The sequence below is a fragment of the Rhincodon typus genome, chromosome 21, assembly GCF_021869965.1.
Source record: "Rhincodon typus isolate 14 chromosome 21, sRhiTyp1.1, whole genome shotgun sequence".
Classification (NCBI taxonomy): domain Eukaryota; kingdom Metazoa; phylum Chordata; class Chondrichthyes; order Orectolobiformes; family Rhincodontidae; genus Rhincodon; species Rhincodon typus.
In genome coordinates, this window is record NC_063352.1 from 33,088,445 (window position 1) to 33,196,055 (window position 107,611).

Below are 107,611 nucleotides of genomic sequence, written 5' to 3' on the forward strand. Positions count from 1 at the left end.
GCCTCTCTGCTCCTATGATGCTGCTTGGCCTGCTGTGTTCATCCAGCTCTGCACCTTGTTGTCTCAGCTATCCAATCATTCCCACTCCTTGTCTTTTCCCCAACCCTGTACATTTAAACATCGTGCATGGTTTCCTTAGACGGTTATTATTGACCCTGCAGTGCTCATTCCAAACTGAAACTTGCTTTGAAAAATAATTTTTCCTCCTCTCCATGTTTCTTTTACCAATGATCTTCAATAGTAGACTTTTCTGTGGAAGCAGTTTCTCCTTATTTAAGTCATCAAAACTTGAACACCTAATAAGGACCCATACCAGTCATAAATTAGCTTAATCGTAGCATCTTCCAGCTTCTGAGGTCCCTTAAGTCTGATATTGTTCTGCCAGCTCTGTATATCCTCTCCAAAGTTTGATTCATTATCTTATACAAATCTCTCACACACAACCAACTTTTGAGCCTCAAAGTGGACTCTCATATCACTGAGCTATGATCATATTTAATGGCAGAGCAGACTCATGTAATGTTACTCCTATTTCTTAAAACCTCCTGAGAAACATTCAGGATAAGAGCATGAGTAAACCATTTGACCCATCAAGCTCACTTCACAATTCAACATGATCAGTGCTGAGATAGAGGATCAGCCATGTACTCCTACTCTCTTCCCATCTCCTTGACACATTAACTTCTGAAACATGTATTTTTTTAAAAAATATATTCATTGAGTAGGTCTTCATGGTCTGCTGTGGTTGAAATTCACCACTCTTGAGTGAAGTAATTTCTCCTTATCTCAGTCAAAAACTGTCTACTTCATAGCCTGAGACCTCTTGTACTGGATACCCTGACCAGGGAAAACATCATCTCTGTATCCAATCTGTCCAGCCCCCTTTTCTCAAAATTCTACATTTCAATGAGATTCCCTTATTTTAAATTGCAGTGGAGATAGGCCTCCCAGGAATCAGTCTGCTGAACCTTTGCTGTACTTCCTGTATGACAAGTATATCTCTGTGTGTAAGGAGACCAAAATTGTGCATAATACTGTTTTTGTCAAGACCCTATATGACTGAAGTCAGATTTCCTTGCTCTTTGATCATACCCCATTGCACTGAAGACCAAACATGCCATTTGCCATACTAACTGAAATGCCTAAAACACAAGACACTAGCAATTTAGTAACTCTGTCCCAATTTTTTGTACTTTTCATCACCAGTGATCATGCAATGAGGATACCTGAGAAGAAAAATACATTTAAATTTTCTTGGATGATTTTACCCATTTTAGTTCTTCTGTTGCAACACAGTTGATTACTTCTGATGAGCCATCTTAATGGGAAATAGAACCTTAATCTTGTGGAAATCTGGTATCAATTTACTCCATACCAAAGGATTCTATCTGGTAGTAAATATTATTATGAAAACTAAATAGCACTTATTTTCAAATGTCAAGGAATTTGTTGTGTATTTTCAGCCCTGTAGTATATAACCAGAAGAGAAGAAAAATTCATCTTTTAAGATTTGATGTATAGGAAGGATATGATTAAATTGGAGAGGATTCGGAAAATATTTACCATGATGTTGCTAGGAATGGAGAGTTTGAGTTATAAGGATAGGCTGGGACTTCTTTTATTAGAGGGCTGACCTTATCGACGTTTATAAAATCGTAAGTGGCAGACATAAGGTGAACAGTAAGAGTTTTTCTATAGAGTGGAGGAGTTCAAAACTGGGGCCATGTTTTTAAGGTGAGAGAAGAAAGTTTTAAAAATAACATGAGGGGCAACTTTTTTTACACAGCGTGGTTTGTGTGTGGAATGAACTGCCAGAGAAAATGGTGGATGCAAGTACATTTACAAAATTTAAAAGACATTTGGATAGGTACATGAATAGGAAAAGTGTGGAGGGATATGGGCTAACCGCAGGCAAGTGGGACTGGTTCAGTTTGGGAATATGGTTGGTATGAACTAGTTGGACCAAAGATTCTGTGTCCATGCTGTATGACCATGAAGGTAATAATCGTGGATTTGGTTGAAACCTTAAACTAAAGCTGGCAGTAAAACAAAAAATCCTGAGCTTATTTTTTCCCTTTCTTTTGATATTGCAAGTTAATTGAAAGTTGCTGTTAAAACCCAATAGATTAGATCTTAATGATAAATCTATAATTAGAATAATTTTGATAGCGACGAGAATGAAAAGTAATTGTATGTCCTCATACTTGTTCTTTTTTTAAAAAAACCTCGCAAACTATCTGAATATATTTTTAAAAACTCGAGATTATTTGGTGCTGTTATGAATTTAACTGTACATACTTTTTGGCAGCTTGTGCTGATTAACAATGTAAGATTTTAAAAAGCAAAGAATAATTTCTCGTGTATATTAATTCACTTCCCCTAGTCCTCTCTTGAAAGATACTGCATGATAGTGGCATATAGGTTGACGCCGAAGAGATGACCATCGTGGCCTGCATTTAAACTGAAGCTGCACTTCTCTTAACTTTAGTGGCTTAAGGTCATGGGAATATTCTGTGCCAAACATTAGGCCAGTCCTAAAATCATTGCTTCTTAATCGCTTCTGTTGTTTATTACATAATAATAGTTTACACAGCATAATTCCCCTCTTTAGGTTGTTAGGGAGTTCATTTCTCCTAGTTGTTAGTCTGTAAAACAAATGATTCCAAATTGTCCACTTTTCCCGAACCATCAATCTGTCCTCCTGAGCAACACCAGCAAATATGAGCTCGTATGGTGAGAGGTGGTCTCAGACAGTGACTTTTGAACTCTTGCTTAACGACATGATTCAGTAAAATTGTTCGAATTTTTAACAGTTTTTAGTCTTTATTTTTGCAAGCATGAAGCTAAATGGCAACTAAGTTTAGAAATTGTCGGGAGCAAAAAAAAATTAAGTAGGATTTGGGAATTATGGAAGGAATGAGCCCGAAAAAGACGTGGGTCAGTGGCCAGATTTTGCAGTCGATGGTGAAATGACAGCCCTAACTGCTGATCTTAAAGTTGCCCACAAAATATGTTATGATCTCCGTGATGTGAATCGCCGATTTCCTAATGTTAATTTCATGTTGGGGCTTCACTACAGCAGACCTGTGGCATCCAGCAACCAATTATACTGATTAATTCTCAGACAGCAAAGCAGAAAACAAATTGTTTTAATCATCTTACAGACACAGAAACAAAGTTTGAGACGTACCAATAGGATTAAGAATGTGAAATGTCAAATTCAAAAATTATTTGATTGTTCTAATTATCTATGAAATTATTTTTATTATAGTGTAGAAATTAGGCGTTCCAAAAACCATTTTTTTTCAGGAGGAATTACTCGATCCTAGTAGACTGTTAACTCAATTACGCTTCATTTAGCAAGGCGAAACTTTTTTAAAAGGGGTTTCTACAGCAAGATTAAAGCGTGCAAAATAATCGTTCAAGTGATTATTAAGATTTTCACGGGAAAGAGTGCCGCCTACAGAGTGATAGAGAAACTTTCTCTGTTTCCGTCTTTAACATTGACAGTTTCAGCATCATTAGAACCGCAAAATCTGGGCTACTTCATGATAGGATTGGGAGCAGGGTAAACGAGAGGCCTAGCGCACAAAGTAAATCAGTTCCTCACACTTTGGACTAGACCTGCGATCAGAAAGATTAGAAGGGGTGCAGAATTAAGGTGATGTGTCATTAAGAATAGTTGTGGGTGATTTAGTTTTCTTAATAAATTCTAACTGCCTATTCATTGACATTCAATTTGTAGGAATTGAGATGAGAAATATAGGAGGTGGAGGAAATGAGTGACTAAAGAGATAAATTTAAAAAAATGGTGCCAAAGGAACAAGCAAATTAGAGAAATGGGATTAAATTATACGAACGAGCAGGAAAGCGGTTTTGAGCGAAGTAATACTCAATCCCAATGGCAGGAAAAATATTCTGTGATGTCCAAACTGATTGATGTGTATCAGTACTGATACATATCAACATAAAGTCAAAGTAAGTGAGATTAGAAATACCAGCAATTTAAGGCTACCAACTTGTGCTAATTTATTGGTAATTTTGTGTTATGGTCTATAAGATTATTATAAATAGAAAAGCAAGGCAACTTTCCGCTCCTTTAGTTTGGGATGGGGTTAAGTTCTGGATGTAGAAGTGAAAAGTTGCCCTTTTGATGCAGTTAACTGCTGCATCGTGCAAAGTTGACAGGAAGGCGAGAAAGCCCCCTCCCCAATTTGATATTCTTTACCCTTGCGTTAACGGACAAGGGATACAAAATTTTGAGCTGTGAAACACGTGACGAGCTTTAGCATAACGTTTTGAGTTTAAGCAAGCAAGCATTCGGCTAAATTAATTGTATCAGGGCTTCCTAAAGTGGGGGGCGGACCCCAAGCAACGTCCCGAATTGAAATGTTGGTGTAAGCTCGGATAGCAAGCCCCCTTTGCCCCTGTTCTTTCTTCGCCAGCCCGTTACCTCGAGTTACATTCCCCGCCTTCATTCACAGTTCTCAGCGAGGGCTTATGGCAATTTTCAAACTTCTACATGGATTCACAAATGGAGAAGAAGTTCGACAAACACTGATTTACATCTTTTATGTTTCAAACTGAATTAGCTATTTGTCAAACGTGAAAGGATTTGGTCCTGCCATAAACTACAAAAACAGTCTTGGTACAAAATAGACCAGGTTCAGTTAAGGTATTGAGGTTACTAACACCGTGACATTTAACCCTTCCGCCACTTTACCTGCAGAATCATAGTTTGCTTATTTTTGGCAGAACTGTGCTACTTCACCGTTGTTAATGTGCTGGAGTGGAAACTTGAAAAACTCATTTGGGACTTCCTGTTTCCTCTGAACTATGGGGGTAATTTTAATCTAATTCATTTGGCAGACAACGGGACTGATCGAGCAGAAGATTAGTACACTCGTAGCATGGCCCTGTAGGTAATTGTAAAGCGAATATATGGTACAACTATCACCTCCTGATACTAAATTATCGGATGACATTTGAAGGTGAACATGTGATGTGAAGTCATATAATGTTGGAAGAAAGAACAAGGACAATAGAACTTAAAGGAAGAGTTGGAGTTCATATATAAATTTATAAACCGTTAGTCCGTAACTCGGCAGTTCTAAAATCACCAGAGTAATGCTGAGGCCGGCTGCACGGATTTTGTTTGAGTAGAAGGATGGAGGGCAAAGGTGTTATGATAAGGGCCATTGAATGCAAAATTGAAAACTTAATTTTGAATTCGGCAGGAGGTAGATTGCCGAGAAGAGTGAAAGGTAGTAGAGGGTTTAAGCAAAGAGTTTCCCGAAGAGGCGGCAGGTATTGTATAAACAGGTTGTATATGACACACCTCTGGAGTAGGTGGGATTTGAACTCGGGCCTCCCTGACCCAGAGCCGGGGCTGAATGAATGGCGCGGCACGTGATGGCCACCTGAGCGCGCGCTCACGCCGAAGCGCGGGGGCTGATTGTGACGTGTGGCCCGCCGCAGGGGACAGCTGCAGGAAGGGTCGCCATGGACGCCGCCAGGTAAGTCCCTGGGCCACGCGCTCAGAGTAACCTGACTGCCCCCTCACACACCGGCTGCTGTAGCAAGGTCTCACTTCAGCACGTTCAACTAGCGACAGGTCTTGTTTAGGCAACATTGCATCCCTCAATTGACCTTCCCAACCCTGCAATACTGTCAGGGGCAGAATTATGGATTCTTACAGTGCAAATACACGTGCTGTTTTAAATCACAGGACTATCGTATTACTTTTACCTCCAGTCGTTGTATAGCAGGTAGCACTGTGGAAAATAGTGGCATTCGTGCCCGTATGAAACGTAAAACCTTCTAAGTAGTTACAAAATGACAATAACATTTTCAGTGATCAATTTCTTGTAGCCCTGTGAATTCCAGAATGAAGTAAAACAAGAGATTCCTAAGGAAAGCAGGCTGCTAAACGATAGAGTTCGCAATCAAATAAACTGTCATGTTACTGTCGAGTTTTATCAAGATGGTTCATCGTCTGCCTTTATCGATTCACTATATTAGTTAGGAAGCTTTTAAAAATGTACACATTTGTTATTGTAGCTAATTCGTATTAAGTCACAGAACTACGACAGTACGTTGCCCAAAATTTTTACATGACCAAGGCTTAAATATGTTGAAAGTTGCTCGTTGAAAAAGCAGATTGCCTTGCATTTTTCATGTAAGATTCAATAGTGGCTGTTCAGTGTGGTATCTCCAGCATCAATATCCATTACAGTGAAGTTCACTGGGATCATGACCCCTTTTCATCCGTAGATTTAAAAAAAACGCTTGCTGCATCAAAAAGATTACTGTTGTCACGTTTTTAAAACATGGTTTTAAAAGATATAACCTCCTGTAGTTAAAACGGATTTTGTTTCTGCTTTTGAACTAAAGGAAGACTGATCCTAATTTGTTGGAAGTAGAAGGGTTTTTTTGATTTGAATGATACTTTATTTACATATAAGATCACAATGCATTGGCACTAAGTCTTCAAAATGTGCTTTTCAGTTTGGATTGTGGAAAACTCTGTTCTTTATGGACAAACTGGATATTTATGACAAGTCGCAGCAATTGCATTGTATCGTTAAGGAAGGTTATGGTTCAGCTGTTAAGTTAGGTTACTTTGATCAATAGTTCCCATGGCCCAAATGCCTATGGTCCAGGTTTTGCAGAATAACCAAGAGGCTAATAATGGTACCCATCTTTGACAAGTTAATCAGATTGAACTGTGCATATGATTACATGACTATGGAAATCTAAAGCTGAAGCTGAGTTACCCAGCTCCTTCACAGGCTGAGATATGGCAGTCTTTTGAATTTTGAAAAGACGTGGGTGTTGAATTCTAGTAGTTGTATATTAGAAGCCAGTAAACATGCCATAAAAAGTTAGGATTGATGTATTCAGTTATAAACATTTTTTATTGACATATTAAATCATAATTACTGCAGCACAATCTTCCAGACAGTGAAAGTTTAATTTTATAAGAAGGGAGTCTCTTTTTTTTAAACTTAATTGATGCAGGAGAGTTAAAAGAAATCTTTTTACTTCTAATCTTAATTTAAATTGCACATCCTGGTCAACACCTTATGTTTGAATAAACCTGCTGAACTGCAGAAATTTAGTGTGATTGTTTGGAAAGCTTGAACCTCAAATGTGTTTGGTACCTGACACCAGTCGTAAGCAAACCTTTTCTTCCTTATCTTAATTTTTATTTTTTTTTTCGTCCAGCGAACTCTTGATTTGTTTGTGCTATCTTTGCCTTTTGAGGAAATATACCATGATCATTTATGAACGATCTCTTCTTTGAAGGTCACCCCTTGTTCAGCCACAGTTTTCCCACAAACGTTTCACTCCAGTTAATTTAACTTGGCTCCATTCTTGTGCTGTTGAGGTCAGCTGTCCCCTGGTTAATTGTTCTTATTCTGGATGTTCTTTTCCACTGTCATCCAAAACCTTATGATACAAAGATTACTGTCCCCTAAATGTTTCCCCAGTGACACTTGATTTACATTGTTCATGTGCAACCATGCAGCTTGCACAAATAGGGTCTCCCCAGAGCTAGTGCCAGTATCTTAGGAACTCAAAGCCCTCCCACCTGCACCATCTTTCCAGCCACACATTAATCTGTTTTACCCTTGTATTCCTGTACTCAGTTGCACATGGTACCGGAAGTAATCTGTAGAACATCCAGCAGAATGTCCTTCAACCACTCTGTGATATTTCTGACTCTGGCAATATACAATCCTGGAGTCATATCTACTCATGCAGAAGTGCCTGTGTGTTTTCTCCTAACCACATCATGATAGTTATTCCACTCTGCTTTCTTCTCTCCTGTACAGCTAGCTCACCTGTGGTTAAAGTTTTTGAGACGTATTGTAGCTCAGTTTGTGGATGAGGTTTGTTTGCCGAACTGGTAGGTTGGTTTGCAGATGTTTCATCACCACACTAGGTAACATCATCAGTGCACCTCCGCTCAAGCGTTGTTGGTCTGTCCCACTTATTATTTATGTGGTCTGGCCTGATGTGGTGGTCAGCCTCATTTCTGGTTCTACTTCATAGTGGATGGGAACTCCATCAATGAACATGTGGAAATAGACCCCATATACCAACCACTATGAAGCAGAACTGGAAATGAGGTGGACCACATAAATAACAAATGGCCTAGTGGTATTGTTACTGGACTTTTAATCCGGACACTCATAACGTTCTGGGGACCTGGGTTCGAATCCTGCCACGGCAGATAGTGGAATTTGAATTCAATAAAATATGTGGAGTTAAGAATCTAATGATGACTATGAATCTGTTGTCGATTGTTGGAAAAACCCATCTGGTCCACTAATGTCCTTTAGGGAAGGAAGCTGCCATCCTCACCTGGTCTGATCTATATGTGGTCTATATTGGGTCCCAACCCAAAACAGCTCCTCCGATGCTGCCTGGCCTGCTGTGTTCCTCCAGCTCCACACTGTGTGCTACAGGATGTTCTGTTCCAAAGTTGGTCTACCTTTGCATGAGTTAACTGTGGAATGGATTTGGTTGGTGGTGCTACATCATTTTAGGCCCAGAAGCAAAACGTATTCATACTTGGTAATAAACGGAATAGTTTCCATTTTGAAGTATACAAGAAAAGCCTGACCAATGTGTCTCATTTGCCAAAATACTGGTTCTTTCTTTAGTATGACCATGGGTCAAAATAATGAATACCTTAAATACTTAAGTTGTAATTACAAAATATTTTTTAAATTGGGCTGATATAGCTAAAAATGCAAATTAAACAGCTGCTCGGAGAGAGATAGAGCCACAGAATGTCACATGTAAAGACTGAAAGGAACTTCAATCAATAACCCTTCAAGGAGCAAAGAGACAAGTCAAAATTGACTGGACTGTGATCTCTTGCAACTACATAGATAGTTAGAGGCTGATGTCATGCTACCCAATGGTACACTACCCTCTTGGATTATGTCCCAATCTACAGACATATTATGTTTTTCCCTTTTGAAGAATACACAAAGAGAAGCGTTAGAAAAGCCAGTTTCAACTTTACTGGAGTGTGTAAGCGGGACTGAACATTCTGTGCGCCACCCTTTGTTGGAGCATTAACATGTTGCGAAGGTCACAGCCAAAGAATCATCCCCTAGTCACCACTTGGTTACAGTTCACCTTCTTTCATCTGAATGGCTTCTAGCTAGCCAATTTCTGGCAATCAAAAGGAAACAGAATAACAAAAGGACATTCTCTCATTCGGGAAATCAATCATGTTCAAATTGAAACAAAACTGTAAAATCTCAATCTGCAAAACTAAGGATCATGAAACTGACTGTTTGACAATACTGGTAACCTTCACTGCAACAGCCACAATGTTCAACAATCTACTCTTCACGAACGATTCAGAGACTGATCTGTACCAGTTTTTATATAAAAAAGTTATCCTTTTGGACTTGCCTTCTATCTAATCTGTATGTTGAATTTACTAATTCTTGTTACATTTTAATAATTATTAAACTCTTTTTGTTAACTCAGGAAAGCCTGGCTGAATGGCATTTTGAAACCAAGTTCTTTTGAGTCTGGGAGAAAGATATCCGGGGAAGGGATCTATTTTAAAATTAACCTTGTTTTAAGTTTATTCAGGTACTTTCAAAGACCAGAAATAAGGTTTTTCAAATATTTTGCAGTCTTGAAGATTTTACTAGCATCTCCCTCTGTAGGTCAATGGAGTTTGTTAGAATCTATCATTTAGTGAGTTGGACAGAGTGCATTGAATCACCTTTGATGAAAATTTTATTTTGTGTGGAGTTTATTTGCATGTAAATTTATTATTTGCATACCCTTAATCAGATATTCTAACCTAAAGAAGAACACAAAGTGATAAAGTATTTTCCACAAACCGAACACACTGAAGAAACTTAAGGCATTATGGGTTATACAGCAATATTAAAAATATAATTTGAATACATTAGAAACTCTATTTTAATATTTAGTTTTTACTGTCATTCAAACTGGTTTAATTATCATTCTTGTTTTGGCTTTTTAAAGATTTCCAATGAATAATGACTTATTGCTGATAGGGGCTTCAAACTTTTTTTTTAACAAGTGATTATCAGGCCAGAAATCATTAAAAACAAACAGCAGGATGTAGAAATACGAAACAATGGCACGTACAGGTAATGAGTTTAAATAATGCACTGAAAGTATGCTTGCATAATTTGAAATATGTTTACTGTATGATTGTAACTGTACACAGATTAAAATTAAAGCTTACAATGCAACACATTAAACTTGCAATAACATGAGAGTATACGTTAATTACAAATTTTACAAAACCTACATACCAACCATAAACATCAAGTTTTGAATATATTCAAGTATTTCCTTTCAAGAAGCGTTTTGCATATTCAAAAAATTACAGTAAACCTTTTTAATCTTGGTTCTGATTTTTAAATTACATTTCTAGAAAGACTGATGAAGCTGTTCCTCAGGTTGGCATACTCCCGCATATCTACACGTCAGGTCCAAATAGAGAGAGAGAGAATGCCGCAGTTAGACGACGACACAATTTACAGAGCTTTGATTATGACAGAAGAAAGTTCCCTTCGCCTGACATTGAGACTCCACCCAATGTTAATGAAAGTTCAGTGATATCTTTGTTAGAATCCAGAGTGAAATCAGTAGAAGATGCAAATCAATCCTTACGAGAAGAGGTTGTACAACTGCAAAATGAACTCAGACAAATTGGAAACAAAGCCGTTAATTTCCCATACCAGCATAGCCCATGGTTAGCTATCATGGACACTATTAAAACCAGCAATAACATGATTACGCAGCTTGTGTCTCGTTTAAAGGAAACTGAAAATATGCTTTACTTTGAGAAAGGGTCAATTGAGTCGTTACTAAATCATATGAGGCAACTCGATGACGATATTGCTGACCAACAAGAAGATATGAAAAGACAAAAGACTGATCTAGAGCACAGGTGAGTATAATTACCATGAATGTAACTTGATTCAAAGGGGCAAAGTAGTATCCTATATTGGGATTGACTATAATTATGTTCATTAGTTTTAGCGACTTTTAAAAATAATATTACAATCCGTGCAGAGACTGAACTTTTGAAAGTTTGAATTCCTAGTGAATGACTCAATGGATCATATTACAAGATTTCAGATTTAAGACCTTTACTGTAACTGTCACAGATTAAACCAACTATAATATTTGTATACCTATTTGGTGGCGATTTTAAAGGCACATTAAATGGGTTAACAAAGAAGGCTGCTATGATCATGTGAATAGATTTAGCAGCGATCTTCCCAAAGTTTCTGAAAAGTCAAAGTTATCCAGACTATCAATGCCTCATGTAGCTCCTAATGCACTGGAATGCTAATCTGTCATAAACTGCCACAGAGATGGAATCTCCAAAAGGAAAAAAAACTATGCAAAACGGAGGTGATTTGCAATTTTGTAAGAAGATCGATTCATGGCATTTCACTTCGCATCTGGGAAGGTTCTTTTGACAGCTTGTTAATTGCAATGCAAGCATTTGTCTTGATGTTAACCGTGCCGTCCCAAAGGAGGCTTGGTCACACACCTCCCATAGTGCTGAACCAAAGGCTGTACAATTTCAAAATAGCAGTCATTTAAGGAGTCATGCCTACTCTGTATAATATCTATTGACAATATCAAAGCCATTAACTTTTGGCGAGAAGGGAAATGGATCTGGTCTGTAAAAGGCAGCCAACAACCTTTTCCTTGTGTTCTCTGCAAGTAATCAACTTTGCCTCACTGTTTTGGTGAAACAGAAGTTACGTTTAGCAATATTCTTCAAAGATTTTAAAATTTCTTTCAAAGAGGAGAAATTATCCATAACTTTTGAACAGCTAAAGAGCCTATCGACCATCCCACAAAGGAATTTTAGACTGCGAACTCTAGCTTTGGAGCTTTGGACTTGGTGCTGAAAAAGAACACTGATAAACTGGTATCCTCCATTATTCTGTATTTAATTCATTGCTAACTGAATAATCTCTTTGTTTTAAATTCTTTTTCTTCTGGTGTGTATTTTGGAAGTGTTCCTGTGCTTCCAGGTATTCTCCATTTTCCCTCTTATGTTTAAAGGTGTTTGAGGTAACTGTACTTTTGATTTAACTTTGTGTAAGGTTTATCGTGGTCCTTGCAAAGACAGAATCCATAAGCATAAACAGTACGGAAAATATACCATTGCTGTTTAAAATGGGAAAAATTAAACCATAATCTGCTTATGCACAAGTAGTTAGAGAGAATTTTGACTTGCTCACCGAGCTGGCTTGTTTTCATTTGACATTTTATCATCACGCTAAGTGACATCATCAGTGGAGCCTCCGATGAAGCGATGTTATTCTACTCCACTTGGAATTTATACTGTCCGGTCTGTTATGGTGAGTAATGTCATTTCCGGTTTTGATTTGTATGGGGTCCAATTCTAAATGTTTGTTGATTGCATTATGGGTGGAGCACCATGCCTCGAGGAATTCCCATGTGTGTCTGTGTTTGGCTTGGGCTACTATGGTTACCTTGTCCCAGTTACATTGATGGCCTTCATTGTCCGAGTATACTGATATTAAGGAGAGTTTGTCATGCCGTTTTGCTGCTAGCTGATGTTCATACCTTTTGATGGTTAGGTTCCTCCCTGTCTGTCCGATGTAATGTTTGTGGCAGTCATTGCATGGTATTTTGTAAACCACGTTAGTTCTGCATGTTGTGGGAATGGGGTCTTTAATCCTTGTACGTGGTTGTCTTAGAGTGGCTGTAGGCTTGTGGGCTACCATGATTCCTTGTGGTCTTAGTCTGGTTGTCATTTCTGATGTGTTCTTGATGTAGGGCAGTGTGGCCAGTGTGTAGGGCGGACTGTGTCCTCTTGATGTCTGTTTAGTAGGCATCTGTGGATGAAGTCCAAATAAGTAGGAGCCCAAGCCAAACATAGACACGCACAGGAATTCCTAGAGGCATGGTTCTCAACCCGTAATGCAATCAACAAACACATAGTATTGGACTCCATATAAAAACCCATACAGATTAAAACCGGAAATGACATTACTCACCATAACGGGCCAGACAGTATAAATTCCAAGCGGAGTAGAATAACATTGCTTCATCGGAGGCTCCACTGATGATGTCAACTAGCATGGTGATGAAACGTCTGAACTAAAAAAAGCCAGCACGGCGAGCAGGTCAACAACCTCATCCACAACCTGAGCTACAGATCTTTGCCAAAACTTTAAACAGGTAGTGAGAATAGGGAATGAGATTTGCTTCAAAACTTGCAATCTGTCCACAACAAAAATTGAGATCTCTCATCCAGATTGGATCCAAAAAAATAAGCCAACAATTTGATAAGTGTATGTGCGATTAATAAAGGTCCAAATAAAATAAACAAACCAAAATAAACTAATTAGACGTTGCCAGAAGGGGAAAAGCTGAAATAATTTGAAAAACAAATGACCACAACACAACTTTTTACTCTAGTTTTAGAAAGTGGCTTTTTTTTTTGTTTTAAAGTTCTTCCTAGAACAGCATAGTTTAACTGGTGAAATGTTAGCATCTTGAGCTGAGATCAGTTAAGGGCCATAGCTAGGGAATTACGGGTGTATCTGATCATCAAGACAGATGGAATTAAATCCTTAAATTCTGAATGAGCACATAAGACTTTGTCCACAATCAGAACAGCTGAATGGGGAATTAAAACCAGAAATCATCAGTGCACCGTCACACAACTAGAGCTGGAAAACGTTAAAATACAGAGCGTTTAGGGATAAAGAAAAAAGGGAAGAAAAGGACTTGGTCACTTCAAAAATTGCTAATTGAATTACAATCCCAGAAATAACATAGGCTTCAGAAGCTGCTAGGGATAGTTCCTCTCCAACGACAATGGTCCAAATCTGGGACAAGAAGAGACACACGTCAAAATCCTTAAATACCCCGGGTCTACTGCTAAATTTGAACAATCCTCCTTCGCTACCTTTCAATGAGGTAGCAGGAAAGTTAGTGGCCACAAGAACTGGGGACCCTTATGATTCAGGGTTTGTTAGCAAGGAAGGCTTAAGAGGTTTATTACATGCTCACCCCTAAATAAGGCTGCCATCCTTAGTGCATGTGAAAAAGGAGTTGGTACTGGAGCCTTAACACACATATTTCAATAGCATTTGAGAGGATCCCATGCAGAGCTTTCTGGAGTTTGAAAAGTGAAAGAAATTTGGTTTTGACTGGTGTTCTATTCTATAAATCTACACTGTAGCTATGATGAATTATGTCAGCTAATGTTGCTGGAGGTATTTAAAAATTGTCAAACTGCCCAACCTGAATGCACACTCAAGAACAGAGAGGCCTCACGGTTGAAAAATTCACAGTTGCTGCTGATAGCTATGGGCTCATCCATAAGCCTTGCAGCTCAGGCTGACCCTTTCAAAGGCACCACAACATCAGTGAATGATAAGAGGCTAAAAATGGATTGAAGAGAGCTATACCCAGAAAGGGAAATATGAAAGAACATCTGGAGATGGTGTCTTACCATTTTAATAAAATAGCAACTCTAAGGTTGAATGTTGAAAGCTAAAAAGCAACACTTGAATCTTGTATGACTCCACAAGAGTAGTGTAAACGAGGGTACCCCAGTAGTGGTGCAATGGAATGAGCAAGGACTCTCTAAGGGTATGGTCCACTCGGGCAATCTTTTTGAGAGCTGTAGGAGTTTTATCTCCATGGGTACAGTGGACCCCTATCATTCCCTCCAAATCAGCAACTCTATAGCTTTATTCAGACATTTGGGATTGTTCAATCCTTAACATCAGGGAAGATTCTCAACCTTTCTCCTACCATATCTGCACTGAAAGCCATAGCTTGGAACAAGTGAGCAATGGACTTTGTGTCCATTCTTCCACTGAATCATTTAGATGTAGTTTAGTCTGAGGTTCCATAATCATAGGAATCAATCCATATCTCCCAATGGATTTCCTTCTCAGGAATGACCTGGCTGACAATCAAGTTCTAGAAACCACAAAATCCCCAGGCCTTACAGGTACCACAAAGGAGACTGAATAAACCAAGTAATTGCGGGAGACCAAGCTGGAGCTTGGCCAAGTAATGGGATGTATTTATGCCATTCCACTTGACCATTGAGATGGGCTGTGGACAGTTAATTTTTGTAATGCAAACCTTTGTTTCTATGTTGACTGTCTCCCCACTACACCCCGTAACAAGGAGGCTTAGTCTCATGTCTCTCCTGCCTTCAACTCAACTGTCTTTTAACTTTAAATTTTTGTAATTGCTATCAGTTAAGAAAACAGCTGAAAACAACCTCTGATGATATCCAAACCCCTAACTCTGTCCAAAAATGGAAAAACCTCTGGTCTGTGAAGAGCAGCCAAAAAGCTGGATTTGCGCTCTCCTCAAGTAATCAACTATTTTGTTTTATCTAAGCAGTGAAGGCAAAGTTACATTTCAGCAATATTCTTATAAAGTCTTCAAAAATATTTTAAAGAGGAAACACTGATTTGGACTTTAGCAAAGCCTTTGATGAGGTTTCACATGGTAGACTAATTAGTAAAGTTAGATCACATGGGATTCAGGGTGAACTTGCTAACTGGCTACAAAATTGGCTTAGTGGCAGGAGAGTGTGATAGTGGAAGGTTGTTTTTTGAACTGGAGGCCTGTGTCCAGCGGTGTTCCATAGTGATCAGCATTGAATCCACTTTTGTCATTTATAAAAATGATTTAGATGAGAATGTCAGAGGTATGGTTAGTAAGTTTGTGGATGACACCAAAAATGGTGGTATTGTGGGCAGTGAAGAAGGTTTTCTAAGATTACAAAGGGATCTTTATCAATTGGGCTAATGGGCTGAGGAAGGGCAGATGGAGTTTAATTTGGATAAATGCGAGATATTGTGTTTTGGTAAAACAAACGAGGGCAGGACTTATACAATTAATGGTAGGGCCTTGGGTTGTGTTGTAGAACAGAGAGATCTAGGAGTTCAGGTACATAATTCTTGGAAATTTGCATCGCTGATAGGGTGGTTAAGGTGTTTAGCATGCTTGCCTTCATTGCTCAGATCTTTCAGTATAGGAGTTGGGATGTAATGTTGTGGTTGTACAGGACTTTAGTGAGGCCTCTTCTGGAGTACTGTGTGCAGTTCTGGTTGCCCTGCAATAGGAAGGGTATTACTAAACTGGAGAGGGTTCAGAAAAGATTTCCTGGGATGTTGTTGGGAATGGAAGGTTTGAGTTATAAAAATAGGCTTGGTAGGCTGGGACTTTTTTCACTAGAGTGTAAGAGGTTGATGAGTGACCTTAGAAGTTCATAAAATCATGGGGGGAATAGATAAGGTGAATGGTAGGTCTCTGTTCCCTAGGGTGGGGGAGTTCAAAACTAGGAGGCATATTTTAAGGTGGGAATAGAAAGATTTAAAAAGGACACGGGGGCAACTTCTGTTACACAGAGGATGGTCAGTGTGTGGAATGAACTGCTGGAAGAAGTGGTGGATGCAGGTCCAGTTACAACATTTAAAAGACATTTGGATAAGTACATGAATAGGAAAGGTTTAGAAGGATATGGGCCAAATGCAGGCAAGTGGGACTAGTTTAGTTTGGGAGCATGGTCTAGTTGGACCGAAGGGTCTGTTTCCATGCTGTATGATTCTATGACTATGGTCTATAACTTCTGAACTGCTGGAAACCGAATCAACCACAAAGCAATTTTAAATTTTTAATTCCAGTTTGAGGTTTTTGTACTCCATCATAAAAGAAAGAAGAATGATAGACTAATATTCCTCTGTTATTTTCTATTTAATTCGTCACTGATGGAATGATCATTTATTCTTTTTGACTCTGTTTCTCCTGGTGTGTGCTAGAGAGCATGCCTGTGCTGTGAAGTGTTCCCTCACCACAGTAAATGAAATAAAACCTACTTCTGGTTTAACTTTACAACAACGTTTGTGGAGCCCTTACAAATTTAGACTTCACAAACAGCGGGGAGTGGGGAAATATAACTATTGAAAAGGGTGAAAAATTAAATCACAATTTACTTATGAATGGGTGGTGAGAAATTTCTTGTAAAACTTGCAACATGTCCAAAATAAAGTAAACACACTGAGAGCAACATGGAAAGCCATTCCCCTGCCCTCCCTGATACCCCTCTTCCTATTGACCACTATCCTGCACTGCCCCCCAAATAAATACTTACCTTTCTGTCAAAACTGGTGCTCACAGCTGAGCAGCCTGGGTCTCTGACTCTCTCTGCAGCTCCCTGTGGGTGCTAGCTTCAGGTGGGCCAGTTGCTGCAGCACCTGATGATATATCAGGAAGTTTTGCCAGTCAGCACTTGATCTGGCAGTTTTACTTGTTGATGAGGAGGGCGGACAGTTTCTCACTCCTTATGATGTCCAAACCACACCCCCCACCCCTCACCCCTCACCCCTCCACCTAGAACAAAAATGGAAAATCTCATCTGTAGACTTTACAGAAGCAGTCCAAAGTTGCGCACAGCTTTCAATGGGCTTGTTTCTCCCTGTTTCATGGAGCCATAACCCTTAATGTCCAGTTTCTTTCCCTTTGTGCACCAATATTGAATTTGTCACTGGGGTTTGAATAGTATTTGACCTGGGCCTCTGTTCCTCAGGGATACCAGGTCATGTTGGCATCATCCTCCATTTTACCTTAAATTTAAGGAGACAATTCAAAACGTAACCATCTCTGCAAACCTCACATTTGTAACAATCAGTTTGTAAATGTTCTATGATGCTGTTTTATGGGTGATTGAAGATCTACATCATGATTTCTGATGTTTAACAAATCCCAATTATTGTTGTAGTGCAAATTTGCTGATACAAAAGCAAGATAATTAATATTATACTTATTGGTTATTATATTAGACACTGCTCTATTACTCAAGGTCATATTTAATTGAAAAACTGACTGCAACATTTTTTATCCTTCACTATCAAAACATCTACATATTTGATATTTCAAAGTATTGGTTTAACATCTCATCCAAGACAAAGCTCCATCCGACTGCTTGTATAGAAGTGCAAGTGCCCAAAACAGTTTGAAGAAGAGTACGGGAGTTATCCCTGATGCCCTGACCTCTGAAATACATATATTAATCAACAATAAGAAAAAAATTATCTAGTAATTCTCTTATTCTGTTTGTTTTCAGCAAGTTGGATGCTGTGATTTCTACATTATAGCATTCACAACGTATTTAATTGGCTGTAAATCATTGATGTGATCATCAAAGTGCAATGTAAATACAAATTATTATTATTATGTAAGCCATCCCATAGGAACAGTCCTGAACAGAATATGATGCAGAGCCTCAAATGGAAATATTAGTCAGACGATAAAAAAAATTTCCTTTCAAGGCATGTCTCAGAGGAGGGAACTGAAATAGAGAAGGGGAGAGGTGTAAGGAGGAGATTCCAGAGGTTGCAGCTTGGTTACCTGAAGATACAGCCACCAATAGTGGAACAATTAAACTCAGGGATGCTCAAGGTGTGTGGATTGGAGGACCATAGATATCCCTAAATAGTGCTGGAGGACATTTTGGAGGTAGGGTGGAAATAAACCTTGTGTGGATCTTTAATAAGAGTGAAAATTTAAGAATCAATATATTGCTTAACTGGGAGTTAAAGTATCTTAGGCTGTTACCACTGGTCTTGTTATCAGGATTTGATGTGATAAGAACTAAGGCAATAGAATTTTGTACCAATAAGGGAGTATGGAGGATAGGTGAGTGGTCAAACAGCAATGCTTTGGAATAGGCAAAGTTGTCAAAGACATGAGAGGATCTCAGGAGCATGTGATATGATAGGGACGGAAGAGGGTGATGCTTTGTAGTTGGTGCTATTTATGGAACTGTTTGTGGTCTGATATGCAGATCGATTTTTCTCTGCTTAGATGGAGCTCTGAAAAATTATTTATGAGCCTCCAAGTTGTGTTATTCATTGGGCAAAGTTACAAACGTTTTCTGCAATATGCCATTATCAGACACCAGTTAAGCCTGGTGAGATTTTACTGCCTAGATAACACTTTCTACTTTATAATGTTTGTTGATCTTTATTTCACTGTAGTTATCATAGTTTCAATCTTTACTGCAATATTTTTAGCGCTGAAATGATTCCTTAAATCACTATTTTCAATTGTATAAAATATCAACAGTCACTCGCTAACAAGTATGATTGTCCACCCAGGAAAATCCTTGTGACTGGTCAAACAATAAAATAGTTTCATATTTGTTTTCAAAATAAGAAATGACATCTTCGGTGACTATTTACTGTGCCAACTTTATAACATGTTACAGTATTTCAATGTAACGTGCCAATATTGTTTGCCAAGTTTTTCTTATTATGCAACTTTTAAAATCTAAGGTATCTACTCTAATGATCTTCTATTAAGGTGAGTTGTGTTTTTATAGGATAGTAGAATTACAGAGTGCAGTGCATGACATTGAAGACCAAGAGAACCAGACAGAGAAAATGATTATGACCTTGCTAAATGATATAGGACAGGAAAAAAAGAAAATTGAATGGATATTCTCTCAAACAAAATTAATGAAATCAGAGATGGAGCAAGTTTCTAGAAGAATGGTAGATGACATCAATGTTGCTGTAAGTTGTATTGAAATTATATGCTTTCAATTTTAGATTAAACATGCATGAATATTTAAATTGTACAATCTCATTTTTTCAATTATGTGTAAATTCACATACTTTTCAAAAATTCCATTCAAATCTTTTTAACACACAGTTTTTCTAAATGCCTTAGCTAAGGTTCCAATAAGCAAACTCTAAACTTTTCTCCAATCTATATCTTCTGTTTCCCAATGTATTGGTTTAGCATTGGTCTCAATGAGAAGACCTACCATGCTGTTGAATGCAAAAGACGTCAAAGAGCCTGGACTGCTCTGGGAGAGTCCTGCGGCTGTTAGCTGAGTGGGTAATGAGATTTATTGTAGTGTGCTGCATGAACTTGATAGCCCTTGCTGTCAATTATCAGGTGAGGAACTGGAGGAGAAGTGGCAAGAGGAAATTGGAAGAAGAGGGAGATGAAAGAAGGCTGTACACAGTCCCATTTTGCACAAGCTGTTCATGTGAAACAATTAATGACTGATGCCAATAGCCACAGCGCATCTCATTCATCAAAAGTTATGTGCTCTCTTTGCTTACTCTATCACTACCTAGTAGTTCTCTTTATTTCAATGCAAAAATTAAACTAACTGGAAAATGTACATTCCCATGCATGTTTATAAATCCATTTATGCTGTCAGAGCCTGGTGCGATATGTGGTGGCCACATTGGCAGCAAATGCTAGCTGCTTGAAGAATTTTGGCTCAAAGTTGATGAGCTACAGTCAGAAATGCAGCTACTGTGACACATCGAAAAGGGAGAGTTACTTAAATGCTGTTTCAGGAGACAGTCACTTCACTTTTATGTTAATTAAATCAGTTTGGTGCATGGTCAGGGACAGGAGGGTATGACTGCAGGTGACTCAGATATTGGAATCCAGCATTTAATTTTGAAGGAACCGCAGCCAGCACCCTTATTCAATAGGTAGAAATTTCTTGCAGAGAGGATGAAAAACCTGAGGGGGAGTAAAGAGAACTACAATAGTAATAGGGCACACCATAGTTGGGGGAATAGATAGGGTTCTCTGCATCAAAGACAGTGTCCTGGAGGCTGTGTTGCCTGCCTGGTGCCAAAGTTAAGGATATCTCTTCTGGGCTGGAGAGGGGCTTGGATTGGGATGGGAAGGATCTGTTGTTGTCATCTGCATTAGTAACAATGATATAGCAGGATGAGAAAAGAGGTTTTGCTGAGAGATTACAAGCAGCACAGGGCAAAATTAAAAAATCTGAATCACAAAAGTAATAGCTCAGGTAGCAATTCTGAGATTGTGTGCAAATTAGCATAAGGTAAATAAGATTAAAGAGGTAAATGCGATTGGAGTGGGGCTGACACCAGTACTGGGGGGAAAAAGAGAGCTGTTCGGTTGGGATGGGCTTCATTTGAACCATGCTGGGACCAGAATCCTAGTGAATTGTATAACTCGTGTTGTAGATGGGGCTTTAAGCTAATTGGGGTGTGGGAGCGGAGGGTTCATTTGAAGGAATGTTTAAAAAATGAAGTAGGAATGACATGGCGGAGGTGTCGGGCAGTCAAAAGGCAAATGACAATCAAAGTGCAGCAGAATGTAGAATCAGAATAATTAGTGACAGTAAGACATCAAAGGCTGTTTACAAATGTTGTTCACATTCAAGTGACAAGTTGACAGTGCAAGTATTAACTTGTTTCTATGACTTGATAGCTATCATACAGACATGATTGCAGGATGACCAAGGCTGGGAACTCCATATTCAAGGGTATTCAAAATAGGCAAAAAGGAAATAAAGGAAGATATCAGTGCAGCGGTGAGTAGTGATATAGGCCTAATAGTTGATGTAGAATTATTTCAGAAATAAGGAAAAGCAAAGGGAAGAATTCATGGTTGGGAGTTGTTTATAGGCCCATAACAAGTTACCTACATGTGTGACAAATTTTAAGTCAGAAAATAATGGAGGTGTTTAGGAAGGGCACTGCACTTGTAATGGGTGATTTTTAAACTACATGTTGACTAGACAAATTAGATGGGCAAAAGTGATATGAAAGACAAGTTTGTGGAGTGCATTAGGGATTTTTTTTAGAGCAGTGTGGTGCGTAACCTACCTGGGAACACGCTATTTTAGATTTAATCTGTGACATAGGATTAATAAGGTATTTCACAGTTAAGTATCCTCTAGGGGCTAGTGATTACTAAATGGTAGAATTTCAAATTTAATTTTCAGGAGAGCAATTTGGGTCTCAAGCCAGCGCATTGACCTTAGATACGGGCAATTGCAAAGGTATGAAGAAAAATTTGTGTAAAGCAGACTGGGCAAAAAGACTAAGGGAAATGTCAGTAGGTGAGCAGGGATAGATATTTAAGGAGATGTTTTATAATGCTCAGCAAAACTTTATTCCAGTCAAAAATAAGAACTCAATAAGACGAATGAACCACCAGTGGTTAACAAAAATGGTCAAGGAGAACATCCAATCAAAAACAAAGGCATAGAAAATGATGCAAACTAGTGACTAGCCAAAGAATTGGGAAGTTTTTCCAAGAAGGGAGGGGGACAGAACACATGAAACCAAAGGCCAGTTTCCCTAATATCTGTAGTTGGGGAAAATGCTGGTATTTTTAAACTAACTTGTGAGATGTGGGTATTGCTGGTGGCCAGCATTTATTGCCCATCTTTAGTTGCCCTTGGGAAGGTGTTGGTGAGCTGTTTTATTGAACTGCTGCAGTTCATATACTGTACAATGACCCACGATGCTGTTTGGGAGAGACTTCCAGGATTTTGACCCTGTGACAGTGAAGGAGCAAAGATATATTTCCAAGTCAGGATGGTGAGTGACTTGGAGGAGAGCTTTCAGGCAGTGTAGTTCTCGTGCTTCTGCTGCCCTTGGTCTTTTAGATGAAAGTGTTTGAGAGTTTGGAAGGTGCTGTCTAAGGATCTTTGGTGAATTTCTGCAGTGCATCTTGTAGATAGTACGTACAAGATTTTACCACTGAGCATCAGTGGTGGAGGGAGTGGATGCTTGCAGATGTGGTGCCAATCAAGTGGGCTGCTTTGTCCTGGATGGTGTCCAGCTTCTTAAGTGTTGTTAGAACTGCACCTATTGAGGCAAGTGGGGAGTATTCCATCACACTCCTGACATTGCCTCATAGGTGGTCGACAGAATTTGGGGAGTCTGGAGGTGAGATACTTGCAAGAGTATTCCTAGCCTCTGACCTGCTCTTGTAACCACTGTGTTTATGTGGCAAGTCCAGTTGTTTCTGATCAATGATAACCTCAAGGATGTTGATAATGGAGGATTCAATGATGGAAACACCGCTCAATGTAAAGGGGAAATGATTAGATCATCTCCAATAAGAGACAGTCATTACCTGGCATTTGTGTGACCCGAATATTACTTGCCAGCCCAAGCCTGGATATTGTCCAGATCTTGTTACATTTGAATAATGACTGTTTCAATATCCCAGGAGTTGCGAATAGCACTGAGTATTGTGTGATCATCAGTGAACATCCTCACTTCTGACCTTCTGATGGAGGGAAGGTGCTGAAGATGGTTAGGCCTAAGAAATTACCCTGAGGAACTTGTGCAGAGATGTCCTGGAACAGAGATGACTGCAATTGCAGTCATTTTCCTATGTGCCTGGTATGACTCCAACCACTGGAGAGTTTGTTGCCTGATACCCATTTGATTCCAGTTTGCTAAGGCTCCTTGATGCCACACTCTGTTGAATGCAGCCTTGATGTCAAGGGTTGTCACTTTTGCCTAACCTCTGGAATTCAGTTCTTTTGTCCATGTTTGAACCAAGGCTGTAACGAGGTCATGGTCTGTGTGACCCTGGTGGAACTCAAACTGGGCATCACTGAGTAGGGTTATTGCAGTTGTTAACACCTTCCATCACTTTACTGATGATTGAGAGTAGATTGGTGTTGTCATTGGCTGAGTGGATTTGTCCTGCATTTTGTGTACAGTACATATTTGGGCAATTTTCCACATTGTCGGGTAGATGCCAGTGTTGTAATTGTGCTGGAACAATTTGACAATGGGAGCAGCAAGCTCGGAGCACAAATCTTCAGTACTATTGCTGGAATGTTGTCAGGGCCCTTAGCCTTTGCTACAGTCAGTGCCTCTAACTGTTTCTTCATGTCACGTGGAGTGAATTGAATTGGCTGAAGACTGGTATCTGTGATGATGGGGAATACTGGACGAGGACGAGATGGATAATTCACTTGTCACTTTGGGCTGAAGATTGTTACAAATGCTTCAGCCTTAAAATTTGCGCTGATGTGTTGGGCTCTTGAATAGGTGATGTAGAATGAAGGGACACTCATTTAAAACTGAAATTCAAAAGAATTTATTTTCCCAGAAGGTGGTGAATGTTTGGACTTCACACAGAGTTGTGGAGACGAGATCACTGAAAATATTCAGAGTAGGTAGATTTTTGAAATCTGGAGTAGTTGGGGGCTGAGAGGAGCTGGCTCCAAAGAGGCTTTGAGCTCTTAGGCAGATCTGTTATGGTCTTTTAGAATGATGGCACAGGTTTGAGGGGCTGAATGGCCTACTCTACCTTTTTATTATGTTTTGAATATTCAGAATCATTCCTTTTACAACATAAAGCCCATTGAAGTATTTTTTTCTGAGTTGCTAGTTCTATATAAGTGAGGTTGCTCTTTTTGTCATGCTGCCAGTCTTAATGGTAAATTTTAATTATATGTCTAAGATTTAAGTTAGCATATCAGTTATATGTAACAGATATTCGACAACAATAGCACACTTTTTCTTTTCCTTCTGTTGAAAGTTGTAGGCTAATTTTCATTTATCTCAAATCTGGCCCCACCAATCATCTCCGATAGAATGAATAGCCAATAGCTATTGTGCTTTGACTGTTGGTGCTGTAGGCCTCTTTGTTCATGGCAGGACCAGGAGGGTGAGGTCAATGCTGAAATCCATGGACACCACTTTCATGGCATGAATTGTTTACTGACTGCTGGGCAACATTCACTTGTTCCTGATGTTCTTTTTGTTCTCCTTTAATTGGAGTATTGATACCATGATCATTCTGTTGTAACCTCGTAAATTATTCTGTTTCCAAAAATATATAAATTTGCTTCTTAATGTTATATTCATGCTAATGCCTAATATTGAAGTAACTGGAAACTTTTTACATGCCCAGCAGACTTGAAAGAAATTCTGTTGCCAATTAAATATTCATTTTACATAAGTTTTATTTGTCACAAAATTGTAAACCATACCAGAGAGAGATTAATTCTGATTTTCTAACGGACTTCCTCTGAGAAGAAACTAACAAAATTTGTTTGCATATATTATAGTTGTCCGGTATACAGAAACAAAATGAAATTCAAAGGCAAGCTGAACGGTCAGTTAAGCAAATACAGACCACTTTCGAAAGGAGGTATATGCATTATTATCACATGATACCCTTTGTAGTTAATAAGTTTTTATGCTCTAATGTTCACGAGTGAGAACCTAACCATCACCCTAGGCATTCAATGGTATTACCATTACTGATGGTATCGTGGGGGCTACCATTGACCAGAAACTGAACTCTATTGGCTATATAAGTGTTGTGGCTACCAGAGCAAGTCAGATGCTAGGAATAACGCAGCAAGTAACTGACCTGGCTCCTCAAAGCCTGTCTACCCTTAACAAGGCACAAGTTGGAAGTGTGATAGAATACTCCCACTTGCTTGGATGAGTGCAACTCCAAAAACAATTGAAGTTTTACACCATCCAGAAGAAAGCAGCTCATTTGATTGGCAACATGACTACAATCATTCACTGCCTCCATCACCAAAACTCTGCAGCAGCAGTGTGTACTAGCTACACAATGCACTGCAGAAATTCACCAATGCTCCTCAGACAGCATCTTCCAAACCCACAACCTTTACCTTCTAGCAGGACAAGGAGAGCAGATACGCGGGAACACCACCACCTGTAAGTTCCCCTCTAAGCCACATGGTATCCAGAATTGGAAATATATCACAGTTTCTTAGGTGTTGCTGGGTAAAAATCCTGGAACTCTCTCCCTAATGGCAATATCAGTGTACCTGAACCAAATGTACTGCAGCAGTTCAAGAAAGCAGCTCACCACCACCTTCTCAAAGGCAACTAGGAATAGGCAATAAATACCGGTCTAGCCAGCAACACCCACATCCCATGAATGAATAAAAAGTCCCTCTGATACTATTCAATAACTTATTTTAAATCACAGTCATGATTAGGTTAATGATTACTTCAACTTAAATAATGTTACTTAATCAAATTAATAGAAGTAAACATTAAATTAGTTGTAGGAAATGGAATTCTGATGCACTTGTGCCACCCCTTGCTTGCTGACTTTTACAGAAAAAAGTCTCCATTAAATTTAAACATTGAAGTTTAATGATTCAGTAACATATACCTATGTCTGATGAACAATCAAAATTCCTTTGTGTATTTAGTCTGTGGTGATCTTTAGGCGAAATAAACTTAATTATCCATTATAACTCCCTTTCAATCTAAAGAAAAATAGTAGAGACTGAGAGTTTTATGCAAGAACTTTGACACACTACATGCTTATTGGCTTTGGCGAACATATCACCAATCCCTCTAATTCTCTTATGTGGTAAATATATGATTGTTCTCCTACAACCTGGTTTTAACAAATTTTTGATTTGAATGTGAATGATCTTTGCTTTTGCAAACAAGTTACAGTCTAGCATGGACAGCCTAGGATGAGCTGTTTGATTACTGTAATTTCACATTTGTAAAGTGCAGGACTTTTTATGGTGTAGTCATATTGTAGGTGTGTACAAGGTCAAAAAAGTTGAAAATTTTTTTTGCATAATGTTAAAAATGCATTGTTAATTTTTGTAGCAATAAAATGGCCACTTGTTATAATTGCCATCTAACTTTTTTTAACTTGGGACATCCATTTTCCTCGAAACTCAACTTGGTTGCCTGATAGAAACACAAATGATTTTGTTTTAGTTATGAATTTATCTAAACAATATTATGATCCCAGCTGATGGTAATACTGGACAAGTCAGATCCCAGAGTGAGACCTGGCTTGATTAGACAATAAGTTTTATGTTTGCTTACCATGGTGGGCAGTCACTGAATATATTCAGAAGAAGCAGTCAATGTATCTTCAACAAAAAAACGTTATTACACAAAGAAAAAAACACAACACAAACCGTGTTACACTGTAGAAGAGCTATTTGAAACGGTTTTTACTACAAATATCAGAAATATTTACCCTCATTAGCAACCTTACAAACACCTGAATATCAGTGAAGGCTTAACCCCATCTCCACTTTACAGTCATGCCAACTGAACAAGGAGCTTTAATCGGTTTCTTTCTGGCAAAGTTCTCCATTCACCCAATACTATTTTCTTTTTGTTTAAGGGTCTCAGGAGGATACATTAACTATGTTTTGCCTTCATTCATTTTTTAACATGTTCCTTAAACTCATCTCTTCAACAGACTTCTATTTCTGGAGTTCTCCTGACTTATTCAGCTCCTCAGGATGCCTTTTTCAGCCCAGGCTGTTTTGGAGACTACTAAATTATTAGTATTTCTACTACAGACCTTTTGTCTCTGACTGAAACCTTCACATTGCTGATTGCTTCTAGATATTTCTATCTTTCTATAATACTCTACTCTTGACCCTTAGCAACAAGTTTGTTTTTTTTCTTCTCCCCTTTTTCCTAATACACTATAAACTGTTCACCTCAAGGGTTTAGCCACCTTATTAAAATGCATATAAATAAAACCTGGTGCCATTCCCAGAACAAATCCATGCACAGGGTAGAATACAAATCATGTTTAAAACTGTACATTGTTCTTGAACTTTAGAATCCATGTTTCTAATTACTTGTAATGTATAATGAATCCTCATCATAATTTTTGTCGTTCTTGTTATAAATTCATAAAACAGCGTCAAATCACAATATACAGTGTTTGGTTGAATAATTGATCAGAATCTGTCTTTTCTTTGGTGTACCATAGCTTTACTATTTTAATAACTGACTTAGATACTTCATGTAACTGAAGTTAATACTCATTTCTATTTAAAATTGTAGACTGTTGCAAATTGAAGATGAATTTTCTGATATCAGGAATAAGCAAACTGATCTTGAATCAGAAGGAAAAATTCTTGATCGGAAGATTAATGCGAGGTAAACATTTTACTACTTAGACATGATTGACCTATTGAAACAATGGCCAAAGAGTCTTTAGAGCAGGCAGCAATTGCATGTTATGACCATGCAGAATCCCCAGTACAGCAACTCCATGGGAATTTTCCAAAGGGCAATTCCTCTGTGTCAGGCATCTTCCAAAAGAGTTCATTAAAGTTGGAGGCCTTAGTGGGTTTGACTTCCCTCAAGTTAATAATTACCCAGGAAAGGTTAGATGTTTTTAAAAAAACTAATAACTTCTGGGTTGGTGTAAAACTAACCTCTATATTCCCGCTCTCCACAGACTCAGTACTGACCACCTTACCCTGCATACCCTACCTGTTCCTCACACATATGCTTCCGTGAACCTTTTGTACCTTTGCAGCCCTGGTACCCACCCATTCCTCTAACCAGATCCATCCCAACATGATTTGCATATCTCCCCCAACTCCTTCATGGTCCTAACCTTGCCATTCCTGAGCAGAAACCATCACCCAAAGCTTCCCCCTCCTTGGCCTCCATCTTGATCCCATATGTGACACCACTGACTGCCCCTCTCCCCACACGCTCATGTTCATTCCCTTGGAACTTATAGTCCCAGCCACCAGCCTAAATGCTGTCACCGCTCCTCGGCCCTCCCCCCAAAAATCACACAAACCCCTGATACAACGCTACACTGCCACCCATCCTAGGATCTCTCAGTGCAGTCCTACAGCAGACCTGCCAATGTGGAAACCCATCTACCCCCATCCCATCCCCCACCATCCCTGGACCTGGCACCTTCTGCCACCAGCTTGACCTGTTTCCCACAATCAACTTGCCACCACCCCCCACACCCCCCCCACAACTCTCCGTTTTGGGAGGCCCTGTTGTCCCCTCCCTATTTAAAACACAACAGTTGAGCTAGAAGTTTTAACATTACAAGGAACAGGAGCTGGAGTATATCATTTGCACCTTCAAGCCTACTTTACTATCCAATACCACCATTATGGATCCTTGTTCTTAGTGGTGTTGTATATGGCTCTGAAAAGCTTAGACAAGATCTAGTACTGCAAGCACTGTCCACTGTGATTATGTTCCAGGGAATGGGAAGACAGTACAGAAGAAGCTGGTAGAAAATAGTCTCAAGACTGATGAGTTCAGAACAGTCTCTGTAGTCATGTCAATCATATTCATGTAATTTGAAAATAGTTGCAGTACTGCAATAAACTTCAAATTGTTTTTTAAATAAGCCTTCTCTCGTTTAGCTGGAAGGATGCCTATTCCTAGCCACCTGAGACCACTTTGGAACATACAGACACAAGCACACACAATTTTTGCCCATTCTCAATTTATTCTTGGTTCCTTGAGAGATCAAACTCTATCAATGACATCAAACAGCATTTGCTCAGCAATAACCTGCTGACTGGATGCTTAGTTTGAGTTCTGCCAAGGTCATTCAACATCTGACCTTATTACATCCTTTGTCCAAATATCAACACAAGAACTGAACTCCGGTGTGCTAGGCCCGAAACGTCAGCCTTTCTGCTCCTATGATGCTGCTTGGCCTGCTGTGTTCATCCAGCCCTGCACCTTGTTGTCTCCGGTGTGACCGTCTGCTTTTGACATCAAGGCTGCATTTGACCATGTAGGGTACCAAGTAGTCCCAGCAAAACTAGAGTCATTTAGAATAAAGGAGAAAAGTCCACTGGTTGATTATGGTCATGGGTTATTAAATCCCCACTATCAAAAGCCTGGGGGTTTACCATTGACCAGAAACTGAACTGGACTCGATTGGCCATATAAATCCTGTGGCTTTAAGAGCAGGTCTGGGCTTCTGTAATCTGCATCACATAACTCCCAATCTGTGTCCCAAATGCCTGACCATCACCTAAAAGGCACAAGTCAGGAATGTAATGGAATATTGTTCACCTACCTGGATGATGAGTTTCAACAACATTTGAAATGCTTAATGCCACCTTGAACAAAGCAAACCCGCTTAATTGTCACCCCATTCACCACCTTCAACATTCATTCCCTTCATTGCAAAAGCGCACTATGTATTATCTATGAGATATAAATCACCAAGGCTTTTTTGACAGCACCTTTCAACTCTATAACTGCAACAAGATAGAAAGGCAAGGGCTGCGCATGCATAGGCATCCTGATTTGGAACTGTACTCAGTTCGTTGTGGCTGGGTCAAAATCCTGGAACATTCTTCCTAAGAGAACTGTGGGTGCACTCTGGCAATTGCAGTGGTGTAAGAAAGCAGCTTACCACTACTTTCTTGAGGGCAATTAGGGACAGACAAATGTTAAGCTAGCTAGCAATGCCCACATTCCATGAATACAAAAAATAACTTAGGCCCTCATCATAACTCAACCCCCTCATCCCAGGAAACAATTTAGTCAATATTCAATGTATCATCTTGAAGTATATCTTTTCTTAATTACAAAGATCAAACTGTGCACTGGAATTGTCTCACCAAAGTACAGTGCAACTGTAGCAGGGATTTCTTATTTTTGTTCTCTGATCACCATCCATAAAGGCTGACATGCCATTTGCCATCCTAATTGCGTGTTATCTTTTATCTTCCTTGTACGAATACAGCCAAAAGTCTGTGAACATTTTGATTTTCATATATACAAAATAAAGGTCTGTTTTTATAATCTTATACAAATGTGAAGAACCTTATACCTCCACACATTTAAACTCTAACTGCTGTTTTGTTGCCTACTCACTTGATCTGTTTACATCTCTTGGCAGTATCCTCCTTGCAGGTTGCATTCCCATCTAACTTTAAACTGATAGCAAACAAAGACCCTCAATCTCTTCATCTAAGTTATTTATATGGGTTGTAAATAGCTGAGGCCCAGAACTGTTGCTTGTTAAAATCAGTCTGCCAACTTGAAAATGGCCTGATTATCCCTACTCTTGGGTTAACACTCAGAAGGTAATCATCCTTCCATGTAACATCATAACCCAAACCCCTGGACCCCCCCACCAAAACATTAAGCACAGACAAGGCTCAAAAAGCTATCTGACATAAGCCTGCTCCTATTTCTTATGCTCTTAAATTGCGGACTTCAGATTACACCATGCAATGTGAAAAGTAAAAATATGAGACCTAGAAGGAGAAGTATGCTTTAGTCCATGAAGTTGAAATCTGGGAATCCAATGTGCTGACTTTGCTCCTGGGTTTCACACTGCAGGTCACTCCCAAAGCCCCTGTTGAAATAAGTGTCAATGTTTAATGTTGTCAGGTCACGACTTGTCAAAGTGCTTTTCAAATTAGAGAAAGATTACACCTTGCTGCTTGCCGTTTTATCAACTGTTGTACACAAAGTTCTTTGTAGGGCAGTTAACGAAAATAAATGTTATATGCATCAATATCCTATTTTATCATTGGATGTAAGTGCACAGATAAATTCAAAATCAATTTAATTGTGGTTTGACACAAATTGAAGTCAAGGTAATGATTGATCAGATTTGATATAGATATTTCATAAGATATTTTCCATACCTAATCAGAAATGGGTAACATAATAAAATAGTAAATATAGGAGTTCACACTTTTACTTAACTTTGAAAGGGTGCTATGTGCCTTTGGGCAACAAAGGCACAACATGACAGAAGTTGGTGAATGTATGGACTTAATCTTAAATCTACTGGTGATATTTAGATTTCGGCATTCTCTCACAGGAAGAAAAAGAATATGTGGAAGGCAATCATATCCAAATCTCTGTGCTACTTTCCAACAAGGTACCTCGTCTGAAAGCTGGTCCCAGGTCAACTGCCCAGCTAGTCTTGGCAAGTTGCTGAGAAACTTAAAGAATAAGAGACAATATTAAAAAAAACTGGCCCTGAGTACCCACCTGGATGTCACTTGGATACCATCTCAAGTCAAATAGTGTAGGGAGTAAATGATTTATACCAAAGAATCCACAATCTTGTAAGTTTGACCCCCTAACTGAACTAACCCTTACCAATAAAATTTGACCCCATTTGAGATCAAAATGAATTTCTACCTAAAATGTTTGTTCAAATGGGATTCTTTGCATTGTGCCTTGACCTTGGCTGGCTGTTTGGGGAAAAGAAAAACTCGAAGGTTAACTAATTTTCTGGTTTTCCCATCATGAGAAAACATCCTCATTGTGTGCTGAGTTACACAGATAACCAATTGAGAATTGTCAGTTGAGCTTAGAGTGTAGCATATTTGCATGTACTGCAAGCTACATATATTAAGATACAGGTCCCTGTTCTTTGCAGATAGAAAGAACATCTGTATTCACTGTCACTGTAACAACTAAACAGAACTTGTGGCAGCCATTTACTGGTTCATTTCTCAGGGCAATGGCCCTGACAAATCAGAGTTAACCTGTTTGGTTTAAAATTTAAACAAAACTGGCGATTAGCTGTCAATCAGCATTAATAGTTGCAAACTCCATAGCAATGCCTATAAGAGTCCATTTGCCAATCAATCAGCACTCTCCTCTCCTACAGAACAAATATTAGTTTTCCCTTTGAATTTGTATTCTTGCAAAATGTCCTGAAGTGTACAAAGTAAGGGCTTTGACAAATGTGTCTTTATTTCCCCAACAAGACTGAGAGGACAATATTTGTACTGCTTCAGATAGTGCAGAACAATTAATATGTTATCTTAAAAGTTTGCAGGATAGAGCTAAATGTTGCACATGTCAAAATTTTCATCCTCGATCTGAAGGGGTTTTTATTATTCTACTAAAGCATTTCGGTACCTTTGGTTCTTGTTAATTAATTGATACTTCTTGTTACAAATTGAATATACTTAAAAATGCTGGTTGATTGTGCTGTATCGGGTGATTTTACACTTGAACTCACATTAATTAGTTTGCATGAAAACTTGACACCATTTCATCTTGGCTAGACATGCACAGTGGCACATGTATTGTGGGCATAATTTACAGTCATTGTGGACCCACCTATAGCGTGTGGGCTGCAGTGGTTCAAGGCAGCAGCTCACCACCACCTTCTCAAGGGCAACTAGGAATGGGCAATAAATGTCAGCGCAGCCAGCGATGTCCAGATCCCATGAGCGAATAAGAAAAAACAACGATATTTGATAATTGAATATAGTTAAGGAGAAAGGGGATTGGTTGATATTTGTAATGAACAAATATTTTAGGCTGAAGTTATCCAGTAAAATGTAATTTGCCAATTTGTCATTTCTCCCCAAATTTCAGAGTGCTTATTTTTAAGATCCTTTCACCATAAGTTAAGAGATTATTGCAATTTGATGCATATTATTGAGGCCATATTTGGAAAATGATAGGCAATTTTACTTGAAGGGAAACTCTTTTTTATTGTTAAAGGCTGCGTGAATTGATGGCTGTAATAGCACAGCAAGACCACAAGATGGAAGATAATCTGCAAAAAGAAATAGACAGAAACCATTCCCCAGAAAATCTTTACCCCCTGGTAATTTGATTTATGTTGAAAGTTATTTTCATGATTATTTACAGTTGTTTCTTTAGGTTGGTTTCCTTTAAATGTTTTTGCTTTTTTTTAAACAGTTAATGAAGTGAAATGAGTGGCCTTTCAAACTATTTAAAGCAATGTCACAATATCATTGCTGAAATTTTAATCGATTTTCTGTGTTCATGCAATACACTTCATATCATGGGGTAGTGCAGTTTGTTGAAAAACTGGTTTTTATCAAAGAATGTTAGGATTCAAGTCTTATCCCTGACTCTGTACTTGACTGCAACAATGATTCTGTTAAGTCTTGCTGAATGGAAAATGATTCTTCATAAGGAAGGAAATTATCCATTAACTACTATTAAGCACACACGTCCATAAAGTGTTGTTTCTGTGTAATGTTGAAGGAGCTATAGATAGAAAACTGTCTCCTTTTCCTCTCTAATATGTCAGGTGTGTGACTCAGAGTCTACAGAAGAAAAGATTGGCAATATTCACTTTTTAACAAAAAGCAAAGAATAATGTCAAAGTTCAGGTTATTACTTGTTAGGATGACTCAGCTACTAAGTATCAATGGTGTTTTTGTGTCATTAGTTGCACCTTTGGAATAAACTTGATAATTAATGATTGCTAGAAGGTGAAATGCAATCATATTTCTGTAGGTGCATTAGTAATAACTGCCTAGGTATATACTTTAAGCTTTCAAATGTAAGTATGAAGTACCCACTTAGTCTTGTCTGTTACATGACAGTTTATTATTAATGGAAAATGTCATTTTATGAGAGTTGTGGAAAATTTTCTGTATTCCTTATGTTGCTGGCTATTGCTGTGGTGGAATAGTTGAAACCATCAATTGGTACACAGTTTGCCTTACTTTGGGATTTTTTGACTAATTTTCCAGTGTGTGGATTCACAAAAGAGTTAGAATTGAATGTTAGACTTTTAAAGTGTATGTGTGCAGTTTATTTTTTTTAGAAAGTAGAGGTTGAAATTTGTTTAAGACAGTCAAGGTAAAGTCACCATCTTTGCAGAGGACCATAGGATTGGAGTCTCATTAGAGAGAAGTGCCTGGTGGTGATTAAGCTGAAGGTCATAACATCTTGGGTGAAGGTGGGATCTTCATGATGACCTCAGCCATTGAACCGGTGCTGCTGGCATCACTCTGTATTGCAAATCAGTTGGCCAGCCCCAACTGAGCTGAAAGGAGCCAGGTAGAAAAGTTAGGGAATGAGCTATCACAGTCTAAGTGCTTCTTGAGTTTGAAGGTTCCAGATTAAAGTGTTTTTGAAGCTGAGAAAGTCTAAAGTCATTTGTGTTCATACCCAAAGAAGAGACTATCAGTCTCTCAAGACTGGGAATTGAAAGCAATAGTCAAACAAATCTAAAAAAGTAATAGAAAAAGAAATAATTTCGGGTACATGGCTATTCTAACATGTTGATGCTGGGATAACTAGTTTGTATTTTATTGTGTGTTTCAAAATCTTTAAATTTTGTAAATAACTTGGTTCATTTTTATTGATGCTTTGTTTTGTTTAATGAACTTTTTCTTTTGTTTTTAAAACCAAAACTGCAATAGTTTATACTTGTGTTTCTGTGTAAGAAACCACCTGAAAACCATTTTACAAAAAGAACAAAATAAGATCCATCAAAGCAGATTTCAGTCTTGGATCTGACTTGTTCAGGAATAATATCAGTTGGAATCGTAACAGACATCTATTGTTATATTATGTCAGAGAGTGTACAGTGTGGTAGAACTATTCCAGATACATTACAGCACCGTCATTCAAGTGTTGAACTTAAGCAAACAAGATTGGGCCATTTACTTAGTTTCAAATTGTTTCAATTTGAGATTTGGACTTTTGAGAGGGTATGCGGTGATAATATTAATAATTCTGCTATCAGTGTCATTAATGATTATAAAGACTATGTGAATAAGTAAAGTTTAAACTACTAGAGAGAAGTAGATCAAGTAGGGAGAAACTTAGAAATTGATGTGGTATAATGAGATTCATGTAAATCATGATATAACAGAACATACGAGTCTGACATCAGTAAGAGAGGAAAGATTGGTGTAGAATTAGCATGTGAAGAGAGCTGTATTTGAGAATGTACTGTTTGGATGTGAACAAAGAAGTATTGTAATTTATAGGAGTTGAAATGCCTTACTTAAGGATCAGGGATAGTCCTTGTCTAGACATCCACAATCCAGGTATACTCGACATCAGTATCTTGATATTTAGGTAGCAGTATTGGTTTAAAGCATGAAATAATGCAAGTGCTTACTTTGTTATTGTTTCATTAAGGATTTAGAACTTTATTGCAGGGAAAAATACATCAAGTTGTGGAGGAGCTCAGCACCAGACTATTGCATAGGGAAATGCAACTTCGGGAAGAAATACAAAAGAGATTTTTTGATCTTGAGAAGGTGAGCCTTTAAGAAGAAATGGTGGAACATTAAAACTATTTCCATTATTAAAACATTTTTATTTTTTATTTGAGTTTCTCAAAAATGTGTCTTTTAGCTGTTGGTGATGGTAACAAGGCTGCATTTAATGTCCGCCCCTATAGTTGCTCACAAGGTGACAGTGAGTCCAAATACATTCTTAAAGCCTGAGTGCTGCTAAAGCTTTTTCTTTGATTACAGCTAGCTAGGATCTCAGCTATGTATAATGCATACTTGCATCTTATTTAAGGCTAGTTAGCTCAGTAAATAGCAGAGATGAAACATGGCCCGTTCCTGATCTGTGAATGACACGCTGCATCTGAGAAATTAAAGAACAAAATAATTTACATCCAGACAACTAGGAATGTATACTCCTCTGTTTGCACATGATGCCACTAATGTAGCAGTCACTTGGTTTCATTTTGAAATTATGAACCACAAGATTTCACTTTATAACCCATACAAACCATATAACTGATTAAAATTGCTGTCCATTCAAAGTAGTATTTTGCTATAATAAGAACTAAAACTACTGGAAATACTTTAGCAGGTCAGGCAGTATCAATGGCAAGAGAAACAGATTTAACCTTTTTAGATCAATGACATTTCATCAGAACTTGGAGATTGGGCGACACGGTGGCTCAGTGGTTAGCACTGCTGCCTCACAGCACCAGGGATCGGGTTCGATTCCAAACTCGGGCGACTGTCTGTGTGGAGTTTGCACATTCTCCCCGTGTCTGCATGGGTTTCCTCCGGGTGCTCCAGTTTCTTCCCACAGACAAAGGTGTGTAGGGTAGGTGGATAGGCCATGCTAAATTGCCCATAGTGTTCAGAGATGTGTAGATTAGGTGGGTCTGGGTGGGATGCTTTGAGGTTCGGTGTGGACTTGTTGGGCTGAAGGGCCTGTTTTCACACTGTAGGGATTCTATGATCTATGATCTATTATATCATTGTTTTAAACCAAGTGAATTGGGAACCGGTGAAGAAAGGATCAAAAAGAGAGGTCTTGATGGGGTCAAAAAGATTAAATGGTAAACACGATGGCTCAGTGGTTAGCACTGCTGCCTCACAGGACCAGGGACCCGGTTTGGTTCCAGTCTTGGTGACCGTGTGGAGTTTGCATGTTCTTTCGATGTCTTTGTGGATTTCCACCAGGTACTCTGGTTTTCCCTGTCAGGCCAGAGATGTGCAAGTTGGGTGGGTTAGCCATGGGAAATACAATGTTATAGGGTTGGGATGGAGTGCTCTTCAGAGGTTTGGCACAGACTCTATGGATTGAATGGCCTATTTCTACACTGTAGTGATTCTATAAACAAGTACAAGGCCAAAGGGAATGGTGATGGGATGAGTAAAGGGAAAGGAAATGTGTACAGGACGTTTGGGTGGCAGAAGAAAAACAACTGCCACTCCAAGGCAAACAGGAGAAAAATGAGAATAAAGATGCAAAGGAAAGGAGGTGAAATGAGAGTGGAGATTGTTGTAAATTGGTCTGAAAGAGTTAACATCTGGAAGATAGTTATTCACACCATGCACCTTGATGTCACATTGGCCTCCAGAGTCAGTCTGAGATTGTTAGTGGAGAAATGTAGAAGCATTCAAGAAATCTGTACACAGCAATGGAATAGACAGCTTACTTTTTACCTGATTCTGAAGATCTCTGATAGTTAGATCAAAGAGATGCATTCAATCATTCACAACAAACCACAATATGCTGGCAATAGTTGTTACAACATATGGCAACATGGATATGATAGCAGTGGGTCTTCTATTGCATCAAAACTGTGGTGAAAATTGAACTTGAGAAAATAAAGTCACAGTTGAATGAAAAAGAAAAGCAGATCAGACTTAAAACAAACAGAGGTGCAGAACAAGGAACTTGAAGAGCTCATGGAACAGATACAGGCCACATGAGAAGATCTCAGATGGTTCAAAATCCATTTTTAAAAACTTGTTCAAGGGATGCTGGGTCCACTGGCTAGGCCAGTATTTATTATCCACTCCCAATTGCTCTAGAGAAGACTGTAGTGAGCTGCCATTTTATGCAGTCCTTGGGGTATACTGACAGCCACAGTGTTGGTTGGAACAAAGTGTTAGTCTTTTGAACTAATGTCACTGAAGGAAAAGTGTAACATTTCCAAGTTAGTGTGTCTAACAAGAGAACTTGCAGGTAGTGAGTGTGCCCATGTATGTTTAACACCATAAGATATAGGAGCAGAAGTGGGTCATTCAGCCCTGCCATTCAGTGAAATCATGGCTGATTTAATCATTCTCAACTCCACTTTCCTTGATTCCCTTTCTGATTAAAAGTTTATCCATTTCAGATTTGAATATACTTAATGACCCAGCCTCAATAGCTCACAGTGTTAAAGAATTCCACAGATTTACTAACCTCTGAAAGAAGAAATAGCTGTCACTTTCTTAATTTGACACCAATACTAATGCACACAGAGGCCAGAGAAAGAACAAGGATGCTTGACCAAAAGGAGTAATGGTTCCAGTAAAAATCATTTCATTATATACCCCTTATTCATCTTGCTTCCACATACTGCAGCAGGCTGTCAACTCGTCATCAAAGGTTCATCCTCTATTGACATGATATCAGGCAACATGGAGGCACAGTTACATTCAGGGCTAGACAGGGACTCAAAACAGTTGTATTCCAAAACCATTAACACTTATAGAAATGTATGCATCAATATAAAGTGCAATGTAACCTATGCCAACAATGTGTAAACAAAAGGTTATCTTTTTATTCACCCCTACCAACTCTCAGTAGTCCCAGATTCCACAGGTGGGGTGAAGGAAGCCTGCTCAGCATTGGAACCTCTTGGCCTGGAGATTTGGTCAAATGATCCCAGGAGCATGCTTGTCTGGACAGCTCCAGTGTGCTGAGGCAATACAAGGCAGTGTGAGGGGTCTGATTGGTTTCCTTACTCTGATACAGGAATAATTGATTAATAAATCAAATAAACATGATTGTGATAGCTGGATGGGTGATAGGGAGCTGTGGAGTAGTAAGTGTTTGCAGCTTGAGGAATTTCAAACTTGTGTTGAAGTATTGGAGTCTGAGTTGTAGATATTGTGCCACATCAGGAAGGGGGTATGTGTCCTGGACACTTTGCTCCTGAAACCAATCAGACCCCTCACACTGCCTTGTATTGCCTCAGCACACTGGAGCTGTCCAGACAAGCATGCTCCTGGGATCATTTGACCAAATCTCCAGGCCAAGAGGTTCCAATGCTGAGCAGGCTTCCTTCACCCCACCTGTGGAATCTGGGACTACTGAGAGTTGGTAGGGGTGAATAAAAAGATAACCTTTTGTTTACACATTGTTGGCATAGGTTACATTGCACTTTATATTGATGCATACATTTCTATAAGTGTTAATGGTTTTGGAATACAACTGTTTTGAGTCCCTGTCTAGCCCTGAATGTAACTGTGCCTCCATGTTGCCTGATATCATGTCAATAGAGGATGAACCTTTGATGACGAGTTGACAGCCTGCTGCAGTATGTGGAAGCAAGATGAATAAGGGGTATATAATGAAATGATTTTTACTGGAACCATTACTCCTTTTGGTCAAGCATCCTTGTTCTTTCTCTGGCCTCTGTGTGCATTAGTATTGGTGTCAAATTAATTGGCATATGATGAGCCTAACCTATGGATGTGTATGTACTAGTTGTATGGCTGGATTGATGGTTCAGAGGCCTGAACTAATAATCCAGAGAACTTGAATGTCAGTTTGAGAATTGAATTCTAGAAATGAAAATAAGATAAAGGTTACAAAGCTCTTAGTGAACTCCCACCTGGAAACCGATATCCATTTCAAGCTCCACCTGGAAACCGATATCCATTTCAAGCCTACCGACTCCCACAGCTACCTAGAGTACACCTCCTCTCACCCACCTTCCTGCAAAAAGGCCATCCCCTATTTCCAATTCCTTCACCTCCGCCGCATCTGCTCCTGAGATGAGGCATTCCACTCCCGGACATCCCAGATGTCCTTGTTTTTCAAGGACCGCAACTTTCCCTCCACAGTGGTCGAAAACGCCCTCGACCATGTCTCTCGCATTTCCCGCAACTCATCCCTCACACCCCCTCCCCACAATAACAACCAAAACAGAATCCCCCTTGTCCTCGCGTACCACCCCTCTAACCTCCGGATCCAACACATCATCCTCTGACACTTCCGCCATCTGCAATCCGACCCCACCACCAAAGACATTTTTCCCTCACCACCCTCATCTGCTTTCCGGAGGGACCACTCTCTCCGTGACTCCCTTGTCCGCTCCACACCACCCCCTGGCACTTTTCCCTGCAACTGCAGGAAGTGCTACACTTGCCCCTACACCTCCCCCCTCACCCCCATCCCAGGTCCTAAGAAGACCTTCCACATCAAGCAGATGTTCGCCTGCACATCTACTAATGTGGTATATTGTATCTGCTGTCCCCGATGTGGCCTCCTCTACATCGGGGAAACCGAACGGAGGCTTGGAGACCGCTTTGTAGAACACCTATGATCGGTTCGCAACAAACAATTGCACCTCCCAATCACGAATCATTTCAACTCCCCCTCCCACTCCTTGAACATGTCCATCCTGGGCCTCCTGGAGTGCCACAACGATGCCACCCGAAGGTTGCAGGAACAGCACCTCATATTTTGCTTGAGAACACTGCAGGCCAATTGTATCAATGCGGACTTCACAAGCTTCAAAATCTCCCCTCCCCTGACCGCATCCCAAAACCAGCCCAGCTCATACCCGCCTCCCTAACCTGTCCTCTCACCTATCCTCTCCTCCCACCTCAAGCCGCACCCCCTATCTCCTACCTACTAACCTCATCCCACCCCCTTGACCTGTCTGTCCTCCCTGGACTGACCTATCCCCTCCCTAACTCCCCACCTGCACTCCCCTTTAGTTGCTCCATCCCTGCTTCTTTGACCTGTCTGTCTCCTCTCCACCTATCTTCTCCTTTATCCATCTTCTATCCGCCTCCCCCTTTCTCCCTATATATTTCAGAATCCCCTTCCCCTCCCCCATTCCTGAAGAAGGGTCTAGGCCCGAAACGTCAGCCTTCCTGCTCCTCTGATGCTGCTTGGCCTGCTGTATTCATCCAGCTCTACACCTTGTTATCTCAGATTCTCCAGCATCAGCAGTTCCTACTATCTTAGTGAACCACTTGTGTTTTTCTATGCAAGTCTAATGCCTTTTTGGGGAAGGAAACCTACTTTTTCCATCCAATCTCATCTGCCACTCTAATCCCACATCAGTATGGTCATTTCTAATTTACCTTCTGATGCGACCTAGCAAGTCATGTCAAACCATAGCTGAATGTTATGGGCTAAAGATGTAACACAGAAACATTTACAACAGAGAATGGGACACAGACCATCATTTCCATGCTGTTTGTGAAGAAGGCTCACCATTGTCTTTTCAATGTAGCTATCCATGGGCACGAAATACTGGCTTTTTCCTCCAAAATTGAATAAAACAAATATTTTCATTACTGTCAGGAGCAATTAAAGCAAGTGCAAGCCAATACCAAGTCACAAAACAATATGATTGAATTCTGCACTTGTAGACTGACCAATCGTCACAGAATAATTTAGAACAGTCAAAATGTATCTGTGGGTGTTTATTTGTTATACTGACAAATCACCACAAATTTACACGGTGATAAATTATGGTTTCCTGAAAGAGTCTGTAGTTTATTTGCACCTAACGTAAGGATAAGCAAGCAATAAATATTGTAGTTAAGATTTTGATGCAAGTGTTTGCCAGCTCTAGTAAAAAAAAACCTAGGAGAATACTGTACTTCAAAAATGCATTGTGTTGCATGCAGTAGTATAATTTTCCATATGTGTTAATAACTCAATATTTAAATTTGTAACATTTCTTTGTTTATTCAGTATGTTTGTTCTTAAAGGAAAGGGTGCTTTTTTTTATTTCTGAAGAATCTTTGTAAATTTGAGACTGTAAGAAATGACAGTGAGAAGATCCTCAGGGCAGAAAATGAGAACTATTGGTCTTCTCTTCAAAAAGTGCATATGGAAGAAATAAAAGCACTTGAGGACAAGCAGGTAGACATTATATTGTCATTCACTATCATTTTGCTTATTTTTTTGGTGGATTTACACAAACAGGGGACATATATTACTGTTAACCTGGACTGAATGATGAACAAATCAAAATGTTACAAGATTCAGTCTTCAAGAAGTAGTAGCTTATTTTGGTTTTGGATCATTTTATCTCCATTTATCATTTCCTTGCCTAACCGCCTGGAGAAAGCAGGATAAGATGGGCCACCCTTGCAGCTTGGCATGAAGAAATGGAATTGGAAAAGTGCTTTTGATGATTCCTTGTCACCTCAAGGTTGTAGGTTCAAAGCTGTCATTAAGACAGGTTATATTAAACTTGGTATTGTGCAGTGTGACAGGATTAATTAACCACCTCAGAGTAAAGACACTCCTGGGTAGCAATGGCCACAATATGGTTGAACTTGCATGCAGTTTTTGTGAAATCTTCTTTTACTTCACAATTAGTAGCAGTGCTTTCACCTCCCTGGAAGTCCTGGAATTCCCTAAATCCTTCCACCTTCCTTTAATCCTGCCAGTTCCTCCTTATAACCAAACTCTTTGAAGCCATGGCTGACTGCTCTTAATATCTTGCTTTTTGCTATGCATTCCACTGTTGAAACTTGTTCTGAGATTTTTCTACAAAAAGGTGCAATGTGAATGTAGTTTCTTAGCTCTCTAGTACTTTAATTATGTTTTTTAATTCTAAAACTCATGGTTTTTACATTAGATTTATTTGTATATATAAAAATCTAACTATGAAGTTTAAAAACTTTATTTTGCAGTCGAGATTCAGACTGCCAGAACTCTACATGAAGCTGGATGACAATATTAAGAAGTTAACAGCCACATTTACTGATGATATGAATTGGATAGAAAAAGTCATAAAATCCGAAATCCTGGAACGGTTAGAAACGTTTTTTTTTCCATATTCCATCTTTCCTTAAATTTCTGCAAATATAATCCATCAATAAAGCATGGGCCAAAGTACATATATGTGGTCATAATAATAACTCATTTTAGAGTAAGCTGCAGGTTGAGACATTTTTGCTATCGTCACAGTAACTTACAATTTTTTTATATCAGAATATAGAAACATCCACCAGAGAAGGAAGCCATTCAGCCTATTGTGATATGCTGTCCATCTGAAAGGGTTACCATAAGTTGCAAAAACAGAAATTGATGGAGAAACTCCACAGGTCTGGCTGCAGCTGTGGAGAAGAGGTGTTATTGGACCCAAAATGATTTGTTTTGTTTCAGATCTCCAGCATCTGCAGTTCTTAGTTTTATTTTAATAATGATACAATCGTAAAATCCGTAAGACAAAGGAGCAAGAGAAGGCCATTCAGCCCATCAAGACTGCTCCACCATTCAATGAGATCGTGGCTGATCTGCTAATCCTCAAATCCACTTCCCTGGTTTGTTCCTGAAACCCTCGATTGCCTTACTGATTAAAAAGCTGCCTATCTCAGCCTTGAGTAGGTTTAATGAACCAGCCTCAACAGCTCTCTGGAATAAACAATTCCATAGATTCACTGCCCTCTGAGAGAAGAAATTCCTCCTCATCTTTGTCTTAAATGTGCAACCCATTGTTCTGATGTTATGTCCTGTGGTCCTAGAGTCTTGCAGAAGAGGAAACAGCTTTTTGCATCTACCCTGACTAATTCCCAAAGAATCTTGATGTTTCGATAAGGTTGTCTCTCATTCTTCTAAATTCTAAAGTCCCACTTCATGACCTGTTGGATAAGGAAGGTGTATTCATAATGCAGCCAAACAGGTTGAGGATCAATCTGCAAATCCTTCCAACATACATAGTTGCAGGGACTAGTTGCAGAGCTGGGAAAATTTCTTGTCAGCAATGCGATAGAAATAAAATTGGAGCATTAGTTATCAGATTCCATAGCTCCAGATTGCAACAAGTATGCAAAAGTGCATATTGCCACAGGACCTTGGACTCATACATTGGTCAGTTACATTAGGGACATTTAAGTGACTCTTGGATAGGCACATGGATGATCGTAAAATGTAGGGTATGCAGGGTAGTTTGATCTTAGAGTAGGATAATAGATTGGCACAACATCATGGGCTGAAGGGCCTGTACTGTGCTGTACTGTTCTATGTTCCATGTTCTATGTTCATGGAGGAGGCATTTGACTGGACGGCTTCTGTGGGTTTATCTGGTACTAAGAGTATGGGGTTTGATTCCCATTCCAGCCTGGATAGACTTGGGACCTGCCTTCTTGCCCTAACCATGGTAGAGATTGCACTGTTGTGGGCTGAACGTGCTTTCAGGTAGTGTTCTGAAGAACTTATTGTTTATGTACTTTGCATGCCGCATTTTCTTTGGAGCCAATTTTATCCTCACCTCTTTAATGATTATTCTTGTGTCATTCTTGTGTAGCTTGTTGCTATTTTCCTGCCCTCTCCATAGCCCAGCACTTTTTTCCCCTCTTTAAGTATAGCTCCAAGCTGCCTCAAAAATTATGATTGAACCTGCTTTCAATATTCTTTCATGAAGCACTTTTATCTGTGTCCTCTACTTCCTAACCTTTCTGCCAAAAGAAACAATTTTTCTCTGTCTGCAATACCAAAACCCTTCTTATTTTTGCTTGTCTTTATTAAGTTGTCTTTTAACACTCCCTGATCGGAGGGCAAGAAACCCAACTGCTCTAGTGTCTCCACGTAACTGCAGCACCTCATCCCTGGAGTTATTACTCCAGTAACCTCTGCATTTTGCCAAAGGATTGAAGTTGATTTGCAGTTGTAATAAAATGATGATTGACACTTACGTCAGCTTTTAATTAGCGACATCTAATATTTTACTTCTGGCTTTTATTGATTTACATAGATTAAAATTGATATTTTACAGAGATTCCAATTCCTGTAGGCTCATTTGATGTTGGAGCAGAAACTTTGGGGGAGCTGGAAGGGCTTAAGGATTTAATTAAATCACATAACCCCAAAATAGAAGCAAGAGAGTACTAGAGAAACAAAGCAGGTCTGGCACCATCTGAGGAGAGAGAAACAAAATTAACACGAGTGTCCGACATAACTTCTTCAGAACTGAAATTTCTGACTTGTATCACGAGGCTTTATCAGGAAGAATGTCTACACTTTTTTTTCCAGCACTGAAGGTGCTACTGATAGCACCCATGCTTGTTGCTTTTGCACTTCCCATCACCACCATGGTATATTTCTGAACATGATAGATTCTAATCCTTTAATAGTCAGTTAGTTTGTGACTACAGGCAGCGCAGAGATGGATGTCCCTGTCTTACTTCCTGACAGCAATCGAGTTTCATTCATTCTGCATCGGTCCTCTCTTGCCTTTTTCTACCAATCATCATACAGACTAGCTTTTGGATAATGAAGGTTATCTCCTTAAGTCTTGCCTGTACCCAAACACAGCTGCCATTATGGCTTTCAGTAGGAGTCCACTAAACTCTGAAATGCTTCCAAGCTGATAGCTGCATGCGTAAGCAATTCTTTCTCTACCTGGACCACGTATAATTTTATAGCACCTCCCACATTTTGGGCAGGCAGCCTTTGATAGAGCAGATGATGCTCCTTATATTAGTTTTCATGACTTTGAAAGGTACAGCGTTCCAGGAATATAAAATTGACTTTTGCTAAACAAAGCAAAAGTGGATGGTCAGTTGGCAAGAACAAGTTCTACGGAACATGTGTTCCTGGCTTCAATAAACATTACTAACTTTCTCAAAAGTTCTTGTTCATCCATAATAAAAGCGGAAGATAGCCAAAGTACTCTAGGTCCAGAGGCATTAGAAATAGCAACAACGTTAACATTTTGTGTCAATGAGCCTTCTTTTTCATTGATCGGCTTTTGCACGCATCTTTATTTGTTTTGGTGTAATCGATTGTATGATTTAGAGCCAAGTAAGAAAGTCTGAAATTCTTTTCAAATAGAAATTGCTCAGCCCAGAGTTGTTATTAGCAGCTGATCAGTTAATATTCAGTATCATTAATATTTGATAATGCATTAACTAAGTATTAGTTTGTAGTCAATTTGTTGTTGGTGATTTTCAAATAAGAAATTAACCATTTTGCAAAGGACGTGGTAACTGTTCAGCAGCATTACCTTCCTTATGCAAAATTGACTTAATACAACTTTCTTGTAACAGAATAAAACAAGGCACCCAACTTGGAGACAAAATGGATGAGTTACAAGAACGCCTAAGTCTTGCTTTAACAACTCTTCAAGAAGCATTAGGCACCTTACAGGAAGACCTTAAAAGTGAGATGAAAAAGGTAAGGGTTTTTGACTAAAATTTATTTACAACTTGTTTGCTGTTATTCTAATGTAAGTTCATTAAAGAGAAAACATGAAATTCACTAAAGTAAAAACATATTAAATGACATGTGTGCATTTCCCCCTTAATTGTCTCCCTTGATCATCTTCCGCTAACACTCATGCTTAATGTTTTTACTGCTGCGTGAGTACAGTTCAATAGGAGCCAGAGTCCCCTCATTTCTGAGTAGTTGACCTAGACAATAAATTTAATGGGCTATGTTTTAATTGGCTTCAAAGATAACAGATTTGCACTCCTCCCAAACATCCATATTGTCAAAAGAAAAGCAAAAAAAAAACCCAAGATGTTTACGTAGCCCCTTATGTGACTATGGCTGTAGATCCATTGGTTAAACACATAGGGATCTTAAGGAAAAAATTGATTAGTTCAGCAAGGGACTTTACACATTTGAAATATTTATTTTTTTAGATTTAAATTTTGCTAATTAAATAACCTTTATGTGTTAAAGATTTACCATATAGCCAAAATGCAGTTGTTCTAATATGGAAAGGTATGGAGGCTTAGGAAGTAACCACAATAATTGTAAATCTAAACTTCTACTTAAAATGGTCTCATATTAACTGTATACTATCACTGTCATTGTACTTCTCATGACGTAGCGCTAATATTGATACAGTAATTTTGCAACAATAGAATAATTACTTACGTGCAATTAGTACTGTTTACATCAATCAACTGATCCTGTCTTTCATTTTGATAATTTATATTAAAAATAGTGCACACACTTTCATTTTCACTATGTGCAATCTGACAGAGTTGATTTCCTACACTTTATGAACCAGTCAATTTTTCATCCATGGGGTTCCAGTAAATGATTCGTCCATTAAAACTGAAAACTGGTATCTCTCTCCTATACAGACAAGCCGAGTGAAAGCAATATAGTTTCTGAGATGAGATAGTAGGAACTGCAGATGCTGGAGAATCTGAGATAACAAGGTGTAGAGCTGGATGAACACAGCAGGCCAAGCAGCATCAGAGGAGCAGGAAAGCTGACGTTTCGGGCCTAGACCCTTCTTCAGAAAAGAAGGGTCATTTCTGAAGAAGGGTCTAGGCCCAAAACGTCAGCCTTCCTGCTCCTCTGATGCTGCTTGGCCTGCTGTGTTCATCCAGCTCTACACCTTGTTATCTTAGTTTCTGAGATGGTGGGTTTGAGTCTCAGTACAGAAATTTTGCTGCTGTTTTTCTGCATTCAAAGCCTCTTACCTTTTATATCTTATCATTGAGGCTTTCTTGTAAAGCGCCAGATGCTTTCTGCAGAGTTACTCACATGTTCATTTAAATAATTTGTTTGTTTGTGAGTCAGTCCCTTGTTTGACTCTATCATGAGAAAATCGCATTCAGTCTATTTTGCGGGAGAAGCAGCTTTTAAAACTACATGGTCACCTTATCTTCTGCTGAAAGATACAACTTCAAAATGATTGAACTGGCAGTAATGAACTTTGGAACATACTGTCAATTAGGTGCGATGTAGTGCATATTATTTGTTTTTTCTTTGCTGCTGTTTCTGACACTCCAACAAAGAGGTTCTAGATCATTGTCTTTGAATGAGGTGTAAATCAGTTTTCTCTGAACGTTTACCGAAGAGTCCTATGAGGCTGGTTGGCCATCATCAGGTGTTGCTTTCAATCCTATGTTGCTTGTCTGCCCTTTTATGCTCTCTCATATCTTCCTGGTGCTTGGAGGCATCTTCAATGGTGGGAGCTTCTGAAGCCGCCTTCCTGAAGTCTTTCTTCGGGACAAATAGCCACCAATTGCTTTGGTCAGCCTGGGCCCTTGCCCCTGTGATACCAGAGAGCAGTCAACCTAATTCAGAGCTTGGGTGCTGGGTCCCCACTCAACTTGCCAGTAGTGCAGCCCCAGGTGCACCCTGTTACTAACTGTCCAATCCCTCTTTGCCTGACTGACCATATTAAGGGGCCTGGGTGATGTCCAAGGGTAGCCACAGCCTCACTCTTCACTTGCCAGTCTTCTGAAGGCAGGGGTAACTGATGGATGACCTGTCAAGGTAACCACAATGGCCCAGCTGGGTGTTGCGATTGCTTAATTTGAACAATGATTACAGAACTAAAGAATGCCGATAGAAATCTGGAGCACCTTAACAAAACTCAATGATTAGACTTTTTTTTCTTAATAGGTTTAAATAATAAAATCATGGCAAAATCTGTGCTCTACAAATAATTATTTTCCTACAAAAGAGCTGGACAAATTTCTGTTCAAAATTGGAATTTATAAGGATGAGTGGGGATTTTGGTGATTGGATACTCCATGGAACATACTACTTGGAGTAAAGGGTCTTTGTAAATCTTTCTCATCCTAGTCTTCATGAATACATGAGTGTTGCTTGTGCACTGTTGCATCATGATCTCTTTCCTGTGAATCCTTTTGAAAGTCAGATAGAGAGGCACCCTTGGCCTCTTGTAAGTAGCTCCTAACTGGGTGTTACAGGCCTTAATTGACAGGGGAACAAATTGTCTGGTTACTATTTAGATAAGAATAAAAATGTTAGGCTGAGAATGCTGTACGATAAGGGTATCCAAAATTCATTGTGCTCTGTAAAGATGGAAAATTGCAGGATTTACTTATGATACAGTATAAGAAAAGTAAAATATACTTTGTTCAATGAATACTAACCTTCAACTTTTGCACAATAGACTGAAGAAATGCAAGCAAAACTTGCTGAGTCGCCAGCTGAACAAAATACCAAGCTGAAGGAAGATTTCCAAGACAGGTAATCAGAATAGATTTGTACCAACAGTCTTCTAAAATAGGATTTTTAAAACCTGCATGTCGCAAAGTAAATGTTATAAACTTCTGCAACAAGACATTAATCTGAATTTTGGGAAAAAGGAAGAACAAATATTAAAATTTTTCTATCACATAAATTCAACAGCTTTCAAAGTCAAAATGCTAACTTTTCAGCAGCACCAACTTATTAATGAACAAAAATAAAGTTGTTGGAGAAGCTCAGCAGGTCTGGCAGCATCTGTGAGAAAACAGTTTAACGTTTCGGGTCCGGTGACCCTTCCTCGGAACTCATACCTCCTGCGGTAGTGAATTTGGATTCTAAGCACTCTATAAGTTTTACCAACTTGTTAATGTTCATTCTTCCTCATTTACATAGCACTTTGTATTTATAACATAGATAACAGGTAAATTGGCCAACAAGATCATTCTGGTGGTTACTTCCAACACAAGCTCCCTCCTCCTGTTGGTCATCTAACCTCATCAACATATCCTGCTTTCCTTTTCATCCTCATGGGCTAAATGTTTATGTGCTGATGTAAGGGGTGTGTGTTTTGGCAGGGGATGGGGAAATATAAAATTGATGACTGTTCTACTGTTCTACCATCTTACCTTACACCCTTGAGCTTACCTCATTATACTAAGTGGGGCAGTAAAATTGGTAATTCATCTGCCCTATTTAATTACATATTTAAGGGTCTTTGAGGCATTAACAAGGAGGTTGATCTGAATAACACGCTGTCCAAGTCAAATAGTTTTGCTGTGGGAACATTCTTTTCAATGGCCCACATGAGAGAAAATAGGAAGAAGAGTCACATTATTTCAAAACTATCCTGCACACACCAAGAGCACATCCCTCAAGATGTTAAACCCTTCCCCACTTCCTTGTATGCCACCTGACTGCCCGAACCTGTCCCATTCCACAACCCCTTCTACCCCTATTTCGTGGGCTTTCAGAACCTTCTCCATCCAAAAACCTAGGACATTGCTTCCCAAAAAGATATTATCTTTTTCGGGCTTTCTTTTGGGTTCCCTTTGGCATCCACTACTGAGACCTGGCGCTGCCAGGAGTCTGAGAGCGACATACCAATCAGATTTTTAGGCAACTCCTGAGTGCTAGAAATCTTCTCACCGAGGAGCAGAAGTCCCATTGTTGACCAATTTATCTCACCCACAATGCCTTGTGGCTGGGGTGTGGCGAGAGTTTGGGGCAGGCTGTTTCTATTGTGTGTTGGGTACTGACTGACTTTCTTTCCAAGCAGGTGGTGAAAGTTTTTCTTTTCCCCCATTTAAAATGCAACTCTAATTTCACCTTAACTACATCGGTGCCGATCACTTGAACTACCTCCTGAGGTAATGAGTTCGGATTCTAAGCACTCTATAAAAATAGATTTCTTCTGAATTCCTTATTTATTAAAGTTATCTTGTATTGATGGTCTCTGGCTCTGGTCTTAGTGGAATCGGGAAAATCATTTTTCCTTCTCTTTTATCTAACTCTTTAAAATCTGGAAGACCTACATTAGGCCACCCTCAATATTTCTTCCTGTTCAGTCTTTCCTGTTAGTGTTATATTACACTACCTCCAGCAGGATGTCACCACCAATTATATCTTCCCTTCCCTCTCCTCCACTGTCAGCATTCCATGAAGCCCTCATCCACTTCTCTATCCCTCCTAACACTTCCTTACTCTCCAATGCACCTTCCATGCAATCATAAAGTGTAACACTTTGTTCGTTCACTTCTTCTCCCTACACCATCCAAAATCCCAAGCACGCCTTTCAAGTGAAGCTACGTTTTGCTCATACTACTTTTAATCTTGTCCACTGAACTTGCTGCTCACAATACTGTTTGCTTTACATTGGCAAGACCAAGCACAGACTAGGTGACCACTATGCAGAACATCTCTGCTCTGTCTGTAGGAATGATTTTAACCTTCCATTTGCTTTTCCGTTTCAATAAACCACATTGCTCCCATACTAATATTCAGTCCTGAGCATACGTCCATGTTGTGATAAAATTCAGGCAAGCTGGGGAGCAATACCTTTTTTTTTGCAATGGTCACTCTTAACAATACTTAACAATAATCTGGGCGACACGGTGGCTCAGTGGTTAGCACTGCTGCCTCACAGCACCAGGGACCGGGTTCGATTCCAACCTCGGGCGACTGTCTGTGTGGAGTTTGCACATTCTCCCCGTGTCTGCATGGGTTTCCTCCGGGTGCTCCGGTTTCTTCCCACAGACAAAGGTGTGTAGGGTAGGTGGATTGGCCATGCTAAATTGCCCATAGTGTTCAGAGATGTGTGGGTTATAGGGGGATGGGTCTGGGTGGGATGCACTGAGGTTTGGTGTGGACTTGTTGGTCCGAAGGGCCTGTTTCCACACTGTAGGGATTCTAAATCTCATACAGCAATACTGTCATGGACAGATGTATCTGTGGCAGGCAGACCGTTGAAAATGAGGTCAAGTATGTTTTTCCCTGTTACTGGTTTCCTCACCACCTGTCCCAGACCTACTGTAGCAGCTAGGTCAATCAATTTGGTCTGAACTTGTGCTGCTGAGCCTTGATGGATATTGAAGTCACCCAGCCAAAGCATATTCTGCACCCTTGCCACCTTTGGTGCTTCCTCAAAGTGCTGTTTTAACATGGAACAGTACTTATTCATCAACTGAGGGTGGATGGTACATGGTAAGCAACAAGGGGATGTCTTTCTTTGTGGTTATCATTTTATTTTAGTCTAAACTCAATTTGTCACCACCGCATTAATTGAACAAAATATTATAGACAGATATCTAAATCTATTATTTATTTCCAGCATTTCTTAAATTTCTACTTTTAATATTGGATTTAAATTATAAAGGTTTGCTTCTTTTAAGAGAAGTTCTTTCTAAGAGTTCATTATCTTAATTAATTATTAGTGTAAATGCAGAAGAATATTTCATTAATCCAGTACAGTTGTGCAGGGCATTGATTTTGCTAAAAGTTGGAAATTTGTTACTACGATCTGCACACTTACATAATAATACTTAACACTTTTTAAAAAATTCTTTGTATTTCATGCGATTCTTCCTTCACTATTTACATAAAATTAATTTTAACAGATTGCATTGAATGCAAAATCTTAAATATAGCAATTTTTAAATCAATTTTGTAAAAGTAAAGCTTGTGAAATTGTATTGTTCAGACAGTAAAAGTTCACCGCACAGAATTGAGATAAAAATTTTGTAGTAACAGATTTCTTGTAAATATGGGAAGGGTCACATTTCTCCTCGATCAACTGCAGTCAAAGTTATCTTGAAGCAGATGTCAATGCTGTTTATATAAGGAGTTTAATGTCATCACCTCTCTGCATTTTATCACCTGTCTGCTTCAATCTTTGTCAAAATCACATTTTAGTTTATATTTGGCATTCAAGTTTTTATTCTGTCAGCACAAAGACTCTTAAATGTTTTATTTCATTATTCTTAATGGTATTACAGGTCATTTTTAAAAAAAATCGCATGCGTATATTTTGAATTTGAAAACCTTGCAGTGATCTAAATAAAAATGTGGCTATCTTTGTATTTTTTTCTAATGGATTGTTAAGAACTTTAAGGTAAACCTGTTAACTTAGATAATTTTGTGCATTTTATTGGAAAACGCAAAATGTTTTATTGGACAGATGAATTCCAATATGTCTACAACATAAAATGAACTGAGTAGAAAATGTTAATGCTTGCATACTTAGGGATATTGAGTCAGTGTGCCGGACCATGGGAACATTGTTTGCTGATATCTATCGAATTAAGGAGGAGACACCTGGAGAAATTGCAAAGATCAAAGAAAATTTGATGGTTGTAAGTTCAACATCTAATTACATGTGTTTTGTTTAAACTGTCATAGACCCAATTTAGAATTAATTATAATTTACCCCTTTTAAATTGGTTTATATTTATTGTGCTTTTGAAAATATTATTTAGCACAATTTTTACTATGACAGTAAATACTGTGCAGATCTTTTTATGATAGAAGCAGTCCAGAGTCACAGTGACAGAAGGTGTGCAATATGTCATGACTACACCAGGCTTGTTCTCAGAGTCAGCTACAAATTTGTAAAGCTCATTTAGCTCCTTTTTGATTTATGAATGCTTAAATTGTTATAAGAATCAGCAGCAAAGCTTTATTTTTGTACAAGACAAAGTTTATGGTGAAACTACTGTTGTAACGATTCAAGTAACTTTTGTAATGTTACTAGCTTAAAAAGAAAGTATGTGGGGTAAAAGATATTTCGAAAGATAAAAGCAAGATCAGTCTTTAAGATTATGATGTTCTGTTATGATTTCTTGAGACATTTGTAAGATTCTTTGCCTTTCTAAAAGACAGATTATCTTTCTTTGTAAAATATGTAATATTGCACAGTTGTATCAGATATAAATATGGCTAATTTAATATGAATAATATAATTAACTTGGCTTCTTACTTGAGCCAGTACAACAATGCAAATTTAAGTTTTTATTATAGTTTCCTCAAAGATTTAACAGCTGGGTTTCTACTAACATGGAAAAGTTCACTGAGTTTCAGATGTTCACAAGCAGAGCCTATGAAACTGCTTGCATACTGTTTGTATTTCTCGATGGTGGCAAGTAAATAGTGTAACATGGCACTGTAAAATCACATAACTATCAAGCTTTATAAAACTTCATATGCAGTTATGTTGTGCCTGCAAGTGTACTATTAAAATTGTAGCAGGTAAAATCATGAGGTGCATGGATAAGGTATATGGCCGAAGTCTTTTCCCCAGGGTGGGGGAGTCCAAAACTAGAGGACATAGATTTAAAGTGAAAGGGGAAAGATATAAAATGAACTAAGGGGCAACTTTTTCATGCAGAGGGTGATGCGTGTATGGAATGAGCTGCCAGAGGAAGTGGTGGAAACTGGTACAATTACAACATTTAATAGGCACCTGGATGGGTATATGAATAGGAAGGGTTTACAAGGATATGGGCCAAATGCTGGGAAATGGGACGAGATTTATCTAGGACATCTGGTTGGCATGGACAAGTTGGACCAAAGGGTCTATTTCCATGCTGTATGTCTCAATGACTCTATCACTCTATGACACTATGACACTGTGACACTTTGGAACAGGTTTCCTGACCTTGGGGGTCAGTTAGCTGGATGTGATACAGAGTGTGACACCAACAGTTTGGGTTCAATTTCTGTACTGGCTCAGATCACCATGAAGGTCCCAACTTCTCAACCATGCTCTTTGCCAGAGGCATGGTGACCCTCAGTCATCCTTCTCTGACAAGAGAGCAGCCCTATGGTTGTCTGGGAGTATGATGACTTTACTGAACTTGGGTGAAGTTTAGTCAGACAAGCAAAATATAAAGCATTGAATTGCTATGCGACTTGAATGTTACAGCATTGATTTTCTTTTTAAAATATATTATTTCAAGACTATTATGTTTGTCTTTGAGCTACATGCTAATGGATTTTGTTCAAATCAATGGGAAATACTTCCTGGTTTATTTCTTAATCTTCAGGATTTAAATAAACCTTTTGTATGTTGTACTTGACACCATCCATTTGTGCTTTTTTATGTTCATTCTTTAAGGAGCGTTGTAAGATATGGTCAAATTACATTTTAAAAAATAGGATATATTGATTTTTTAGTTGCAAGTCCATACATCTGAATATTAGATGAGGACAACTTAAATTTTAGTCATCTAAAAATATATAGTCATATATCCTGTCCACGGTCATTATTTTGTTCACACATAACGACTGCACAGATTGGTTGAGGTAATGGAGAATTCCAATGGAACTGCAGGTGGAGAAAAATGGTGAGTGTTACAGGGTGCTTTTAAAGTAAGAGTAAAATTCTAGTTCAACTAGTGGTTAGGTTGTAAGTTAATGAGTTCAAGTAGCTTCAGTAATTCAATACAGTCTGTTTTTTGATATACTGAATGCAATAAATATTGCAGAACCCATAGTACAAAATCCAGTCACTAGGGAATCTTAAACCTATATTATGTTTTTAGAAGTAATAATTTTGATGGTATTATAGCTTATAAACTTGACAGATCCATGTCTGCTTGTGCCTTTTGAAAGCTATTCTAAATAAAACACCAGTCAAAATTTGAAGAATGCATTTATATCCCTCATTAGCCCAGAAACAATTGTTAGTGAACAAATGCATGAGACACTGCACTGAGGTTGAACCACACAAAAAAAAACAGAATCAGTTTATCTTGGGTAAAACTTTACCTTAAGCTTTAAAACAAACTTTAAATGGAAGTCAACATGACAATTGACATGTGCATTGCACCTTGTGAGATTCATAAAACTTAGAAAAACCTCCTAGAGAGATGACTGGCAATGGTCTAACTGATAACTTTTCTGCAGTATTAACCTAATAGAGTTCTAAGAGACCCTAAGTATGCAGCTAATCTGCAAGGTGTTAAAACTGAACAATTAAAATTGCTTAAACATTAACTTCAAGCAATGTGACGTCAAAGTGTCAGCTGCTATATCAAAAGTTTGTGTGGTCAAATAAAAGCTGTGTTATAAATTATTATAAATCATGACTTTTTTATTCTTGGGAATCACAAATTATCTCAATGTTATGCAAAATGAATGCAATTTAATATTTATAATAAATTTAGAATGGAAAGTTACTTAAAATTGTAGTTGCATGTAATTAATATATTTACTTCAAAACTTTTTTCATATTAAAACAACATGATTGCTGTTCTAAAATATTTAATTTTAAAAAATGCCGTTGCTGAATTGAGCTACATTGATTCAGAATGTGACCTTTGTTTAAGGAAAGAACTGACAGAGACAATGGTTCATTTGGTTCTGAAATTCTGACTGTTTTTACTTGCAGAAGACAAGTTCATAAGGTTAAATAATGTTGAATTTATTTAAGGTCAGGGAGACATTTTACGTAAATGTTTCTTTTTGATTTTTCTTAAGTGAGTGTTTGACTTGGATTAGTTCGTTTAATTCAGGAGATTAAATTATCATCTCGCAGACAGCCAAATGATGAAGTATAGAACACTGGAGCCTAGTCTTTACTCACTTGCAAGCTTTTATTTAAAGAGACACACTGCATTCCATGCAGTTTCAACATAAAATCCCAATCTTTCAGTCAGCTTCTATTTGTAAAGTACTTTCTAATCAACCTGTTAGGACATGTTGTTGACACAGCTCTGGGGCAGGTGAGACTTGAACCCAAACGTTCTGCTCTGTATGTAGGGACATTACCATTGAATTACAAGGACCCAATGAAACTACTCAGTACATGCATAAGTGAAACCACAATTAATTTTGACTGTCACGAATACAGTTAATTCCTCCAGTTATCCCATTTCAGCACTGTACCTCTGGCAGATATTGGATCCTTGCATAATAACTGGACTTAACTCAACTAAACTCATGGTGGCAGAATGGGGGAAAGGCCTGAGGAAATTCATTCTCCCATTCTTCCTACCAATGATTGAGCAAATTATACATGACCTGTGAAATTTGATTGGATAGGTGGTCCAAATTGCTGTCGCTACTTGAAGCCTGGAAAGCTTTACAGTATCATGTAAATTGGTCCAGACCTTCCAGTTTATCGACTGTCGGAGACTGCACATGTGACCCAAGATGGCATGTCAGGACCCTGCAGAAGTACTGATACATGGACCTTGTGGGAATTATCCAGGAAGTTTGAATTTCTGCCAGGGGTACAAAAACGTAGGAAACAGCATTCGAACAATGATTGCTACTCCTGAAAAGATCTGGGCATTTTTTTCTGAATGGCAACTTTTCCCTTTGCTATTTAATGATTGATGTATTTCAAATTGTGTGCTGTTTTCTAACCACTGTAGCTCCTGCTGTTGACTGGAAGGACCTTGGGGACATTTACCCATATACCTGCTGGTTGTTCCTGACATCTTGCCAGTCACTGGGTCTTGTATCCTATTACCACGAAATGTCCCACTTGCTCACATTCACAGACCTAGATTGGTCTCTCCACCAGCACATTTACATTTACATTAACAGTCAGAAGTCAATAAGAATGGCTATGTAAAATAATAAACCTCTTAAAAATTGAGGTATAATTTGTAAAATCTCTGAAAAGTTGTTAGCTTGCAAATGAAGTATAGTTTTTATTTCGTATGAGTTTTCAATCTTTTTCACAATCTCTTTAAATCACTCTACCCCTATATTTCTTGGAAGATGTTCAATATTAATAACTTGTTCACTCATAGAATTTCTCAATGAAATATATTTCCCTTTCCAATATCATTCTTGAATGTTTCCTAAAAACAGTGGTGCTGTTTATTTTAAATGTTAAATATTTTACCAAACTTCTTTTAAGGTTTGGTTGTTTAAAAAAAATCATATCCATGTTTGCCAAGAACTAAACTCTGTGTTTTACCTGTATATTATGTGAATCAATATTTAGTTTTGATGGAGGAATTTAATCTTAGCAGGCTTGCATACATGGACACTGGTATCATGGCAAGAAACCATTTGTTCTGTCAGTGGATCTTTAGTGCAGCCAAGTTATTCTGCTTCTTTTTCCCCACTGATCGGAGACTGCGAGTGTAATAACCAACTGCACTCTGTCAAGGAAAGATCTCAACTTAAAGGAATATCGCACGGGCTAGAATGCTGGCTGGAAAACTTGCTTAGGAAGGCTTTGGAGTCTAGGAAATGGACGAATGAAAAAGCAAAGCTGTCACAGTTCTCTGACTCTTCCATAGCCTGCCCATATGTTGGAGGCAGTGAGGGCTGGAAGCTGAGATGTTCTTTCCTCACAACAGGGGGAAGAGACCAGTTAGTCAAACGAGTGCAACCAGAAGTTACAGAGGCTGTTAGCTGCAGCAGTGTGGGGCCCAGCCACCTAGCTACTCTGCCAGGAAGGTTTAATTACAATATCAGATCAGGAAAGACCAATTTTCCTCCAGTTTCCTCCCACAGGCCAAATATGGGCAGGTTAGGTGGATTGGCCATGCTAAATTGTCCCATGGTGTCCAGAGATGTGCAAAGTTACAGGGATAGGGGAGGGGTGGTGGTGGGTCTGGGTGAGATTCTCTTCGGGCGTTTGTGCAGAGTGAACTGAATGGCCTCTGTCTGCACTGTAGGGATTCTATGTTCCTGTTCCTAATTTTTGTTTTTTGTCATTGCTGTTGAAGAGAGTGCACCGTTCCAAGGATAGGCAGAGAAGAAGGGCTGTATCTGTAGATTTGCCCATCCCATTTGCATTAAAGGAGAATGCAGAGATTGGCAGGGCCATAACCACTAACCTTTCGTGATGGAGCTGTAAGGATAGTTTGGTGACAACATCAAACATCACACCCGCACCTGGTATTCAACTATCGCTTTGTTGAATTGTTGTCATGGTTAATTGTGATGTCATGTTTTACACTAAGCAAATTTTAAGCCCTTTCCCCATGTTAATTCATGTTTTTGATTCCCCTGAGCTCCTTCAAAATTGATGATTGCGCTTCCTGCTTCCAACTCTGCTAAAGCCACAGTGATTCTACCACATAGGGTAATGGAAAGTTGATGAAAAAGACTTTCATTGGCATGAAATGAGTCGATCAGATTTGCATAGCAATGTTTATGCTGTTATATTCATACTTATTTCACTGAACAAGAGTTTAGCATTCTCACATCCCACTTTCTCTGGATAGTAGCCATTAGGTGAATGGAATGATCAGATTTAGTGAAGAAGAATGAGTTATAAATGTGATGGTTGAATTGTTAACTGTGGAATTGATTGTGTTAGGCAAACAATTGTAGACCCACAGAAATTCTGCTTGCAATGTGCCATTGCCTTACCCATCTGCCCTTGGATTTTGTAAAGTGGTTGCAGAGTTCTCAGGGAGCCATGAAAAGTGGCTGATTTCTCTTCTTGCTCTTCCTTGGAGGAATGCTAATAGGTCTGCATCTTAAATCATCTTTCCATAGCTTCATTTGTCTCTGCAGTCTGATGTTGTGAAAGGAACAGAAAAAAACTATTCTGGATAACCTTTCTGGAACAAACCTGTGTGAGCTTGAACTTTTGGATGGACCTGAAGTGAATCTTGAACAGTCCAGTGGCTGGCTCTGTTATGCCTTATGTGATCCTGTAACTCTTGTTATAACTTACATTTGTTCATTATTGGAAACGTAAGAGAAAGCCCATTTGTGACTGCTGTGCCTTTCTAGATTGTGGCTGATTATTTACATCTACTCCATTCTCCAGTTGTCAATGGGGTAGCTGTTATCTGCACAAGGCCAGTCATTGAGGCTCTGTAGGGTTGTGCAAATCTGCAGGAGATGTGACTGCTGAAGAATAACTGAACTATGCAAAATTTTGTGCAGATATGCACGAGCACCTTTCACTGGTCACACTCTACCGGAACACGGAAGGAGTGGAGCTGCTTGTGATTAATGAAGACTGGAGTTTGATATGGAGGCATCTTGATTTTCTGCAGGAATCCATTCATTGCAGTCGAACAAATAATTCTCTGTATTTGGTTGGTCCTGTCTGTGGCAAAGTGGACCTACGTGGCAGCCCAGGTAGTTATGGCGTCAGTCACCGAGGAAATACCCTAATGGCAGCAGATTGTGAAATCCTGTAGCTGTCGCCAACAGATTCCTGGAAGGAGCTGAACATAAATAAATTTAGGTGACGTTAATGGCCATGGCAATGTGTGCCTACCTCGTCTCTTTGGAAGAGATCTTGTTCCAGGAGATTATCGAAGTCCATAATGACTAACCATGAAAGCCTGACACTTCTTAGGCACCATTATTACTCTGTCGTTTGAAGGATATTCATCTTCTGCATACCATGTACTGCGGGTACTGTCTCCTTTTAAGCTGGAGCTGTGTCCATTCCCTCCATTCTGTGGAACAACAGACAGCTGGAGCAAAGTCAGCTCATGTGGCTGCTCCAATGGCACCTCATGAGATTGTCAAGTTGCAACAGTTGCTCACAGCCGCACTGAAAGTGAGATTGAGATGAGTAAACTCCAAAGAAGGTGAAAGTTTGAGATGATCTTCAAATCCTGTAAGCACAATATTTTCATTGAGGCTGGACACAAGCTTTTTACTTTCACTCGTTAAAGGCTCCCCTGCATGTCAGTTTTATTGGTCAGCACAATGGGCTGAAGGACCTATTCCTGTGCTGCACTGTTCTATTTTCTTATTTTGTATATTGTATTCATTGCTGCTTGTGCGATTGACTCCAGTGAGTTTTGCACAGCTTTTGTACTTGTTATTAGAGGTAAAATGCTTTAATTATAATGCCTCAAAACATATTGCAGTGAGTTAGCTGGTAGCTTTGTGGGGTTCCCCAACACCTGCACATGGCCCAGCTGCAGGAACTTGAGCTTCGGGGCTTGAGTGGTAGCTGGAGTTGTCATGGTGCATTCGCGATGCTGAGAAGTACGTGGATAGCATGTTCAGAGGGATAGTCACACTGCAACCTAAGGTGGCAAAGGCAGAACATTAATGTGTGTGACTGCAAAGACAAACAGGCAGGTAGTGCAGGTGTCCCCTGGTGTCCTGCTCACAAATTGTTTTCTCACTTTGGAAACTGATGAGGGTGCTGGTTTCTCGAGAGTGCAGTCAGAGCCATGTTTATGGCACCACGAATGGCTCGGCACTACAGTTGAGGAGGAAGAATAAAGGAAGCATAATAGCAACAGGGCACGCATTAGTTAGGGAGCGCACAAATGTTCCTGTGGCCGTAGATGTGATTCTAGGATGGTATGTTATCTCCCTGGGCCTGGATAAAAGATGTCACCGAGCAGCTGCAGGACGTTCATCTGGAGGAGGGTGAATAGCCAGAGGTTGTGGTTTGCATTGGTACCAACAACTTCTGATTGTGATACTACAATCAGAATTTAGCAAAATAGAAGGAAATTATTAGCAGGATCTCGCATATAGTAATCTCTGGATTAGTCTCAGTGCAATGTTCAAGTGAATACAGAAGTAGAAGGATAAAGCAGACGACTGTGTGGCTGGAAAGCTGGTGCATGAGTGAGGGCTTTATGGAAGATGACACCTGTGCAAGCCAGCTGGGTGAAGAGAGTTGGGACTGAGTTCTTGGTAGGGTGCATTGCTCGTATTGTTAGGGAGTGGCTTTAAATGAACTTCGCAGGTTCACAGGGGTGTGATAACCAAGAGAGTATATTAAACAAGAATAGTAAGACTCTCAAAATAATTGAAGAGGCAGATAGCATTAAAATAGAAAGTTAATAAGGAGAAGGAGCATGGGAGAATGTAATGAAGTCGCAAATCAGGGTTACTACGCCTGTATGTGAAGGCTTGGAGAATAGTACATAGCTTCGGGGAACTGCAGGTACAGATTGCCGTGTGGAAATATGATGCTGTGGTGATAAGAGACGTGGCTGAAGGAAGAGTAAGATGGCATGTTAACTATTCCTGGTAGAGGGTGGTCAGAAAAGATAGAAAAGGAAGGAAAGGTGGAAATGGTAGAGAATGATAATGATCAATCCAAAGTCAGAAAATTGGCATAGCATTGACTTCACTGGGGCAAGAATGGAGCTTGGCTGAATAGACTGGAATAAAAATTTAATGGGGAAAACTGTTACTGAAAAATGTGTTACCTTCAAAGACAGGTACAGTCGAAATATATTTCCCTTAAAATGAAAGACTAATCCAGAATTCTGTAGATGAAAAAGGAGATAGAAGTTGGAAAAAAAAAGAAAGTGTGCTTATGAGAGGTATTGGGTAGAAAATAAAATTCAGACTCAAGAGAAATACAGAAAATACAGGTAGGATGTGAGAAAGCATATTAGAAAAGTAAAGAGGAATTATGATAAAAGACTGGCAGCCAACATAAAGGGAAATCCCAAAGTCTTCTACAAGAACAATAATAGTAAAAGATTGGTGAAAGGCGGAGTTGGGTAGGTTAAGGACCAAAAAAGGTGATTTACACAAAGAGACAGGGTCCTGGCTGAAGTTGTAATTGAATACTTTACATCTGCCTTTATGAAGATGGTAGGTGCTACCAATGCCATTGTGACAGATGAGGAAACTCTAACAATAGAGGGGTTCAAAATAGAAAAAGAAGTGATAGGTAGTTTATTGGTATTTAATGTTGACAAGGCACAAGGACTGGATGAGAGGCAACCAAGGATATTGAAGAAAGTCAGAGTGGAAGTTGTAGGAGCACCAACCATAATCTTTCAGTCTTGTGTAGAATCAGGGAGGTGTCAGAAGATTGAAGTATTGCAAATATCATGTAGGAGTAAATTACTGCAGAAACTGGAATCTGTACTGAAAGCAACCAATGCTGGAGATCACTATGGGTCAGGCAGCATCCACTGAGACAAAGCAAGCTAATGTTTCGAGTTTAGATGACTCTTTATCAGAGTCTAAGTGAAGTGTGGAGGAGGCAGCATTTATGCCATAATTGGAGAGAAGTGGTGGTGTGGGGAGTGCTAGGAGAGAAAAGGTATTGATAGTTCAGGTTAGATGATCAGAATGTGAGAATGGCAGAACAATGGTGTGTCTAACTGCCAGACTCTTAAAAACAGACAGTCCCAGTGGGGTTAGGGGAGGGGAGAAAAGACATAGTGACAGAGAATGTAACAAGTAAAGCTAAAAGAAAGGGAGGGAATTGGAACAAAAACAAAGTTACTGGAAAAGCTCAGCAGGTCTGGCAGCACCTGTGAAGGAAAAAACAGAGTTAACGTTTTGAGTCCGGTGACCCTTCCTCAGAAAGGGAGGGAATGGGAATTGGTTCACAGTTTGAAGGTGTTGAACTCGATATTCAAGTCCAGAAGGCTGTAAAGTGCCTAGCCTGAAGATGAGATGTTGTTCCTGCAGTTTGCACTGTGATTCACTGAAACACTGCAGCATGCTGAGGACAGACATGTGGGCATGCAAGCAGGACGCTATGTTAAAATGACCAGCCACTGGAAGGTTGGGCTCATGCTTGTGCACAGACCAGAGGTGTTCTGCAAAATGATCACCCAGTCTGCATTTGGTTTCTCCAATGTAGAGTGGGCCACTTTGGGTGCAGTGAATACAATACACAAGATTGGGGAATGTACAGGTGAAATGCTGCTTCACCTGGAAAGACTGTTTAGGCCCTTGGATGGTGAGCAGGGAGGAGGTGAGGGGGCAGGTGTTGCACCTTCTGGCTTGGGAATGGAGGGTGGTGTTAGGGGTCGATGAATAGACTAGTGTCCCAGAGGGAACAATCCCTGTGAAATGCAGACAGAGGGAGTGAGGGGGAGATGTGTTTGGTGGTGGTGTTCTGCTGGAATTGTCTGAAATGGCAGAGAATGATCCTGTGAATGTGGAGGCTGGTGGGATGAAAAACGGGGACAAGGGTGACCCAATCACACTATTGTAAGTGATGGCAAAGGGCAAGGGCAGAAGCATGGGTGATAGGTTGGATGTGGTTGAAGGCCCTGTCAACCACAGTGGATGGGAAACATAGTAATGGAAGAAGCAAATCATGTCAGCAGCGTTGTTTTAGAAGGTGGCTTCATCTGAACGGATGCGACATAGATGAAGGAAGTGGGAGAATGAGATGGAGTCCTTGCAGGACATGAGGAGGGAAGACCTGTCATAAAGGTAGCTATGGAGTCAGTGGCTTTGTAGTGGATGGCAGTGGATAGTTTAGTCCCTAAAATGGAGACAGAGAGGTCAAGGAAAGGAATGGAAATGTCGGAAATGGATAATGTGAAAATTATAGAGGGGTGGGAATTGGAGGCAAATGAACAAATTTTAGGAGCATGAAGTGGCACAAAACAGTCATAGATTCACCGAATAGAGAGTTGTGGGAGGGGGCCAGTGTAGGACTGGAAAAAGGATTGTTCCACATACCCAATAAAGAGGCAGGCATAACTGGGATCCATGCGGGTGCTCATAGCCACTCTTTTGACTTGGCAGAAGTGAGATGAATTAAAAGAGAAATTGTTCGGTGAGAGAACAATTTCAGCCAAGTGGAGGAGAGTGGTGGTGTTTGGGGATTGTTCAGGCCTCTGGTCAAGGAAGAAGTTGAGAATTTGCAGACTGTCCTGGTGGGGAATGGAGGTAAAGAACGAGTGGACAACCATGGTTTCATCCCTTGCAGAACACCTCCGGTCTGTGCACAAGCATGACCCTGACCTTCCTGTAGCAGGTCATTTTAACACAGCATCCCGATCGCATGCCCACATGTCTGTCCTCGGCATGCTGCAGTATTTCAGTGAATCATAGCACAAACTGCAGGAACAACATCTCATCTTCAGGCTAGGCACTTTACAGGCTTCTGGACTTAATATTGAGTTAAACACCTTCAAACTGAGAACAAATTCCCATTCCTTTTTGTTTAGCTTTACTTGTTACATTCTCTGTCACCATGTCCTCTCTCCCCTCCCCCAACCCCAGTAGGACTGCCTGTTCCTTCAAAATAAAAACCCAAGAACTGTGGATGCTGTAAATCAGGAACAAAAACAAAGTTGTTGGATAAACTCGCAGGTCTGGCAGCATCTGTGAAGGACAAAACAGAACTTCTGAATGTCAACTGTTTTTTTTCCTTCACAGATGCTGCCAGACCTGTTGAGTTTATCCAGCAACTTTGTTCTTGTTGTTGTGTCTGTTCTTTCAAGTCTGGCAGCTAGACACCCCATTCTCACATTCTGATCACTTAATCCGAACTATCAACACCTTTTCTTCCCTAGTACTCTACACTCCGCCACCCAACCCCCCAACTATAACATAAATGCTGCCCCCTCCACACTTCACTTCAGCTGCGATGAAGAGTCATCTAGACTCAACGTTAGCTGCTCTGTCTCCATGGATGCTGTCTGACCCATAGTGATCTCCAGCATTGATTGTTTTCAGTTGCAAATATCATGCCCTTGTTCAAGAAAAGTTGTAAGGATAAGCACAACAATTGCAGACCAGTCTGTTTTAGTTCAGTGGTGCGGAAGCTTCTAGAAACAATTTTTTGCAATAGAGTTATTGGTCACATGGAAAAAGGCAGATTAAAACCCAGCCTGGATTTCTAAAGGGGACATCATGTTTAACTAACTTGCTGGTATTTATTTAAGAAATAATGGAACGGGGCAATGAGGGTAATGCTGTTAATATGGTGTACTTCTAAAAGGTGTTTGATACAGTGTCACACAACAAATTTGTGATAAAATTAATAGTTTATGGAAGAAAATAGGCAGTGACAATGAAGATACAAAATAGACTGAGGGATAGGAAATAGAGTAATGGAAAATGGATAGTTTTCACGCCAGAGTAAGGGTTATAGAGGAGTTCCCCAAAGGTTGATGTGGGATGCTTGCTTTTCTTAATATAGATTAATGATCTGGACCTTGTGAGCAGGGGACAGTTTCCGAGCTTAAGGATGAAATGAAATTTGGAAGCATTGTAAAGCATTGTGAGGTAGATTGTGTAGAACCTTGCGGCAGGTGAAGTATAATGTCGAGAAATGTGAGGTAATGCATTTTATTAGGAAGAACATGGACAGACAATACAACATAATGGGTACAATTCTCGCCATCAACTCCCAGATAATTTAAAAAAAAGTGTGCCTCCTCTTTAACCATTGAAAGTATTTATACCCTCCCTGACTCCCAGGAGCAGAGAATTCCAGATGTTCACAGGGCCTTTGGGGAAGAAATTTATTTGCATTTCATTTTAAATGAGTGTCTCCTAATTGTATAACTATGTCCCTGGATTGAGATTTCCCCATTAGTAGAAACATTTTTTTCAGTATCTATTCTGTCAAGACCACTCAGAATCTTGTTTATTTCAATAAGTCACACCTCATTCTTCTAAACTCTGACAAATAAAGGCCTAACCTGTTTAACCGTTCTTGATAAGTCAACTCTTTCATCCCAGGAATTAGCCTGGTGAAACTTTTTTGAACTGCTTTCAATACCAATAAATCATTTCCTAAATACAGCAGTCCAAACTATACATTATGTTCTAGTTTCAGCCTCACCAATACTCTCTACGGTTGTAGATTTTCCTAAATTTCCTGCTATTTCCTTTATAATAATAGGCTGTAACATTTTCCTAATAGCAGAAGTTAGGCTAACTGGCCAATCATTTCTCACATCCTGTCTCCTGCCTTACACGCGGCACCGTGGCTCAGTGGTTAGCACTGCTGCCTCACAGCGCCAGGAACCCGGGTTCGATTCCAGCCTTGGTCAGCTGTCTGTGTGGAGTTTGCACATTCTCCCTGTGTCTGTGTGGGTTTCTGCCGGGTGCTCCAGTTTCCTCCCACAGTCCAAAGATCTGCAAGTTAGGTGGTTCGACGCTGCTAAATTACCCATAGTGTTCAAGGATATGTAGGTTAAGTGCATTAGCCATGGGAAATGCAGGTTTAGGGGGATGGGCCTGGGTGGGATGCTCTCCAGAGGGTTGGTGTGGACTTGTTGGGCTGAATGGCCTGTTTCCACACTCTGGGTTTCTATGATTCCATGAACAGGGGAAAGAAAGAGGAGTTGAGGGTGGGGCTGGTCAGCCCTGATCTGTTTGAATGGCAGGGCAGGATTGATGGGCCAAATGACCCAATCATGCTCCTCTTTGTTATGTTCTTAATTTCTAACAGGGGTGCAGCAGCAGTGGGACCTGGATGTGTATGTGCACAGACCATTGAAAGTGGCAGGACAGGTGGAGAGCAGTTAATAAGGCACACAGTACCCTGGGCTTTATTAATGAACAGTAAAGTACAAGAACATGGAGGTGATGCTGAAGTTGTACATGACACTTGCTCGACCTCAGCTAGAGTACTGAGTCCAGTTCTGGGCACCACACTGTAGGGATGATGTGAAGACTTCGGAATAAGTGCAGAAGAGATTTTAAAGAATAGCTCCAGTGATGAGAAATTTCAGTTAAGGCTGTAATTTTGGAGTGTAGAACGCTAAAGTGAGTTTTCAAAATTATGAAGGAGCTGGATAGAGCCAGATAGGGAAAATTGTTCCTGCTCACGAAAGGGTCAAGAATGTCAGGCAAAAATTTAAGGCAATTTACAAAAGATGGAAATGTAAAGTGGGAAAAAACCTTTTCACAGAGTAGTTTGGTTCTGGAATGCACTGTGAGGTGGGTTTAATTGAGGCATTCAAGAGGGTGGGTGGATGGTTAACTAAATAGAAATAATGTGCAGGGTATGGTGAAAAATCAGGAGATTGGCATTAATTCCAGATACTCATTTAGAGAGCCAGTGCAGACATAATGAGTTGAATGGCCTTCGTCTGTACCTAACGATTTTGTGTTTGCAATCCATTTACTTACTTTACCTTCAGAATATTATAAGTGATTTATAGGATGAAAATTTTAAGATCAGAATATGTCTGTGAGGTAAAGCTATCATAAATAAACTGTAGAACAGTAACTAGTCTTACCACATTATGGAAAGTTATACTTTTATTTAAATTTTATGAAAGACAAGACATGAGGTTGTCTAATGTTGTCACCAATTCACTAAATGCATTACCAACAACAGCTAAGATTGGACATTCTTTGTTGGCTGTGATGTAGATAAAATCTTTGTTTAAATGTAAGGAGTTTATTTACAAATTATAAATAATATGTTTATCCTTTTACAGTGTTTCCATTGCTTCTTGCCTCCCTTTTAGCCATTTCTAACTTTTTCATCTTTCTCTTCTATTCATTCCCTCCTTTTTTAAAAATTTCTCCATTTTTCCATCTATTTCTCAGTGCATTGAAGCAATTAAAAGTCTAAGAAGTGACTTAATCAGGCTAAAGTCTAAAGCAAACCTGGAGCAGGAAAATGACACGCGTCAAAGAAATCAACGATTTGTTAAAGATTTTGATGTTACCGAGAGCAAAACAATTAACAGATGGGGCATATATCAAGCCGTCAGGTATGAGAAAGGTTGTCAAAAACAACAGAAAATAAATGTATCTTTTATCAGGCAAACTGTAAAGACATGATCTGACATTATCTGCCTGTTTACTAATGTATACTGTAACATGGCAGTTGGTTTGCAAAGGCTGAAGTTATTGTATCAGGAGAGCTGACTTGTTTATCTTTCAAGCTGAGTGCTGCCTACAGTTCAAAGTTCATCACAGTTGTTTCAGAGCACAGTAAATATGTTTTGAGGTTTTTTTTTGAATGTTGTACTTTTTTGGGGGGAATTATTGATATCGACTGTGGATTGGTTCATGCTCATGTTAGAAGTAGCAAAGTATTGAGAACATTTTACTAATGGTGGTTGCAGATGGCTTTGCTTTAATTGTTTCAATGATTCAAGTAAAATTGATTTTATGTAGCACTATTTGCTGTTGTATCTTTTTTGTCTGCATGTACTTGCTTTAACTCAGACAGCTGACTTTCACGGTGAACCACTGGACTGTTAGCCAACTTCCGTCCTTAATGAAGACCTTTCCCACACGTGACTTTGCAGTATTTGCTTTTATATAATGTGAAACAGGTAAAGAATCTATTTCAAGGCCATTTTCTTTCCTTTACAAGTTATGTGCTGAACAGTGTCCCAACTGATCAGATTTTTGGAAAATAAAATCGATAATCATGGCAGTTTATGACCACCTAGGAAGAACTGCTTCACTTGACAATCTTCCTGAACAACTCCTTACAAAAAACAACCTAGAGCATTATGGGATCTATTTGCAAGTGCATTTCAAGTCACAAACGATATTTGTACTGAGCAAACAATCTCTCAACAAACCAAGCCGAGTCTGTGGCTGATCACATTAACTTTCTCCAATGTTGTCTAGCTAAGACAGACTGTATTAATCCGATTCTATTCTTATTGATCCAGTTGTAGCCAATGAAACACCTGAATGATTTTATTTTTCCCTGCTCCTGTATTGCTGCATTTGTTGTTTCCAAAGGAAGTGTCCCTGACCCCACCTCTTTTTCACAAAATTTTTTTGGCTGGCAACTGTTTGAGTCTGAATCAGACTGTTGCTAAACATGGTATCATATTTGACCCAAAGATGAGCATCTGACCACAGATTCATGGTTTGAATAAGACTGCCTATTTCCATCCCTTTGACATCACTTCATTCCAAACCTACTTCAGCTCATTGATAAAACCCCAAACTAATTACCTATAGACTAGAAACAGCTTGAAGGATTGCAGGGAAAAGAATTGAGAATGGCACTAAGTCATAATGCTGTTTTGGAGAGCTGATGCAGATGTGATGGGCTGAATAGCCTCTTTCTGCGCTGTAGCAATTTTGTGACTTGAGTATTTCAACAGATGATTGGCCAGCCTCCTACTTGTTACCTAAGTGAACTTCAACTCATCTAGCCATTTACTAGCTGCATCATAACTTGCACCAAGTTCCATTCATCCATCACTCATTTGCTTGGTGGCCTACATTGTCTCCCAGCTAAGAAGTTCTTTGATTCTAAAATTCTTGTCTTGTTTTGAAGTTCCCTTCCATTTGTCTTTCACTTTTATATCTTTAAATTCTGCTTCTTCAGAATACTCCTCCTCCAATACTGAGATTTTCAGCATTCCTGATTTTTACTGCTTCAACTTTGGAAGCCATGTCTTCATCCATTGAGGCCCTAAATGCTGGAATTTCATCCCTCAATTTCTCTGCTCCTTTTTCTTTTTTTAAGTACTCCTTCAAACCCTCCACTTTGACCCTGCTTTTCATTAACAACTATAATAATTTCCTTATGTGACTTGTTTCATAATGAAGATAGCCTTTATTGCAGTTGTGATTGGCAGGTCTGAATATTACACATCTGTTCCTGGTAGCACATCACAAGTGTAAAGCGGTCATATTGACTGAACTGGAATCAATGCACAGAAACAAATGTGTTTCAGGCCTTGGTGAGAGAGATTGACGAGTTACACATTAGATTTAAAGTCAAGACCTTGAATGATGATGTATGGACTTTCTTTTAACCCACACAATGGATGGGTTAAAGACAAGAACATTAGTAAGGCCAGCACTTAGCTGTAGAACTGGTGAAAGAGGGAAGGTTTCACATCCTGAAAGTATTGGAGCTAGTTTTTGGATCAGAGTGACAGTCTTGCCAAAAATTAAATTGGTGCTGGTGGGACAGAATTTAACCTAATATGTGTAGCATAGGATTAGGCAATGTCTAGGTTTGAGGTGAGGAAGAAAAATTAAAAGATGTAATGAGATAAAAATATCAGGCTGAATTTAGTGGCCACACCTGTGGCAATGTCCATTGACTAGAGTCAGGGGTCTTCCTATCTTGGCCATTTCTGTGAGACATGTGTGGCTATCCTGAAGCTAACTGCCTAGTGTTTGGTCTTCCAGCCCTTTTGAGATAAATATTCTCCTCCAAGAGATGCTCCCCAATCAGCAGGCATCAGTCTTATTCGCTCAATTGGAAGTACGGCTATTGCTGACAATTGAGCAGACTTGAAGCAGCCAGCAGGGAGGAGATCTCAGAACCCAGCTAACTAGGTTAGGCTTGTTGGGAGCAGCCAGGCCTCACTTAAGGTTGAGGGCCTTTCTAAAGGGTCATCCCTTGAGACTCAGCATTCCTTTGAGGGGCACGGGATATTCAAGCTGGAAGGCCCCATCCCATTCCCTGTCCCCATAAAATGGCCATTATCAGTTTTTGCAACAATTTTTCTAAATACCATCGGATTCTTTTGCTGGTGATTTCCTAATGGCAACAGGATGAGGCCCTTAAATAACCATTAATTGGTCATTTAGGGTCTTCTTTTGGCTTCCCTGTGGGAAGGCCAACTTAACTATCCCACATAGGGAAATGAAACAAAAAGAGAAAATGCTGGTGAAACTTTGCAGGTCTGGCAGCATCTGTGGGAGAAAGCAGAGGGAGAAAACCTTTCGTATCCGGTGACTCTTCACCAAAGCTCTCCGCATGCGGAGGTGTTGGTGTTGTGATAATATTGTTGGACTAGTATTCTGGAGGCCAAAATTGATGCTGTGGGTTCAAAACCCACTATGGCAACTGGTAGAATTTAAAATGTGATGAATACATCTGGTATATAAGGCTAGAGCTAGATATCGTGTCATGAAATCACCATCGATTGTAAAAACTTATCCTCTTCAATACTGTGAATGGTACTTGCCATCCTTATTTGGTCTGGCCTACCTGTAAGTCCAGATCCATGGTAATCTGGTTGACTCCTAACTGCCCGCTGGAATGGTCTAGCATGCTACTCAGTACAAGGGCAATTAGGAATGGGTTACAAATACTGACCTTGCCAGTGACACCCACATTCCATGAAAGAATAATGAAAAGTAATGGGAATCATATTCTGCAAAAGAAATCCTGCAAAAATTACAATGTGTCAATCTATTCAGTGTGACGAAATTCTAGTTTGTCATATAAGTATTTCTCATTTGGAGTGTTACTTCAGGATTCTGATTATTTTGCTTTCTGTTTTCTTCCCTGTGTATAATTTGAGTTTGATAATTTCTTCCTTCCTACACCAATCGATGAATGGAAGCTACACCAAATCAAATTTAAGGGTTTTTTTTCTTTATTGATTCATGGGATGAGGATGTCGCTGACCAGGCAGCATTTATTGCCCATGCCTAATTGCCCAGCAGGCAGTTCTGATTCAGACATTTTGCTGTGGGTCTGGAGTTGCATGTAGGCCAGACCAAATAAGGATGGCAGTTTCCTTCTCTAAAGGACATTAGTGAACCAAATGGGTTTTTCTGACAATTGACACTGGATTCACAGTCATCACTAGACTCTTAATTCCAGATATTTATTGAATTCAAATTCCACCATCTGCCATTGCGGGATTCGAACCCGGATCCCCGGAACATTATTTGGGTCTCTGGATTAACAGTCCAGCGATAATACCATTAAGCCATCACCTCCCCAGTCAAAATCTTAATGAATTAAGTTTAATTTTGAAAGCACACTTGCCATCTTTTGCTGTGAAGAAATCTTACATTAATGCAGTTGGGCAGAAAATCTTTGGCTATGATGCAGTGCCTCCCTGTTTAATGATCAGAGGGTGGATGCTAGTTGGTCAGATGGGTGGATCAGGTTAGTGCCAACAGCCATGGGGTTTCATCCCTAGTGCAGCAGGGACATACCCACAGTGTGGGTCAGACCAGCCATTGTTCAGAGACATCAAGAAAAAGAAAAAATATTGAACTATGTTCATGTTTCTACTTTTAGGTGGATGCAGTGGAAGACTAATCTGAAAAATAAGATACAGAAATTGAGGTTAAAAGATCAAAGGAACAATTCATCTCCGGTCCATAAAGATAATTGAGTGATCCTAAAGGGAATACCCAGAAGAAATTAAAATGAGTCTGTAAGCCAATCAATTCTTCTTTTCCACAGCACACTAGAGAATTTTCAAAGAAGAGGTTGATGAGCAGTACTAGATCCTGACCAAATAATACTGGAGTCAAATATGCCATTGTTGCTGTTACTATAAACATGCTGCTGATACAAAATGTAGTGACTGTTTTGCTTATTTTGAGTGAACAGTATATTTTAGGTATCAGAGGAGTATGTCAAGAGCTGTTTATTAGGCCTAAGTCTTACACAGTGGCAGATGCCTGTTTCACATACAAAAATGCATATAGTGGATCAGGGTTTGCTACAGCAACTTAAAGAAAATTATGAAGATATACATTAAAATAACCTGAACTAGTAAATGCAAAAGCATGGACAATGCGTCAATTCTGTCAACAATGCTGAGAACAATACTTTAGCATATACTTGATTTTAAAATGCCATGAATATGTTACAAAGACAAAGACATACATCAATAGATGAAAAATAGTTCTAACCTGCTTGTAGCAATTCGCTGTACAGCATCAATTACAGATCATTAGGGGCTGGTATAATGATCAACGATACTTACATTTCAAGATGGGTAATTTGTGATTAATTACCAAATCAGAATAAACTTCCAGTGTCTGAAATATAGTTTCCATGCAATGATCTTTATTATAATTACCATACCAAAATGGAAATCGCACAGATGTTGATAAATTATTGATGTTGAAAATATCCTCAGCCATTTTTAGAGATGACAAAGATTAGAATATTGCAGAGTAGAAGTTCCTTTCAGGTGGTATTGGATTAGTTGTCCATTACATGCAGCACCTAATGTTTAATTTCATTGATTGACATTCAGTTCCATTGCAACGACAGTATATAATGGATGGCTGATCCACTATTGCTCTTTTGCACCATTGATTAGATTTTCTATCACTAGGTGTTTAGATTAACATGACCTCTGCAACTCTGGATCTGTCTTTTATTCAAATCTTGGACAAACTATTAGAGATTGTTCATTATGATACGAATGCTGAGAATAGTTTATTCCATATCATTCCCAAAATGGGATGATTCCGATATAGTGGGCAAAATGTAAATGTCATGTCAATGTTTCCTCGTTATTGAATTTCAAGGCATGTCAGTACAGCTAAGTTATCATTTTCAGAAATTGTGAGCCAGAAAGACAATATCAACATTCTTTCCATTATAAAAATTGACTTCAAATGTGCACAATTGAGCACTTCCATTTCAGCCAATGTTTCAGGATTCTTTTGGGTTTTAGTTTTGTGTTTTAAAAAAAATTAATTGATTATAAAGACTAATGCAGTTTTCGCTGATACAAATCTGCTTTTCTCTAAAAATTAGAGCTTAGATACATTTGCATGAATTGATAATTAGGAAGTTGTTTAAACATTGAATCTATCAAAAAGAATATGATAGAAAATCACAACATTGATAGAGTCATGGAGTTGTACAGCATGGACGCAGGCCCTTCGGTCCAACTCACCTTTGCCAACCAGATATCTTAAATTAATGTTGTCCCATTTGCCAGCATTTGGCCCAAATCCCTCTTAACCCTTTCTATTTATGTACCCATCCAGACGCCTTTTAAATGTTAATACTAATTAGGGAGACTATTTGACCCATTCTATCCCATCTGGGATTTGAGAAAAGTTCTGATATGTTACTTCACTGTTATTAAATCATCCAAACTTTTCAACTTTACTACTGTATTCAGAAAACAAGTCCATGGAATTCTGGCTTCAAACATTCATAGGATATTTGTTCTGAGTTAACTTTTTTGACCTGTGAAGTCCTTCTCTAACATTCTTGCATTAGTAATGCTCAATATTTATCTTATCTCTGCCACTTAATATTTTGTATATTTCTACATCATCTCCTCCCTGTCACCTTCAGCCAAAGTTAACAAATTCTAGTTTCTCTGGTCTTTTCTAAGGGAATAGTTGGCACTCTGGTTTATATTTTTGGGTACTTTATTGATGCAAGTGTATTTCAAAGATAAAAGAATTCTGTAGAATTGCAATAGCAAATTTAGAGGCATACATAATCTAAAATTAATTCTGGGAAAATAATCAAAAGTATTTTGTAGGATCTAAAGCGTTAAGTGGGGAGTAATCAAAATAGGTTTGTGAGAGACAAATACAAATATTTTGAAGTGTAACAACTATTGAACTATGCCTCTCCATAGATGTTTTCTTTTTTTTCCAACGTCTATAACTGATGTGTTTAACACCTTTTGGATCAGTAAATCTTGACAGAAAGAAGGTACTAATGACAAATTAAAATTATGATGAGGAACAATGATTAGTAGGATAGAGATTGAGATAATTTGGAGTTTAGCTCAATTTACCTTTTGATAAAATGGGATAAATTTTACAGAGTCTCCCTTCAAGAAATTACAATAAGATAGAGTTTATGTTGAGATACGTAGGAAGTACAAGAACAAGACTGGATCATTTAGTCCCTTAAACCCAGTCCTCTACCATTCAGTGAAATTATGGCTAATCTGCAATCCAATTCCAAATACTTGCTTTTCCCCTTAATAGATAACAAAATAGATAATAATAATTATCTACAGATAAATCTATGGAATAGATAACAAAAATCTATCAACCTCATTTAAAATTTTCAATTTATTTTGTATCTATTGCTGTTGGCTGAAGATAGTTATAAACTTCTATTGCCATTTGTATATATTTTCATTTCTAAAAGGCATAACTTTAATTTTTAGACTTTGCCCCACTCCCCCCATTCTGAATTCCCCAGTTTACAGACTAGTCCTTCCCTATCTACTCTATCTGTTTTTCATAGACACTTGAAAACTTCAAACATATTCCCCCCTTTAACATTCTAAATTTTAGGGTATTCATTCCTAGTTCACTAGGAAGAAGTCAACATGCTTTCTCTACTGCAAGTACTGATTAAGCATGTATCACATTTCCTTAATTTCATTGGCAATAACACCATTGTCAATTATCATGGCACCAAATTACTCCTGATCACCCTCCTGTTCCTTTTGTTATAACACTCTCTTTCTGTAGTTCTTATTATTTTTTATCACCCTTTGTTTTTTTTTTAATAATTTGTGTATGGAATGGGGACAGTGGTGGCTAGGACAACTTTAATTGCCAATCACTAATTGTCCTGGAAAAGTTTACTGCTGCCTTGAATCATTGCAGTCCTTGGGATGCAAGTGCACCCATTGTATTATTAGGAAAGGAGTTCCAGGATTTTGATCTAGTGACAGTAATGGAGCAGTAATATAATTATAAATCAAATGGCATGTGACTTGAAGGTAACTTGCAGGTGACGGCATTCCCATACATCTCTTACTCTTGTCCTTCTAGGTGGTAAAAGTTGCAGGTTTGGAAGATGCTGTCAAAGGAGCCTTGGTGTGTTAGTGTATTGCATCTTGTAGATGGCTCATGTTGCTCGCACTCTGCATCAGTAGTGAAGTGAGGCCTAATCAAACTTTGTCCTTGAAGTTTTGAGTTTCTTGAGTGTTTTGAGTCTACACCCATCAAGGAAAATGAAGAGAATTCTATCACAAACATAGAGAATGCTGGAGAAACTCAGCAGCTCTGGTAGAAACTGTGGAGAGAGAAACACGTAAAGTTTCAAGTCCAGAATGACTCCTCTTCATAATTTTATCACACTGTAACTTGGTGCTTTGTAGATGGTGGACAGGTATTGGGTAGACAGGAAGTGAATTATTCACCACAGATGTCCTAGTCTCTGACCTGCCGTTGTAGTCACAGTATTTTTATTTTTGGTTCCATTCAGTTTCTGGTCTGGAGATTCTGCAATGGTAAGGCAATTGAATATCAAGTAGAGATGGTTAGATTTTCTCTTGTTGAAGGTTGTTGCCTGGCATTTCTGTGCCTTGAATGTTGCTTGCCATTTATCAATCCAAGTTCTTTTATCTTTCACAGCTACCAGGATCTGTGGTCATGTTCACATTTTTGTATGTTTTTGCTTTTATATCTTGTTGCTTACCTCTTTAGTTGTCCACGGCTGTCGTTTTTGGCATAGCTCTTTCTCTGTAGAAGTATAAACTGATTGTGTATCACATTGAATTCATTTCTGAACACCTTTTCACTGACCTTTTGTCATTTTATCCATTACCAGATTTGTCTAGCTTACTGTAGTCAGTTTCCTTTCAATCTACAGAAGTCAACTTTACATAAATCTAAAAGTTGTTTCACAGCTGTCTCTTTCAAACACTATGCAAACACAATTGAATTATGAACACCATTAGATAATTATTCACGTATATGCTGTGAAAGGATCCAGGTAGGGTGGACATGCTTTCCTTTTATACTGAATACAGTAATCTGCTTTACTGTATTTAGTTATTAATCATAAAACTAAAAGGAAAATAATGAAAGATGTGAAAATGTATCTATGCAACATTAGTCCTCTCATCTTGCAATCATTTGTACTGAAGTTTCTACCTTTTTTGATTCATTAATCGGATGTGGCGTTATTGGCAATGTGCTTGGACTGAATGGATTGCTTGGCCATTTCAGAGGGCTGTTAAGAGTTAACCACATTGCTTTGTGTCTGGTGTCACATATAGACTAGACCAGGTTAAGAAGGCAAATTTGCTTCCCTGTAATATGTACAAAGGGTGGTAGAAATTTATAATGATGTTAGTGAACCAAATTAGTTGTTACAACTACAATTATCAGTTTCATTGGCTCCATCAATGATGTAAATGTTATAATTACCAAGAGTCATATTGAGAAGTGAACACTAAGTGTGCTCTGCATCAGGATGAATTTTGGTAAACAATTGAAAACAATCACAGGGCTTGCCTAGCAATGTAGGTCCAAGAGCTGTCTGGCCTGGGGAAAGGTTTGAATCTTTTTGTGGCATGGTAGATTTTGAATGACAGCTTGCAAAGTAATCTGTCATGTAACAGATGACTAAAGCAAACTTACTTTATCCCTCCTCATTAGAATTCTCTTTCTGCAGAGGAAAATACGCTTGTTAGTGGATAACAAATGTGTCACCATGAGATCACCTTAATTTGATTGAAGCTAATGAATAAAAACAATGCTTGTTTGATCATAGCAAATTACATTGTTATGATATGTGAATTTGAATATCTGTTTTGTTACAGTTTTTTTAAGACCTGGTGCTATGACATAATAGCCCCTGTAGTGTTCATAAAATATAAAATTTAGTAAAATTTGTCCCTTTACTCATGTTTATTGCTGTACCTGGACCTGGTAATGAGAAGTTAACACAATACTGTCTTGAGATTTGAGTAAAAGGCAAATGATCTGTTTCAATAATAATCTAAAATGCTTTATATTTTGGAAATTATCTGTTGTAATTAACAATGTGAAAGAAAGTGTAAGACAAGTTGAATTGTGTCAAAATATATATACATAGTTTTTGCAAAACATTTGTAATTAAGGCATAAGATCAATTTTCAGTTAATGATTATTTGCTCAGGTGAGGCTTAAGTAGGAACAGGGCAGATCATGCCAAATATTCGAGGCAGAATTGGAACAATAAATAATAAATATTAAAGTAGTGCAGAAGGAGGTACTTTTCAACTTCTCACCAAGAGCAGAAAACACAAAACAAAAAAAAAATCAGGAAGCACAATTTATTTTATTTTATCTTATTTCCCGGGTTTTGTGATGCTTGGGTCAGAATCAGGAAAGGTTATTAATAAATAGTGTTACAATCTTCTGTTATAAAATAGTTTCACTACTTATGCAACAAAAAATAAGTAAAATGTTTTAAATAACCAAAATAATTAAAGTAACATGCTATCAAAGCAAGTTACTGATGTGTGTAATCCCTCATAAATTTTGAGTGTCATAAACTAGCCAGATCTATCAAATGTACTTCTGTAATAAATCCCTGATGAAACATAATTCTGTACAAATAACAAGTATTTAAACACTTGTGTGCTTAGAATAAAATAAAAAAAATGTATTGATGCACCCATCATAAAATCTTTTGTCATTTCAGATTGGAGTTTAGTAAGTTGTTGGAAAAGCCAGAAGACGTCTAAATAATATAGAATCAATCATAGTATCCTTACATATGGAAGCAGGCCATTCAGCCCATCAAGTCCACACCAACCCTCCGAAGAGCATCCCACCCAGACCCATCCCCTAATCTATCCCTGTAACCCTGCATTTCCCATGGTTAATCTACCTAACCTATATATCCCTGGACACTACGGGCAATTTAGCATGGCCAATTCACCTAACCTGCACATTTTTGGATTGTGGGAGGAAACTGGAGCAACCGGAGGAAACCCACCCAAACTTGGGGAGAATGTGCAAACTCCACACAGACAGTTGCCCGAGGGTGGAATCAAACCTGGGTCCCTGGCACTGTGAGACAGCAGTGCTAATGAGTGAGCCATTGTGTTATCCCTAGTATGTTTATATATGGTATAAACAAATGTGCATGTTCGTGTAATCAGTGTCATTATCAACTCTTTTCAGTTTCGCCAATAAAAGATTTGGATTTTCAGATTAAGGAGTTGTATTCTATTTAAATAAACTGTTGCTTTGTGTTTAATAACCATTGTTTTCAGTCTTTGCATTTCAGAAAATTTGAGCACCCCAGATTCTTAAAAGATGATTTTTTAAAAGCATCTTAAATGCTTTAAAAATGTATCAACCAACCATTAACACAAAATGGAATTGAAGAGCCAAAATGCATAACATTTTTAAAGGCCTAATACATTGTAATCCATAAATGAATTAGTAATTTGTATTGCTTTATTATAATAAACAAATATGCTGCTAAAATTGCAAAAACAAAACTAGTTGAGTCTTTATAGCATATTCAGGCACTAATGATCCAGTAAGCTCAGTCTCAAGTTGATATGGCAGTTTAGCTCCCTGTTAAATTTAAAATTTAAATTTTTAATGCTAGTTTTTAAAGCACTAGGAACAGCTGCTTTGTCAGAAATCTCCTGGTTATTATTAAAGAGGCTACCAAAGTTGCCAGGGCATTTCATAATGTCCTTTTATAACTGCGACCAAATGTTTGGAAATAAACATGGCATTTACGTTGATTTCAAGCACCACTTACAGAGTCATAGTCATGGAGTCATTGAGATGTACAGCACGGAAACAAACCTTTCAGTCCAACTTGTCCATACCCACCAGACATCCTAAATTAATCTAGTCCCATTTGCCAGCATTTGACTCATATCCCTCTAACCCCTCCCTATTTATGTACTCATCTAGATGCCTTTTTAATGTTGTGATTGTACCAGACTCCTCCACTTCCTCTGACAACTCATTTCCACACACGCACCACCCTCTGCGTGAAAAGATTGCCCCTTAGGTCCCTTTTAAATCTTTCCCCTGTCACCTTAAACCTATATCCTCTAGTTTTGGACTCCCCCACCCTGGGGAAAAGATCTTGGCTATTAACCCCATCCACGCTTGTGATTTTACAAATCTCTATAAGATCACCCCTCAGCCTCTGACGTTCCAGGGAAATTAGCCTATTCAGCCTCTCCCTACAGCTCAAACCCTCCAACCCTGGCAACATCCTTGTAAATCTTTTCTGAACCCTTTCAAGTTTAACAACATCTTTCCCATAGCAGGGAGACCAGAACTGAACACAGTATTCCAAAAGTGGCCAATGTGCTGTACAGCTGTAACATGATATCCCTATCCTATACTCCAATGCACTGATAAATAAAGGCAAGCATACCAGATGCCTTCACTACTCTGTTTACTTGCAACTCCACCTTCAAGGAACAATGAACCTGCAACCCAAGGCCTCTTTGTTCAGCAACACTCTCTAGGACCCTACCATTAAGTGTCATTAAGTCCCTGCTTTGCCCTACCAAAACGTAGCACCTCACATTAAACTAGGTTAAACTCCATCTGCCTCTCCTCGGCCCTTTGACTCATCTGACCAAAGTCCTGTTGCACTCTTGAGATAATTTTCTTCACTGTCCACTACTCCTCCAATTTTGGTGCCATTTGCAAACTTACTAACCATATCTTCTATGTTCACACCTAAATCATTTATGTAAATGACAAAAAGCAGTGGACCCAGCACCTATCCTTGCAGCACCCCACTGGTCACAACCCTCCACCACCACCCTGTCTCCTACCTTTAAGCCAATTTTGTATCCAAATGGTTAGGTCTCCCTGGAGTCCATATGATCTAAACCTGTTAACCAGTCTACTATGTGGAACCTTGTTGAATGCCTTGCTAAAGTCCATTTGGATCATGTCTACTGCTCTGCATTCAACAATCTTGTCACTTCAAAAAACTCAATCAAGTTAGTGAGACACCATTTCCCATGCAAAAAATCATGTTGACTATCCTTAATTCCAAATAAATTCAAATTCTGTCCCTCAGAATCCCCCCCAACAACTTACTCACCATTGACGTCAGGCTCACTGGTCTATAATTCCCTGGCTTTTCCTTTCTACCTTTCTTAAATAATGGCACCACGTTAGCCAACCTGCAGTCTTCCAGCACCTCACCAGCAGCAATCAATGATATGAATATCTCAGCAAGCGGCCCAACAATCACTTCCCTAGCTTCCCAACAGGTCCTGGGATACACCTGATCAGGTACTGGGGATTTATCCACTTCTATGCATTTTAATACGTCCAGCTCCACCACCTCTGTAATATGGATATTTTTTAAGATGTCTTTATTTCTTCAAGTTCTCTAGCCTCCATATCCTTCTCCACAGTAAATCCTGATGTGAAATACTCATTTAGTATCTCACCCATCTCATCTGGTTCCACACGTGGACGGCCTTATTGATTGTTAAGGGGCCTTATTCTCCCTCTAGTTATTCTCTTGTTCTTAATGTATTTCTACAATCTCTTTGGAGTCTTAAAAGGACAGTCACCATTCATGTTCTTCCCTATTGGAATGAGGACGTCTGGGACACTTCAGGGCAACACTCAAACAATGTTTATTCTGTAAAGTTAGTGAGGATGGCACCTAAAAAGTGTTTGTACTGTGTTCTATTTTATTGGACATCTTATAAACATCACCAGGAGAAATGCTGTGCTCATGATGGGAATGGGAGGAGGACAAGCTGCTGGAGGAGAGGAGAAGTGAGGTGGAGGTGGTGTCCTCCTCCTTCCAAGCGTTCAATACATCCTGAGATAGTAGGAACTGCCGATGCTGGAAAATCTGAGATAACAAGGTGTAGAACTGGATGAACACAGCAGGCCAAGCAGCATCAGAGGAGCAGGAAAGCTGACGTTTCGAGTCTGGACCCTTCTTCAGAATCAATACATCCTGCCTCCTTTGGATCTACCGTGCCAGGAATGCCATTGTTGCATCTGAAACTGTTTTGCTTTTTTCCTGACACACGCAGCCATCCTATGCCTGTTGTTGTGTGTCAGCCAATTCAGACTGCTTGGTCTCTATAAAAACAGCATTTAATCAGTACTTAAATACCAGTATGCGGATTTCTGGTTTAGCACCTTCAGGCATGTTTAAATTAAGATGATTAGTAATTAGGACTGAATTGTATGCTGAATCCAGGCTTTCAAACACATTAGTTCTTAATCTTTGGTCAAAAGAACCTGAAAGTGGCTTGGGATTGGTCTAATATTTTGATCTGAATGGAAATTTAAAATAATGTACAACAATTAAAAAAGAATAATTGATGCGCCAGTTACAAAATTCTGCAGATGCCTGAAATCTGAAATGGTAATATTTCAGGTATAGAGCCCAGATCTGAGGACTTGTCAACTTGTGTTCTCTCAACAGATGCTGTCTGACCTTGCGTTTCCAATTTTTTTTGATACTCCATTATTCCCTGCATATACTGTGCTTGTCTCCAGCTAACAAATAGAGTTCTACCATACTGAAAAGATGGCTAGAAATTTTAAAATGTAAGATAATCACTAATAAATTAAATTCACTATATCGACACATGCCAACAGATTACCCAAAGATACCCCAGTTATGATTAATCTTTTATTAAATGTAATGTTCAATGTAATTACACATCAGCCATACAAATGTATAACATTACACTTCAAATTGCATACTTTTACTAGGGATTTCATATCTAAAATGTTGGCAAGATTTGCAAAATTTGAAATGTAAGAAAAATGTTAAAGCTAATTTAGAGAAATTTTAAGATAATTTCAATTTTTCTGTAGTGCCAAAATATGTACTTTCAAACATGCGTTTGAAAAATTATTGAAAACAAACTTAGTTATTTTCTACATTAGAAAAACCAAACATTGTTTTAGTATTTTGAAAGATATGTGTACTTTTAAAATATTAAAGAATTCCAGGCTGATTCAGAACTAAAAAAAACCTGACATATAAATTCATTGACAAACAACATTTACTTTATACAACCTGATAAGATTCTGATTCCATTGAATATCTATTTACTTCAGTTGAAATTTCTCTGGTAACTTGTTGGAGTTCTTGTCCATTTGATTCTGAAGTCCAATTGGCTAAAAGATCACTGAAGTCAGGTGTACAGGTGTGAAGGACACAGCCAGGCATAGCAGAAATGGGCTCTCTCCAAAAAGATAAAGGAAGCCTTCGACTGTGCATTGGGATTATATTGGCATATTTTCTATCTAGTCTTTGTCTCTTGCTGTCTCTTCTGTTCAAGATTGTTTCTTTCATGTGCTTGTGCAAACCATATTCAAAAAGTTCTGCCAAGGGTCCTAACTTTTTAATGCTTTCTCTGTCACAGATTAACTTCAATGCCTGTATATCTATTTCTCTGGGACATGTTAAAGGTACATGAGCTTCCTCCTCCTCTTGATCTCCGTCCTGTGCAATTCTTATTAGATCTGCATAGTACAGTTCTCTCCCTGATTTACCAGAAGAAAACCTGTCTTCATAAATATTGCAAGCATCAGGGTCATCATCCTTGTTTTTTCTGCCAAAGTACTTCTGGATATCATTGTTGATTAAATCAGTAAACCTCAGTAGCTGCAATGTGGTGTCTGTGTTTTCTATAGGATTTAGTGACTGGCATGCAGGAGTCCAGTTTTCACTTTCAATGCATTTGGTGACAGATTCTGGTTCTTTGTTTTCACTGTCGTCTTCAAATTCTTCCTCTTCCTCAGATGTTTCCTGGAAATCCATGTCTTGATGAACATTGATATTTAGCATGGGAAGCTGAAAGGTAGGAACTAGCCTAAAATCTGACATATTCTTGATCACACCCGCTGCCATGACTTTCTTAGCTTGGTTCAGGTTCTGTCTTGTATCAGCCTCTGAACACAATTAAAAAAAAATACTTATACATAGTATTTGTCAGGATTTTTTAATGCATGGGAAAAGAGCATATCAATTAAATAATGAAATTAAAAGTATACAAGGAGAAACCACTATCAATAACATTAATATCATTTCAATAAATGAGTTGCTTTTGAGCTCTATTGATAGCATTTGCACTGTTTAAAAATATTACATTAATAAAGTAATTAAAAATAGCGAAATGTAAGAATTTAAAGAAACCTATGTTACATTTATAAACCAATTAATCAATTGAAACAGTAATCTAACTTCTAATTGATCCTTCTCTGATACTCACAACTTGATTTTACAAATGCCATACAATGGCATGAAGTCTTTTCAAATACAGCTTTTAGAAAATTAGAAATTTTAAAAATAATTGAGCCTTTCTCAATGCTACTATTAACCCTTACATTTGAAACAACAACGTTTGCTAAAAACTTCAGTTAAAATGATTTAGGAAATCTTGCATAAAAATAGCAAAAAGGTTGTTGCTGTTTCAAAGCTCTTACCTGAATTATAAACTCAGACTAGAGAAGCACACCAAAGAACTACCCTGCTATAACAGTTCCACACCTGTGATTAATGCATTTATAGTTTTGCATGGACTGACTTTTGACAAATATTTGGTGGGAGTATTGTAATAGTAGACTTTGTAAACAGAGCTTTGGTTTGTTTTAGCACCCAGCAACCAGAGAGTGTTGAAGAAAGCAAATCAGAGAGGCGGAAGATAGGCTTTAGCTTAATGGTCTGCTTGCCAGGGAATTTTCAAGTGTTGTTCCTGTAAATTCAGCAATTAAATCTCAAAGTCACAGATGTAAAACTGGTCTGCAAAGGGTCTTTATCAACTCTTTTGATACATGCTCAAATCAGCGTGAGTCAAATAGGCGTAAAATTGAATTTCATGGTATTTTGACTTGTTGAGTAGGCACATTTAAGAAACATAATTGTTATCATACAATCGGTTTTTAAAGAGGATGGGCGGCAATAATTTTACGAACTTCTTTCTACATGATCAAATGCTACGCAATATGGTTTGGGAATCATGCATCTATCTTGAACTCAGAAAATCAAATTATTTCTTAAATTAATGTTAAATGGTTTAAAATCATGTATATTATTTTGACAGAAGTATACTACAGCTTACTTGAAAATATCATCAAAAGATACTTTGCAATGTATTTTTTTGAAATTAGACTTCTATTGGATTTATATTTTCACTTGAGGTGATATTTAATCATCCAATATATTAATTGTATAAATATGAAATAACATCAAATCAAAACAAAATGTTAATAGTAAGTATTGAGGGTTGTCTCATATGTGAGAGATAGCCCAGGACTGGGAAGGCCCAAAGAATCTTTCTGGGATTATGCCTGCTCCTTGAAGTCCACTAGAAATCCCAAAAGGAGCAAATTGTTTAAATTTAGCTTGGCTTCTTTTTCCAAATCATTTACCCCATTAAAGTTAAGAGATTAAAGTGACATCACAGCAATGATGACATAGCAGGCACATTGCACTTGAATACAAATTGTAACCTTAGTATTTCATCTCTGTATACTGTGCTTTGGAAATATCATGTGAAAACAAAAGTCAGTTTCTACACATACACGGTCAACCAGCTCTAATGCACCACCATCTCTTTCGACCGCTCTATGGCCTGATAAGTCACACTACTTACCTGATATCTAGAATCAGATGAACAGCAATGTCCTGAAATTAATATAAGGAAGGCCAAAGTCATTGGTTTTGGTTTCTATTCACAAGCTGCTGCCTAATTTGCTTGTTTTATCTACTGCATAAGGCTGAACCAGACTGTTCACCTCCTAGTTTCCTTTTTGACCCTGAGTTGAACCTCCAATGTGACATTCTCTTCATTGCTAAGCTCAGAATTTTCTACATCTATTATGTTTCCTGATTCTGCCCAACTTCAGTTCATCCTCTGCTGAAACCCTCTACTACACATCTTTAATAACTCGCAATTTGACTACTTCAATGCTATTCTGGGCAACATCCCACTTCACACCTTCTATAAACTTGAGCTCATTCAAAATTACCCTTTCCATATCTTAAATCACACTTCTCATTTACATCCATTGCCTTCACCGACTTACAATATCTCTGCCTTGAAATTCCTTAATATTAAAATTCTAATCTCAGTTTTCAGATCCTTCAATGACTTCTCCTATCTTTGAGACTTATTCCAGTTCTACCACCGTCTGAGATTTCTGTGATAATCCAATTTCATCTTCTTATGCATTCCTGATTTTGATCAATCCACAATTGGTAGCAATCACTTCATATGTCTTGGCCCAACCTCTGGAGTTCCCTGCCTAAACTGCTCCACTTCCCTACTTGTGGAAAGATCCCTACATGTGGAAAGAGGCCACTCAGCCCATCTGGTCTGCAACAACCCTCCAAAGAGCATCCTGCAGACCCAGCACCCCTATCTGTTCCCCATAACCCTGCATTTACATTTGCTAACCTTTATAGCATACACATCCCTGGACATTACGGCACAATTTACCATGGCCAACCCACCTAACCTGCATATCTTTGGACTTTGGCAGGAAACTGCAGCACTTGGCAGAAACCCACACAGACCCCAGGAGAATGTGCAAACTCCATGCAGACTGGAATCGAATCCAGGTCCCTGGTGCTGTGAGGCAGCAGTGCTAATCACTAAGCCACTATGTAGCCCATCTCTCTCTATCCTCTTAAATAGCATATTTTCAAACATAAATTCTATCAAAGAATAGATTATAATGCATTAATTGTCTTTACCATTTTACAAATGTTATTTTCGTTCTTACTGAGTTCTTTGTAAAGTTGCCCTTTAAGCATGCAACTATATCTGTGGTCTTTGTTGTAGATGCCAATCTAGAGTTAACTTAGTCGAGAGTACATTGACATTAAAAAAAATGCAGGCAGTCTGAAAATATGCTCATTTAGAAGTAAAGTATTGAAATGGTGCTGTGTCGTGGAATGGACCTAAACAGCACCGTAGATTGACGGAACCAGTTCTCTCTCTCTTGCCACTACTATTGCTCCCCAAAATCCACATGACTGTGGTCAGGGGTTTTTAACTTGAAAATAAACGTCATCACCCCACCATTAATTTTGTAAATGAGCTATTCCATATTTTAAAAAAAATTGTAATATCATCACAGTTCCATTTTACATTAATAGATTTAATTGTTTTTCCACTATTTTTGCAGTGTCATTTATAACACTTGAATTTGATCATCACTAAGACCAGAGATGGTTATGTTGTGGAATGGTTGGACCTAGTCTTCTATTCCTTTGTTTTGCCTTCAAAGAAGTAAAAATGGATTTTACATTCGTATGGCTTAAATACAGGTTCAGGCCCAAAATATTTCTCGATCTTTGGTATTGCAAAGTATGTTATAAATTGGGTAGTAGGGTGGAACTATTTAGCAATGAGTTGGAATCAGTTTGGAAAATGATTTTAGCACTGAATTTGTAGGAAAATCCTTGCTTACAGAACGATTTGGCAAAGAATTCATTAAGGATGAAAATAATATTTATAAAATAGCAAAGACAAATTTAGAAGCAATTAGTGCACTGTAATTCATTCTTTGACAGAATCAATGTTTGAAAACATGGTATTTAAGAGTACAAGCTGTTTGGAAGAAATTTAAACATTCTCTTTTTTGATGCTTGGGAGGGCTTAGAATTTGAAAAATCTAGCTGTATGTTTTCAACAGTAATTCATATGATCAATAGGCTTCCCACTAAAGGCCAATAAAAGAGACAGTTCTCATTACATATCTAATATCACATTATGTTTAACAGATGTAATAAACAAAATGAAGGCTCTAGTAACTTAAATACATTATATATTTCTTCACACCTATTTAGAATCACGAAAATAATGTTCATTACCTACATTGACAATTCCATTTATTGTTGCAAGAATTTCAGACAAATCCTTATAAAGATGTTATTTTTATAACAACACAGTCTTTTCAAATTCATGACCTAACAGCTGATACATTTTTGGTCTCCTGACCTTTTTTAATACTGACTGCTGAAATTAACGTCTCATTTTGGAGAATTTTCACCAAAATGAAGAATACTTCAGGTAGTAACTTTTGAGGAAAGAGGAAACACTAAAGTAGGAAAAGAATGAGAAAATCCAACATCTAAAACACAAGCAACGTAAGGGTACATGGAAAATGTATATGACAGGGGTTCAAACCAAGTTAACATCTACCTTCCTGTGTGAGTTTAAATATTACCTTCACAATAATCCAATTTTAAACTATGCAGTTAACATATTTTCCTTTATAAGTTGATACCATCTGAATTCCATTTGTATTTTGTAAGTTTTTTTATTTTTATAATACTTTGTAATACATGTTTTCTTGTATGTACTGAGGATCATTTGCTGTTTTATATCAATTTAAAGAAATGTTGCATTTTGTTGGAAAGAGTAACATTAAAAAATGCTAATTATTCTTGTCATCCAAAAATGCAAATTTTTCATTCTTTTGATACTTCAGCTTCATACACCAGTAATTAGTTTGCATTTATGATTTGAAGTCTCACCTTGTTTTATTCAGGTATCTTGCTACAAGTATTGCTGTAGTGATTGAATATTTGACCATCTGCTGACTATAAAGCCTCTAATGATCCAATAGCGTAGTATGTATTTGCTGGAGCATATGTCCTAGCAGATGCTGCCCTGGATGTGCTCTCCAATCCCTGGTATTTATAACAAAATGCGACATTTGAGCCACATATCTTATCTTTGTATTAGATTATGGTTTAAACTTTCTATCTTGCTTTTTATATTTCTTTATTTAAAGAAAGTGTATTGTCTTTTTGTCCTCATGTAGTCTCCATTTAGTCTTTACTAGACCCATGTACTAAATTTTGCCATTTTCACAAAGTCTGTTATTTTATCATAAAATGTGTTGATTCTGCAGGTGCAAAATTCATCAAGGTTTCTTTCTCGCAAATGCTGAATTTTTTTTATTGTTTACTTTATCCTTTTCTTCGCATAACTGGGTTAAGGATAATTTGTAACTAAAATGTTGGTGATCTACCCTGGTGTCTTCACAGTGCAACAGAATTGGCTACATGGAGGCCATAATTGATGATGGAAATGATTCTTCCCTCTAATGTTGTTTCCACTTTGCTCTCAGTCATATGGAGATGAGAAATTGAGTAGAGTGAAACAGCTGTACTGTTGGCCCTATGTTGTAGCCTATTTAAAAATTATAATTACTTTGAAATTTTAACAAAATCCTGCTTCCATTTGTTCTCTTCTTGTGATCTCCCTCCTATAACAATTTATCAAAGCTGAAATTAATGTAATTAACATCCAAAAAAGACATTTTTTCTGATTCTGTCCTGAATATACCATGCTGTTTGCATAATTACATCTAATTATTATCTGAAGATGAAAATTAATAGCTCTAAAAATTCAGAACTCTGGAGCAACAATAAATTACCTGATCTATTAAGTACATAGTCTTGATACAAGCGTAGTGTCTTGGCTACAGACTATCAATCCTAGCTTGAAAGGACTAATGCAAAGGTTTATACACATCAAATAAATATGCAGCACCTGCTAGAGGTATCAAGGATTTGTATTGAGTATTAGACTTCTTGTTGCAATGGTATTCAAATTTATTATTGTGCCAATTTACGACTGAAAATCCACAAACATAAGATTCAAAAGTGTGGTAAATGTGGGATGTTAATGGAGATGGGAAAATTTTGCTTTTGGCAACATTATTAGGAGCTTAAAATGATTACTTGAATGTCATCAAATACTTGCATAACTGGAAATATAAACAAGTGGAATGATTATTCATATTGTATTTATTTTTATTACAATTTTATTCCTTCAAGTCTTCTAGAATCAAACTGTTCATCACCAAGCATCTTGCTGACTATAGCAAAACGTTTGACTAGATTACAAGCCCTTACATTACTTAACATCATTATTACACATTCAATAGTTTACAATAGAACAAGAAAGAAATCCCAATATTTCTTGCTTATGGAATATTTTCATCATTGTTTAGCATGAATGTCTATTTTGGATTGTTCAGTTTTCAACTAGGATTTAAAATTTATTTTGTTTCTGATTGCTATTAATTTAATAGTTTATGTAAAGATCATTACAAACATTTCTGTTCAATTCTGGAATGATTGGGTGTACAGCAAACTTTGTTTTAACCGGCATCTTATCAACTATCACTCTTGATAAACCAGCAAAAATGATATACATTAAAGACTGTGATCTACTGCGATGTCCAAGTTTTAATGCTGTTAATGAAGTATAACAATGATGTCAATACCCCTGCATTATGTTTTTATTACTTAGTGTATGTTCTGACATTGATTTTTAGGAGGTACGTGATGTTTAACATAGATTTTTTGAGGGATATTGGTGTCTCGAAGCTTCGCTTGATTAGGGTTTACCACAGTTATGCATACTTCTTAATTATCCTGAATGTTTGATCAACTGGCACACTCCAGATCCCATAGGTGCTGGTTAATAAACAGTTTATTCCATTTTTGCCTGAGTTCAAATAGAAACAGTTGTTTGTGCAGCTAGTATAATTGAGAGGGGAACGATGACGTAGTCACATAAGACTGATTCCATCTGAAAGTGACTTTAGAATCACTGAAGCTTTCTGAAAGTTTTTTTTTCTTCTGAACCAAACTATACAGATGATTTAGATAATTCTTGACATTGTTCAATAGTGTAAAATGGGAGATAGCAGTTAGCAGCCCATTTTATATTTCTCCTCCATCAAGGGAAACAAAAATAAGGTGTAAAACAGGTTACTGACTCACCATCACCTGTTAAAATCTATCCTGCTGACTTCCAAAATCAACCTGACACATCCATTTGTTTTACTTATCTCTTCCAAACTTTTGCAACAATAGTTAGTACCCAGCCTAGAAAGATGAAAACCTGGTTAATGCCTGAAGTTTTCATTTAATAATCAATCTTTGTGATTAAATAAAAAATTAAATCAATGTCTTCTTTCCAAAGTGAGGGAATCTATTTGGGAAAAAAAATCTAGGATCAAAACTTGGAAGCATTATAACCCGTGAGGAGAACAATGTCAAACTCCAAATAGGACATAGAAAAGTTGGAGGAGTGGGGAGATAGGTGGCTGATGAAGTTTAACATGTAGACTTTGATGTTATGCTTCATGATAAACAGCATGGGTGGACAAGATAAAATAAGTGGTACAATTCTTAAATAAGTGCAAGAGCAGATGGATCTAGGTGTATATGTGTACGCATCATTGAAGGTGGCAGGACTGGTGGAGAGAACTTTTAATAAAGCATACATCATCCTGGGCTTTGTTAATAGAGACATTGAGTACAGGAGCAAGGATGTTGTATTGGACTTGTATAAGACACTTGTTAGACTTCTGCTGGAGCACTATATGCACTTCTGGGTGCTATATTATGTGAGGATGTGAATGCATTGCAGAATGCACAGATGAGATTCACAAAAATCATTCTAGGAACTTCAATTATGAGAACAGATTGGAGACGTTGGGACAGTATTACTTGGACAGAAGGAAGCAAAGAGGAAATCTGATAGAAGTCTTCAAAATCATGAGAGATCTGAATAGAATCAATTGGGAGTAATTGTTCCCACTCAAGGATTGAGAAGCAGTGGATGCAGATTTAACGTGATGTGCAATATAGCAAAAATGTTGTGAAGTGAAACCAGTTAAAGCATGTACTTGCTGCTTTTATTTTAACATATGTGAAATTGAGCTACTTTACCAACATAATAAATTGGGTTGAATAGTGCAGTGGGGAAATCAATTGGAAGTATATTGCTGCTGAGAGCTTCCCTGGGGTCAGAAAACCTGTCAGCGGAAAAGAGGCAGGAACTGCTGGCTTTTCTAGTATCTTTTCCAACACTCTTGTGGTCTGTCAGCAACAGGCCCCCTGCCCAGCTACCAACCAAGGCAATTGTGGCAGCTGGCCTCACTCCTGCCATGTTAGTTAATCTGCCATTAGACACAACACCTCCCCACCTCCAATCCCCTCCCCCCTCCCTCCAACAACTGGCTGTTCCTCCACTACTGCCAACCACGTCCCCAATCTTCCTTCACTCTTGATTATTGAGCTCACAAGGGTCCCTGGCTGTAGCCACTGTTGCTAGTTTATCTTTCTATCTGTTGGCCATGCTATCAACTTGGTTGGCAATCAGGTGGGAAATTAATGAATAAAATGTTAACAAGGTCACCCAATAAAATTTGGCAAAATTCTGCATCTTCAGTGCCTCACTGGACTTTGCATAAACATTGAATTATCTTCCCTCAAGTGCTCTCATTGGTACCACAACCCCAGACAACTAACCCCGCATGTCCTGTGTTCTTCCAATCACTTGCTTGTGTCACTTGTGTAATATTTGAGCAACACGAGAGCCAAGCAATGAACGTTTTCAACAAGAAATAATTTAACCATTTCTCTTGATATTCAATGGTATCACGATCACTGAATTACCCCACTATCAACATCCTGGAGGTTATCATGGACTAGAAACTAAATTGGACTAGCCATATAGGTACTCAGGCTACAGGAGCCGGTCAAAGGCTAGAAATCTTGCAGGTAACTCAACTCCTGACTTTCCAAAGCCTGTATACCATCTAAAGGCACAAGTCAGAAATGTGATATAGTCCTCTCTTGCCTAGATGAGTGCAGCTGCAACAACACTCAGGAAGCTTGACACTATCCAGGACAAAGCAAGTTACCATCACATCCATAAACATTATGTCTCTCCACCACTGAAGCTTAGTAGCAGAAGTAGGTGCCATCCACAGGGTGCACTGCAGAAATTTGCTAAGGCTCCTTAGATAGCACCTTCAAATTCACCGACAAGGGCAGCAGGTACAATGGGAACACCAGCTCTCGCACGCTCCCCTCCAAACCACTCACCATCCTGACCTGGAAACATACCAGTGTTCCTTCACTCACTTGGCCAAAAACCTGTAATTCCCTGCCTAACAGCATTGTGGATGTACCTTTTCCAAATGGACTACAGCGGTTCAAAAAGGTAGTTCAACCACTTTCTCAAGGATAACTAGGGGTGAGCAATACATGCTGGCCATACAGTGATGCCCACAATCCTGTGAGTGAATCAATTAAAAAAAAACTCACTGCCTATTCTGCACATCACCACCACACATCCCTCGCACTCTCACCCCCACCTCACCTCCATCAGGGCTACCAGCTGTGCAAACCATTTTCATCTCATTCAATTTGGGGTGGCATGGTGGCTCAGTGGTTAGCACTACTGCCTCACAGCGCCAGGGACCTGGGTTTGATTCCAGCCTCAGGCGACTGTCTGTGTGGAGTTTGCACATTCTCCCCTCCTCTGTGTGGGTTTCCTCCGGGCGCTCTGGTTTCCTCCCACAGTCCAAAGATGTGCAGGGTAGGTGGGTTGGCCATGCGGAATTGCCCATAGTGCCCAGGGATGTTTAGGTTAGGTGGGTTAAACTCAGGAAATCAGGGGTAGGAGAATGGGTCTGAGTGGGATGCTCTTCGGAGGGGCAGTGTGGACTTGTTGGGCTGAAGGGCCTGTTTCCACACTGCAGGGATTCTATGATTCAATCCATCCCTTTGTCTAATTCAAGGTGAGCACAGCCCACAATAGGGCAGAGAGCTAAGCTGGGTGATGGGGTACCTGACATTCATCTCCGCACTCTATAAGGGCAGAAATCTTGTCTTAGTGGGAGATGTCAGTAGCTGCTCATGTGCTGATGCTGAGACTTCCATGTCTGACAACCAAATAAAGATTACTTGTCAAGGACTGTGCTATTCTTCATTACCAGCACCGAGAATGAATTTTTTCATGCGCCCAAATATCATTTCACAAGTCAATACCTCTCTTGTCTCCTGCAAGAACAAGCAATACCCACACAGCCTCTGGAATGAGCAGTCTGTCCAGACACCACCTCCACTTCCACCTCTTCGAAAGAAGGCACTGTTGGAGACACTCGGCAAACTGGATTGAAGGTTGGAGGAGTCCACCCTATCTGTACTGCACTGCCTGCAGGGTGCAAGCATCTGGCTGCCTCCCTGGACAAACTGATAGTTGCCATTGACACCCAAGTCCAACATACTCAGCGTCTGCTGGATACATGCATGGACCTGCTCTAGCCATTGGTCCTAGCAAGGTGATGGGGAGAGAGGGATGTTGACTTCTCTCCAAGTGCCCCTTCCTCACAAGGAGACAAAGTGGTGTCAGTAAGCACCCAGCTAGAGGAAGAAACTCTTTGGGGATCCTAGAAGTCTACAAGGCACACTCCAGAGGTGCACAAGCCCTCAACCTCCAACTCTGTCTAAAGTTCAAGCAGAGGAGGGTGACCTCTATCCTGCCACAGCACTTTCACACATCTGAGGCCGCTAGCCACAACTTCCTGAAGATCTCCATCCAAAATGTTGGTCAACAACATTAACTAGAGGGCAGGCTGCCTCTACCCCAGCTGTGGACTCTGGTACTGTATCTAGATGACGTGGAAGGGCAAACCAAAAAAAAAAAAAAAAAAAAAAAATTCTGAAGGCACATAAGTGGCACAGTTGAAACTTGATTGGAAGTATATTACTACATTTTAAAATATATTTTCAAATTTCATCAGCTCTGAGCTGCTGTTGTTATACAAGCAACTTCAAAAATGAAAGTATGGAGACTAGTGATCCTTAGCATCACATTATGTTCTAACCTTTTCTGAACAATAGCCATCCTGTCCATAAAGCCCATACTAACATGAAATTTTGCATTACTTGACTGAAAGAAAAAGTCATGAAGGTGTCCCTCAGTTTATAATCTTAATTTTGATCTTTTTATGTTTTTCCTGTTGTTTAATAAAACTGTTAAGCTGTACTTTCAGTTTGAATTATATAGGGATGCTGGTCTCAGCAGCATCAAAGCATTTACAGGTAGTGAAAAACGACTTCATCCAACTTGGTTCCATTGAACAACATTCACAACAATGTCCAGCCTGAGTGCTTTGGCTGTACTTCTGGGCTGCAGGATGATGAAGATGTTGTGCCATCTGAAGAATGTCTTTCTAATCAAAATAATATTAGAGCTCATGTGGATTTTCACCATCCATCTCATAGCCATGGGGCATCCTCTGGTTGTCTAAGCAGAGAATCCAAAGATTAAATAATGTTTTCAGTCTGAATGGTACTGCAATGAAACCCTAGGCCTTATCTGCATTACAACATGGTATGGAGTTGATGTTGTATGTTTTTGGCTTTGATCTTCCGTGCTTTCTCACCCAACCAATTTATTTAACTGTTCATCTCCCACTTTACCCCCTGAGCTTGAGATGTACAGTTTAGTTATGTCCCCCCCTCAAACTTGTAACACCCCTTGCCTTTCAATGAACAGACCCCACTTTGAGTAACTATGGTCCACTCTACTTACTGACAGCCCTGAATGATGAGTGACCAGACCCTGAATAATCTCTGTGCAGCTTCCTGAATGACCTACCACAAATCCCTAGACTGAACACGCTCTAATGTTACTGACACCCTGACTCTATTGGCTCAATTGACTCTATTGCCTGCCTAATCATGTTTGAGCCCCTAAACTGAGATTGCTTACATCCTTGACTACAGTTCTGGTAGCTCCTGACTGAAGGCAAGCCCCTTTTGACTGAGGACTATGACCCTTTACACTTTGAGACATGGCCATTTGTTTGAAGCACATGCAGTGTGCTGCATAAGCTGTTGGCACAAGCTGCAGGTGGGTTATAGCATTGATATAGCATCATGCTGTGCAGCAACATGACTGATCATTACTGGAAAATGTAACAAGCTGCCTAGCTTTGTACCTGGCTAAATGGTAAGACAAGGCAGATGTACTGTAGCCTCAGTGCTGAGTTAAGTTAAAGTTAGAAGTCTTGTGGTTGGGTAAGATTAACCTGAATGCAATGAAGCATTTTGGGGCATTAATGAACTGATGTCGCGTTTCAGAGACAGATATGAAGGTTCTATAAATCCAGAAGTTATTTGAAGGTTGGCATTTTGGATGATACACTGGCATAGGAAAGTGAATTTCTAGCTAGAGACCAGACAGCAGCAAAATAAAGCTGGAAAATTGGTAGGATTGTCATGAAGCTCAGCAGATAAACGCAGTGATTTGAATGAACGCTGAACAAAGTCATTTTAAAATTTAAGTAACATAATACCAGGTCAGAGTCATAGCAGTTAAGGCTTAGAATATGGTCCAACGCAGAAGTTAGTTAAGATGTCCAGAGAAGTTTTGAAATTTGGAAGTCATAATTTGAGCATAGATTCAGTGCTCACTGATGAAAAAGCTGGCATGGTCAGTGCATTCAAGTAACAAAGTGGAAATGAAGATAAGGTTAAACGGGAGACATGATTTAATCATGAGATACATTGACAAAAATAACCAACCAATATGATGCAGGGAATGTACATAGCTTTAGTGGGACATAGACAAATGGAAAGGCAAGCATGAAGAAGTAAAACAGAGCAGGCTTCCATGAGGTAAGAGCTATCCACTCAAAATCTGACTTCTGACACCTGTCAGGAATGCTCAGTCTAATGCCAAGAAGAGATGCAATAGAAACATAGGAGCAGGAGGAGGCTGTTCGACCCTTCGAGCCTGCTCCACCATTCATCATGATTATGGCTGATTATCCAACTTAATAGCCTAATCCTGCTTTCTCCCCATAACCTTTGATCCCATTTGCCCCAAGTGCTATATCCAGCTGCCTCTTGAATACATCCAATGTTTTGGCATCAACTACTTCCTGTGGTAATGAATTCCACAGGCTCACCACTCTTTGGATGAAGAAATGTCTCCTCATTTCCATCCTAAATGGTCTATCCCGAATCCTTAGACTGTGACCTCTGGTGCTGGACACACCCACCATCGGGAACACCCTCCCTGCATCTACCCTGTCTCGTTCTGATGAATTTTATAAGTCTCTATGAGATTCTGAATTCTGAAGTCTGAATTTCAGCGAAAACAATCCTAACTTAGTCAATCTCTGCTTGTATGTCAGTCTTGCCATCCCTGGAATCAGCCTGGTAAACCTTTGCTGCACTCCCCTGACACCAAGAGCATCCTTCCTCAGAAAAGGAGGCCTAAACTGTACACAATATTCTAGATGTGGCCTCACCAAGGCCCCATATACCTGCAACAACACATCCCTGCTCCTGTACTTGACCTCTCGCAATGAAGGCCAATATACCATTTGCCTTCTTTACTGCCTGCTGCACCTGCATGTTTACCTTCAGTGACTGGTGCACAAGGACACCCAGGTCCCACTGCACACTCCCCTCTCCTAATTTACAGCCATTCAGGTAGTAATCTGCTTTCTTGTTTTTGCTTCCGAAGTGAATAACCTCACATTTATCCAAATTACACTGTATCTGCCATCGATTTGCCCACTCACCCAACCTGCCCGGATCATGCTGAAGGATCTCTGCGTCCTCATCACAATTCACCCTCCCACCCAACTTGATATCATCTGCAAACTTTGAGATGTTACATTTTGTTCCCTCATCTAAATCATTAATATATATTATGAATTGCTGGGGTCCCAGCACCAATCCCTGTGGCACCCCACTAGTTACTGCCTTCCAATTTGAAAAGGACCCATTAATTCCTACACTTTGTTTCCTCTCTGCCGATCAGTTTTCTATCCTTCTCAATACACTTCCCCTAAATCCATGTGCTTTAATCTTGCACAATAATCTCTTACACAAGATTTTGGACTTTCAGAAAGTGTTTGACAAATACACAACATCAACTGGCTCCCTGCTGTCAACTCTACTAATTACATCTTCACACTATTCCAACAGATTTGTCAAGCATGATTTCCCCTTCATAAATCCATGCTGACTCTGTTTGATCCTGCCACTGTTTTCTAAGTGCTCCCCAATGGATTGGCCCTCTTACCCATTTTGCTTGTGTGCCAGACAGGAACAAACAGTTGTTGCAGTTCCCCCATGCATTCTTTGAATGTTTGCCATTGCCTATCCACTGTCATCCCTTTAAGTAACTCTCCCCAATCTATCAAGGCCAACTCACGCCTAATATCTTCATTGTTTCCTTTATTAAGATTCAGCACTCTAGCCTCTGAATCAACTACCTCACTCTCGATCTTGATAAAAAAATTCTATCATGTTACGGTTGCTCATCCCCAAAGGGCTCTCACGGAGCTAGACTGGCGATGATTCCCTTCTCATTACACAGTACCTAGACTAAGATGGCCTGCTCTCTAGTTGGCTCCTCCACATATTGGTCAGGGAAACCATCCCGTATACACTCCAGGAATTCCTCCTCTACGGCATTGTGGCTAATTTGATTTGCGCAATCTATGTGCAGATTAAATTCACCATGATACCAATATTCCCTTATCACATGTCTCTGAATTTCCTGTTTAATGCCAATCCCAACATCACCACAATAGTTTGGGGGTCTCTATATGACACCCACAAATGTTTTTTGACCCTTGGTATTTCTCAACTCTACCCATACAGACTCCACATTGTCAGAGCTAATATTGTGTTAATATCCTCTTTAATCAGCAATGCCACTCCACCACCCTTTCCTTTTTGCCTGTCCTTCCTAAATACTGAATACCCTGGGGCATTCATTTCCCATCCCTGGGCACCCTGCAGCCACGTCTCTGTAATCCCATATATATCATACCTGTTTACATCTATCTGCATGATTAGTTCATCCACTTTATTGCAGATGCTCCATGGATTAAGGTATAAAGCTTTCAAGCTTGTCTTTTTAACATTGTCTTGCTGTTATTTTTCTCATTAGCCCTGTTTGAATTTTGTCCTTGGTTTCTCTGCCTATCGCTTTTCTTGTTCCCTTTTCTACCTTCTGTTTTTGTCCTTGCTCCTTCTTTCTCTGACTGCTTGCATAGGTTCCCATCCCCCGGCATATTAGGTTAAAGCCTCCCCAACTGCTCTAGCAAACATACCACCACCCCCCCGCCCCAAACATCAGTCCCAGTCCTGTCCAGGTGTAACCCATCCAATTTGTACAGACCCCACCTCCCTCAGAATCAGTCCCAATGCCCCAGGAATCTAAAACCCTCCTCCTGACACCATTTTTCAGCCAAATATTCATGCCATATATCCTGTCAATTCTACCCTGACTAGCATGCGGCACCAGTAGTAATCCTGAGATAACTACCTTTGAGGTCCGATTTCTTAACTTCCTTCCTAGTTCCCTGTACTCTGCTTTTTAGGAGCTCATCCTTTTCTTTCACCTATGTTGTTTGTACTGATAGGTACCACAACCACTGGCTGTTCACCCTCCCTCTTCCAGAATGTCCTGTACCCGCTCTGAGTCTTCCTTGACCCCAGCACCAGGGAGACAACATAGCATCCCCTTGAGTCCCCTATAACTGCTGCCCTGGCACACTTTTTACTTCTCCCCTCTGCAGCAGAACCAACCATGGTGCAATGAGCTTGCTGCTGCTGCTTTCTCCTGAGAGGTCATTCCCCTCAACAGTATCCAAAACGGTGTTTCGGTTTTGCAGGGGAATGGCCACAGGAGATTCCTGCACTATCCACCTATCTCTCTTGCTCTGTCTGGTGGTCATCCATTCCCTTCGTGCCTGCAGAGTCTGAGTCTGCGGTGTGACTGGTCAGGTGATGCAATCCTCCAAGTCCCAGATAGAAGGCTGTGGTATAATGCCAACCTTGCAGGGACCTGTTTCCAGGAGAAGTGAACAGCATGCACATGTTTAATTTTACAGTTCTGTTTAAGATACCTCATTGACTAAGAAGTATTTCATTTTTAACAATTGTTTGCAATGAAAGCAAAGTCCTTTTTTTAATCTGCTTGTGATATGATAACTTTGAAGCAGGAAGCCTCATTGAGAAATCTCTAGGCACTGTGTTAACTGTGTGCACTTGCAGCAGCTACGCACAGAGGGCAGGACTCACAGAGGGCAGCAATATCCTGGGACGCCACTGCGCTGAATAGAAAGCTGATTAGAAAGCACTTACTCTGGAGAAAACACCCCAGCCTGTGAATCCTATGTGATGCAATTTATTACGTTCTTCTATTCCTTTCCCCACAGTCCTGCACAATATTAGGCTCCTACAATGTACTGGGATGCATGAGGGAATACAGGCACACACTGTTGATGGAGATAAACATTCAAAGGTATCCCAAGGGAAAAGCAAAATTTCTTTGTACTGGGCAAAGATGCTCCACTTCTTTGGCTTCAATCATGTAGGCACCTAGCAGGGAAATGAGAGTACGGCAAACATTAGAACAGTGAAAGCAACTATATGTTTACGTTATTGCACAATATATGCACTGTTTAAACACCCGTGCCACAAGGTGCCCTTTTAACGATTCCTACCTTGTCTGCCTCTCACTACATCAAGGTGTAGGCCCAACATTCACAGCAAGGGAGAAGGATGGCTTATGATGTAGTGACTGTGAAGACATTGGCAAGTATTGTCAGGGGCTTGAGGCTTAGAGAGCCCCGTGCGGGAGAAATCCACTTCTGATGGGCTGATCTGCTACAAGCATAGGGTCACTAGCAGAGGGGAGGTATAGGGCAGAGCACATCTGGAAGTCCTGAGATGAAGTTCCCGGTATGTCTCTGTGCCTCTCCTCCTCCCTGTGGGTGACTGCTGGCACCAGTCTGCCTCTTTGAGATTAAGGGGCACCTTGTCATTGATGTTGAGCACCCATGGCTACAGCAAAGTTAAGTGCAGGTCCGATAGCATACCTGACAACCACTGAGTGTTCTGCTGAACCTGGACTTGTTGGAGGATGCAACAGTGCTGTTGGGCAGCAGCAGTATTCACTTTCATTTTGCTGTCCATTGACTACTCGCGCCTGTACAAGTGAAGAGAAAGAATTGAATGGTGAAGATACATAAACCTTTACATACAGGTTGAATCTATTTTCAGCACCCTGTCATGCAGTACATGCTGAATCCTAACCATGTGGCATGAAGTGCTAGAGTAAGTGGTAGATGCAGGCACAGTTACAACATTTAAAAGATATTCGGACAGGTCCATGACTAGAAAGATTTGGAGGGAGATGGGCCAAAAACAGGCAAATGGGACTAGTTTAATGTGGGAAACTTGGCCCACATGGACGAGTTGGACCAAAGGGTCTGTTTCTGTGCTGTATAACTCTATAACTCTATGAATGGCTGAGACTGGTGCACACCTGAGAACAGCAGACTGCAATGTCTGGTTCCCCCTGTAATGCCAATCACTCCATCTGCTCATAATCAGTCCAAATCCTCAACCAGCAGCAGGATTTCCTTGTCTTCTTAGGTGGTGAAGATGCAGGGACCTGGCACCCTCTGACTGAATGGCCTCTTTCCACCTTGTAGGGATTCTGTGATGATTCTATACCTGTCTTGATGCTTTCCTTCCTGTTGTTGGAAGCTTGTTCTGCATTGACAGAGAGGATTCAATGTGATAGGAATGTATGCAGGAGCATTTAATAAGCATGCATAATCCTGCTGGTGGTGATCTATCCCCAGGAAGTGAGTAGAAAACACTGTGCCCGGGAAGCAGACAGCATGAGGTTGGTATGAATCCTTCAGTACATGGTGACGCTGGCAGGCCAGCTGTATAATGAAAGAGTTAGACTGAGTGAAAGATGGTGAAACTTACCCTTCCAGAGCATAGGAGATCATTCATCCTCTTCCATGCCTCCTTTATGTGTTTGTTAATGGCACTGATCTCCTGCGTGATTTCATTCCAAGTCATCCTGATCTGTTGGGATGACTTTTTTATCACCCATCACTGAGGAGGAAGTCTTCTTTTCTGGCCCAGATGGTGTGGAGCAGAGTGTCTAGTGAGACATCACTTAAGTGCAGAGCCATCTTTTGCTGAGTTGGAGCCATCTCCAGTGGGGAGTTGGGAGCGATGACCACAAGCTAGTTGCTTGCTGTGAGTGATCTTGCTGGGTGGCCCTTGAATGGCATGAGAACTTTTGACCCCAGAAGATCGAGAGTTTCTGCTTGCAGTTGGATATGATTGCACTAGAACATCTGCTATGGCAGAAATGATGTCCGGTAGGCAATCAACACCACACTTGTTACTGTCATATACAATAAAGTCCCGGCCCAAGGCTGAATTTTCCAAGTTCCTGAATAGGGCCTGACTGAGAGGCTGAACCTGCAACTCGCTATGTGAAGTGTTACCTGTGTTATCTTGTTTCTCCATTTAAATTGCAGATGTGCAATGGAAATGATAAATGGATTCCACCACATCTGGAGTGGGTAGAATTTTTTTTCTCTCCAATTGACCATGCTGTACTTTTGTGAGATGTGAGGTCCTTCAAGGGTAATAGCACGAAACAGGCACTCACCGAGTATAGTTAAAGACATTTGTTATCACTTAATTCTAATGTGGATCTCATACATTAATCTTCTGTGTTGGCTAAAAGTCCCGACCTTTAGGATTCTTGACCATATCTTTCAACATTACACATTAGGCCTAATAATAGCTGTTAAACACAAGTCAAAAACACCTTCCAGGTTTCCATAGCCTTCACAAAGTGCAAGAACTGCTTACTTCCCACCTATTGCATGTCCACACCATTATCCTATAGGCAATGGGCCTTTTTGGGCAATGGTGAGTTGAGGAGCTAGCGGGGAAAGAAATTTGCATTATTTCTACCACATGTACGATGTCCAACTGCATATGTCGGTACCCCCTGTCTTCTTGTGAGGAAGGGACACCTGCAGCGAGGTCAAGGACCCTCATACTTCTACTGCTTTGCTAAGCGATGGAGCAGAGATCTGTACATATATCCGGCAGACACTGTGTGCTGGACAGTTTCCATGGCGGCTGCCAACTTGCCTAGGGAGGTAGCCAGATGCTCACATGCTGCAGGCAGTACAGTAGTCAGTAACGGTGGATTCTTCCATACTTTGAATCAGCTTACCTGAGTATCTCTGATAAATCTAACTGCTATTCCTGTGTCAGCTTCTGCATTTGAATGAAGTTATTAATGCCTGTAAGTAGCAAGAGAAAGAATGTGTTATAAAATATGTAGAGGTTGGGGCATATTAAGAGCATATTCACTGTGTTGGTAATGGGAGAGTACCACAACACTAGATAATTAATCTAATTTGCTTGCCTGGACATGTTCGTCTCAGTATGACCATGAGTGGTCTTTATTCTCTCCCACTATAGCAAGCTTTCCCTCCGCTGCATGGCCTAGGTGGCAAATTTAAACCAAGCTGGGTAAAGATCAGGTACCATGGTCTCATCTGGCAATACTCAGGAAAGAAAGCAGCTCTCCTCTTCATTATCCCATCCGCCACGACCTCCAGGTCCCTGTCAGCAAATTGAAATACCAATGTGCCTCTGTTGGCCACCTCCAAGGCAATTCATCCCATAATGCAACTGCGAAAAGCAATTCCTAGCTTGCAGCAGTCGACCTGGCGCAATGCTGGGTTCCAATATGGACCTGGCAGCAGATATCCCAGAAGGATGAAAAAATATCTACTGTACTAAGCACAGTGGAGGGTCTTATAGTACAGAGCTAGTGTTATGTTCCAGCCTCTGGCGTGGCTGACCCACCTGCTCCAGAGGTTGGTTTTAACATGATTGAAGAGGTTGACTAGAAGTATTTTCACAGCACAGCGGTAGTGTTCCTATCTCTGGCACAGAGGTTCAGGCTCAAGTCTGACTATACTGGAGATGTGTCATTAAAGATCCAAACAGATTAATTAAAAATAATTTTCCTGTTAGATTGCCTAATTCAAGATTTTGATGGATATAATTTTGACAACCTCACTTTTTATTTATTTTGGAGTTCTGCTGTTGATGCAAAGCAAAAACCATATGCATTGATGTAAAAGCTGTTGAAAGACTGGACAATTATAAGTCCATAATGAACATATTCAATTATATCTACAATATTTTTGTCAAAATAATGAACCAACCCGGTAAAGTCTGGGTTAGATAGATTTAATTTCTCTTTCAAACTTTGTATCAATGATCAAGTTCTGGAACACTTCACAACCAATTGCTTACTTTTGTAGCCTAGTCACTATAGTCATGCAGACAAACATTGTGGCCAATTTAAAAGACCGTAAGAATTGCGGATGCTGGAAATCACAATCCAAACAAAGCAGAAATTGCTGGAAAAGCTCAGCAGGTCTGGCAGCATCTTTGGAAAGAGATCAGAGTTAAAGTTTTGAGTCCAGAGATCCTTCTTCAGAACAGGCTAATTTGTTGCACAATGAGAAAACACAAACAGCAGTGTGATAAATAAATAGGTGATCTTTTGTTGCCATTTGCTTGGGACTCCAGCAATCCTATTCTCCAGGCAATTGAATGATGACACGTGATTTCTTAAGTTCACTTGAACTGGCTAGGCTTCATTTTAAGACATCATTATCTATTGCCTCCTCCTTCCTATGGTGTGTCTGTCTATTGTGTCTCTTCCTCACTGTCATTCTCATCTGAAAGACAGAAACTCTGGCAGAAGTATTCCCTCTGTATCACATTGAATCATTACAGCCTTCTTATTAAAGACTGGTATTAACAGTTAATTGAATAACCCCTTCCAACTTTAAGAGTTGATTTAATAATTAGATCTAAAACTGGCTTTCAAAATTAGGACTAAAACCAAGTGAAGTCACGACAAATTGTATATGACAGTAACAAAAACAGAAGTTGCTGGAAAAGCTCAGCAGGTCTGGTAGCATTTGTGAAGAAAAAATCAGAGTTAATATTTCGGGTCCGGTGACCCTCCCTCAGTACTGATGGTAGGTGGGAAAACGTCGGTTTATATGACAGTACTTGTCACACTTCGACTTCCTTCACTACGACAATTGAAAAGTACTTAATTGGCTGTCAAACTTTATGTGTGCTGAGGTTGTGAAAGATGTTCCACGTTTTAATTTTTATGTGGCACAGGAGACACTTTATCTTCAATCCGAACTAACAGGCAGCATTAAAATAGAACATACCTAGTCATCTGCAGAGGCATTGAGAATATGTCTTTACTTACTGCAGATATTGATTTTCTTGCACTAGGTATGATATTGAACATTGTGATTAAAAAGGTTCCATGAGACAATAGGAGCTGAGATAGTTTTGCACGTCAATATTATTATGAAGAAAACTTGAAGAGTTCATATTTACTTCTAAATATTTTAATCCTTGCTCCCCCAATTGTTGCCAGCAGAATTTGAATATTTATTAATTCTTAAGTTGTGTTGCTGATAAATTCCAATGTTTCCTCAGTGCAAACCTTTAAAGAAACATTCTTATTAATTGCATGTAGTTGTTTGCGGAAAATTTCATCCTATTATTTTAGCTGAACTAAAAAATCAAAATGTTGAGAATCTGAGGTGGTTTCAAAATCAAATATCTTTTGCCATCTAGTGGAAGAAGAAATTGGTGATGAGGGGATTTTTTTTTCAAGTATATTCTATGGAAAAGTAAGTAAACTAATAGCTTAATATGTCATGTTCAGTAAAGAAATCTGAATAGAACAGGACCTATAAGAATAAGTATGAAAATACTGGAAATAAAGATGTTCAGCATGATAATAAAAGTGGCGAGGGAGTATGAGAAAATAGAATAATACCACTGGAAGGACGAGGAAGATATTTTCCCAAGTATACTAATAAAAGTGAATTGCTAAAAGCGAAGTGGGACGTCAGAGGAGAGAGATGCCATTCTGCAGATCATGATCAAAAACGGAAGACGTATTTAAGAACTCTTAAAAAAAATTATATCAGACAGGAGCTAATCCCTGAGGTGGTTGAGCGTGAGACGTGGAATATTGTAAAGGTATATATAAAAGGCAGTTAGAGCTAATTTGGATCAATATAGATCCAGCAAATATGGTACGTAAAATCTGAAGTTTTTAATTAAAGATAAAATGACCACATATCTAAATAAATAGAAAATAATTAGAAGTAGTTACCATGAATTTTCAAGTTCATAACATTTAATATTTTAGTTCATTTTAATGGGATGCTTGCATTACTGGCGAGGCCAGCATTTGTTGCTTTTCCCTAATTGCCTAGAGATGAAGGTGGTGAAATGAGTTCTTGAGCTGCTGATGAACTCAGAACCCAGTCCTCAGGGTGTAGGTACACCCACAATTAGGGACAGAGTTCCAGGAATTTGGCCAACACCAGTGAAGGCATGACAATATTTCTCCAAGTCAGGTTGGTGTGTGGCTTGGCCAAGAACTTGCCAGGGCGTATCTGCTCCACCTGTCCTTCTAAATAGTAGAGGTTTTGTGTTTTACTGGTACTGTTGGAGGACCCTTGGTGAGGTACTGCTGTACATCTTGTAGATGGTACACACTGCTGCCACTATGCATCAGTGGTGAATCACAAATTGTTTGAGGAGATGACAGATATGTTATAGTCAGTTGTAGTCAGAAAGTAACAAAATAAAGAAAATGCTGGAGACTTAACTCTTTTCTCAAAGGAAAGTACTGCTGCACCAGTCAAGTCTGTAGCAGTGTGGAGTCTCTGACCAAGGGGATGCTTTCACACAATAGGGGCACATTTGATCCTATCTTTTAGAATATAGAATCCCATGCCATCTCCTCCTTCAATCACTTTGCTGATATCATTCAGTCAACTACCATGCTGGGATGTTGCACTTTACTATCAATGTCTCTAAATGTAGAGCTGCTCAAAGTCATCCTCCAAGGTTAATAGACCTTGACCCCAACAAAAGCTCTACAGATTTGCACAAGCTCCAGTCACTGAAGAATCAGCTCATTGGAACACCTGGATGAGAAACCACAAGTTTTGCATTAAGGACTTCCATAAGGTGTTTTGGTCAATTTTCAGTCAATGCTGACACTTTTTTCGATAAATTTGTCTTTTTTAAATTTCATTTTACACCTCTAGATGCATCTTACATTTTTTCTCTTGTACCATTACCATCTCATTTTACCTTGCACTATTAGCTCTTTTGTCATTTAACCCCACTTACCTCCAACTCTTTCTCAGTCTCTCCCTTTTATTCATCCCACATCTGCACTTCAATAATCTTTTATATCTTCAGCTTTTCAGCTTTGTTGACTAAGAATATTGACTATTTCTCTCTCCATTGTTGCTTGCTGAATATTTCTGCAGTTTCTGTTTCAGCTTCAGATTTCTCATTGTCTTCAGTATTTTGTTTTAGTAACACGGCAGCTGCTGGGACAATGGTCAACAACAACCATAACCTAAAAGCTGTCAACCTTATTTCAAAGATAGTAGGAACTGCAGATGCTGGAGAATCTGAGATAACAAGGTGAAGACGGGTCTAGGCCCGAAACGTCAGCCTTCCTGCTCCTCTGATGCTGATTGGCCTACTGTGTTCATCCAGCTCTACACCTTGTTAACCTTATTTCAAAATGCTCCGCAGTGTAACTGCTATTTTGTAAATTCTGATTTTAAAGGTAAATTTGAGCTGAAATTAGAAGAAAAAGAATAGAAAATGCACAAGGCTGTCATTAGCCAAAGCTACAACATAGAAAGGTATGGGCCAAGTGCTGGAAAATGGGATTAGAATTGATGGATGATTAGTCTGAACACGACAGGCTAAAGAGCCTTTATCCATGCTGTAAAAACTGTTTTGCTGGGAGCTTACAAGCATTTCCAGTTTTTCTTGCTACCCTTTAATCTTTCCGATCTATCTTTACGGATTTAAACTGTGTTCATTGGTCGATCGTGCATTGCACTATTTGAAAGGTGGAAGCCAGGACACCCTGCCAAGCTACAATTGTTCAGCTGCCCCAGGTGTGGTAGGGGCGATGATGTAACACGCCAACAATGTCACGTAACCCCATTGGACTCCGTGATGATTGAAATTCTGATTAAGGGATCACTGCATCCGAAACTTTTACTCAGACTTCTCTCCACAGATGTTGCCAGACCTGCTGAGGTGTTCCAGCAATTTCTGTCTTAGTTTCTGATTTCCAGCATCCTTTAAAGTTCTTTAAAGTTTTTTTGTGACGCATCCCAACACCCCATCACCGCACCAGGAGGGGGGGCATGGTGATGTCACAGACAGGTAACACAAGGAATCACTTTGGCCTGCCTCCCCACCGGCGTGGTGGCGTCACATACAGGTAACACCAGGATTTACTCCCCGCCACCGGCGCGGTGACATCACATACTCTACCCCCAGGATTTACTCTACCCCCCCCCCCCCCCCCGGTGCAGTGACGTCACATACAGGTTAAAAACCAGAATTTACTACCGCCCCCCGCCGGACCGGTGGCGTCACATACAGGTAACACCACAATTTACTCCCCCCCCCCCACTGTGGTGCCATCATATACAGG

The 107,611-nt window shown here is 39.2% G+C and overlaps 2 protein-coding genes across 4 annotated transcripts; one reads left to right on the plus strand and one right to left on the minus strand.

Moving 5' to 3' along the window:
- Positions 1 to 5,389: 5,389 nt before the first annotated feature.
- LOC125485696 (coiled-coil domain-containing protein 154-like) lies at positions 5,390 to 72,490 on the plus strand. 3 transcript variants are annotated; one of them, XM_048609787.1, is made up of 12 exons: positions 5,390 to 5,516; positions 24,932 to 25,014; positions 27,687 to 27,782; positions 33,114 to 33,219; positions 35,543 to 35,644; positions 41,616 to 41,741; positions 42,521 to 42,642; positions 45,878 to 46,004; positions 48,718 to 48,794; positions 52,534 to 52,642; positions 67,476 to 67,642; positions 71,902 to 72,490. In XM_048609787.1, exons 1-12 carry the CDS (start codon positions 5,394 to 5,396, stop codon positions 71,996 to 71,998), a joined length of 1,335 nt encoding a protein of 444 aa, XP_048465744.1. In that variant the 5' UTR covers positions 5,390 to 5,393; the 3' UTR covers positions 71,999 to 72,490. The 3 variants fall into 3 exon arrangements, with proteins under 3 accessions (XP_048465744.1, XP_048465745.1, XP_048465746.1); XM_048609788.1 differs by lacking the exon at positions 41,616 to 41,741; XM_048609789.1 differs by lacking the exon at positions 24,932 to 25,014.
- A 9,887-nt stretch (positions 72,491 to 82,377) lies between these two features.
- On the minus strand, positions 82,378 to 83,858 carry LOC125485636 (protein PERCC1). The gene is made up of 2 exons (XM_048609279.1): positions 83,799 to 83,858; positions 82,378 to 83,264 (listed from the first exon to the last, which is right to left on the minus strand). The coding sequence occupies exon 2, from the start codon at positions 83,221 to 83,223 to the stop codon at positions 82,378 to 82,380; it is 846 nt and encodes a 281-aa protein (XP_048465236.1). The 5' UTR covers positions 83,224 to 83,264; positions 83,799 to 83,858.
- Positions 83,859 to 107,611: the final 23,753 nt, after the last annotated feature.

Excerpts from the sequence above, each read along its gene's own strand:
- LOC125485696 (XM_048609787.1), top strand. The coding sequence starts at position 5,394 with ATGAATGGCGCGGCACGTGATGGCCACCTGAGCGCGCGCTCACGCCGA. Across the intron at positions 5,517-24,931 it reads GTCGCCATGGACGCCGCCAG|TTGTCCGGTATACAGAAACA; the intron begins GTAAGTCCCTGG and ends CATATATTATAG. Across the intron at positions 46,005-48,717 it reads TTAAAAGTGAGATGAAAAAG|ACTGAAGAAATGCAAGCAAA; the intron begins GTAAGGGTTTTT and ends TTTGCACAATAG.
- LOC125485636 (XM_048609279.1), bottom strand. The coding sequence starts at position 83,223 with ATGGCAGCGGGTGTGATCAAGAATATGTCAGATTTTAGGCTAGTTCCT.